At 41.3% G+C, this 144,179-nt stretch overlaps 4 protein-coding genes across 4 annotated transcripts; 2 read left to right on the forward strand and 2 right to left on the reverse strand.

The window, feature by feature from the left end:
* Positions 1 to 64,522: 64,522 nt before the first annotated feature.
* On the reverse strand, positions 64,523 to 65,696 carry LOC121967284. The gene has a single exon (XM_042517400.1). The coding sequence runs from the start codon at positions 65,637 to 65,639 to the stop codon at positions 64,683 to 64,685; it is 957 nt and encodes a 318-aa protein (XP_042373334.1). The 5' UTR covers positions 65,640 to 65,696; the 3' UTR covers positions 64,523 to 64,682.
* An 897-nt stretch (positions 65,697 to 66,593) lies between these two features.
* On the forward strand, positions 66,594 to 71,189 carry LOC121967285 (G-box-binding factor 1-like). Its single transcript, XM_042517401.1, has 9 exons — positions 66,594 to 66,937; positions 67,058 to 67,147; positions 67,274 to 67,428; positions 67,503 to 67,560; positions 67,871 to 67,919; positions 68,002 to 68,234; positions 68,329 to 68,406; positions 70,531 to 70,656; positions 70,738 to 71,189. The coding sequence occupies exons 1-9, from the start codon at positions 66,731 to 66,733 to the stop codon at positions 70,798 to 70,800; spliced, it is 1,059 nt and encodes a 352-aa protein (XP_042373335.1). The 5' UTR covers positions 66,594 to 66,730; the 3' UTR covers positions 70,801 to 71,189.
* A 3,859-nt stretch (positions 71,190 to 75,048) lies between these two features.
* Positions 75,049 to 78,038, forward strand: LOC121967286 (protein DETOXIFICATION 42-like). Its single transcript, XM_042517402.1, has 12 exons — positions 75,049 to 75,333; positions 75,402 to 75,523; positions 75,598 to 75,992; positions 76,361 to 76,496; positions 76,568 to 76,664; positions 76,742 to 76,842; positions 76,923 to 77,086; positions 77,169 to 77,240; positions 77,326 to 77,442; positions 77,520 to 77,615; positions 77,680 to 77,801; positions 77,894 to 78,038. The coding sequence occupies exons 1-12, from the start codon at positions 75,092 to 75,094 to the stop codon at positions 77,934 to 77,936; spliced, it is 1,707 nt and encodes a 568-aa protein (XP_042373336.1). The 5' UTR covers positions 75,049 to 75,091; the 3' UTR covers positions 77,937 to 78,038.
* An 8,294-nt stretch (positions 78,039 to 86,332) lies between these two features.
* Positions 86,333 to 110,769, reverse strand: LOC121968510 (WAT1-related protein At2g37460-like). The gene is made up of 6 exons (XM_042518848.1): positions 110,448 to 110,769; positions 110,239 to 110,355; positions 109,927 to 110,155; positions 87,003 to 87,158; positions 86,734 to 86,885; positions 86,333 to 86,609 (listed from the first exon to the last, which is right to left on the reverse strand). The coding sequence occupies exons 1-6, from the start codon at positions 110,699 to 110,701 to the stop codon at positions 86,423 to 86,425; spliced, it is 1,095 nt and encodes a 364-aa protein (XP_042374782.1). The 5' UTR covers positions 110,702 to 110,769; the 3' UTR covers positions 86,333 to 86,422.
* Between the last annotated feature and the right edge of the window lie 33,410 nt (positions 110,770 to 144,179).

Consider the following 144,179-nt stretch of genomic DNA (forward strand, 5'->3'; position numbering starts at 1 on the left):
ACATAGCAGGCTATACTAACGGCTTCTGCCCAAAAGTATTTAGGTAGGTTATACTCATTTAACATTGTTCTAGAAGCTTCAAGTAAGGTTCTATTTTTTCTTTCTACAATTCCATTTTGTTGGGGGGTTTTAGGGCATGAGAACTCATGATGGTAACCGTTTTCTAGACAAAAACTGTTAAAGTTGTGATTTTAAAATTCTCCCCCATTGTCACTCCTAATTCTTTTAATTTTAATATCTTTTTCGTTTTCAATCTGTTTGCAAAAATTTGTAAGAATTTCAAAAGTTTCATCTTTATGTTTTAAGAATTTTACCCAAGTAAACCTAGAGTAATCGTCTATAATTACTAAACAATATAAGTTTCGATTAATGGATTTGACTCCATGGGAGTCAAAAAGATCTAAATGTAGAAGTTCTAAGATTGAGTTAGTTTGTGGTTCATTTGTTTGTTTGTGGGTTGATTTAGTTTGTTTTCCTTGTTGACAAGCATTACATATAGTTGAATCTAAGTTAGGTAACTTCGGTAAGCCTTTTACAAGTCCATTTAGTTTACTTATATTTCTAAAGTTGGTGTGAGACATTCTCCTATACCATAACCAAGTTTCTTCTTTTTGTGTTAAATAACACTTAATGGAAGAAATGGTTAAGTTGATGACATAGATGTTGTCTTTTCTAAAACCTTTTAGACTTATGGTAGGATTATCTAGATGTTTGATTGAGCATTCTGTAGATAGAAATTTGACCTTATACCTAGTATCACACAATTGACTTATACTTAGAAGATTATATTTAAAGTTTTCAACAAGTAAGACATTTGTAATTATAAAGTCTAATTTTAATTCAATATTACCTATACCAATTACCTTGAGTTTGCCGTTGTTTCCAAAGGCAATTGTTCCTAGGCTTTTGTAAGTGAGTTGAGTGAACTTGGTGTGATCTCCAGTCATATGTTTGGAGCAACCACTGTCCAAAATCCACTTGGTTTCCTACAGTAAGTAGGATTTCAAGTTAGTCTTTTGAGCATGCATTAATTTAAGTTTAAAATTAAAATTTGAAAATAATTTTTAAGTTTAAAGTAAAATTTTGATAATAGTTGTTAAGTTTAAAATTAAAATTTTGAAAATAATTTTTTAAGTTTAAAATTAAAATTTTGAAAATAATTTTTAAGTTTAAAATTAAAATTTTGAAAATAATTTTTAAGTTTAAAATTACAATTTTGAAAATAATTTTTTAAGTTTAAAATTAAAATTTTGAAAATAATTTTTAAGTTTTAAAATTAAAATTTTGAAAATAATTTTTAAGTTTAAAATTAAAATTTTGAAAATAATTTTTAAGTTTAAAATTAAAATTTTGAAAATAATTTTTAAGTTTTAAAATTAAAATTTTGAAAATAATTTTTAAGTTTTAAAATTAAAATTTTGAAAATAATTTTTAAGTTTAAAATTAAAATTTTGAAAATAATTTTTAAGTTTAAAATTAAAATTTGAAAATAATTTTTAAGTTTAAAATTAAAATTTTGAAAATAATTTCTAAGTTTAAAATTAAAATTTTGAAAAAAATTAAAATTTTGAAAATAATTTTTAAGTTTAAAATTAAAATTTTGAAAATAATTTTTAAGTTTAAAATTAAAATTTTAAAATAATTTTTAAGTTTAAAATTAAAATTTTGAAAATAATTTCTAAGTTTAAAATTAAAATTTTGAAAAAAATTAAAATTTTGAAAATAATTTTTAAGTTTAAAATTAAAATTTTGAAAATAATTTTTAAGTTTAAAATTAAAATTTTGAAAATAATTTTTAAGTTTAAAATTAAAATTTTAAAATAATTTTTTAAGTTTAAAATTAAAATTTTGAAAATAATTTTTAAGTTTAAAATTTTAAACCTTATTCATCTCACCCGATCTATATTATCAATCAGGGAATCTTATGATTTTGTGAGATGAAATTAGATATTATTTTTTATGGAGTTTTGGTTTAACTTGAGTTAGATTCAGATTTAGCTTTGGTCTCCACAAATAGGCATTCTTCGGATAAATTTCTAAGCTTGGTGAGTCACATGGACGTCATTAGAAGTAACCAACCTTTCGAGATTTTCCGAATAGTCCTATCCACGGAACTTAGTACTAAATCTTGGTCTAACTGGTTAGGATTCATTTAAGGGTAGCTTCGGTCAGTTCCACTTGGCCAAATGCACCAGATCGAAGCCATATCTTTCTAGACATGCGATGCCCAAGCTTCCCTAACGTACTATCATCCAAAAATTTCACCAGTACCATGATTCAAGTTAAACTTGGTCTTTTTTTAACTAATCTTAATTACCCTACTGGGTTAATTAGTTTTGGGTTACCCTGTCGGGTAAGTTAATTTTGGAGGTGCCAGCTGTTCTGGAGCCTCCCCCTGAATTATTGGCCATTAGTTTAAGTTTTGATTTTAGGCTTGTGTCGATTCTTTTTATAGTTATAGTTAACTTGGTGATAATTTTGTTGATTTTTAAACTGTTTAGATTTTGAATTTGATTTAGTTTTGTATTTTGGATTTTGGTTTGGTTTATTCAATTTTATATAATGTATTTTTTCTTTAGGTATATAATATTGATTAAGTCATACTTGTGTGGTCAGACACGCTTTTGGAACCCAAGCTAGATTGGTTGACTTGTATTGGGTTATTAATGATTTGAAGGTTTTATTTGAATTCAACTTATATCCTAGTCCGGTTTTATTATAACATGCTTTTTGATTATTTAGGATTAAGTCTAAATTTTTTGATCTTGTTGTGAATTTTTCTAACATCTCCTTTAAATTGTTTATTTCATTTTTTAATGATAAATTCTCCTCCTCAAGTGTTAGATCTTGAGTTGGATTTGAATTTTTTAATTGTTCCTTGAGGTTTTGATTTTCCTCAAGAAGTAATTTGTTTTCATTTTCTACTTTGGTTAATTTACTATTTAAACAAGAAATGATTCTAAAAAACTTTTTGTTTAAATTAAAATATACCTCATTCGAGCCTTCGGAAACGAGTACGGACTCGTGGCTTGTTTCGGGTTCAGACCCATCTTCATCTTCTGACTCATTTTCAGTTTCGGCTTCGCGAGCCATCAGTGCGAGGTGGCTCTGATGTTTCTGCTCTTCTTCCTCCGATTCGTCCGAGGAGTCGTCCCACGTTACTTTGAGTGCTTTCTTTTTGGTTGGCTTTGGTTTGTCGAACTTCAGTTTTGGGCATTCGTTCTTGTAATGTCCCTTTTTGTTGCAGCCGTAGCAAGTCACGTTCTTTTGTTACGAGGAGAGCTGATCTTTTGAAGGTCCTTTTGTGAAGCTCCTCTTTCTCCTGGTGAACATTTTTCTTACCAAATTCACGGTGTTCTTCTCTGAGTCTTGGTCGATTCTTCTTCAAATTCAGGCTTGCTTTTCTTTTCTTTGGAGGACCCTGCAAATAGAGCTATACCTTTCTCGGCTCCGGCATTAGTTTGTTCGTGTAATTCTAATTCACGTAAAAGCTCATCTAATTTTAAGTTAGAAAGATCCTTAGAAATTTTGTAGGCATCCACTATTGATGCCCACAAACTATTACGTGGAAAGGCGTTTAATGCGTACCTTATTAAGTCTCTGCTTTCCATCCGGTGGCCTATCGCATGAAGCCCGTTGAGGATGTCCTTGATCCTCGCGTGTAGTTGATTCATTGTTTCTCCTTCGCATTTTTATATTAAAATTTTATTTAAAAGCAGGTCTCATTTTGTTACATTAGCGTCGCTCCTCGTGCAATTCGATCAACTTGTCCCATAGCTCTTTAGCATTTTTGTGTGGACCGACTCTCAGTTCTTCTCTTGTCAATCCGCATCAGAGTGTTGATCGCTTTATTTTCTGTTGATGCTTTTTCTTGAGATCTGCTGTCCGTCTTCAAGATCCACTAGATTCCGGCGTTGTCCCGGAATTTTGTAGGGTCTCGTGATGCTCATCCACCGGTCAAGTCTGTTTTGAGGTAGACCTCCATGCGCTTCTTCCAAGAAGGGAAGTCGTCCCGTTGAAGAGTGGAGGTCGTGTTGAATCCTTCTTGTTGGGACATTCTGTCAAAATAACCAAAAAAAATCCCAAGACTTGGTCTTGGATTAGTAGTGCGGGAAGAGAAAAATGAAAAAAAAATCTAGATTCGTGTTGCACTAATTTAAATTGATTAGTGAAATATTAAGTTAACGAAACACCAGTTTTAAAATTAATTATTAAAAAAAAATAATTCACCCCCTGTCTGATTGGTGGTTGCACTAAATCAGAGCGGTACCTGCTCTGATACCACTTGTAGGACCGTTAGATTCGATAGAGGGGGGTGAATATCGATTCGAAAAAGACTAGTATAAACGCAGCGGAAAAATAAAATAGACACAGATATTTTTACTTCGTTCGGAGCCTGTGACGACTCCTACTCGAAGGTCCGTGGTCCTTGACCAATTTCGTTGGGCAATCACTAACAAGTCGAAATATGACTACAGAATAAGTACAGGAAATGCTAGTAATAATAAAGCAATACCGACAAAGAAAAATTAAATAAACACCGGAGGAGCACTTTTGTCGGAGCGTTGTTGACGTCGCACTTGAACGTCGAGCAGCAAGACCAGCAGTAGAAGAGTTCTCAGTAAAAATTAATTTTTGAAGCTCCTGCCTGGGGCTTCTTTTATATGCTGTTCCGGGCGCCTAGATCCCTTCCGGGCGCCTGGAGTGTGATGTAACTGCTCAAACCAAGATGCTCCGGGCGCCCGGATCCCTTCCGGGCACCCGGACCTCCGGGCGCCCGGATCCCCTCCGGGCGCCCGGACCACCTTGTTCCAGAAAGACTCCTTTTTCCTGCAAAACAAAGTTAGTCCGAGGCAAATATACATCCTGTAAAACAAATTGTTAGCACAGTTAAAGTTCAACAGATGGATAAAAAGAGTATGACTTAGATTCCGTCTTTCCGAGACCGGAATCTAGTCACGATCTCGACTTAGACATCCGAAATGGATTTAAGCCAGATCGACGCCTAATGTCCCCTTCCCGGGAACGCGTCCTCACAGTCACTCCCCTCCAGTGACTTACCTCACTTACCTGCCAGACGTCCGGTCAGCCCGTCGACCCGTCTGGACTTCTCGCCAAGCGTCCGGTCAGCCCGTCGACCCGCTTGGACTTCTCGCCAGCTATCCGGTCAGCCCGTCGACCTAGCTGGACTTTTCGTGTCAGACATCCGGTCAGCCCGTCGACCTGTCTGGACTTCTCCTGCACACTCGATCAAAGTGTCAGACAACAACAAGACTAACTTAACCTATTTGTCATTCATCAAAACCTGGGTTAAATCGTTAGTGCTAGCCGCACCAACATTATCTTGGAGATATACATGTCTTGCTATTTACCCAGATTAAATAATTTTCATTTACATCAATATGGGCATCTCTAATCCCTTATAATGATCATTATGTCAAGAGCATGTTCCAAATTCAATATTCACATTCATTTCTATACATAACAGAAATGGGTCGACCAGTGAATAATATCTAACGATGTAAATATGTTTAATCTTCTTTTTTAGCTAGAATCTATTTATACTAATCAGTCATTTTCCTAGTTATGTTTTATAGACCGAATCATACATAGCCATAGGATACATGCTAAAGTAGCAGACACTGATTAGAACTTCAAGTAAACAGCTAAATAGTCACTAAGGTAAAAAACTGAGATTAACTTATAATCTTAAATGTCTCACATAGTAGAGAAACAGGGATCCATTCTCCTACTACCTTTATTGTCGCAATAGCACATGTGGTATGAATCACATGTTACGATGTTATTCTCCTTACTAAAAAGAGCGAATGTTGTCTTCAAATTTAACATTGTACAGATTTTGATCTAGATATACCTAATGTCTAACCCTGAACCCAACATATGAATTCTAATCTGGCTTTCAACAGGTTCAATAAATGGTGGCTTCATTTACTTCGATCATTATTAACATATAAATGATCTCATCTTGATATAATTATCAAGGCAACCTCAACTTATGGATTTGTCTTTAATTCAGCTATATAAGTTATTCCATAAGTAACGATCTTACTTCTATTTGTACTTAACAAATAAAGATGATTGTCCATGTGAGTGGATCAATCTCAACCTGCCAACATGCTCATCGAGATCTTATATGAATGTAACAAATACAACATATACATTGAATAAATTATGGCAAATGACACAATCAAATCACAAAGTCTGATTGTTATTTCAATATTGTTACATTCTATGAAGTCCCAAAGACTTTACATGTTCTTTAAATGACTCTTTAGTCATTGGCTTAATAAAATGATCTGAAAGCATAACACGTGTAGGGACATACTCAAGAATTACTTTTCTTTTAGCCACAATATCCCTCAAAAAATTATATTTAATTTCTATATGCTTGCCTTTGTTGTGATATTTGGGATCCTTAGAAAAAGCTATTGCAACTTGATTGTCACAGTAGATAGTTACTGGACTCCCACTATCCTCAGTAATTTTTAGATGCTTCAAGAACCTTCTCAACCATACTGCTTCTTGCATAGCTATTGACATGCCACATATTCAACTTCTATAGTTGACAAAGCTACACAAGCTTATTTCTTGCTGTTCCAAGAGATGGCGCCACCATTCAGTAAGAATGCATAGCCTGATGTGAATTTTCTATCATCCATATCCCCAGCCCAATCTGCATCTGAATAACTTTTCAGACTCATATCTGATTCTTAAAATAGAGACAATGATCTATTGTCGCCTTTAAATATCTGAATATCTTTTTCACCGCCTTCCAGTGTCTCGGTCTTGGGTTTGACTGGAAGCAACTGACTAAGCCCACAACATACCTGATATCGGGACGTGTACACAATATAGTGTACATCAAACTACCAATAACACTGGCATATGATTTTTTATTCATCTCAGCTATTTCCTCTGGAGTTTTAGGACACATACTCTTGCTCAAAAAAGTACCTTTCACAATAGGTGTATGCTCTACGTTGCAATTTGACATGCTAAAATGATGTAACATCTTATTTATATAAAACTCTTGCGACAAACCCAAAAGTCTTTTAGGATGATCTCTTAAGATCTTCACTCCTAAGATGTATTCAGCTTCTCCCATATCCGTTGTATCTGTTAGTTAGAGTCCTAGAGCCAATCATTTGATGATTGTTGTATGGACTCATTGTATCATATTCTTATATATATAAAGGCATTTGTTTTTGGTTATTATGCTTACTTGTATTGGTGCCAAATAACTAAGTATAATAGCGTCCTTGAGTAGAAAGGTTCTTACCTATATCAATCGGTTAGTTGAATCGATAGTGAGATGATATAGGGAACACTACTCTTAATCATTCCTAGTTAAGTATTAGCATTCAAGGACAATGTTAATGCGACGAGACTAGCATGTAGGTCAACTCGATGACTTGATTTCACAAGTCATGGATATGGAGATATCAAGTTGACACATGGGTATGCATTGGAGAATGTATACTGAATGACCCGCTATGAGAAAGTATCATGGATCGTTATATGAGTATCATATACTTTCTCATGTGGCTATTAGTATGACTATTAGTCCTTGGACCTGAAGTCACCATGGTTCCCTACATAAGGAGTTGCATACTTTGGCTTCGTCAAACGTCACCCGTAACTAGGTGGACTATAAAGGCGATTACTAGGTAAATAATAAATTATGCGGAGGGATGTGAGTGATGTAGATGGGATCTATCCCTCCTATATGATAGGAGAGACATCGAAATTCTTGATAGAGTGAGACCACTAAGTGCATGGTCATGCCCAAATGAGTCAATATGAGATGTTGAGTTCATTTGATTAAGTGAGTCTACTTGGGATTCAAGATTTAGATTGATTAGAGGATGACACGGTCTATGCCTCACATGGATCAATCTAGATGTCAAGGATAGAAGGACACTTGTCATATATTGTGAAGAGTCACAATTAGTAGTCACAAGGTGATGTTGGATCTCAATATTCTTGTAACTTGGGTAGTAATGATGTGTTGCTTGATACCGCTCATTACTTATGCTTCTAAATGGGTTTAGGAGCATTGCCAACATTACAAGAACCTATAGGGTCACACACAAAGGGCAATTAGATGGAGATTAGGTTCATTTGATGAACCTAAAAGATTAGGTTCATGTGATGAACCAAATTGGATTAAGAGTAATCCAAATTAGGCTAATTGAGTTGGACTCAATTTGGTTCATGTGTTAGATGAGTCTAATTTGGACTTAGACTTATTGAGTCAATTTAATTTAATGAATAGAGATTCATTAAATTGAAATTGACTTGAACCAATGGTTAGATTTGATCAACCATGGGAGAGAAGTGATCAAGTTTGACTTGACTTGAGAGGAAGATGAAGAGTCAAGTTTGACTTGACCATTTGCCACCTCATTGGTGAGTTGGCATTAAGTGGGTCAATGGTGATGCTCCACATCATCATGGTTGCTTAAGTGGGATGCCACCTCATGGGAGTTACCAAGAGTTGTGACTCTTGGCATTCCATGGAGGTTATAATCCCTCTTAATGTGGCCGACCACATCAATTCAGGTGTAAGTTTCATTTTGTGTTGAAACCTCCTTCTTCTTCCTCAAGCTCTCAACCTATCTCCCTCTCCTCCTCTTTGGCCGAACTTTTCAAAGCTGCTAGCACACTTTTTTGTTAGGTTTTTCCATCTCTTGCTTGTGTGGATACACATAGAGGAGCATCTACTTTGATACTCTTGAGATCTGGCGAACCTTGGACGAACGGGATTAAGCGAAGGGCTTCGCATCAAGGGTAAATTCTTATCTTGTAGATCTAAAGTAGATCTAGGCTTAGAAAACTCGTACGTGAAAGTTTTTATGAAATTTTAATCTTCGCACGGATCCGGTGGCATGGGAATTTCGGGGTTTCCGCAACGCAAAAAAGCGGTTTTTGCGGCCCGAAAAACCCAACAGTGGTATTAGAGCCACGTGTGAAGCGCGTACGAGTTTTATTTTGAATTTTATGAAATTCTACAGATCTGTAAGTTTCTGTGTTTTTATGATTTTTATAGATTTTATAGATAATTTTCTCGTAGAAGCGAAGCACAAGTGTTTATACACTTGTAGGCTTCGACTACCGAGAAAATATTTCCGAAACGACAAGGTTTCACCCCAAATCGTTTTGGGACAGCGGACTAAGGCATTGTAGGATCGCTTAGGAACACTCGCGATGGTTATATCGCGGGTAGGGTTGCTGCCCCTGACCCCGCAAGGGGCTTCGTTCCGCGATTGCGCCCGAAAATCGCTAAACGGGACCGCCGGGAATTTTTACTCATAAAAATTGTAAAAATTGTAAGAAAAATTATAGAAATTTATAGAAATTACATAATTTAGAATTATGTATTATTTTGTGATGGTCATGGCCCAAAAGACCCAATTTGATTGGATATTGTGTGTTGTAATTCATAATACGGCCTGCGTGCCGTCATGTGATTGTGCGTGTTGTATATTTGATACGCGACCTGCGCGTCGTGCCTTTCTATTTATTTATTCCTGTTGTAAATCATTTAGACTCGAATGTAACTCGAGTTTCACTTTTGTAATGTACAAAATGGAGCGGTGGAAGGTCCACTCGAGACGGAGTTACGAGGAGGGCGTGAGCAACACAAGGTGGTCAAAGGAAGGAGCTTGAGAAGCTGTTGACCTTAGGTTGACCATCCGATCTTCTCATTGGCTTGAGAAGATCGTAGTAGGGCCATGACTAATCACAAAATATTTAATTAATTGCTTGTGTGTGTATATGTGATGCATGCTTGATTAGTAATTAATTAGTGCCTTAACGATTAGATTAGATCTAAGTCGCGCACATGTTGCACTTCCACGATTAGATTAGATCAAAATCGAGTATGTGATATGCATCGCCGATTAGATTAGATCTCAATCGCGTTAACTCAAAAATGCTTACCATGCCGTGATACCTATCACTACCTCGATCACATATTGTTGTTGAATCTGCCAAAGCAGAGCAACACATATTATCTTGGTAGGGTACGGAGGGACAATCTTGGTCCCGCCTGTCAACGCATGGGTGAGTACAACTCAATTAGATTGAGTAACTAGTTAACTCAATTGGATCGAGTTTAACTATAGACTTTTTCCAATGGTTGGTAGATAGGTCAAAATCACGTTTATATTAACTCTTGGGCATACTAGTCAAAGCTAACTCGAGTTTTAATATAAATGTGGATCTTGATCCTATAAACAAGAGTTGCATAGAGATGTAATTGGTAATTAGTTACCTACCGATCATATTAAGTCTTGGGCGATTTAGCCAAAGCTAATTCAAGACGTAGTATAATGTGGATCTTGTCCCACTTGAATTATAGAATTCAGTGAGAGCATCATTTAATTAAAGGCCTAATTAGATTATTAATAGAATATGATATTTATTTTTTTACATTTTTCTGTTGTAGATAACCATGACGTCAAATATGAACTCTTTCTCCCTGTGTTCCGTCCTTGAGAAGGACAAGCTCAACGGAGCTAATTTCCTGGACTAGTACAGGAACCTGAGAATAGTTCTCACACAAGAACGTAAACTGTACGTTTTGGAGCAGCCCATTCCGGAGGCACCTCCTGCCACTGCCACGCGAGCTGACCGTGATGCTTACAAGAAGCATCAAGATGACGCATTAGATGTGTCATGTCTTATGCTCGCGACCATGAACTCTGAGCTTCAGAAGCAACATGAGTTGATGGGTGCTTATGATATGGTTGAACATCTGCGTCAACTATATCAAGGACAAGCGAGGCACGAGAGATTCGAGATCTCTAAGGCACTATTTCAGTGCAAGATGCAAGATGGGACTCCCGTAGGCCCATATGTACTCAAGATGATTGAGTACATAGAAAACCTACAGAGGTTGGGATTTCCCCTTGGTCAAGAGCTGGCCACTGACTTGATCTTGCAGTCCTTGCCAGAGAGCTACAGTCAATTTGTCATGAACTACAACATGAACGAAATTGACAAGGCACTGTCCGAGCTGCTTAGCATGTTAAGAACTGCTGAGCTCAACCTTAAGAAGGTTAAGCCCAATTCCATTCTGATGGTACAAAAGCATAAGGGCAAGGGCAAGTCCAAAGGTAAGGGAAAGTCTCAAGCCAAGGGTAAAGGCAAGGCACTGAAACCCAAAGGAGGGGTTACCAAGGATGCTACCTGCTTCCACTGCAGTAAGACCGGGCACTGGAAGAGGAACTACAAAGTGTACCTAGAAGATCTTAAGAAGAAGAGAAGTGAGACTTCCACTTCAGGTATCTATGTTATAGAAGTCAATCTATCTATTTCTTCATCATGGGTATTAGATACCAGATGTACTTCTCACATTTGTACTAATGTGCAGGCGTTGAGAAATAGCAGGGCATTGACGAAGGGCGAGGTGGACCTACACGTAGGCAATGGAGCACGGGTTGCTGCTGTTGTTGTAGGAACTTATCATCTATCTATGCCTTCTGGGCTTGTATTAGAATTAGATGAATGTTGTTATGTGCATGCTTTAACTAAGAACATAATTTCAGTTTCTTGTTTGGACAAGAAAGGTTTTTCATTTATAATAAAGAACAAATGTTGTTCAGTTTATTTAAATGATATGTTCTATTGTAGTGCACCTCTGATGAACGGACTCTACATTATAGACCTTGAAAACCCTATCTATAACATAAGTACCAAGAAGTTCAAGTCAAATGACATGAACCAAACCTATATCTGGCACTATCGCTTAGGTCATATAAATGACAAATGCTTATCCCAGCTCCATAAGGATGGTTTGCTGGACTCATTTGATTTTGAATCTTATGAGACATGCGAGTCATGCCTACTGGGCAAGATGACCAAGACTCCCTTTAGTGGACACAGCGAGAGAGCGACTGACTTGTTAGGATTTATACATAGTGATGTATGTGGCCCTTTCAATGTCACTGCCAGAGGTGGTTATAGGTACTTCATTACATTTACTGATGACTTCAGTAGATATGGTTATATGTACTTGATGACACATAAGTCAGAATCCTTTGAAAAGTTCAAAGAATTCAAGAATGAAGTACAAAACCAGCTTGGCAAGAGTATTAAGATACTTCGATCAGATCAAGGTGGTGAATACCTTAGCCATGAGTTTCGTGACTATCTAGCAGAGTGTGGGATTCTATCTCAACTCACTCCTCTTAGAACACCACAGTGGAATAGTGTATCCGAAAGGAGAAATCGTACCTTATTAGATATGGTATGATCTATGATGAGTCACACAGATCTTCCCATGCATCTTTGGGGCTATGCTCTAGACACAGCAACCTTCATTCTCAACCGAGTTCCATCTAAGGCTGTAATAAAGACACCATATAGGATATGGACTGGGAGAGATTCCCAGGTGTCTTTTATGAGGATTTGGGGTTGTGAAGCTTACGTTCGACGTCAAGTCTTGGACAAATTGGGACACAAATCCGATAAGTGCTATTTTATTGGATATCCCAAGGAAACGAAGGGATATTACTTCTACATTCCCAGTCAACACAAGGTAGTTGTGGCTAAAACTGGGGTATTTCTAGAAAGGGACTTTGTTTCTAGAAAGACTAGTGGGAGTACGTTCGATCTTGAAGAAGTTCAAGATGTGGACCATAGCACTAAAGCATCGATGGAAGTTGAACTGGAACCACAAAGTGTTGTGGATGATGTTGTTCCACAAGGAGTTGAGGAACCACAATCAGTTCAAGTAGACCTACCTCTTCGCAGATCTGATAGGGTACGTCGTCAACCTGAGAGATAGTCATTTCTCTTGTCTGATCATGATGATGTTGTGCTCATTGAGGATGGGCCTACCTCCTATCAGGAAGCTGTGATGAGACCAGATTCTGAGAAATGGCTAGAGGCCATGAGACCCGAGATGGAATCCATGTACACTAACCAAGTATGGACTTTGGTTGATCCACCTGAAGGGGTCAAACCCATTGGGTGTAAGTGGGTCTTTAAGAGAAAGACTGACATGGATGGACTTATTTATAAGGGTCGCTTGATAGCTAAAGGTTTCAAGCAAATTCATGGTATTGACTATGATGAAACATTTTCTCCAGTAGCGATGTTTAAGTCCATTCAGATCATGCTTGCTATTGCAGCGTACCACGATTATGAGATCTGGCAGATGGATGTCAAAACCACGTTTCTGAATGGAAACCTGCTCGAGGATGTGTACATGACACAACCTGTGGGTTTTGTAGATTCACAGTATACTGGCAGAGTATGCAAGCTGCATAGGTCCATTTATGGACTAAAGCAAGCTTCTCGGAGCTGGAATCTTCGATTCGATGATGCAATCAAACAGTTTGGTTTCATCAATAATGAAGATGAACCTTATGTCTACAAGAAGGTTGTTGGCAGCACAGTTGTCTTCCTTATATTGTATGTGGATGATATACTACTCATTGGGAAAGACATCCCTTTGTTGCAGTCTGTCAAAACTTTGCTAGGGACTTGTTTCTCAATGAAGGACTTAGGTGAACCATCCCGCATTCTTGGCATACAGATCTATAGAGATAGATCTAAGAGATTGCTTGGCCTAAGTCAGAGTACATGCATTGACAAGGTACTACTTCGGCTTGCCATGCAGAACTCCAAGAAGGGATTTCTGCCGATGTCACATGGTGTGAGTCTTTCGAAAACTCAAGGTCCCTCTTCTAGAGAGGAGAGAGACCGCATGGATCAGATCCCTTATGCCTCAGCCATAGGATCTATCATGTACGCCATGCTATGTATTCGTTCTGATGTCTCATATGCTTTGAGCATGACGAGCAGATACCAGTCAGATCCAGGTGAAAGTCACTGGATAGCAGTCAAGAATATTCTTAAGTACTTGAGAAGGACAAAAGAATATTTCTTGATATATGGAGGCGATGATGAGCTAGCTGTAAAGGGTTACAGTGATGCCAGCTTCCAAATCGACCAGGATGATTATCGATCGCAGTCAGGGTTCGTGTTTTGCATAAATGGTGGTGTTGTGAGCTGGAAGAGTTCGAAGCAGGACACAATCACTGATTCTACAACAGAGGTCGAGTATATTGCTGCATCAGAAGCAGCAAAGGAGGCAGTTTGGATCCGCAAGTTCATCACTGAACTTGGGGTGGTTCCTAGCATTGCTGACCCTATTGAGTTCTATTGTGACTACAATGGAGCAATTGCGCAGGCTAAGGAACCTCCCTCACACCAGTGGAGCAAACACATACTACGACACTTCCATCTCATTCGAGAGATTATCGATAGAGGAGATGTGAAGATTTACAGAGTACCCACTGAGGCTAACATCGCAGATCCCTTGACCAAGGCTTTGGCACAGAGAAAGCATGATGGTCACACTAGGTCATTGGTCCTTAGAGCCTATACTGATTGGCACTAGTGCTAGTGGGAGATTGTTAATTAGAGCCCTAGAGCCAATCATTTGATGATTGTTGTATGGACTCATTGTATCATATTCTTATATATATAAAGGTATTTATTTTTGGTAATTATGCTTACTTGTATTGGTGCCAAATAACTAAGTATAATAGCGTCCTTGAGTAGAAAGGTTCTTACATATATCAATCGGTTAGTTGAATCAATAGTGAGATGATATAGGGAATACTACTCTTAATCATTCCTAGTCAAGTATTAGCATTCAAGGACAATGTTAATGCGACGAGACTAGCATGTAGGTCAACTCGATGACTTGATCTCACAAGTCATGGATATGGAGATATCAAGTTGACACATGGGTATGCATTGGATAATGTATACTGAATGACCCGCCATGAGAAAGTATCATGGATCGTTATATGAGTGTCATATATTTTCTCATATGACTATTAGTATGACTATTAGTCCCTGGACCTGAAATCACCATGGTTCCCTACATAAGGAGTTGCATACTTTGGCTTCGTCAAACGTCACCCGTAACTGGGTGGACTATAAAGGCGATTACTGAGTATGTAACAAATTATGCAGAGGGATGTGAGTGATGTAGATGGGATCTATCCCTCCTATATGACAGGAGAGACATCGATATTCTTGATAGAGTGAGACCACTAAGTGCATGGCCATGCCCAAATGAGTCAATATGAGATGTTGAGTTCATTTGATTAAGTGAGTCTACTTGGGATTTAAGATTTAGATTGATTAGAGGATGACACGGTCTATGCCTCACATTGATCAATATAGATGTCAAGGATAGAAGGACACTTGTCATATATTGTGAAGAGTCACAATTAGTAGTCACAAGGTGATGTTGGATCTCAACATTCTTGTAACTTGGGTAGTAATGATGTGTTGCTAGATACCGCTCATTACTTATGCTTCTAAATGGGTTTAGGAGCATTGCCAACGTTACAAGAACCTATAGAGTCACACACAAAGGGCAATTAGATGGAGATTAGGTTCATTTGATGAACCTAAAAGATTAGGTTCATGTGATGAACCAAATTGGATTAAGAGCAATCCAAATTAGGCTAATTGAGTTGGACTCAATTTAGTTCATGTGTTAGATGAGTCTAATTTGGACTTAGACTCATTGAGTCAATTTAATTCAATGAATAAAGATTCATTAAATTAAAATAACTTGAACCAATGGTTAGATTTAATCAACCATGGGAGAGAAGTGGTCAAGTTTGACTTGACTTGAGAGGAAGATGAAGAGTCAAGTTTGACTTGACCATTTGCCACCTCATTGGTGAGTTGGCATTAAGTGGGCCAATGGTGATGATCCACATCATCATGGTTGCTTAAGTGGGATGCCACCTCATGGGAGTTACCAAGAGTTGTGACTCTTGGCATTCCATGGAGGTTATAATCCCTCTTAATGTGGTCGGCCACATCAATTCAAGTGTAAGTTTCATTTTGTGTTGAAACCTCCTTCTTCTTCCTCAAGCTCTCAACCTATCTCCCTCTCCTCCTCTTTGGCCGAACCTTTCAAAGGTGCTAGCACACTTTTTTGTTAGGTTTTTCCATCTCTTGCTTGTGTGGATACACATAGAGGAGCATCTACTTTGATACTTTTGAGATCCGGCGAACCTTGGACGAGCGGGATTAAGCGAAGGGCTTCGCATCAAGGGTAAATTCTTATCTTGTAGATCTAAAGTAGATCTAGGCTTAGAAAACTCATACGTGAAAGTTTTTATGAAATTTTAATCTTTGCACGGATCCGGTGACATGGGAATTTTGGGGTTTCTGCAACGCAAAAAAGCAGTTTTTGCGGCCCAAAAAATCCAATAGTATCAAATTGTGATGACAGACACTTCTTGACTTCATTCACATATCCTATGTCATTCCAGCTATCAACATATCATTAGCATATAATAATAAAATGACATACTTTCCTTTTTTCCTTTTCAGGAAAACGCAATGATTTTCATTGATCATCTCGAAATCATAAGATAAAATGATTTTGTTAAATCTTATGTTCCATTATCTTGATGCTTGCTTTAGCTCATATATAGACTAAGTCTACATACTTTCTGCTCTTGGCCTTCAACAATGAAACCTTCTAGCTAAACCATATAGATTTCTTCATCAAGATCACCATTAAGGAAAGTGATTTTTACATCCATTTGATGTAATTCCAAGTCATAATGTGCTATAAAGGCCAAAATAACTCATATTGACATAAATTTCACTACGGGAGAAAATGTCTCTTCAAAGTCAATACCCTCCATTTGGGTATATCCTTTTGCAACTAAATGAGCTTTGTATCTGTTAATCGATCCATCAGTTTGTTCTTTATTTTGAGAATCCACTTATTCCCAATAGCCCTTCGGCTCGGAGGAAGATCGACTAAGTCCCAAACATGATTCTGAATCATGGACTCCATATCTTCAACCATTGTAACTTTTCATTTTTCTCTAACTCTAAATCCCAATGCTTCCTCAATGGATTGAGGTTCGTCGTCGTCAATTGGAAGTGTAACCAATGCCTCATTCTCAATATCAAACCTCTTCTTAGGTTTGATCTTACGAACACTTCTTCGTAAGTTGGGTTGTTGAGAAGTCAACTCATGACTCGCCATATCACTCCCACTCGGTTGACTAAACTTAGGTATCCCTTTTGACACCTTTCTTACTGATAATATCTCATCCTCCTCAAATAGAGGAATATTTTTTATCAATATCACCTATGATTGGGAACTCTGTTTCGAGAAAAGTCGCATCTCTCAAGTCTATTTCAGAGATGATTCCATCTGGTTGCTCATCTATGAAAACATAACCTTTGGATGTCTCATGATATCTTATAAAGATACATTTCTTACCCTTATGTTCCATTTTTCCATACTTGTGAGAACTATCATGAACATAAGCAGCTGACCTCCAGGATCTCAAATTACTCAAATCTGATTTTTTGCATGTCCAACGTTTATATGAGGTAGATGGAACTGACTTTGAAGGCACTTTGTTAAGTATATAGGTTACAGTTAATAATGCATCTCCCCAATAGGAGATTAGCAAATTAGCCGACGCCATCATAGACCTAACTATTTCAAGAAGAGTCATGTTTCTTCTTTCATATATCCCATTTTGTTATGGAGTTCCATGGATTGTCAGCTGTCTTATAATCTCTCTATCATTACATATTGTCTTGAACATATCAGACAAATATTCCCCTCTATGGTCAGTGCGTAAAGTCTTTAACTTTACGTTTTGTTTAATTCTCAACTTTGTTCATATAATGAATGAAACAATCCAATGCTTCAGATTTGTGAGAAATCAAATACACATGACCGAACCGAGAGAAATCATCAATAAATGTAATGAAATAGGAAGCTCCATATCTAGCCTTCACATTCATTGGATCACAAATATTCGAATGAATTAACTGTAATATTGATTTAGATCTAATAGCCTTACCAAATGGTTTCATAGTTGCTTTTCCAGCAAGACAATACTCATATATGGACAAGTGAATCTTAACTCGAGTGTCCATTAGACCCTCTCTAGTCAACCAATTCATATGTTCTTGTCTTATGTGTTCTAATCTAGCATGCCAAATCTCATCAGTTATATCTGCATCACTAGTTAGAGCAATGTTTGAAAAACAACCATCAATAGCATAATTGACATCTGATTCTATATCAAGAACCATAAAACCGTTTGTTAAAAAATCATGTTCGATTGACACTGAGTCAATCTTAAGTTCAACATACCGACTATAAAAATTAATACAATACCCTAAATCAAGAAGACACGTAACAGAAATAAAATTCTATCGAATTTCAGGAGCATACAGGGCATCATGTAAAAACAAAACACTACCACCACAGAGGTTGAGTTTGCAAGTGCCGACTCCTTTAACTTCAACTCTTGCATTATTTCCCACATAGATCCACTTGTTGTCAGCTAGTACCTGATGGTACTCAACAAATATAACTCGTTCCTGAGTTACATGATTGGTTGCTCTCGAATGTATAATCCACAAAGGATAAAAATCAGCTAACAACACTAAACTAGCAACAAAATGCTCAGGAAAAGAAGACACGCTTAGATTTACCTTTTTCGGCTCAGTGCACTCCCAAGCAAAGTGGCCCTTCTTGCCACAGTTAAAACAAGTCAACTTGTTTTTAGATTTCTTTCCAATCTTCTTTACTATCTTCTTGATTGGACCCTGTTCCACAGCAGTAGCTTCTCTTTCCTTTCCCTTCCCTTTCTTGAACCATTTCTTTTTCATGGATCCAGATGATCCAACAGAACCTATAGCTACATAGGCTTGTCTAGAAATCCTTGCGGATTCATCTCTCTCCGCCTCCAATTCTACATGGTGTAAGACGTCAGTGAAAGTCTTGATACTTTCAATGTGAGTTAGGGTCTACTTCATGGTCTCCCAAAAATCTGGAAGTGAATGAAGAATTGCTTGAACCTGTTGTTTATCGGTCAACTCATGACCAGCAGTTTTAAGCTCCCGAATCATGTTTGATATCTCCCTGAGGTGTTGAACCATTGATACATTCGGGCGCTTCTTGTAGCTGTCAAACTTGATTGTCAACTATCAAAGCTTGCTCAGACTTACTCCACTATATGTTTCTTTAAGGGCTACCCAAACTGCATGAGTCGAAAGATACGACTCATACTCAAAAGATAGGTCGTCTACCATTGAACTAATTAATATGCCTTTTACAGTGGAGTCCTTTTTCTTCCATGCCTTATAGTGGGACCATCTACAAGTTCTACCATAACCTGATTTACAACCTCTAGAACTTCTTGTTCCTCAAGTACATATTGTATCCTGAGGTGCCAGATCTTATAGTTATCCCTATTAAGTTGTTCACCCTTGTTGAGTTCGGCTATAATATTTTTGGTTATCATAATCTATCATAAATAAATATATTATTTAGTATTCAGTGTAATTCATATGCATGCAATTTATGATTGACTAAATATTAATTTGCATTGGTTTACAAAATCAAGTGACAACAGTGTTTTCACTCATCATTCGTATGACAAATCAAAATAATATTGATCAATTCTATTACATACATCCCAAAAAAAGAACTAATCATTTATAATATCATAATTTCTTTAATTAAATGAATTGATCATTTAATAAATCATGATTACTTTAATTAAATAAACTGATCATTTAATAAAAATGGACTATCATGCATCATGTCGAGTAAACAGTATAAATAAATGAACATATCATTAACATAAAATTATGTTACATATTGTTAACATATAACTAACTGTAATAAACGAAATGAACTAATATTGTTCACATATAATGAAAATAACAATAACAAAACTCTAGTAAACTAGATAGACTACTACTCCCACTATGACAGACACTAGTGCAGTGGACAATATTATCCCTTTCAGCCTGGACACATTTGGGTAATCTCAAGCAGGATAACTTCAGGATTCTCTATCGGATCCACAATTGGATCCATCTCTGGATCCTCCTAGATCATTTCCGGGTCCTCTTCGAACTTTTCAGGATCCTCTTCAATCATATGGTGAATCAATTCCTCACATAATATTGAATATGTGACGCATCCTTGATGACACCCCCAAATATAGTCTGCTATCATCCTAGGATTTTCTGGCAATAAACGCATCAAAGCCCAAATCCTATAATTGTTCAAGACTGGAAACTCTTCTCGCTCAAGTTTCCAAAATAGATCATCAAGCCGTCCAACGTCTCCGTTGACTCCACAAGTAGAGTTATACTCTATATCCTGAATTTCCTCCCTGAGCTATTTTTGTCTCACTTCGCGACGAGTCAATGTGGTAATCATTCGTGCCATATGAAAAATTGAAATTAAATAAGTCAGTACAAAACTGACTAACCAGTATAAAACCAGCTTAATTCAATTTATACAGGCATAGTGCCAACATAATAAATTAAGAAAAACAAATCTTCTCGATTTTCAGGAGTCTAAGTCGACTGACTCATTGGATCAGTTGATTAAGAATCTAAAACCTAAGCTTGGTCCATTATCCACAATTATAACTGATCTAATTGGATAGGGATCTTTGTATCTATATTCTGTTACTGTTTGATCTAAGTCTATTTCAGCCAATTTCAGACTTATTGATCAAACTCATGTCCATTTGATCAAACCAATGCTGATTGGTTTAAGTCTGACCAATTAGAACAAATCTAATCATTTAATCATATTGCATCCAAGCCCAATTAATTAACCCAAACTGATTCGAATTTGGATCATATTAGTTCGATTAAACCAACTAATAATTTAAATTTAAACCGGGTCTAAATGGCTCAAACTGATCTAGTCCATTAATTAAACCCATTTGACAATTAATTACTGAATGCAAAAATAATGCTACCGTATGCATTAGTTGGCAAAAAAAAAATATATGCTTTAATTAATTAAGACAAAAAGCATAAACATATTATGTTTCTTCATTTCATTTCCCATGCATGCAATAATGAAACGTTTTTTTTATTTGATTTTCTAAAATCAAACTTTTCCCCTTTCACCATGCTTCATCAATTCACGCATTTCACAATTTTCTTCGCTACACGATGCACGTCGCACGCTACGCAACCACGACGAACTTGATTGCAACCATGATGAACTCGGTCGTTGGTCTTGTCAGCCTTCTGCCGACCTTACGAGGTGGTTGCCAGTCCTTTCCAGCACTGAAATCCAATCGTTTTTGGCACGACGAGGTCACAGGCGCTTGATTTGACCGTCCCAGCCACCAGCGCATCATCGGCCATCCAGGACGCCATCGCCAGCCACGAAATTCCTTCACCGGCATATCCACGCAACCCGAGTTCGGCTCTGATGGAAATCGCGACCCTGTAGCTATGTTGACGCATTACGTTACTCGACAGCGATGCTAACGCTGACGAATGCCTCGATCGCTGACCTGCAACCCCGTCACAGGTCTCCCTGTGACCTTATTGTCGGCAACCATCGGAGAAAAAAAAAACTCCGTTCCCTCAAAGCTTACGACGTAGGCCATTGGGGCAGATCGCGACATGCACGCAATCTTGCCATGTGTTGGCAGCAGGCAACATACTCTAATGGAAACTGGCAGCGATTTTAAACAGGAGATTTGTCATATATTTAGAACTAACATACACTCTGATACTATTGTTGATATTCTAAATGTATGTGTCACGCCCCGGAGGAGTCCATGTCCGAGAAAATTTCGACAGCATCTCCCCTATACGGCGGACAATCTGAAACTTTTCTACATCCTCATATACCTCAGCCACATGCGGCTGAAATAATAACAATAAATAAAACACAACCACACAAACATCCACGCAGTTATATATAATCAAACAAAGCAGTAATACTCTGACTAGAAAACCACCCTACTCAACTACACTCGTAAAACACAAATCTGACAAACTTACCTCTTCTACCGTCCAGGCAGACATGTAGTAGAACAAATCTAAACCATACGAAAATCCATCAAACGATAAGAATCCATACAATATCCAGGTATCAAACAAAACTAAGTGTAAACATGGTCAAATAAGAAGCAAAACAAAACCAAAAGATCCATAAGTCTTCGGAGTCTTCAGGGGACCAACAACGAGAACTCTCTCCTGACAGCATCATCCTGAAATATAACAACAATGGAGGTGGGGTGAGTTCAACACTCAGCGGGTACAATTGATATGCAAAATAAAGTAAATAACAGACAACACTAATCATGCATACAGTCTCCTGAATACGAGAAGGATAAATGCAACTGGAACAGAAACAGGAGAAAACTGTACTAACCAGGATCAAGGTATAAAGGTAACTGGGTCATCAGACCGAGAGTGTCAATCCTGTATGCATGTCAATCATATGCATCCAAATAAATGCAGCAAGTAAATGCAGCAAACACAAACAATAAATGCATCATGCATATAATGCCAATGACATGGTCACCCCTGACGCCAGTCAGCCATCTCACACACAATGGTGAGTCTGAGTGGGTAGGGCTGTGACAACCGTGCACTCTGACATCACTGCTCATGATGAGCGACCGAGTGAACGGGATGCTGTCGGAGTACACATATACTCCTACCCCGAAATAATAAATGGGGGAGCGCAATGCTCTCATCTCCCGGTACACGATAACGGGGAGGACTCTCTGCCGACTACTACGCTGAGTCACACTACCCATGAGCGGACCAACGGAGCCAAACAAAGTCCAACTGCCTGCCGGCTACAACGCTGCTACACTAAACCAACGGAGCCAAACAGAGCGGAACTGTCTGCCGGCTACCACGCTGAGTCACCAGACCAACAGAGCCAAACAGCAGAACTGCCACACACCTGTCTGATATACCACTAACCCATGAGTGGTGGTGTGTACAGATACATGTAACTGGCGATGTGCTCACAATAATGGAGCAGACAATCGCACAGCATGCAATTATGCAAGATGATGCATGACTCTAAACATGGCAATATCATGAATAGCATAGCAAGATCCATACATAAATAAAAGGTGTACCACAAGTCAATGTATCAGATGGAAGGTACACAAACAGATAGGGTATCAAATAAACCCTAGGTCCTGAACATAATGTGTCATATGGTTGGGTCACTACCTAAAGCATGTATGGTCAGATAAATAATAACATGCAGTGCAAAATAAGTAAATAAGCAACATGTAACAGATCATGTAGTGACCAACCGAAACAAATGGAAAACACAATCATTGTTATATGTTAAACACTTTATTATGCATATCAAAAGACATAAATCAAAGTACCCGCCTCCGATAAAAGAAAGGTCCAATTCCGACTCCGAGATAATCGTCTCGCGTCAAAGTCCTGTAATACCAAACATACATTTTTATTTAGCTACAAATTAAACGAATAGCCAAATAAAAATCTTTAAGAACAATTTTAGGGAAAACCCCTAAACCACAAATCTCAATCTACCCAAACTAAATCCAACGGTTAATTAGGGTTAGTTTTCTAATCCCTAATCAACCCTTAGATACAAACTGGATTTAAGCTACAGCAAGAAACAATCATCTCCTTACCCTCAATCCGAAATCTCTCCTGTTAATTCACGACCAACTAGAGCTGCTGTCGAAAATTTGCTTGCCGGAACTATTGTTGCCACAGTTCTGTTGCCTACACTGCAAAGAACTACTACTCCCTATGTGTCAGCATCCCAATCAAAATCTAATACCCAAATATGCCTTACTTGCACGAAGCCAAGTTCTTCCTCTGGTTTTCTCTCTGCCGGCGCTAGGGAACAGCAGGGACAGTAACAAAAGTGATCACCGGAGAGATCGAACATTGCTCGGGAAGCAATCACAGTGCGGTCTGGGTGTCGGCTGTGGCCCAAATCTAGGGCACGGTGTGGCTCGGAAAGGAGGAGGAGTCGGCCGGAGAACTAGGGTTGAGGAAGGCTGGCGGCAGCGCTGCTCCTGTCCGGTGAGGGTAGCGGCTTCGGCAGGACTCAATGGCTGTCAACGGATCGTGCGCGGCGGCGAAGAGTGGCTGTGAGGCGACCAAGGCTCGGCGGTGGGACAACACTAGGGCACAGAGACACCAAGTCTGTAGAGGAAGAGGACTGTGGTGGCACCGGCTAGGGCTCAGGCGAGTGGAGTTCCTATGGCCGGTGGCGTCTCAGCGTCGGAACGGCAGTGGCGCGCGTGAGGGAGGAGAGGCTAGGGCATGGGATGGCATCGGGAGGACAGTCTCGGCTTCACCGAGAAGAGGAGAAGATGAAAGGAGGAACCGCTACAGCCGGCGGTTAGGGCAAAGAGGAGAAAAGAGCAAGGCGGCGTCGGGGAGAAGAGGGCTTGGGTGCGCGAGGGAGAGAAGCGGAGGAATTAAGGAAAAGAGAAAAAAAATAAAAAGAAAAAGGAATTTAAGAAATAAACATTTCCTCGCTTAAATGGGTAGCCCAAACAGGCTTTTCCGGGCCCCGTTTTTATCCCCATTAACTTGTCCGTACGAGCTCCAAAAAATTCCTGAAAAATTTCCAAAAATTCCAGAAAAATCCCTTATTAATATTTGCCTATTTTCCGGTATTTTACATTCTCCCCCACTAATAAAAATTTGGTCCCCCAAATTTCGTTATCTACCATCAGCAAGTACTACGACAGATATAGAAAGTATGAATGCTGAACGGTATACTAAATCACATACCTCAAGTGAAAAGATGAGGATAACGAGCTCGGATCGTATCCTCGAGCTCCCAAGTAGCCTCCTTATCTGAATGATGCTGCCATCCTACTTTAACCAGCCGGATAGTCTTGTTCCGCAACTGTCGCTCCTTCCGGTCCAGAATACGTACCAGAATCTCCTCATAAATAGCATCAGGCTGAAGGTGAACTGGGATATCTTTCATCACATGCGTCGGATCAGGTACGTATCTCCGCAGCATAGATACGTGGAATACATCGTGGACGCCTGCCAGGGACGGTGGTAGTGCTAGCCGGTAAGCTACTGCTCCGATCCTCTCCAAGATCTCGAAAGGGGCAATGTACCGCGGAGCTAGCTTACCTCTACCGCCAAATCTCTTCACCCCTTTCGTGGGTGAAACCCGCAGAAACACATGATCGTCAACAGAAAACTCTAGTGGTCTGCGCCTTCGATCAGCATAACTCTTCTGGCGGTCCTGCGCCTCTGACATCCTCCGTCTGATAGTACGGACCAACTCTGCATCCTGCTGAACTCTATGAGGTCCCAACAACTGGGCCTCTCCAACCTCATCCCAGAGGACGGGTGTCCGACAAGGTCTACCATACAACGCCTCAAACAGTGTCATCTAAATAGCCGAATGAAAGCTGTTGTTGTAAGCAAACTCTACTAACGGCAGATGGTCCTCCCAACTGCCTCCGAAATCTATAACACATGACCTCAGCAGGTCCTCTAGAGTCTGAATGGTCCGCTCTAACTGTCCATCTGTCTGTGGATGGAAGGCTGTACTGAAACAGAGTTGTGTGCCCAAGGCCTGCTGCAGACTCTGCCAGAAATGAGACGTGAACCGTGGATCTCTATCTGAAATGATACTCAACGGAACACCATGTAGTCTGATAATCTCTCGACAATACAGATCTGTCAATCAATCCAGAGGATCAGTCCTCCGGATCGCTAAGAAGTGCGTAAATTTGGTTAATCGATCAACGATTACCCAAATCGCGTCATGGCCTCGTCGTGTCCTCGGCAAACCCACCACAAAGTCCATGGTAATGTGATCCCACTTCCACTCAGGAATAGAAATCCACTGAAGTAACCCTGCAGGTCTCTGGTGCTCAGCCTTCACCTGCTGACAAACAAGACATCTAGCTACGAAATCCGTGATGTCTTTCTTCATACCGTTCCACCAATAGGAACGCCTCAAGTCTCGATACATACGGGTCCTGCCTGGATGGATCGCAAATCGAGAGCGGTGTGCCTCCTGGAGTAGCTCCTGTAAGACCGGATGAGACTGAGGTACGCATAATCTGCCTCGGAAGTATATAACACCCTCCTCGTCTCGTGTGAAGTCGGTCTGCTGCCCGGAAGCTATCTGACTGCTAATAAACTGCAAATACTGATCACTGGCCTGTGCCTCTCGGATCCTCGTCCTGATCGACGACTGAGCAACCATGGTAACCAGAATACCCTGCTCTGTTGGTCCCTGCTCCTCAAGGTCTAACTCAGAAAAACTCTGAATTAAGTTCGTGACTGAAGTCCGGTGGCAAGCCAAAGTCCCTTTGGACTTCCTGCTGAGTGCATCGGCAACCACATTAGCTTTCCCCGGGTGGTAGCTAATGGTACAATCATAGTCCTTCAGGAACTCCATCCATCTCCTCTGTCGGAGATTAAGCTCCTTCTGGGTAAAGATGTATTTGAGACTCTTATGATCAGTGAGAATCTCAAATGTAATACCGTATAAATGATGCCGCCAAAGCTTCAGAGCAAAGATGATGGCAGCTAACTCCAAGTCATGAACTGGGTAGTTCTTCTCATGCTCCTTCAGCTGACGAGAACCATAAGAGACTACTCTGCCGTGCTGCATCAGAACAGCGCCCAAACCCTGAAGAGACGCGTTGGTGTAGAGTACAAATCCGTCCTCTCCAGAAGGTAAAACCAAAACTGGAGCCAACACTAATCTCCGCTTCAGCTCCTGAAAGCTGGTCTCGCAATCCTCTGTCCACGTAAACTTCACGCCCTTCCTGGTAAGGCGTGTCAGCGGCATAGCAATACGCGAGAAACCCTAGACAAAACGTCGGTAATATCCGGCCATCCCAGAAAACTGCGGATCTCCTGAACTGACTTCGGCTGCTCCCAACTGGTGACAGCCTCGATCTTCTGAGGATCAACTGAAATACCTCTACTAGAAACCACGTGTCCTAGAAAACCGACTGAGGATAGCCAGAACGCACACTTGCCGAACTTCGCGTACAGCTGATGTCGTCGAAGAATCTCCAAAACTGTGCAAAGATGTTGTGCGTGCTCCTCCTCGGAACGAGAGTAGACCAATATGTCATCAATGAAGACGATAACAAACTGATCCAAATACTCCAGAAAGATGCGGTTCATCAAGTCCATAAACACCGCTGGAGCATTGGTAAGCCCAAATGGCATTACCAAAAACTCATAATGACCGTATCTCGTACGGAAAGCTGTCTTCTGAATATCAGAGTCTCTAACTCTCAGCTGATGATATCCGGATCGCAGATCAATCTTGGAATACACTGATGTACCTCTGAGCTGATCAAACAAATCCTCGATCCGTGGTAAAGGATATTTTTTTCTGACGGTCACTGCATTCAGCTGTCTGTAGTCAATACATAACCTCATGGTACCATCCTTTTTCTTGACAAACAGAACTGGAGAACCCCATGGTGAAACACTAGGGCGAATAAATCCCCTATCCAAAAGCTCCTGGAGTTGAACCTTCAGCTCGTTCAACTCTTTTGGTGACATACGATACGGAGCTTTCGATGTCGGTGCGGTCCCCGGAATCAGCTCAATAGCGAACTCCACTTGCCTTCTGGGAGGCAAACCTGGAAGCTCCTCTGGAAACACATCTGGGTACTCCCGTACAACAGGAACGTCGGAGAGCTGCGAACTACTGCTGTCCTCAGTACTGATCAAAGATAACAGAAAACCCTGACAGCCATGTGACAGCAGCTTATGAGCCTGAATCGCCGAAATGATCGATATGCCGTCATCTCTGATGCCAGTGAAATACCACGAGGGTTGGTTCGCCACCCTCGTCTGGCAATCAACGGTAGCATGATATACTGACAGCCAATCCATGCCAAGAATGATATCAAACTCGACCATCTCCAATACTAGAAGATCTACCGTAAGTATCATGTTGCCAAAGTCTAACGGGCAACCCCTGACCTCCTGGGTGACGTCTAAAGTATCACCGGACGGTAGGGAGACAGTCAATCGCTGCAGTCTAACAGTAGGTAATCTACCAATCTCCCGCATAAAGGTACAGGATATAAAAGAATGCGAGCTACCAGTATCAATCAATATATCAGCGGAAAATGCATAAATGGAAATCATACCGCGGAAAACGGATCCGTCGGCTCGCTGCGCATCCTCCCTGGTAATTGCATGAACACGTCCAGTCTCTGGCGGCGGAGGAGGTGGTAACGCTGCCAGCGGCTACTGCGGCTGGGCAGAAGCCTGCCACTGAGGCGGTGCTGGATAATGTGCCAGAGAAGACTGAGAAGATGGTGACTGATACTGTGCAGCTAGCTGAGACTGAGTCTGGTACTGGCCTAAAGGCTGAGGCTGCATCTAATACTGCCCCTGCGTCGGATAATAAGGTCCTGGAACAGAACCCTGGGGTGCTATGGAAGGACTGGAGTACTCATGTCCAAGCATGCCAAATGTCGCTGCTGCAGGTGAAGCACTCCGCTGCTGGCCATGCGAAGGTTGGGCTCTTCGCCCTCCACGATAAGTTCCGGACTGACTGGACTGTCCTCCATGATCAGACCCTCCGGAAGTCATATGCTGAGTCTTCTGCGGACAATCTCGGCTCTGGTGCCCAGGCAGTTTGCAATGAAAGCAAACTGACTGTCCCAGAGAGCACGCTGAGGTGATGTGATCTCTGGACCCACATCTGAAACAGCGAATGTCGCTGGCGGGTTGTTTCCGGTTCTGCTGTGGAGATCGGAAACGTCCTGAAGAAGACTGCCCTGATTTCTGAGGCCTACGTGATACCCCAGAAGTACCCTGATCTGACCGACTGTGCTTGCTCTGCTGTGGTGTAGCCTGAGGCTGCTGGATCTGCCCAGATGTCTGTCCCGGTTGTTTCCTTTTTCTGTCTGGAAAAACTCTCTGCTGAGCTGACTCAATAATGAGGGCTCTGTCCAACATCTCCGCATAAGATGTGATACCAAGACCGACAAGTCTTAGTTGAAAATGTCCATCCAGCCCCTGAATGAACTGTTGCATATGTGAATTGTCCTCAGCAACTAGCTCTGGACAAAATCTGGCCAATCTGTCAAACTATGTACTATACTCTATCACCGATCGATTGTTCTGTCGCAAACTCAGGAAATCCTGCCGGCGAGCCATCTGATAAGCTCGTGGAAAGAAATGGCTCTCAAAAGCCTTTCTGAATCTGGCCCAAGAGATGTTCTGCTCACCGATGATGAAACGCTGGGTAAGCCACCAAGTGTCGGCCGCGTCCCGTAAATGAAAAGCAGCCAGCTCTGCTTTCTCCCACTCAGAGCAAGTCATATAAAAGAAAGTCCGCTCCATAGTCTCAATCCAAGACAGGGTCACACTCTGATCACGGTCTCCTTGGAAGAGTGTGAATCGACTCTTCATCGACTCTGCCAATACTGGAATCCTGGCTCGTGACGCAAAAATATCAGTGAGATGTGTCGGAACAGCTGTCGGGACTGGCGGAAACACTGGAGCTGGTGCTATAGGTGGTACTGCTGCATAACCTGGAAGAGGTACTCCCGGTGCTGCTGGGTAAACTGGAGCATACGTCGTCGGTGGCACTGTAGGGTGAACATAGGTGGTCGCGGCTGGATGTACGGTAGGCAATGGTACCGGATGTGGAGTAGCCGGTATCCCTAGTGCAGGTGCTGCTGGGTACACTGTATGTACTGGGGGCACAGGGGCTGCTGGTGCCGGATACACGGTGGGTCCACGTGGAGGTGGTGCCGGATACACCGTAGGCTGCACTGGAGCAGGTGTCGGGTATGCCAATGGTACCCCTGGTGGTACCGGAAATACAGTAGGAGTAGATACTGTCGGTGCAGCTGAGGTAGGTACCTCTAAAGGAGCCATCGGGGTCTAAGAGCCCGACGCACCCGCAGCATGCTGAGTCTGTCCCTGGCTGACAGGCTCATCAACAGAAGGCATCTCTGGCGTATCCAGAGATCCCGCGGTCCTCGTACGTGGTCGTCCAGCACCACGTCTCGCAGCAATACGTGTAGATCGCCTCATATCTGTTAAATAATATTACAGTTATTACTACCAGTATAACCAACTACCAAAATAACATCATACCTAATTGCCGTCTGGAGATGTTCCGTCGCTGTCCAGTCCCCAATTTGACCTCAAAATTCCGAACGAGAAAATTGCCGAAAATCCATAATAAAATCCGAAACAAAAGTCCAAAACATATACGTAATGGAAACTCCGTGCAACCAAAATAACTACCCAGTTTGACTCGCAAACTTGGGCAAGCACAATATATCCAGAATACTAAAAGCAGGTATCACACCCTGCTCTGATACCAATAAATTGGTATCAGATAAATCTCGAAAATCCAACACACGGAAACCCAACAAGTATCGCCAAACTTTGGCGCTCTGATACCATATCAATAGGTATCAGGTTATCTCAAATATCCAAAATACGAAAACAACGATCGTAAAACTTAAGCTCTGATACCACTAAATTGTCAAGCCCCGGAGGAGTCCCTGTCAGAGAAAATTTCGGCAGCATCATCCCTGTACGACGGACAATCTAAAACTTTTCTACATCCTCATATACCTCAGCCACATGCGGCTGGAATAATAACAATAAATAAAACACAATCACACAAACATCCACGCAGTTATATATAATCAAACAAAGCAGTAATACTCTGACTCGAAAACCACCCTACTCAACTACACTCGTAAAACACAAATCCGACAAACTTACCTCTTCTGCCGTCCAGGCAGGCATGTAGTAGAACAAATCTAAACCATACGAAAATCCATCAAACGATAAGAATCCATACAATATCCAGGTATCAAACAAAACTAAGTGTAAACATGGTCAAATAAGAAGCAAAACAAAACCAAAAGATCCATAAGTCTTCGGAGTCTTCAGGGGACCAACAACGAGAACTCTCTCCTGACAGCATCATCCTGAAATATAACAACAATGGAGGCGGGGTGAGTCCAACACTCAGCAGGTACAACTGATATGCAAAATAAAGTAAATAACAGACAACACTAATCATGCGTACAGTCTCCTGAATACGAAAAGGAACCAAAACAGGAGAAAACTGTACTAACCAGGATCAAGGTATAAAGGTAACTGGGTCATCAGACCGAGAGTGTCAATCCTGTATGCATGTCAATCATATGCATCCAAATAAATGCAGCAAGTAAATGCAGCAAACACAAACAATAAATGCATCATGCATATGATGCCAATGACATGGTCACCCCTGACGCCAGTCAGCCATCTCACACACAATGGTGAGTCCGAGTGGGTAGGGCTGTGACAACCGTGCACTCTGACATCACTGCTCCTGATGAGTGACCGAGTGAACGGGATGCTGTCGGAGTACACACATACTCCTACCCCGAAATAATAAATGGGGGAGCGCAATGCTCTCATCTCCCGGTACACGATAACGGGGAGGACTCTCTGCCGGCTACTACGCTGAGTCACACTACCCATGAGCGGACCAACGGAGCCAAACAAAGTCCAACTGCCTGCCGGCTACAACGCTGCTACACTAAACCAACGGAGCCAAACAGAGCGGAACTGTCTGCCGGCTACCACGCTGAGTCCCAGACCAACAGAGCCAAACAGAAGAACTGCCACACACCTGTCTGATATACCACTAACCCATGAGTGGTGGTGTGTACAGATACATGTAACTGGCGATGTGCTCACAATAATGGAGCAGACAATCGCACAGCATGCAATCATGCAAGATGATGCATGACTCTAAACATGGCAATATCATGAATAGCATAGCAAGATCCATACATAAATAAAAGGTGTACCACAAGTCAATGTATCAGATGAAAGGTACACAAACAGATAGGGTATCAAATAAACCCTAGGTCCTGAACATAATGTGTCATATGGTTGGGTCACTACCTAAAGCATGTATGGTCAGATAAATAATAACATGCAGTGCAAAATAAGTAAACAAGCAACATGTAACAGATCATGTAGTGACCAACCGAAACAAATGGAAAACACAATCATTGTTATATGTTAAACACTTTATTATGCATATCAAAAGACATAAGTCAAAGTACCCGCCTCCGATAAAAGAAAGGTCCAATTCCGACTCCGAGATAATCGTCTCGCGTCAAAGTCCTGTAATACCAAACATACATTTTTATTTAGCTACAAATTAAACGGATATCCAAATAAAAATCTTTAAGAACAATTTTAGGGAAACCCCCTAAACCACAAATCTCAATCTACCCAAACTAAATCCAACGATTAATTAGGGTTAGTTTTCTAATCCCTAATCAACCCTTAGATACAAACTGGATTTAAGCTATAGCAAGAAACAATCATCTCCTTACCCTCAATCCGAAACCTCTCCTGTTAATTCACGACCAACTAGAGCTGCTGTCGAAAATTTGCTTGCCGGAACTATTGTTGCCACAGTTCTGTTGCCTACACTGCAAAGAACTACTACTCCCTATGTGTCAGCATCCCAATCAAAATCTAATACCCAAATATGCCTTACCTGCATGAAGCCAAGTTCTTCCTCTGGTTTTCTCTCTGTCGGCGCTAGGGAACAGCAGGGACAGTAACAAAAGTGATCACCGGAGAGATCGAACACTACTCAGGAAGCAATCACAGTGCCGTATGGGTGTCGGCTGTGGCCCAAATCTAGGGCACGGTGTGGCTCGGAAAGGAGGAGGAGTCGGCCGGAGAACTAGGGCTGAGGAAGGCCGGCGGCAGCGCTGCTCCTGTCCGGTGAGGGTAGCGGCTTCGGCAGGACTCAATGGCGGTCAACGGATCGTGCGCGGCGGCGAAGAGTGGCTGTGAGGCGACCAAGGCTCGGCGGCGGGCCAACACTAGGGCACAGAGACACCAAGTCTGTAGAGGAAGAGGACTGTGGTGGCACCGGCTAGGGCTCAGGCGAGTGGAGTTCCTGTGGCCGGCGGCGTCTCAGCGTCGGAACGACAGTGGCGCGCGTGAGGGAGGAGAGGCTAGGGCATGGGATGGCATCGGGAGGACAGGCTCGGCTTCATCGAGAAGAGGAGAAGATGAAAGGAGGAACCGCTACAGCCGGCGGTTAGGGCAAAGAGGAAAAAAGAGCAAGGCGGCGTCGTGGAGAAGAGGGCTCGGGTGCGCGAGGGAGAGAAGCGGAGGAATTAAGGAAAAGAGAAAATAAAATAAAAAGAAAAAGGAATTTAAGAAATAAACATTTCCTCGCTTAAATGGGTAGCCCAAACAGGCTTTTCCGGGCCCCGTTTTTATCCCCGTCAACTTGTCCGTACGAGCTCCGAAAAATTCCCGAAAAATTTCAAAAATTCCGGAAAAATCCCTTATTAATATTCGCCTATTTTCCGGTATTTTATAGTATGAATCAAAACGAATTAAAATGATAAACACTTATAGTGATCCCCCACAAATCTACAATTGGCGACGATTGGATTTGATGTCGGAAGATTGATCACAAGATCAGAAAACTTTTCATAATTCCATGAACCAAACTCACCATCTCAGATATTCTTCTCACTCTCTCGTTGTCTCTTTCTTTACACCGTGAATCATCCCTCACGATCCTTGGACGCACCTCTTATAAAGGGAAATAATCCAAGAGTATAATAAATTTTTCCATTAAAAGTAGTGGAGAACATGAGCATGTTCTACGTTCCCATTTCCTTCATGATGATCTTACCCTGAGACAACAGAAAATTTTAAGGTCAAAACAATGTGGGCATCAAGAAAAGAAAACATGAAGACTTCAACATATTTGAAGGGTGGATGGTGCAATGACAAAGTGTAGTTTAAACAAGTACATGAAATATTATTTGATTGTTCATCCGTTATTTATAAGATATGCTAGTTTATAAATCAACATATGCCTCGTAAATTATTGATTATTTTGTTTTTTTTTAGTCTTGACTGATTTTAAATTCAAAAACTCTATAAAAAAATTTTGGCTTTTCAAATTTGAAACTAAAATTTGGCGACAAACTGAATTGAAAATCACTTTGAGACCATTATGTGCCAACATAATGTTAAGTTTAGAAGTTGTAAGCGAATTTATAAATCAACTTGTGCCCAATAAATTTATGATTTTAACATTTTAGAGTTCGAAGCTCTCAAAGCTCATGTTAAAGCTAAGAATCTAAAAAACGCATAGCCTCTCAAACTTTGTCATAAATTGATTCACAAATTAATTTGCAAATCTCATGATAGTCATTGACAAGCTTAAAGGTGCAAAATGGTTGTCAAATCATCTTCCACCTTATAAATACGCATGTTACAACTTTATTAAAATTAGAAATCTTAAATTTTGGACACAAGCCAATTAGATCCTCATAATTTCTATTTTGAGTTAATGCCCAGTTCCAAAAGTACATTTTGACATAGTTAGACGATTAATAGTTTGACATACTTAGGCGATTAATATTTACTTAAATTGAGTGATATAAAATAAACTATAACAAATATGATATCAAATTGAAAAAAATTAATTAATAATTATAAAATAAAATCAAGTTATTTAAATATAGATGATGATACAGTAAATAAAATAATAGAAATCTTGGATGTATGGGTCACAAGTAGCCTGTACCTTGAAACTTGACCGTTTCAACATCCTAAAATCGGAAGAAAATTTAATTAAAATAGTATTTTTTTTATTCATATGAATATAGTCATATAAGGACAACTCCAATAGTTAAACTTTTCAATAAATTTTTTTCTAATTCCTGATGCGGTGATGATGAGGGACCCCAACCATGCTGTCACGGTAGAGGTCAATGGAGGTCAAAGTAAAGACGATCAGCAGATAGATGGCCCGATACGATCGGATAGACGGTCTTGGCCGGTTGAGCGAGGATGCGTAGAAGCCGAGCTGAGCGGCTCTCCCGCTCGGCCAGACGACAGACGACACAGACAGAGGACTTTCAGCCGAGCGACTTTCCAGCTCGGCGCGATAGCGGACTTTTAGCGGACACGGAGTGATCAAACCGACGCTCAAGGGACGCGCAGAAGCTGAGCCGAGCGACTCCTCTACTCGGCCTAGCAGCAGACTCGACATCAGCCGAGCACACGGACAGTGAATTACACGCCGAGCGGCTATCCCGCTCGGCCAAGCAATAGAGCATGTGGACAGTGGACTTCTGACCGAGCGACCATTCCGCTCGGCCCAGCAACAGGCACAGCGGGATATCCTTTGACATCCTTTTGGGAGCTAGTGCCACTGATAGGTGGCATGGTCAGACAGAAGATTGTACGACGGAAGCTTCCACTATCACTTTAGATATATGCTCAGCCCGTTAAGATACTGTGTCAGAGACACTTTACTGATATGTTTCTTCAGGGAAAGCTTGGAATAGCGTGCCCGCTTTAAGAAGCATACCCACACGCTACAGGAGTCCTATATAAAGGGGGAACCATGCATCGGCGGAGATATGTTTTTCTCGCGATTTCTACTGTTGCGCTACAGTTCTCTTTACTTCTTCCTGCCTCGCTAAAGACTGACTTGAGCGTCGGAGGGTCATCGTCGGGGACCCCTTCCCTGGCTCAGCACTAACGCTGCTTGTGTTGCAGGTTGAAGAGAAGTCCACCGGAGGTCAGCAAGAGCGCCACATCCCCAGCATCCGTCTCCCCGACTTTCGGACAGGATCATATTTGGCGTCGTCTGTGGAAACGTTACTTGAATTCACTACAAAAATGCCTGTAATTAACGACGGGAGTACCGACTGATGCCGATGGAATATAAATTCTGTCGGCCATTTCCGACGGAACACTAATTCCGTCGGTAATTACCGAAGGACTTAGTGTTCCGTCGGTGAATACCGACGGATTTAAATAATCAGTCGGCGATTTCCGACCGAATTGAATTCAGTCGGAAATCCACGAAGATCCGGGTTAGCGGGTTTCATACATTACTGACGGAATTAGGTGTCCGTTGGGAAACACCAACGGAAGTAGGTTTCCGTCGGTTGGATTCCCCCACCCGTTAGATTTTAAACCCGTTAAAATTTGCTCCCGTTAACGGGGGGTAGTCACCGACGGAATTATTAAATCCGTCGGTAATCACCGACGGAATTAATAATTCCGTTAGTGACTACCGACGGAATTAGGGTTCCGTCAGTGACTACCGACGGAAGTAGGGTTCCGTCGGTATTTACCGATGGAAACCTAATTCCGTCGGTAATCCACTTTAGAATTAGGGCACCGATCGCCCTTCCTCTTCGCGCGATCCTCTTTTTCCTCTCTCTCGGCGATTTTCCAGCGGTGATCTCTCCGGCAAACTCGTGCCCTCTCCTCCCGTTCACCGCGATCCGCAACCAGTTACTCAAGTATGCTCCTCTCCTCTCTCTCTTTTCATTTTCACACGGCCGGCGGCCGCGGCCTGCTCGCGGCCAGCGGGTCCTCGCGGCAGCCAGCTGCGGCAGCCCAGCCGCTGCATTCCCTTGTCTGCGGCATGCCGACCGCCCACGCAAGCAAGCCGCAGCAGGCTGTCCATGCAGGCGCCTGCTCGCTACCTAATCACGGTCAGCCGTGGGGGTCTGCTCACGACCCCCGTAGTGTCTTGCTCGCGGCTGGCCGCTTTAAGCGTCTGATCACGGTTGGCCGCAGGGGGTAGCTCGCGGCTATCCGCAGGGGCTGCATATCGTCGCCATTGTTTGCTGCATGTTCATTATTGTATATATTAGATTTGTTTTGCTTTCATATATGTATGGTTATTTCATTTGATGATGCTCTAAGGAACAACATGTGCATATTAGTTTCAGTTATTTGCTTTATTGTAGAGGAGATTTTTGGTAATATGGTACGATGATCGTGAGATGAAATTGTGCGCATAATTCCTTATTTAAGCTTATTTCAAGTGATACAAATTTAATAATATTTCAACTTATATTCTTTTTAGGTTATAACAATGTATATGAATAAAACTTGGATGTGCAATCGATTAGACAATGGTTTTATCAGAGATGATTTTATTGCTGAAGTTGAACAGTTTGTGAACTTTGCTAAAAGTCATCCAGAATGTCTGAATGGTGCTGAGTTACGGTGTCCCTGCAATCATAAAAAATGTCAAAATAGAGCATTTTGTGATGAAGATATTGTAAAAATGCACATATGTAGAAATAGTTTTGTGCCAAATTACTACAATTGGTACTGTCACCGAGAGCCTTATTTATATGAACCAATTGAGCCTTCTGGTGGTTCGTCTTCTGGGACTACTGTTACCGCTCCTGAAGCATCAAATAATATTGATATTTCAATGCAATCAATGACTCAAGATGCGATGAATGCAGTTGATTATTCGAATATAGATGAAATACCAACCCCTGAATATCATCAACTATATGAAATGTTAAAGACTAGTGAAAGATAAGTATAAGAAGGCATTCCTTCTGGTCATTCTCAACTATCAACTATTGTAAGGTTATTGAATATGAAAGCAGAACATCATTTCTCAGAAAGATGTTACGATGACATTTGTCAATTGATGTCAGAGTTGCTCCCTGCTGATAATATAATAACTGATAGCTTCTATGAAACAAAGAAATTGATCAGAGGTTTAGGTTTACCTGTAGAGAAGATTGATTGTTATATAAACAACTGCATGATATTTTGGAATGAAGACAGTGATTTGAATGAATGTAAAATATGTACTCACCCTCGTTTTAAGCATCGTACTCGCATACTAGGGAAGAAAAGGAAAAATATTGCTTGGAAAGTGATGTATTATTTTCCGTTAACTGCTAGACTTCAATGTTTGTATGCATCTGCAGTACAGCTGGCCACATGTTGTGGCATCATGAGCATGAGCATGAGCACAAAGGAGGTATAATGTGTCATCCTTGTGATTCTCCTGCATGGAAACATCTTAATACTGTGTTTCCCTCTTTTGCAATGGAACCACGTAATGTGAGATTGTGACTTTCTGTAGATGGATTTCAACCATTTGGCCAGTCGGGACAACAATATTCATCTTGGTCAGTTATATTAACACCGTACAACTTACCGTTATGGATGTGCATGAAAGATGAATTTATGTTCCTTACAGTGTTTATTCCTGGTCCAGCCAATCCAAAAGATAAGATAGATATTTTCTTGCAACCTCTAATTGCCGAGCTGAATGAATTATGAAATGTAGGGTCGGTGACTTATGGTATTACAAGTAAAACTAATTTTACATTGCATGCTGCCTTATTATGGACGATCAGTGATTTTCCAGCATACTCAATGTTGTCGAGATGAAGCACGGCTGGTAAATTAGCATGCCCACATTGCATGACAGAGTCCGATGCATTTTCATTACCTTGCAGTGGGAAGGTATCTTGGTTTGATAATCATCGTAAATTTCTACCACTGGATCACCCTTTTAGGCAAAATAAGAAAAATTTTCTAAAGAATGTTGTAGTCAGAAAACCTCCCCCAGCAGTCCATGCTTCAGGTGAAGAAATCATTGAACAAATAGATAGTTATGGATTCCTCCCAGTATTTCAGCCTAATTCTGATGAGATAAATAAATATCTTGTTAGGATGTGCAAGTGTGGTTGGAAGAAAAGGAGCATATTCTGGGAGCTGCCTTATTGGAAGTATCTACTTATTCGACACAATATAGATGTGATGCATGTTGAGAATTTTTTTTTTTGATAATATCTTCAACACTGTGATGAATGTACCTGGAAGAACTAAGAACACTGCAAAATCATGTGAGGAAATTAAAAGAACTAGTCAACAGACCAGAGTTGCATCAGAATGAAACAACCAATAAATTTTCAAAAGCTTGTTATACATTGGACAAAGATGGTAAACAAGCTTTATGTAGTTGGTTAAAAGACATCAAATTTTCAGATGGATATGCTTCGAATATGGCTCGATGCGTTAACATGAACAAATTAAAAATGTTTGGATTGAAGAGTCATGACTGACATGTGTTCATGCAAAGACTTATTCCAATAGCTTTTCATGATTTACTTCCCAATAATGTTTGGCAAGCACTTACAGAGTTGAGTCTTTTTTTCAGAGATTCGACAGCGAGGTGTATTATGACGGTTGATATGATTCAACTAGAGACTGACATTCCTCTCATACTTTGTAAGTTGGAGCACATATTTCCACCTAGTTTTTTTGATTCAATGGAACATCAACTAGTACATTTACCATATGAGGCACGAATAGCTGGTCCTGAGCAGTACAGATGGATGTATCCATTTGAAATATTTTTGAGAAAATTAAAAAATAATGTTCGTAATAAAGCAAGAGTTGAAGGGTCAATATGTAATACTTATTTGGTTGAAGAAGCATCTTCTTTCTGCACTTATTATTTTGCTGATAATGTTAAAACCAAACATCGCAAATGTCCTAGAAATTCCGATGATACTCAGAATATAGACCCATCGATGCTTTCTATTTTCAAATTTTCTGGTAGACCAATGGGTGCATCTGTTTCTAGATGGTTAACTCAACAAGAATATCATGCTGCAAGAACATACATACTCTTAAACTGTGATGAGGTTAAACCATACATAAAGCAAGTTAATTTCTCTAATCAAGTTTTTATTTCGTTGTACTTATTTGCTTGATATCCTAATTTTCTAATAATTACCTTCTTTCAAAGCTTGTATGAACAACAATTATATCTTCAAAATCCATCAATGACTGCAAGTGAGGTTGCTGAAAAGTTAGAGACCGAATGTGCATTATGGTTTCAAATATATGTGCGTTAGAGAAATTTTCATAATTCTTTATTAAATTAAGTTCGGTCCTAATTTTTCTCATAACTATTTTGATAGGTGAAAGACCCCAGAATATCTAATGTACAAGATGATCGAATATTGAATCTTGCATCTGGACCCCTTCGCCAAATAATGGTCTACTCGGGTTACTATGTTAATGGTTTCAAATTCCATGTGACACAACGAGATTCGCAGAGATTAACTTTTAATTCTTGTGTTTGCGTTAAAGGATCTATCGACACCAATAACACTGAGTTTGATTACTATGGTAGACTTGAGGAAATTATAGAGGTCGAATATCCTACATTACCGATAAAAAGGTGTGTGTTGTTCAAATGTTCATGGTATGATCCCACCCCAAGAACAGGTATCATAATACATCCAAATTATAATTTAGTTGAGGTTAATGCAAATAGAAGGTTCAATAAGTTTGAACCTTTCATTTTTGCAATACAAGCGGGTCAAGTTTTTTATCTTGAATATCCTACGAAGAGAAGAAGAGCTAGCGAATGGTTGTCTGTTTGTCGATTGAAGCCTCGTTCGACCATAGAAATGTCGAACATCATTACTGCTCAAAACCATGATGCATTTCAGAATGACGAAGTAAAGAGACATTCAGTTGATTCACAACTCCAATCTACATCACAATTACTTGTAGATGGTAATGCCACTGACGAGGAGATAGATAATGGAGAGAAATCCAGCAGTGAGGATTTTTCTGAACTAACAGAGTCTAGCAATGACGACTTACAAACTGTTAATGTTGAGTATAAATGCGTCCAGAGTCTAGCATTGATTAAATTTTAGCGTTATTATTCATCTAGTAAGTTATGCTTCAATCATGTTTTGTTGTTTATTTATCATGTTATTAAATACTTATTATAATGTGTTGTAATATTTTTTTGTAGATATCTGGTATTATGGCAGATCTTCCAGCACCACCCCGTGGATCCACCGTCCTTAGGGTTGTTGGAGAGTCGTAAGTATTTTTTTATTATTAGTAATTCAATTTCTTTATTTATAACATATGTCTTATGTCTTAATATTGTTTATATGCAGATTTACTCCCGACGGCCATCGAGTATCGACATATATCACACGAAAATTTAAGGAAAGAGTCTGCATATCTGGGACTACATGGAGACATATAGATGCTGCAACTAAGGATTTTTATTATCAAGAATTTGTGGTAAGTAAATTTAATATATACATTATATTTATCCTTTAATATACTAAAATTTTAATTTTTAATTGCAGAAAAAACATACGTGGGAGGATGGGCACGAGGTAGAATTTGCAGCAACTTGGAATATTTATTGTGTGAAGTTGTACAAAGACCTATTATACTATGTGAGAAAGGATGACACACGACCAACTTATGTATCCGACGAGATCTGGAGTGCATGGACGGCCACTTGGTCTGCAGACAGATGGCAGACAAAGGCTCTAAAAGCTCGAGCGAATAGGAATACAGAGCCAGGTGGCCCGAGTACCGGATTTGCTCGGCATACATCAGGATCTCGATCCATTGTTGAGCACGCTATAGATCTGGTGATTTTAATTTAAAGTTATATAATTTAAATTTTTATTTATTAATAAACTTGTATAATTTTAGCCAAACTTATTTGTGCATGTAGGAGCATTCTTTAGAAAGACAACTCACTTGCCTGGAGATCTTTCTCAAGACTCACCAGAGAAAGGATGACACATATGTTGATGCTCGATCAAAAAACATTAGGGTTTGAATTATTAACTTGCAATTTATATTTAATCTTTAATAATAATAAATTAGCTTTAATAATTGTGTATAAGATATAAATTGTATATTTTTTCTACACAGGAGGAAATGACAAGCAGGTTGCTAAGGCATCTCAGCCACCAGTAGAGGGAGAGGAGTCATAGGATCTATCCACCCAGGAAATAAACGAAATTTATTATGATGTTGTGGGTGGAAGGACAAAAAACTCCTCCCTCTATGGCCTTGACTCCCAGGCCAAGGTGGTATTTGATCGCTTGAGGACTCCTAGGGGTCGTGCGAGTTCCTCTTCTTCTTCTTCTGAGGTGGAGTCATTAAGAAAAGAAAACTATGAATTGAAGACTCAGATGACTACCATGGATCAGAGGTGGGAGAAGAAGTGGGCTGCTCAGGAGCAGGCATTGGCCCAGATGCAAGCAACCATTGCTAGATGGGACCCATCTCAGTAGCCCCAGTCATAGCAGCCCCAGTCAGAGGAGACCCCAGACCAATCAGACCCCGCTGATGATTAGATTTTTTTGAGGTATGTTCAACTATAACTTGATTTTTTTTAGAATTTCTTAGAATTTAATTAAGTCAAATATATTTATTCTATTGGGATATTATTATATGCTTATCTTAAAGTGTTTTACATTTTTCAGGAGTTCATACTGATACAGTCACCATCACCACTATTATTGGTTATCCAAAATATAATCCAGGTATTTATTTTACAAGTAAAATTAGTTATATATTACAATGTTTGAGTTATATTACATTTGCATCAATTCATTCTAATCATAATCTCTTGTATTTGAATTTTACAAGATTATATTTGGATATATGTATAGATGATGTATCATGGTATGTATTTTGGATATTTTGTATTTGTCGTTCACTTATATACTTTTAGATACTTATGATTGTGAGCACTTGATACTTGAAATTTATTATATTTTGGAGATTTTCTATTTGTCATTCACTTATGTTTATGTATTTATCGTATGTTGTATTTTGGAGATTGTGGATTGATTTATATTGTGATCTTGTTGTTGTATGTTGTGATTTATATTGTGTGGATTGTTATATGTATGAATTGTGTTTGTGATGCCATCACTTGTAATGGCTTGTATTCATATTAAAATTGTATATGGGAAATGAGCAAAATAGGAACAGGTTGCCAAATTTTTCCAGTTTTTATCGACGGAAACCACAATTTCATCGGTAAAATATCGCCAGCACAGTAAAATTTGCGATATATTACCGACAGAATTGTGGTTTCCGTCGGCACTTACCGACGGAATCCATGATTCCGTCGGTAATTCCCGATGGAATCTAGGTTTCCGTCGGTAATATACTGACGGAATCATGGATTCCGTCCGAAATTCTCGACGGAATTACGGATTCCGTCGGTATATTGCCCGACGGAACATATTCAATCGGGCATTGTCATTACCTGTCGTTTACTTTTTTTACCGACGGGTAAAATAATCAGTCGGTACGTTACCGACGAAAAATAAAATTCTGTCGGGCTGTACCTACGGAATAGTATTTCCGTCGGTAAATTGAATTGTCGACCAAATTACTCCCGATAGCATGTATTCCGTCGGTAATAACAAATACCGACGGAATATTCAGTCGTTAATAATAGTTTTTTTTGTAGTGATCCGAGCCGAGAAGATGGAAGACACTGGACGACTTACCACCGTGACGCTCACTCAAGAAGAGCTGGAGATGCTCGTGCAAGCACGAGCAGCGAAAATGATGGAGCAGCATCAACAACAAGTGATAGTAGATCGGCCAGCACCGCAACCTGCAACCTCGGTGGCTGATATGTGAGCGGGGCAAGAAGACTGAGCAGAGCAATTCTCCGTATGGGGGCAGAACCGAAGGCCAACCGACACCCAAGGGGAAGCGCCACCCGCGCCGATCCCCTTCAATCGAGCTCTGTTCCAACCCCCCCCCCGGAGATAGCCCAAGCGCATCAGGAGCGGGGATCTTCTTCTGACGAGGCGCCCGTTCGAGATGTGCGGAAAGGAAAAGTGGCCCGAAACGTCGCGTCCCCCAAATGGATCAACATGCATTTCTCCGAAGATATCTTAGAAGACCCTCTGCCTCGACACTACACCCCGTTGGCGATCGGGACATACAACGGGACGACCGACCCAGATGATCATCTGAATTGGTTCAACAATGAGGCTAACGCTACATTAGTACACGGACGGAGTAAAGTGCAGAGTCTTTCTCACGACTCTCTCCGGATCGGCGTAGCGCTGGTTCAGAAGACTGTCAAACGGCTCGATACGAAGTTTCAAAGACTTCCGAGCTACCTTCCAGCATCACTTCGCCAGCAGCCGATGCTACCAGAAGACAAGTGTCAACCTCTTCGTCCTGAAACAAGGGCCCAAGGAAGCGCTCCGAGCGTACATCCAGCGCTGCAACCAAGTGGCCATGGATATCCCCTCAATCTCGTTCGAGACCATGATGAATGCCTTCACCCAGGGGCTCGCCGAAGGGGACTTCTTTCGGTCACTCATCAGGAAGTCGTCCCAGGACTTCGACCACATGCTGAAAAAGGTCAATGAATACATCAACGTGGAAGAGACTCAGGCGGCCAGAAGAAAGGAGGCGTCAACTAAGCATTCGACATCAACCGGCTAGCAGTCATCTGCCGCCTAAGGGGTTGAGGGCTAAAGGAGCACGGTTATACCAAGAGACCAGGGCGCACGCCGTACAACATGTTGCGCCCGATCGACCCAAGGCGTCAAAAGGGCAAGATATGGACGCCCATGTTTTGTTCATTCCACCAGTCGACCACGCACAACACACGAGATTGCCGAGGATTGACACCCATCGTCATCCGACCGGCCCCCAGGGGGTATCGCTGTCACTCCCCATCTCCTGATCGATTAGGTCGTCGCCGCTCGACCGAGCGACGAGAAGAAAGAAGAGAGCCCGAGCGTCATCACCACCAACGGAGGGAGAAAACTGATCCCTCCAGGATCCTGACCGAGCGAAATAGGTTGTTTGCCCGAGAAGAGGAAAATAAGAACAACGCTTCCCAAGGAGAGATAGGAATGATCGTCGGAGGGCCGACTGGCGGAGACTCCAACCGGGCCAGAAAGTCGTACGCTCGGCAGTTGGAGATCCATGTCGTAGGGTGCAGCAAGGAGAAGGCCAAAGGACCTCAGATCAGCTTCGACCCCAGCGATCTGGAAGGGGTCAAAATCCATCATGATGATGCTTTGATCATCGAGCGGTGATCGCCAACTACACCATTCACCAGACCTTCGTCGACATACGGAGTTCGGTGAACATCATTTTTAAGAAGGCGTTCGATCAGCTGCAGATCGATCGCAGCGAACTGTTGCCCATGACGACCCCGCTCTACGGGTTCACAGACAATGAAGTATTGTCGATCGGCCATGATTAACTATCTCGCTGAGAGAGGAGCCATTGAGAAGGACCCGGACCACCAATTTCATAGTTGTGGACGCACCATCGACCTACAACATTATTTTGGGTTGACCGGCCCTCAATGAATTTCGAGCGGCAGTATCCACTTACTGCCAAAAAATAAAGTTCCAATGGTCGACTAGGTAGGTGAGGTCAAGGGCGACCAACTGGCTGCTCGGCACTATTACGTGGAAATGGTCAAGACTGAGGCCAAGGCCGCTCGAAAGACTCCACGGCTGGAGGTAAACACTATCATCGAAAAACCTCTCACATTGGTGTATGAACAAAAGGAGGAGGTTCAAATCCACCCGAGTCGGTCAGTAGCCACGGCCTTTGTTGTCGCCGACCTGGAAGAAGAGAAGAAGGCAGAGTTGATCGTCTGCCTCAGACAGAATCACGATGTGTTCGCTTGGTCAACACATGAGTTGTCCAGCATCTCCCCAAGTGTGGCCCAACATGAGCTTCACGTCCGACCGGACGCTCGGCCGGTCAAACAAAGAAAAAGAGACTTTAGCATAGAGCAAAACGTGATCATCCGGACGGAGATAGAAAGCTATTGGAAGTCGGCCACATCAGGGAGGTCCAATTCCCGCTGGCTAGCCAATGTGGTACTGGTCTCCAAGCCGGGCAACAAATGGCGGGTTTGCATCGACTTCCGTGACTTAAACAAGGCATGCTCGAAGGACTTCTATCTGCTACCCCGGATAGATCAACCGGTGGACTCGACGGCGGGCTACGAGCTGATCTGTATACTCGACACGTATCAAGGATACCATCAAGTGTCGCTCACCCCCGAGAATCAAGAGAAGGTCAGCTTCATCACGACCGACGGAATGTACTACTACAACGTCATGCCGTTCGGACTGAAGAATGTCGGAGCCACCTACTAGAGGCTAATGAATAAAGTGTTCCGACGGTAGATTGGTCGTAATATGGAGGTATACGTCGATGACATACTCATCAAATCCCTCCGAGCTGCTGACATATGCGCAAATATCAACGAAACCTGCCAGACGCTAAGGGCATACGGAATAAAGCTGAACCCGAGCAAGTGTCTGTTCGGCGTAAAGAGTGATAGCTTCCTAGGTTACATCGTCACCAAGCGGGGCATTGAAGCCAATCCAAACAAGGTCCATGCTTTGCAGAACATGTCTCTGCCTCGGAATTTGAAGGACGCTCAGAGGCTGATCGGTCGGATCACGGCGTTATCTCGATTCATATCCAAGTCATCCGATCGAAGCCTATCATTTTTCAAGATACTGCGCCGAGCCACAAAATTGTAATGGGACGCCGAGTGTGATCGGACGCTGGAGGAGCAGAAGGAGTATCTGAGCTCACTACTTGTGTTAGCCAAGCCAGTCGCGGGAGAGCCGCTCTGGATATATTTGTTATCCAACGAAAATGTCGTTGGATCGACTCTAGTTAGGCAGAACGACCAAGATCAGCAACTTGTATATTTTCTGAGTCATATATTGAAGGATGCTGAATCTCGCTACAGGGGTCTCTAAAAGTTGGCCTATGCATTGGTACTCACCACGCGAAGGCTTCGCCCGTACTTCCTAGTGCACTCAATAATAGTGATGACTAGCAGTGCTTTGGGGAGGGTTCTCCTCAATCCGGAGGCGCCCGGACGACTGATCAATTAGACGACCAAACTTAGCGAGTTCGACATCCAATATCAACTCCGAGCGACAATCAAGGCTCAAGCCCTGGCAAATTTTGTCATAGAAGTCCAGAGTGAGGAACCGGCGACAACCTGGAAGATATACGTGGACGACTCGTCCACTCGGCAAGGCAGTGGGATCGGCTTAATCCTCATCTCACCTCGGGAAGACCGGATGTAGCTATCCGTCTGGCTGGACTATTGAGCTACTAACAACGAGGTCGAGTATGAGGCATTGATAGTTGGCCTGCAAGCAGCTCGACACATGGGAGCGGATAAAGTCTTCATTCACTCGGATTCCCAGCTCGCCACCTAGCAACTATCTAGGACCTTTGAGATAAACAGCACACGACTAAGGCTCTATGCAGAGGCTTTCGAAAAGCTGAAGGTCAACTTCCAAGAAGTGATTATACAGAAAATCCCCTGATCGGAGAACCAAGCGGCTGATGAGCTAGCAAAGCTTGCCAGTTCGCTAACGCCGATCGTCATAGGTCAGCCGATCGAGCAAGTCTTACTAGTGGCCCACATCGACCGTATGGAGGGAATCACCTTCCCGAACGGCTGGAGGACGACCCTGACAGAATTCATACGTTCGGGAATTGCACCCGCCAATCCAGAAGCTGCTCGCCAGATAAAGAAAAGGGTTAATCGATTCACGTTAATCGGCAACCAGCTCTATAAGAAAGCTTTCTCCTGACCCCTACTCAAATGCATCGGACCAGAAGATGTCAATTACATCCTAAATGAGGTGCACCAAGACTCATGCGAAGATCACCTGGGCGACCGTGCATTGGCCTGAAAAATACTTCTGGCTGAATACTTTTGGCCAACCCTCTAAGAGGATGCCGCTCAGATGGTGGCAACCTGCCTGTCTTGTCAGAAGTACCATAACATGTTGCACCAACCGATTTAGGAGATGAAAGCGTCCATGGTATCATGCTCATTCGACAAATGAGGCATGGACATCGTAGGGTCTTTCTCTATAGCAACCGGTCAGCGAAAGTTTCTACTGGTGGCGGTGGACTATTTCTCAAAGTGCGTAGAGGCCGAACCGCTTGCAAAAATCACCGAGTGGATGGTCACCAAATTTATTTGGCAAAATATTATCTGTCGGTTCAGAATCCCGCGCCAACTAGTGTCCGACAATAGGAGGCAGTTGGTCGGTCGGGAGCTCAAACAATGGTGTGAAGGCTATGACATCCAGCAATCCTTCACCTCGGTGGCCTACCCTCAACGCAATGGACAAGAGGAAGTCGCCAATCAGGAGATCCTCAGAGTCTTGCGTGCTCGGCTCGACCACATGGGAGGCAGTTGAGTCGACAAGCTCCCTAGTGTGCTATGGGCTCTCCGCACGACTCCGAAAGAGGTGACCGGCGTAACCCCATTTCAGTTGGTATGTGGCAGCGAAGCAGTTGTCCCCGTGGAGGTCGGGGTAGAATCCGATTGGGTGCAGCACTACGACGAAGGGAACGTTGAACGGAGGTTGATGGAGCTCGACTTGGTGGACGAAGCAAGGGCAAAAGCCGTCGTTCGAATAACGGTCTACCGGCAGCGCATGAAGCAGAATTACAATCGGCAAATGATCCCGAGGCCCTTCCAGGTCAGCGACCTCGTCTGGAAGAAAGTGAAGCCGATCGATGACATTGCCAAGCTCGAGGCACCATGGGAGGGACCGTTCAAGGTCGTGTGGAAGCTCCGTTCAGGCACCTACTATTTGGAGGACGAAGAGGGGAGGCAACTCAAGAGACCCTGGAGCGCGAACCATCTTCAACCCTACAAGGCTGGATGATAGGTGTGTAAGTGGATCATGTATTTTGTAGCTATTGTATGTTTGCCAAACGCAAAACAAAGTTTAAATAAAAAAGCAAAGGCCTCTAAGTGCATCTCCCCCAACGGTCGAGCGACGACCTTAAACCCGGGTGCGAGTGCATATGAACCGTCGAGCGGCGACGTTAAACACGTGTCTCCAACAACTGTCGGGCGACGACGTTAAACGTGTGTCTCCAACAACCGTCAAGCGGCAACGTTAAACGCGTGTCTCCAACAATCGTTGAGTGGCGACGTTAAACGCATGTCTCCAACAACCGTTGAGCGGCGATGTTAAACGCGTGTCTCCAACAACCGTCGAGCAATGACGTTAAATGCGTGTCTCCAACAACAATTGAGCGGCGACCTTAAACCCTCATCCCCATCAACGGTCGAGCGGCGACCTTAAACCCTCGTCTCCATCAATGGCCGAGCGGCGAACTTAAACCATCGTCTCCATCAACGGTCGAGCGGTGACCTTAAACGCGGGTTTGCTGCTTAATCAAATAACCAAGCGGCAGCGATAAAACCCGAATCTATGCGGGTTGTCGAACGGTTGACTACGAATAAGGGTTGCCCAAGCCCCCAAATTAGCAGATGAGCGACACGTTCGGGAGAATGTACCAAAATACTTCAAGCTCTGCGAATTGAAAAGAAAGGTGAATCGAGCAGACACGCATACAAGCCACGCCCGAGCGGAGGAGTTATGGGGCTACAATACGACCAAAGGAAGACCCAAAATGCAAACACAATAGGAAAAAAGCTCCGTCGAACTGCCAAGCATGCATTAAGACTTCAAAGTTTACAAAAGGGAGATTACAGAGATAGAGCTCTCAGCCTCACTCTAGGTAAACTAGTACGTCGTCGGGCAGAGCGACTGTGAGCTTGTCCTGGCTTATGACCTTGCTCGTCATAGCGGTCGACAGGTGCCCCCCTCGCGCAGTTGACCGATCGTCCCTTAGATCGCCAAGTCGAATAGTCGAATGGCCCGATCGGTGAATTTGTCGCAGAAGGCGTCCGAACGGAGGTAAACTTGCTTCATGGTTTCAAACCTACTCCCTTCGGCATCCTGGTAGATCCGCAACGCTGCGTGAGATCCCTCCAGCTCATCCTTGGCAGCAGCTAGCACGACATCCTTGGAGATAAGCTAATCACGGAGGGACTTTTCTTCAGCCGTGCGGTCGTTCCGCTCGGCCACCAAAAAATCTTCGGCCTCCTTGAGCTTCTGGGCAAGGCCCCGGGCCTCCTTGTTCTTCAATTCGAGGTCGTCGATGGCCCGTTGCTTCCTGGCAATGGTCGACTCTATCTTCTTGTCGAAGGTGGTGACCTGTTTCTTGACCCGAGCCAGCATCACCTCCTGATCTGCGGATTTTTTCCGCTCGGCTTCCAGAAGCTTATTACTCTTCTCCAGGTCGGTCTTCAACTTCTCGACCTCAAAGGTCGACGACCCTTGGGAGGAGGAGGCGCCGCTCGAGACTTTGAGCTTCTTATACTCATTCTTCAAGAAGGTGAGCCTGTGACACATAAACAGACTCTCCACCCAGTACTGCAGATAAACGAGAAAAGGTTAGCGCAAAACAGAGGTAAGCCATGAATTTACATTAAAATACTTACGTCGGTGGCCATTTGGGTGTGACTGTTGGCGAGGGGGCCTGGAGGTAGTATCGCCGCACGGGCTTGGGCATCCTCCCAGACATCGACAAGCGACCCCCGGATGATGATCTGGTGCTCAGGGGTCCGACACTGGGCGCTCGGCTCGCTATAGTTCTCTGTTGGCAGATGGAGGATCGTCGTGATAGACCGTCGGCCGCTCGGGGGCGAGTGAGCTGAGGCCTCTGAACAGGAAGCCGGTAAAATGTCGGATCGCTTAACCTTCAGAGGTTTCGATGATGGCGGCATGAAGGCCACGAACGATGCGGCGACGACCCCCTGCAGTAGCTCGGCCAGGGAGGGCGTCCGATCGGACGATGAAGCCTCCACAGTTTCTGGGAGCGGAGCCGAAGTGGAAGTTTCAACCCTCTCGGCCGGTTGTGCGCTCGAGGTAGCAGAACGCGAAGATGACTCCGCTTGGCACCTCTTGCGCCTGGTCAGTGGCACGTCAGAAGAGGCTGAGCCCGATGGTTCCTCGACGGGAATAATAGGGCGCCGCTCTGCCGAAGGTTGTGTGGCTCCTCCGCTCGGCGCATGGGTAGCCTCACCTTCGCCCACCTCCACGAGCGCCTCCTCGCTCAGGCCGAGCGGATCTTCGTGGGAGCCAACCGGCTGCAGACCTCGGCTCGTCAGTTCTTCAGTAGTCGTCGCCTCGATCGTGGTGTCCGTAAGCTTCGTGTTAGCAAGAGCCCTAGAGCCAATCATTTGATGATTGTATATTGGACTTATTGTATCATATTCTATATAAATAAAGGCATTTGGATTTTGGTTATTATACTTACTTGTATTGGTGCCAAATAAACTAAGTATAATAATGTCCCTGAGTAGACGGTTCTCACCTATATCAATCGGTTAGTTGAACCGATAGTGAGATGATATAGGGAACACTACTCTTAATCATTCCTAGTCGAGTATTAACATTCAGGGACAATGTTAATGCAATAAGACTAGCATGTAGGTCAACTCGATGACTTGATCTCACAAGTCATGGATATAGAGATATCAAGTTGACAGATGGGTATACATTAGAGAATGTATACTGAATGACCCGCCATGAGAAAGTATCATGGATCGTTATATGAGTGTCATATACTTTCTCATATGGCTATTAGTATGACTACTAGTCCTTAGACCTGAAGTCACCATAGATCCCTACATAAGGAGTTATGTACTTTGGTTTCGTCAAATGTCACCCGTAACTGGGTGGACTATAAAGGCGATTACTGGGTATATAACAAATTATGCAGAGGGATGCGAGTGATGTAGATGGGATTTATCCCTCCTATATGACGGGAGAGACATCGGTATTCTTGATAGAGTGAGACCACGAAGTGCATGGCCATGCCCAAATGAGTCAATATAGGATATTGAGCTCATTTGATTTAGTGAGTCTACTTGGAGTTCAAGATTTAGATTGGTCAGAGGATGACACGGTCTATGCCTCACATTGACCAATCTAGATGTCTAGATAGAAGGGCACTTGTCATATTTTGTGAGGAGTCACAATTAGTAGTCACAAGGTGATGTCGGATTTCGACATTCTTGTAACTTGGATAGTAATGATGTGTTGCTAGATACCGCTCATTACTTATACTCCTAAATGGGTTTAGGACATTGCCAACGTTACAAGAACCTATAGGGTCACACACTAAGGACAATTAGATGGAGATTAGGTTCTTATGATGAACCAAGAGAATTAGATTCATTTGATGAATCAAATTGGATTAATAGTAATCCTAATTGGGCTAACTTGAGTCTAATTTAGATTATGACTCATTGAATCAATTTAATTTAATGAATTAGATTCATTATATATTAAATTGGCTTGAATCAAATGGTTAGATTAGATCAACCATGGAAGAGATTTGGTCAAGTTTGACTTGACTTGAGAGGAAGATTAAAAGTCTAGTTTGACTTGACTTTATGCCACCTCATTGGTGAGTTGGCATTGATGTGGACTAATGATGTTACTCCACATCATCATCATGGTTGCCACCTCATGGGAGTTACTAGTGAGTGTCACCTCATGGAGGTTACATTCTCTCCTTGATGACAACTTAATGCATTAATGAGGGGAGTTACACATGAGAAAAGTGGCCGGCCACATTTTGAATGGTGTGTGAATTGATTTTCATTATTCATTCAAGTGTGGAATTTTACATCTTCTTCCTCTCAAGCTCTCCCTCTCCTCCTTCCTTGGCCGAACCACATAGGTGCTAGCACACCTTGGTTTTTGGTCACCTCCACCTAGTGTGTTCGTGTGGATACGTGTAGAGAGTTGTCTACATTGACAACTTCGAGATCCGGCGTACCGAGGACGAGCGGGATACGCAAAAGGGCACGCAACAAGGGTAAAGATCTTCATCATGTAGATCTAGAAGTTTTGTAACTCGTACTCGTATGTTTTCGAATTTTTCTTCGCACAAGATCCGTTGGCTAGGGTGATTCGGGGTTTCCGCGACACGAAAAAACAGTTTTCGCGGCTCGAAAAACCCAACAGTGGTATCAGAGCCACGTGCGAAGCGAGTACGAGTTTCATTTCATATTTTTATGAAAAATATAAATCTGTAAACTTTCTGTAAATTGATGTTTTTATAGTTTTAATGGGTTATTTTCTCGTAGTAACGAAGCACAAGTGTTTAGACACTTGTAGGCTTCGACTACCGAGAAGTTTTTCACGAAAAGGTGAAGTTTCGACCCCAAAACGTTTTGGGACAGCGGGCTTAGGCGCTATTGGATCGCTTAGGAGCAACTCGCGATGGTTAGATCGCGGGTAGGGGTACTTCCCCTAACCCCGCAAGAGGATTTGCTCCGCGATTGCGCCCGAAATCGCTAATCGAGACCGCCGGGAAAATTTTACCCATAAAATTGTAAAATTATGAAAAAATTACAGAAAAATTACAGAAATATATAATTTTGAATTATATATTAATTTTGTGATAATCATGGCCCAAATGACCCAAATTAGATTTGGATATTGTGTTGTAATTCATAATACGGTCTGCGTGTCGTTATGTGTTGTGCGTGCTTGTATTTTTATTTTTATTTTTATTTTTATTTTTATTTTTCGCGACCTGCGCGTCGTGCCTTCCTTTTATTCTGGCTGTAATTAGATTTAGACTCGAATGTAACTCGAGTTTCAAAATTGTAATGTAATTTTGAAGCGGTGGAAGGTCCACACGAGACGGAGTTACGAGGAGGGCACGAGCAACACAAGGTGGTCAAAAGGAAGGCGCTTGAGAAGTTGACCTTAGGTTGACCATCTGATCTTCTCATTGGCTTGAGAAGATCGTAGTAGGGTCATGACTAATCACAAAACTTAGTTAATTACTTGTGTATATGATGCATGTTTAATTAAGTAATTAATTAGTGCCTAGCGATTAAGATTAGATCTAAATCGTGCACAAGATGCACCCTTACGATTAGATTAGATCTATATCGTGTACAAGATGCACTCTATCGATTAGATTAGATCTATTTCATGTATATGATACAACATCATTTAGATTAGATCTAAATCACGATAACTCAAAATGCCTACCATGCCGTGATACCTACCACTACCTCGATCGCATGATGTTGTTGAATCTGCCAAAGCAGAGCAACACATACTATCTTGGTAGGGTACGGAGGGACAATCTTGGTCCCGCCTATCAACGCATGGGCGAGTTCAAACTCAATTAGATTGAGTATTCCTAGTTTACTCGGTTGGATCGAGTACAACTATAGGCATTCTTCCAATGGTTGGAAAGGTAGGACAAAATGACGTTTATATTAATTCTCGAGCGTATTAGCCAAAGCTAACTCGAGTTTTAATATAAATGCGGATTTCATCCTATAAACAAGAGTTGCATAGAGATGTAATTGGTAATCGTTACCTACCGATCATACTAAGTCTTGGGCGTATTAGCCAAAGCTAACTCAAGGGTTAGTATGATGTGGATCTTGTCCCACATGAATTATAGAATTCAGTGGGAGCATCATTTAGTTAAAGGCATAATTAAATGATTAAGAATATGATATTTATTTCTGCTTTTATTCTGTTGTAGATAACCATGACGTCAAATACGAACACCTTCTCCCTGCGATCTGTCCTTGAGAAGGACAAGCTCAACGGAGCAAACTTCCTGGATGCACAGGGAACACGAGAATAGTTCTCACTCGAACGAACTGACGCTTGGAGCGGCCCATTCCGAGGCTCCTCCCGCCATCGCCTCAATCGACCGAGATGCTTTCAAGAAGCATCGAGATGACGAATTAGATATGTCCTGTTTAATGCGACCATGAACTCCGAGCTTCGAAGCAACACGAGTTAATGGGCGCTACGATATGGTTGAACATCTTCGCCAACTGTATCAAGGTCAAGCGAGGCATGAGAGATTTGAGATCTCAAGGGCACTGTTTCAGTGCAAGATGTCGACGGAGGGCCATATGTACTCAAAATGATTGATGTAGAGAACCTACAAAGGTTGGGGTTTCCTCTTGGCCAAGAGGGCCATCGATCCGATCTTGCAATCCTTGCTTGATAGCTATAGTCGATTCGTCTAAACTACAATATGAACGAGATTGACAAGCCACTGCCGAGATGCTAGCATGTTAAGAACTACTAAATTAAACCTTAAGAATTCCATTTTGATGGTTCTAAACGAAAAGGCAAGGGCAAGCCCAAAGGCAAGGGAAAGTCACAAGCCAAAGGCAAAGGCAAGGCAAGCCTAAATGAGGGATCGCCAGGATGCTACACGCTTCCACCGCGGTCGACCGCACCGAAGAGGAACCGTAAGGTATACTTGAGGATCTTAAGAAGAAGCGAGTGAGACTTCAGATATATATGTTATGAAGTCAATCTATCTATTTCTACATCATGGGTATTAGATATCTGGATGTGCTTCTCACATTTGATCTGATGTGTAGCAGGGCATTGACGAAGGGTAAGGTAGACCTACGAGTAGGCAATGGAGCACGGGTTGCTGCTATTGCTGTAGGAACTTACTATCTATCTCTGCCCTCTGGGCTAGTACTAGAATTAGATGATTATTGTTATGTGTCTGCCTTGACTAAGAACATAATTCCAGTTTCTTGTTTGGACAAGAAAGGATTTTTGTTTACAATAAAGAATAAATGTTGTTCTATCTATTTAAACGATATGTTCTATTGTAGTGCACCTCTGATGAATGGACTCTATATTCTAGACCTTGAGAGCCCTATCTATAACATAAATACCAAGAGGTTCAAGTCAAATGACCTGAACCAAACCTATCTCTGGCACTGTCGCTTAGGTCATATAAATGACAAGCGTTTATCCTAGCTCCAAAAGGATGGTTTGCTGGACTCATTTGATTTAGAATCATATGAGATATGCGAGTCATGCCTACGAGGCAAGATGACCAAGACTCCCTTTAGTGGGCACAGCGAAAGAGTGACTGATTTGTTAGGACTCATACATAGTGATGTATGTGGCCCTTTCAATGTCGCTGCTAGAGGCGGTTATAGGTACTTCATTACATTTACTGATGACTTCAGTAGATATGGTTATGTGTACTTGATGACACATAAGTCTGAATCTTTTGAAAAGTTCAAAGAATTCAAGAATGAAGTACAGAACCAGCTTGGCAAGAGTATTAAGGTACTTCGATCCGATCGAGGTGGAGAGTACCTTAGCCATGAGTTCCGTGACTATCTAGCTGAGTGTGGGATTCTATCCCAACTCACTCCTCCTGGAACACCACAGTGGAATGGTGTATCTGAAAGGAGGAATCGTACCCTATTAGATATGGTACGATCGATGATGAGTCACACAGATCTTCCGACATACCTTTGGGGCTATGCTCTAGACACGGCAGCTTTTATACTCAACCGAGTTCCATCCAAGGCTGTGATAAAGACACCATATAGGATATGGACTGGAGAGATGCCCAGGTGTCTTTCATGAGGATTTGGGGTTGTGAGGCTTACGTACGACGTCAAGTCTCAGACAAATTAGGACCCAAATCCGACAAGTGCTATTTCATTGGATATCCCAAGGAAACTAAGGGATATTACTTCTACATTCCCAGTTAGCACAAGGTAGTTGTGGCAAAGACTGGGGTCTTTCTAGAAAGGGACTTTATTTCTAGAAAGACTAGTGGGAGCGCGTTCGATCTTGAAGAAGTTCAAGATGCGAACAATAGCATTGATCCCTCAATGGAAATTGAACTGGAACCACAAAGTGTTGTGGATGATGTTCCACAAGGAGTTGAGGAACAACAACCAGTTCAAGTAGACATTCCTCTTCGCAGGTCTGATAGGGTACGTCGTCAACCTGAGAGATACTCATTTCTCTTGTCTGACCATGATGACGTTGTACTCATAGAGGATGAGCCTACCACCTATCAGGAAGTTGTGATGAGATCAGATTCCGAGAAATGGCTAGAGGCCATGAGATCCGAGATGGAATCCATGTACACCAACCAAGTTTGGACTTTGGTTGATCCACCTGAAGGGGTAAAACTCATAGGGTGCAAGTGGGTCTTTAAGAGAAAGACGTGGATGGACTTATCTATAAGGGTCGCTTGATAGCTAAAGGTTTCAAGCGATTCATGGTATTGACTATGATGAAACCTTTTCTCCGAAGCGATGTTTAAGTCCATTCGGATCATGCTTACTATTGCGACCTACCATGACTATGAGATATGGCGGATGGATGTCAAACTGCGTTCGAATGGAAACATACTCGAGGATGTGTACATGACACAACCCGAGGGTTTGTAGATCCACAAATCTAAATATGCAAGCTGCGTAGGTCCATTTATGGACTAAAGCAAGCTTCTCGGGGCTGGAATCTTCGATTCGATGATGTAATCAAACAGTTTGGTTTCATCAAGAACGAAGATGAACCTTGTGTCTACAAGAAGGTTGTAGGGGACATAGTTGTCTTCCTCATATTGTATGTGGATGACATCCTCATGTGGAAGGACATCCCTATGCTTGATCTGTCAAGACCTTGCTAGGGAGTTGCTTCTCAATGAAGGACTTAGGTGAGACATCCGTATTCTAGGATACGGATCTATGAGATAGATCTAAGAGATTGCTTGGCTAAGTCGAGTACATACATTACAAGGTACTCTTCGGTTTGCCGTGCAGAATTCCAAGAAGGGAATGTCACATGGCGTGAGTCTTCGAAGACTCAAGGTCCCTCTTCTAGAGAGAGAGACCGCAGTGGATCGGATCCTTATGCTTGTCAGCCATAGGATCGATCATGTACGCCATGCTATGTACTCGACCTGATGTCTCGTATGCTTTGAGCATGACGAGCAGATACCAGTCAGATCCAGGTGAAAGTCACTGGATAGCAGTCAAGAATATTCTTAAGTACTTAAGAAGGACTAAAGAATATTTCTTGATATATGGAGGCGATGATGAGCTAGCTGTAAAGGGTTACAGTGATGCTACCTTCCAGACCGACCAGGATGACTATAGATCGTAGTCGGGGTTCGTATTTTGCATTAATGGTGGTCTTGTCGGAAGAGTTTGAAGCAGGATCGATGGGCGATTCTACAACAGAAGTCGAGTACATTGCTGCATCAGAGGCAGCAAAGGAGGCAGTTTGGATCCACAAGTTCATCACTAAACTTGGGGTGGTTCCTAGCATTGCTGACCCCATTGAGCTCTATTGTGACAACAATGGAGTTATAGCACAGGCGAAGGAACCTCGCTCACACCAGCGGACCAAACACATACTACGGCGCTTCCATCTCATTCGAGAGATCATCGAGAGAGGAGATGTGAAGATTTGCATAGTACCTACAGAGGCTAACATCGCAGATCCCTTGACCAAGGCTTTGGCACAGAGGAAGCATGATGGTCACACTAGGTCATTGGGGCTTAGAGCCTACACTGGTTGGCACTAGTGCTAGTGGGAGATTGTTAGCTAGAGCCCTAGAGCCAATCATTTGATGATTGTATATTGGACTTATTGTATCATATTCTATATAAATAAAGACATTTGGATTTTGGTTATTATACTTACTTGTATTGGTGCCAAATAAACTAAGTATAATAATGTCCCTGAGTAGACGGTTCTCACCTATATCAATCGGTTAGTTAAACCGATAGTGAGATGATATAGGGAACACTACTCTTAATCATTCCTAGTCGAGTATTAACATTCAGGGACAATGTTAATGCAATAAGACTAGCATGTAGGTCAACTCGATGACTTGATCTCACAAGTCATGGATATAGAGATATCAAGTTGACAGATGGGTATACATTAGAGAATGTATACTGAATGACCCGCCATGAGAAAGTATCATGGATCGTTATATGAGTGTCATATACTTTCTCATGTGGCTATTAGTATGACTACTAGTCCTTAGACCTGAAGTCACCATAGATCCCTACATAAGGAGTTATGTACTTTGGTTTCGTCAAACGTCGCCCGTAACTGGGTGGACTATAAAGGCGATTACTGGGTATATAACAAATTATGCAGAGGGATGTGAGTGATGTAGATGGGATCTATCCCTCCTATATGGCGGGAGAGACATCGGTATTCTTGATAGAGTGAGACCACGAAGTGCATGGTCATGCCCAAATGAGTCAATATAGGATATTGAGCTCATTTGATTTAGTGAGTCTACTTGGAGTTCAAGATTTAGATTGGTCAGAGGATGACACGGTCTATGCCTCACATTGACCAATCTAGATGTATAGATAGAAGGACACTTGTCATATTTTGTGAGGAGTCACAATTAGTAGTCACAAGGTGATGTCAGATCTCGACATTCTTGTAACTTGGGTAGTAATAATGTGTTGCTAGATACCGCTCATTACTTATGCTCCTAAATGGGTTTAGGGCATTGCCAACGTTACAAGAACCTATAGGGTCACACACTAAGGACAATTAGATGGAGATTAGGTTCATATGATGAACCAAGAGGATTAGATTCATTTGATGAATCAAATTGGATTAAGAGTAATCCTAATTGGGCTAACTTGAGTTGGACTCAAGTTGATTCATGTGTTCAATGAGTCTAATTTAGATTATGACTCATTGAATCAATTTAATTTAATGAATTAGATTCATTAAATATTAAATTGGCTTGAATCAAATGGTTAGATTAGACCAACCATGGAAGAGATTTGGTCAAGTTTGACTTGACTTGAGAGGAAGATTAAAAGTCTAGTTTGACTTGACTTTATGTCACCTCAGTGGTGAGTTGGCATTGATGTGGACTAATGATGTTACTCCACATCATCATCATGGTTGCCACCTCATGGGAGTTACTAGTGAGTGCCACCTCATGGAGGTTACATTCTCTCCTTGATGACAACTTAATGCATTAATGAGGGGAGTTACACATGAGAAAAGTGGCCGGCCACATTTTGAATGGTGTGTGAATTGATTTTCATTATTCATTCAAGTGTGAAATTTTACATCTTCTTCCTCTCAAGCTCTCCCTCTCCTCCTTCCTTGGCCGAACCACATAGGTGCTAACACACCTTGGTTTTTGGTCACCTCCACCTAGTGTGTTCATGTGGATACGTGTAGAGAGTTGTCTACATTGACAACTTCGAGATCCGGCGTACCGAGGACGAGCGGGATACGCAAAAGGGCACGCAACATGGGTAAAGATCTTCATCATGTAGATCTAGAAGTTTTGTAACTCGTACTCGTATGTTTTCGAATTTTTCTTCGCACGAGATCCGTTGGTTAGGGTGATTCGGGGTTTCCGCGACGCGAAAAAGCGGTTTTCGCATCCCGAAAAACCCAACACTTCGCATTGCTGGCCATCCACACTTGCATCATGACTTCAGCTGCAGGATAAAACGAAAAATCAGTTAACATCAAAGGAATATGTAAAGTAGTTTCTTACCTAGGCTGGTCGGCAATCGGGTGCGGATCGGACTCAGGCCGAAGATGTAGAGGACACCCTCAAGCAGCAACTTGTGGATATCGTACTTTTGACCGACTAGCATCACCGCAACATCCAAGTAGTCCGATCGGCTCTTGTAACTCAGTGGGGGCTGAGGCGCCACTTCGAGCTGCCAGCGGGTTGAAAAATCTGGTTGCTCGGGAAGACGCATGAAAAAGAAGTACTCTCGCCAATGTTTGTTGGAAGTTGACATTTTATCAAAAAATACTAAGCCGATCCGGGACTAGAATAGGAAGGTCCTCGGTTCGGATTGCTTCGGGTAGTAAAAATAATCGAAGATCCGAGGGATGAGAGGGATGTCATGCATCCGGAACAAGACAACGACGCCGCATAGCAAGGGAAAAGAGTTCAGCACAAGTTGGGGAAGGGAAATGCGGAAGTATTTACAGACTGCGAGAATGAAGGGATGAATGGGGAACCACAGGCCGGCGGTGAAATGGTCCCTGAACAGACAGATGCATCCGGCCGGCGGGGCATTTGGCCGATCAGACGAGGAAAGCAGAATGATCTTGTGGTCAGGCGGAATTTCGAAAGCATTCCTAAGACCCTCCGCGTCGCCCTCATCAAACATAGACTCCATGGTGGTGTACCATAATCCAGAGATGGAGGCCAATGACTGTGAGGAGCTAGCCATTACGAAAATGGGCGGAAAAAGGGGGCTGGAAGGAAGAAATGTGGATCAGAAGATCACCGAAACAACGAAAAGCAGAATGCTCGAAAGAAAAGGTGACGGGGAAGATAACTTACTGGGAAAAAGAGGGGTCGTCGGAAAAGGGGGACGGAGGATCGCCGAAGAGCAAAGCGCGCAGAAGCACAGAAGTCGGAAACACGACAACGAAAGCGTGGAGAAGGCGGTGACGCAACGGGCTCATATATCTCGGGCTCGATAGACCGAAGTCATCTGATCTAGGTCGCGAAAACCTAGGATGAGATCTCGCCGTTGAATTCAAACCGCCAAGCGTTACAATTAATTCCTGTCACGTCAGGCGTGCGACGACGATGGACGTGACAGGTGGCATGCTACCATGGGTCGACAGTTAATGCAGACGTGGGAACCTATTTTGCCTTAATGATAGGGGATTTGCACGATTACCACAAAATCGGGGTGACACCAACATAGCCCGCGCCGGCCCGAAACAGCTCGAGGAAAAAGTTCTGCAAGTGCAAACCTTTGTCCGTCCGATCAAATCGAGGGAGCGTGCTTGTGACCAAGCAACAAGCTTCAAAAGGCCTCAAAAGGCCGATCGGCGAGGATTAGGCCTATCCTGATCGAAGTATATATAGTGACGAAGGTCGATCGGGAGGGAATCTGCTCACATAATGGTCAAGTCAGTCGGACTACAGCCTCCTTCGACTAGACTTGAAGGGGAGGCTTATAATGTGGTGATGATGAGGGGACCCCACTCCCGCTGCCACAATGGAGATCAATGGAGGTCAAAGTCAAGACGGTCAGCCGATGGACGGCCCGATACAGTCGGATGGACGGTCTTGGCCAGTCGGGCGAGGATGCATAGAAGTCAAGCTGAGCGGCTCTCCCGCTCGACCAGACGGCGGACGATACAGACAGAGGACTTTCAGCCAAGCGGCTCTCCCGCTCGGCGCGACAGTGGGCTTTCAGCTGACACGGAGTGATCAAATCGACGTTCAAGGGATGCGCAGAAGCCGAGCCGAGCGGCTCCTCCGCTCGACCTAGCAGCAGACTCGACATCAGCCAAACACACGGACAGTGAACTACCCGTCGAGCGACTATCCCACTCGGCCAAGCAATAGAGCATGTGGACAGTGGGCTTCCGGCCAAGCGGTCATTCCGCTCGGCCCAGCAACAAACACAGCGGGATATCCTATGACATCCTTTTGAGAGCTAGTGCCGTTGACAGGCGACATGGTCAGACAGAAGATCGTACGACAGAATCTTCCACTGTCACTTTAGAGATATGCTCGGCCCGTTAAGGTACTGTGTCAGAGACACTTTACTGACATATCTCTTCAGGGAAAGCTTGGGATAACATGCCCGCTTTAAGAAGCATGCACACACGCTACATGAGCCCTATATAAAGAGGGGCCCAGGCATCAGCGGAGGTATGCTTTTCTCGCAATTTCTATTATTGCGCTACACTTCTCCTTGCTTCCTCCTGCCTCGCCGAAAACTGACTTGAGCATCGGAGGGTCATCGCCGGGGACCCCTTCCATGGCTCGACACTGACGTTGCTTGTGTTGCAGGCCGGAGCGAAGTCCACCGGAGGTCAGCAAGAGCGTTACATCCCTCGCATCTGTCTCCCCTACTTTCGGATAGGATCAGTTCCCAATATGCCGCATCAATACCACATCATAAGGATAAAAACCTCTTAGGACATCTCCAATGATTAAATCTCTCAATAAATTTTTTTATAATTTCCAATATGTCACATCAATGCTATGTTACAAGTATAAAAATTTACTATCCTCTTCACAATTAAAAACCTCCCTATAATTTTTTTCTATGTCCTACTTTATAAATCACATATTTTTATTTATTATTTTTTCATTTAATATCTCTATATAATTTTCATTTGATATTTTAATTAATTATGCTCTTTAATTTAATTTATTTATAATTAATAAATTAATTTATTTATGATTTTTAATTTAATTTAATTTATTATTTTTATTTAATATTTAATTTACTTATAAATTTAATTTAATTATAGTCATTTGTATATTTTTTTAACTTATCTCAAATATATTTATTTTAAAAAAAATATCATTTTAATTATTACAAATTATTTATGAAATAAAATATTATAATTAAATATTTTATCAAATAATTTATTTTTTTAATTATTTGGAAAGAGCCAATCATATATATTAATTATTAGCTCTACCTTAAAAACAAATTTAAAAACTTAAACCTGCTCTTCAATTAAAACTTCAAACCTCTCCTACACCATCATAAAGCTTAATGGGATAAAACTTTTTAATTCCCAACTTTAACACAACATTTAATGTAAGTTTGTGACTTCAAAAATGTTACCTGGTGCACAAATACTGGAGTCATCAGCTCTCCCGATGCACAAAAATGTTACCTTGTGCCGATTCTCCATCAAACTCCCATCCACCGATCCACGAGTACTCCACAACCCAACGTTGCTGATTCCATCAGCTCTCCTTATCAAACCCTGTGCTGTTCTTCCTTGCATCTCTCCCTCTGCTTTGCTTCCAAAGAACTTTCACCTGTGGAACCTTGTTGATGGCATGAAGATGTAGTGAAGGGTAAAGCTCATATCAAAGTTCAATTTCAAGGAAGGAGTTCATCAATCTTAGTGGATGACACTGTCAAGCATCCAACAATTAGTCTTTAATTCGGTCATTATCATTCACTCAGCTGTGTCTCGCGTGTGAGATTAAAAAAAAAAACATATAGGATAAAATTAGAAACAGGAAAGATCCATCTAGATCTGAATCGATTATTGAAGACAACAGGTATGAGTGCTCTCTGGCTCAATCTCTCTCTTCATTGAGATCATCTATACAAAAGGCTGTATCAGTAGTTTTGTATGTGCCAATGTTTTTAAAATATTAATGTTTATTTAAAAGAATTAAAAATGTTAAATGTTCTATTTTAAAAGGAAAATTTCATTTACCACTCCCATTTTGTCTCTAATCTCTTTATAAAAAAAGTTATTTCAAATTTTTATATTGATAGAGTTTATTGCATTTTAAGGTATTATGTCAAGATTTAATAATAAATGAAAAATAAACTCAGCATAGATAGAATTGATAGAAGTTTAAATTGATTACTGAAAGGTGAAAATAAATTTATTAAAAATGATTAAGGTTGAGAGACATATACTTACTAATTAACCCTCGTTTAAAGTATTCATCATGAGTAAACTAAGTAATCTTAATGGCATGGAGTCAACTTAGCAAAGTTGATCATGACTCATTCTCAACCCCTCTAGACCAGCAAAAGGCAAGTTCGATTGTTGAATTCCAGTTAGGTTCAGACATTTATATTACTTGGACAAAATGGTTTGAGACCTAGTTCAGGTTTACTTTTCAGCAAGGACTAGTGTGTTTCAGGTTGAAATGTCAAACAGCAAACTTGAAGCAATGTAACAGAAGGGAATAAAATATACAATAAGAAGCCCATTTTGGATGGCAAGAACCAAGCGCCATGATGAGTTTATACTATTTGAAGGAATTATATAACTCGTTGGCATTTTGACTATACTGATCAACCAATAGTTTAGAGAGGGAAACAACACTGTCAACAGGGAACTTGAGTTGACAAATTTAGTAGATTGATATGTTTGAAATAACTAATCTGTGATCCAAGACTTACGACAGCATCCAATTTGGAGTTGCAAAATGAATATTGAAGAAAAGAATCGAGAGCATGAAAGCAACCTCAGTAAATTAATAATAATGTTTCTCAAGTGGATAGCACCTCAGATAAACTGCCAAATCATGGAAAATGTCAGCACCTTCAGCAAAACTAAAAAACAAGTAAATCCATAAAAGAGCACAATGGAAAAAATTGCTTGGCCTAAGTCAAGAGAATGCCTCCAGAGATTGAACATGTCTCATTAACATCATTGAACTAAGAGAACTTAAAGAATTAGCAGTAGAATGCCACATTGAATTGCTGAGTGAAGGTATCAATCAGATAAGTACAGAAACATTGCTAAATGGACATTCTCAGTAGAAAACAACTAGAAAAATCTATGGACGATAAGAAATTTACAGCTAGAAGTTAAATAGCAACCCAATAGTTACATTATCAGGAATACCATGTCTCTACATTATTTTTCAAGAGTGAGAACAGGCAAAACGATGGAATGAGAAAGATGAAGATTGAAAGTACATAGCAACTCATCTGGTTTTCACAGGTTTTCCAATTGGATGGAGCTTTTGAGCGGCACGTACTCACCGAGATACTCGCCCAAGTGGTCATACAGGGCACTCTTGTCGATCTGCTGGTGGTGGTAACTCTTGCAGACATAGTAGAAGACGCTCTGCACGAGCAGGCCGACGAGGTTCACAACAACAAGCACGGCCACAAGGGCGCCGCCGATAAGAACCTTGGTGGAGACGCTAGTGACGCCAAGGCTGCCCTCCTCGCGGGGGCCCTTCACAACGACAGCACGGAAGATAATTCCGACCAGACCACACGCGGTGAGGTAGGCGACGACAAGGACGGCCGCCATGCGGACACGGCCGCGGAGGAGGTCGCGGCTCTTGGCCATAGCCGCGAGGCCGCAGAGGGGCTCGAGGACGGAGACGACGCTGGCGAGGTGCCACAGTGCGGAGATGTAGACGTGGGCGGCGAGGAATACGAGGAGGACGAGGGCGATGAGGATGATAACCAGGGGGGATGAGGGAGCGAGGAGAAGAGGGAGGAGGGCGAGGACGAGTGCGAGATTGTAGACGAGCATGAGGAGGGCGACCCATAGGAAGGTGCGGAAGAGGCGAGGGAAGATGGGGCGGACGGCGGAGAGGGAGGAGGCGAAGGAAACGGGCTTGGCAGCGTAGAGGGAGGCGACGGTGAAGACGACTGCAGCGGTGGAGAGCAGAGAGAAGGTGAAGAGGAAGAGGAGATAGAGGAAGAGGTATAGGAGGAGGAGGATCCAGTCGGCGGCGGCGGAGGAGGGGTTGTGGCGGAGGTGGAGGAGGAGGGGGTGGGTGAAGAGGGAGTGAGCGAGGACCGCGAAGGAGAAGGGGAAGACGAGGGCAAGGGTGAGGGCGGCGAAGGTGCGCGGGGCGGCGCGCGGTACCGCCACCGATTCCCGGAGCACGTCCGCCGCCGACAAGGATTGCAGCTCTTCCAGCTGTAGATCCATCAGTAGCTTCTTCAACCACTTCGCCCCTTTCCTTCGTCTGGTTCCTTTATCTTCGGTTTGTCCTAAAAATGGGCCTTCGTGGGCCGGTAATCCTTTTTAACTAATACCTTCGCAAGTAAGTAACAAATAAATTGAAAAGAATATATCTTATTTTATTATTATTTATTTATTTTTTGAGAAAACCAAAAGACTCATATGAATAATTTCTTAGGTAGTCAATGAAGAATAAAATTATTCAATAATCATAGTTCTATGGTTAACATATATAATTTGATATTATTGGAGCAAAAACTTAGATGGTCAGTCCCAGATAATATTCTCTTTTTTTATTATAATGTTCATATGTATTTTAACATCCTCATTTGTTTTTCCCATACTCTCATCTTATATTCAGCTTAATATTTTATATAACTTTCTTTTAATTTTTTGATGTACTTTATATTTACAAAGAATATAAAGTATCTCTCAGCCCCTTTATTCTTTTATAAAAATAACCATAAATAATTATAAGGGTAACCCCTACCAATAATAAGTTATAAAGATATTTTTAAAATAATACTTATAAAAGAAAGACAAATAGTGAAAGTATTGGGAACATTTTGGACTATTAATTAAAGTTTGGGCTGAAAACTAGAGTTTTTCTCTTAAGCAAAATGCAATAGGCCCATGATTCAGTGTTTCAGCCCATTAAGCACGTTGCTGAATGAAGATCCAATCTCTCACGCGCTGCCACCTCATCACTTCCCACGATCTAGTTTTCTTCAATAAATTCCTTATCAACCCGAGAGACGCGTTCGCTGGAGGGCTCCGCCTTACGATAACGGATACAGTCTCCGGGTCCCATTTCTAGTCTACCAATGAAAATTCATCGCGTAACTTTCGCGCGTGCAAGTATGTGCGTGGTCGGATGGCTCCTTTTTCCTCTCCCAGCGCCGCGTCGGATCCAATCCTCGCTGGTAATAAAACCCTAGCGCTCAGATCTCTCTCCGTGGCCGAATCGATCCAGTTCCGCTTGCCATCTCATTCTCGCCCTCTCCACCTCCTCCTCCTCCCGTGTCCTACGCCGCTGCTTCCACTTGTGGCGAAATCGGATGGGTTCCCACAAGGAGAAGACCGCCACCGCCAAATTGTCGCCGGAAGCTCCCTCCAAGGGCCCACTAGAACCGCAACCGACGCCGTTGACCGCCGTCCACCCCATGCACGCCTTCTACGGGCACGGAGTCCCGGCCGTGATGCCCCAGGCCTTCTATTCCGCTTCTCCGATCGCCGCGGGGCAGCCGATGGTCTGGGGACCTCAGGTTTGTAAAATTCCTCCTGGTGGGATTGGAAAAAGCTTGCATCGGAGTTAAAAGAAACTGGATCTTTTTACCCCTTTTTGGTTTCTGTTGATGGATTTTTTGCGTAATTGAATCTACCAGCAAGTGATTCCGCCACCCTTTGGAAGTCCGATCCCGTACGCTTCGTTCTACCCCCATGGAGGATTTTATGCTCAACCGCAGATGAACGTGGTAGATAAATATTATATTCATCTTTTTAGTTTTCCTTTGCTTCAAGTTTTTTTTTAAAAAAAATTTAGCTTCGATTTGGGGTTTTGATTGTAGACAAATAATGTTTGTGAGTGGGTAATTGCCTAGGGCATAGCTTACCGTACGACTGAAACTGAAGGGAGATCCTCGGAGCTGAAGGAGCAGCATCCAGCAAGCAAGGAAGCTTCTGGAGGGGAATCTCGAAGGAAAAGAGAGAATAACGGTAAAGGAGCCTCCAGTGTTGGGGAGGATGCCTCGCACAGGTTGGCTTTGCGGCATGGATAAATGGAAGTTGTTTGTTCTTGTTGAATTTTCTGTTGATATTGTTCTTCTGCAGTGATCATACCGAAACAGAGGGGTCGTCTGATACTGTAGGAGACGATGGCCAACCAAAGGTAAGCAAGGGCATTTTCCCTTGCTTCTCAGGTTTTGTTATGTGACTTGTTGCAGTTGTTCCTGCCATTTGCACTTCTTTGGAAGTCCTAAGAAAAATGAAATCCTTCAATTTATGGTTAGATGATGGGGCTATATTTTTCTTTTCTTTTCTTTTTGGCATTCGTCTGTGCCTCATCTACCTTTGTGTTGTTGAAACCATTGTATTTTGGGACCAGTATTGATGCTGTTACTGCTCAGTCTCTTGTTTGTTAAAAAAAACACAAGAATATCTTTTCAAATTTAGTTAACACAGTATTCTTGGTTATTTAGGTACATTACTCGACTGGAAAGAGAGATCATGAAATTGTAGTTGCAAAAGGTAAATCTTTTATATGAAAAACGATTAATCTCTTGGTCAATTTGAAATTTTCTGGTCATATTCATTCTACCGTTTTGCTCAGGAGGAACCTCTCGTTCCCTTAGCAATGATGAACATAATGGCGTTAGCGGTCAATCATCTTATAGTGGAAGGGTGCGAACTGCCAAAAAACTACAAGTATCTGCCCCAGGAAGAGCAGCACTTCCAGGTTCTCAAAATAATATGAATACTGAGATGGACTTGTTGGGTTCTTCCCTTGCTGGATCTGTCCCCATGTATGCTAGGCCTAATGGGACAAATTCAGGAGCAATATTGGTATGATGTCAGGAGGACATGCATGATGAACCATGATCTAAGTTTCTCATTTCTTTCTTTTCCTTTTAAAATAATAATATTAATAATTTTGCAGGATGAACGTGATCAGAGGAGGGAGAAACGAAAACAATCTAACAGAGAATCTGCTAGAAGATCAAGGATGAGGAAGCAGGTTTTTTTTTTTAATTTTAGATTACTGAAACATTGACTTTGTTACATTACGGCGTAAGGCACTTCTCAGTTTTCTTCTTTTTAGTTCATTTTCTTCAGCTTATCAGGACCCTGTTATATATTGCTTTAAATTTGTGCTAAAAAGGAATGGAGGTTTGTAGAATTGATTTGCTTAATCAGAAATTAACGCTAATGTCCAATTAACTAGCCTTTTAGATATTGTTAAGTTTGAAAATATAACATGATGTATCACTTAATTTGATATTATGTGCATAACTAGACTTGAAAGTGCAATGATCTGGATTGCTTTAATGTGCACTCAGCTGCTAAAGGTGATGATCAATTAAGAGAAGGATATCTTTTTGTGAATATAGTTTAATGATCTAAACTGGTCCATCTTTAATTTTAAGTTTTATAAGGGTTCCCTTGCTTCTTAAAATCATAAGAAAACATAATTATATGTCTAATATTGCTATCATGGAGATTCAAATAATTACCTGCACAGTATCTGTTGTTCATGGCTTTATTGATGCATCTCTTCTCACATCTTTCGTTCAGATGTGATGGTTGTTTTAATATGTCAGTCTTGTGTTTTCAAACTTATTTATAGGTGACACCAGCTAACCACAGTTCCAGACAGATGGGGTCTTTTTCTAATTTTCTTGTTCTAGAACTGTTTATGAAACTTTCCTTCATTGTTATACACCTTGCATTTATTTTATATAAATGCTATGGTACTTGTAGGACTTTCTCTGTTCGCAGTTTCTTTACAATATGAGAGTATTATTTTTATACGTGTAGAAACTAAAATTCCAAATACAAACTTTATAATTTTTGAACTGGATATTATGATCATCATGTTGTGTTTATTTCAACTATTTGGGATTCGCTACTTGAGGCTTACCCCTACATTGATCTTACTATATCACTAATAATATTCATAAAAGATAAAGTCAATAATTTCATAACTTATCTTTTACATTACAAATTGAAGAAAATTAAGGTGGCATTTGTGCCATATGAACTGTTCGGATATGGGACTATGCATGGGAAATTAACTATCATACAGGTGACCTTATATGCATAAATCATAAATTGATTTATTGTCCCAACTTTCTAGTTTAAACCTTACACATTCCGATTCTTTTAATTTGATCCGTTTGTATAGAGTGCATCTATGAATGTGCAATCAATTACAATGCCTGGTAGTCCATATGGTTTGGAAGGTGCTTTTTTGTTGGAAAAGAATCTACCTAAATGGCCTAGTTAGTTTATTATTATCTGATGTTATTTGGTATTCTATTTGTGATCTTCTTCTATCCTATCACTTGTGCTAAAAGGGGAAAAAAAAAATCCTATGCATGACAAATTATTCTTTCAAGTGTTAAAAAGTAAAGACATATGGTATATAAGACATAAAAAGAAATAGTAACTAAAACATTAATCAATCCAACATAAAAATGGAAATGCATGTGTGAAGTTACAAAAAAAGGCAGCCCGGTGCACGAAGCTCCCGTCATGCGGGGTCCCGGGGAAGGATCCATTGTACGTAGCTTTATCTTGTTTTTTGCAAGAGGCTGTTTCCAGGATTCGAATCCGTGACCTTTTGGTTACATGGCATGTGTGAAGTTACAACGAGAAAAAAATAAATGAAAAGCTAGGGAAAATGAGGTGAAGTCCTGGCTTATGTTTAAATGATAAAAATGGGAATGTTCAAAGATGGCCATCAAATGTCTTAGGGATAATGGAGAGAATGGAAAATATCGGCCACATTGGCTACTCCAACTAGTTGCTACATTTGGCTTCTTTTGTTGCAAATTTGTTCCATGACAACAATCACTCATTTTCAGGCTCTGATTATGTTCGATTCTTCCAAAGTATCATTAACAACAGGATATTGCTTACAATTTTCCACTTATCTCACCATTTGGTAGTTCTCATATTTTACCGCTTCTTTTAGGATTTCATTAGCATGCATAGTGGTATGCTTTAACATTTTTAGTAGAAAAATGCACACACTTGTTTTTCTATCTTATTTGTATGTTTAATATTCATCTGTACTAGTTTTATTGAAAAAATATCAGCAACCAAATTGAGAGTACTTTTTTTGTCTGTTTTTTACCAGCAAGAATGTGAAGAATTGGAAAGGAAAGTGACCGATTTGAGCAATGAAAACAGTGCCCTCAGATTAGAACTTCAAAATCTCAAGAAGTTGTGCGAGGGAATGGAAACTGAGAACAGAACTATCTTGGTTAGTTTCTTTTCTTATTTATATCCTATTGGAGGGTGCATGCATCTCCTGCTGAAATTCTGTACCTATTTCTTGGAACAGGAGGATCTAAAACAATCTAGAGGATCAGAGACTTTGTCCAAGCTTAGCATCAGCATGAACTGACCAAAATTTCAATCAGGCGAGGTGTAAGTTATATTTTCAAGACTAATCTAATGGTACTCCTTGGTACCTTTGTTCTTCGTCCAATCCACCGGCGTTGGACTCTTGACTCATTTTTTGTTGATCAAGAGGGTCTTTCGTATATCTGGCTATATATGTTTAGTAATCAAGTGCCACACTTTAACATTTTCATTAAAAGAGTTGCCGTTTATTTTTTTTTCTTTTCTTTTCGTTTTTTTTGTGCCCAGCTGTGTTAGATGTGTGGAACTTCATTCCGCGTGAAAAATTCAGTGGGAAGTGTGCGTTAGAATTCTAATTTTACTTTAATTTCTCATGTAATATGACTGTTGGAATATAATTCTCGATATAAAATGGTTGATGGTTTTCCCGTATTTGTTTATGTATTATTTGATTATATTCAGAGGAAGCAATGTTTTCTATGAACATAAGACTGATCCTGAACCCCAATTGTCTTTTTGAGAGTCTATGAGTGATGTGAAGGGTTTGAAAGAGAACAAGAGTTGTAATTCTATAACAACTCAAATGGTTGATGGCTTGGGCCAAGTGCTGGCGGTCATGAGGTTTGTCGGTATGGATTCTCACTTAGCTGTCACTTGGGTTGAAAAGAGGACGGAGAAGATGACCTAATATGATGGTGTACCATTTTTTCTATGTAGTTTGAAAAACTGCCCAAATGATAACTAAGCTAACTATAATTAATTCTCAAATCATATGTTATATTTGTATCATTAAAAATGCATCAACGTTTGGATTAGAAAACATTAATAAAAAGGCAAATTATGTATATCAAATGGCTACTTTCAAATCATTTGCTGTATCTTTCTTCTCCATCACTCTCAATTAATGGCATTAACAATGCATCACCATTATAATACTAACTATCATCATTATAATATTCACTATCTCATTAAAAAATATAGTCCACTGTCACATATTCATTATAATAACATATTTCTTTTACTCATATTTTTTTTAACATTAATGATCTTATCCGAAAGTCAATGAGATGGAAAGCTGGGGATGTGACGCTCCCGTTGATCGTCTGTAGATTCTGCTCCGACCTACAACACAGATTACGTTAGTGTCGAGTCAAGGAAGAGATCCTCGACGTTATCCCTCCAATGCTCAAGTCAGTCATCGGCGATGAAGTAGAAGGCGGAGCAACAAGAATGAACAGTAGTGAGAATAGTATTTCTTGCATATTGCGTACCTCCGCCAATGCTTGGACCCCCTTTATATAGAACTCCTGTAATACGCGTGCACGCTCCCCAAGATGAGCACACTCCCCAAAGTTTTCTCAGAAAAAACTTATCAGTAAAGTGTCATTGACAAAGTATCTTAACATGTCAAACATATCTCTAAAGTAACAGTGGAAGCTTTCGCTGTACGATCTTCTGGTTGTCCATGCCCGGTGTTAGCGACACTAACTCTTAAAAGGATGTTGATGGATATCAGAGAGAGGGTATGCTGCTAGACCGAGCGGGTTGGCCGCTAGGTCGGAACTTCACTGTTCTTGCATCCCATTTGCTCGGCCGGAACTCCACTGTGTTTGTGTCATGCCCACTTGGGCGAAATTCCACTCTACCTATCGAGTCCTGCTGCCTGGCCGAGCGGGGTAGCCGCTCAACCCGGCTTCAGCACATCGTCTCCTCCTCCGTCCGACGTCCAATACTTCATTGAGCGTCGATCATTTGACACCTCCTCGTGTTGAAGGCGGGATCGGACCGGGACCTTCTTCCCCCGGTCGGGCATGCTCGCCCGACCGACCGATGCTATTTGCGTGTTGACTGCCTTGATTTTGACCTCCACCGTGGTCGCTATCCTCCACGGGGATGGGCCCCCTCCTTATTACCGCATCAATTAACATTAATTATTTATGGGTATCATAATCTACTCAATTATTTTAAAATTATATTATATTAAATAAATATATTTTAGAATATTGAAATTATTATTAATATTTTTAATAATAATCTTACTTTCTAAAATTATTAATATTTTTAAAATTTTAATTTTTTAATAAATAAAATTAAAAAAAAAAAACCACACACACGTGGAGCGGAGTGGGCCAGCCTGCGTTGCTTGAATGCGTTCAATTCTTTGAACGCTTTTAAGTGGAGGGGGTGTTATAACACCCTCCGCAACATATGTTAACATCAAGAGGTATTATAACATCCTTATTAACAGAGCATTACGCATGCTCTAATACAATTAATTGTGTTGGGACGCAAGATGTTTATCTAATACAATTAAATGGAGGTAGACCCTACTTTGAAATCATATTCGTATAAATCTTATGTTAATTCCAATAGATGTGGGATTGTCTTCGCTACATAATCATATGGGTAAGATATTTCCCTGTGACACAAATACACAGAATAACAAATTGATTTTACAGGTGCAAGCCTACTTTTTGAAGAAAATCCAAAATCTATGTAATATACGAGAGAAATTGAAATTGTAATTAAACAAATTGATTTTACAAAAGCTTCTTAATCTGTCTTAACAAAATATAGAATTTACCTATCATATATTTATTATATTAATATATTTTTTATCTCTCCGTGTTGGCTAAAGATGGGTTGACTGGGCATTAGAAGTGAACCAATCATCTTTTTACCCATTATATTAATATTTTTTTATTAACACATTTATATTCATTTTAATATTATTTGTGAGTCCACGGCCCTTCATTATTTATAGATACGGTTGACCTAAGCTGATCCGTGCACTTAAACATATGTTTTTTTTTAAATTTTATTTATTAACTGTATTCAAGAATTAAATGATATAACATCTATACATTAACAACAATGTGCAGATTGCAAGTTTTCATCCATCAATCCTTGACTACAATATATCAATCCTTGACTACAATATATTTATAAGAATCTTTTCTTTCAATGAAATGTATATTCATGAGATATTGAGTTTTTGGATCACTCGTTGTAAGTATTTCTCTATTTATTTGTAGCCGATGAAAAATTTTCTTGAAGTAGGATTGATCGTCCCATGGTAGTAAAAGACAATTACTCGCCTCTAATGTCTCTGTCAGTTTGTCCTCAAGTCAATATGGAAAAGATAAATTATGAATGACTACTAACTTTATACAATTGAATAACGTATAGAAAGATCAGATATCCGATTACTAGTTAAAATTTGACCCTACATATGATGATAACACTATCATGTGCAAATCAATTATTTATCCTGAGAGGATAGGATCATACACCCCAGATTTAATATTATCGGGTTCAACAAAGAGAAAAGGAGAAAAAACCTTGGTGCAAGTTTTACTCTCTCACATCTTTCGGAATAAATTTAAGTATTTTTAATCAGATTATGTAAAAATGATTTTAATTAAATATAAGTATTTTTAATCGAATGGTAATAAATTTATATATATATATATATATATTAATCGAATTAAATTAATTTATTTTAACGTGCAGTAGGTGAAATAATTAATTTTTGGATGATGAGGTCCATTAAAATTGTTTGTACCGATTATTAAGATAAATTAGAAAAGATTACAGTAGATTGAGCATTCTTAAATTAACTATGCATTTAGAAAAATTTATGCCTTAATTTGTTAAAAATTAATTCTTAAATGCCGGAGAAATTGAGAAGACCATCTTCGCTACACCATTGGTCAGGGCACAAAAATCGGTCTTATTCAAAGTTCAAACTTAATGAAGTCATTCGTATGAAAACAAGACAAAGCGCTGCTGGCTGTCGTATGGTTGAAGGAAAAGGTCGCACAGGTCAACAAATGACAAACAAAATAATTAAATAATTAACCCCAGTTCCTGCCATCGCTTCCTTGCCTTAGCCACAGCGACGCTGTCTAATCGAAACCTAACCGAATCACCATCAGCAATTTGGCAATTGCCATGTGGTTGATTAATTTAATCCTCCTCCTAATTAATCAACTTTAGGTTGGGACGTTGAGGTCGTATCTGGTGCCATCGCTCACTAATCTTGGAATTCACGTCCGTCGATCTCTGCTGCTGCTGCTGCTGCGATTCATCTTCCTCGCCACCGACAAAAATGTGGTGGCGCCACGCGGTGGCATCAACCAGGGAAGGCTCCATGCCGTGAAGGCACGCTGCTGTGCCTGCAACCCTTTGCCGTACCGTGCTGTGCCAGGTATCAACTAACGCGCGCGAGATGACTCCGTCTTTCCTGGAAAGCTCTGCATGGAGCTGTAGAGCTATAAATACTTACTTCCTCTTCTTGAACTGTCAGTCCCGGCCCCCTCACTGCCAGAGGAATGGAGCCAGTCGAAGGCCCCGACGTCGAATCCGAAAAGAGCATTTCCTTGGAAGACAACGTCAGCGGCCAACCGGCGCCGGAGGAAGCTGCGACGGCCACAGTTCTATATGTTGCAACGAGCACTCAGGATCAAGAAACTGAGGAGGATGAAGAAGAAGAAGAAGAAGAAGAAGAAGAGACACTGTCCGCGTTAGGCAAACCAAGGAAAACTGGGCTTCATATCTTCTTTCTAGATTTAAGGTAATCGATAAACTGCTTGCGTTTCCTAATTTCTTTACGTTAATGGCGGGTGAACGATTCATTAACAGGAGTGTGTTCAAGCTGGATGATCTTGGATCAGAGATTCTGCGCATTGCAGTCCCTGCAGCATTGGCTTTGGCAGCTGATCCACTTGCTTCTCTAGTGGACACTGCGTTCATTGGCCGATTAGGTACGGGCCGGCGGGGTTATGATCGATTCACGTCTAACAGGATGAATATCGCTCATGCATATATAATTTTGCAGGTTCTGTTGAGATTGCTGCGGTAGGAGTGTCTATAGCCATCTTCAACCAGGCGTCCAAGATCTGCATCTACCCTCTCATCAGTGTGACGACCTCGTTCGTAGCAGAGGAAGATGCCATCATGAGTAAAAGCATGGAGGAAGGCAAGGTCCGAGATCCGGAAAAGGCTTCTCCCGGATCAGATACTAAGCCGCCTCCTGTTGCAGATTCAGAGAACGCAGGGAGCAGCAGCGCATCGCATGCTGCTGCTTCTGCTTGCAAAAGATATGGAAAGAAGAAGAAATACATTCCATCAGTCACCTCGGCATTGATCGTTGGAGGAGTGCTCGGTCTTTTCCAAGCCATCTTCCTCATTTTTGCAGCAAAATTGGTGCTGAGGATCATGGGTGTAAAACCTGTAAGTCGATTCATCACTGATCAGCACACATAATATACTAATTAATTAAGACAAAGTTTGCCATCAGAACATGCGTCGGCCATGAATGATGTGCTTCATATTATAATACAAAAGAGGTACCTTCCAAGTTCATTCCGGACAAGAAATCTTATTTATTTGCTTTTGACGACAAACACTCACACTCAACGTGGCGAGAAGGAACAAGAAAGCTGTTTCAGCTATATATTTAACTATTCAGATTACTCTTTCGAGATCTTTTAATCAAAACCAAGACCTACATTTTTTTTCTCCTTAAATCTTCTTCAAATAACATAAATAAATAAGTAAAACATAACCATGCCAAGAAATTGCTACTCTATGTGAAACAGGGGTCTCCTATGCTGTCTCCTGCTCTGAGGTACTTGACACTGAGGTCACTCGGTGCTCCTGCTGTGCTCTTATCTTTGGCAATGCAAGGTGTTTTCCGGGGATTCAAGGACACAAAAACTCCTCTTTATGCGACTGGTTAGTTGTTAAATCTCACAAATATCTCACAGGAGTCACTTGACATGCAACATGTCAATTTCTATCTGCAGTTGTGGGGGATGCTGCAAACATCATCCTCGATCCGATTTTGATGTTTGTTTTCCATATGAACGTCAGTGGTGCAGCCATTGCCCATGTTATTTCTCAGTAACTATCAATCTCATCTCATGTTCTGATCGATCCCTTTTACTGTCGGCATATTCAAAATGTTGGTCCTCTTGCAGGTACCTCATAACCCTGATACTGCTTTGTAGACTAGTGCAGAAGGTTGATGTTGTGCCACCGAGTATCAATGCCCTCAAGTTTAGTCGTTTTCTCAGATGTGGTAAGAATCTTAAACTCAACTTCTCGATTGCTTAAATGAGTAAATCCATTCAGAGCAGTCCTTCGTTTTGTGGGTTCAAGGTTTTCTGCTTCTTGCAAGAGTAATAGCAGTAACATTCTGCGTCACACTCGCTGCATCCCTGGCTGCACGCCAAGGACCAACTCCAATGGCCGCCTTCCAGATTTGCTTGCAGCTTTGGCTGTCGACGTCTCTGCTCGCCGATGGATTGGCTGTTGCCGGGCAGGTTGGGTAGAGAGATAATTAAGGCATTCACCTTTTGTTGTCCCTGTGAAATTGATCGTAAATATGATCTTTGCACTTTGCAGGCAATACTAGCCACTTCATTCACGAAGTCAGATCATCACAAAGTTGTTTTTGCGACAGCTCGTGTATTGCAGGTACCTAAAGAGATCTTCTCCAGTCGATTTGTTCAGTATTTATGAAGGGAATTCTGCTTATCAAGAAATTTGCTGCAAACTTCAGCACAGTGTAGTGTTGGGGTTAGCTCTCTCGCTAGTGCTTGGAGTAGGGATACGATTCGGTTCAGGAATATTTACCAAAGATATCGAAGTGCAGAAACTGATTCACAAAGCTATTCCAGTATGAATCGTTATCTGAAACAACAAGCTGACTGCATATTGTTGCTATCGATCTTGACATGGTTTCTCCTTGTGCAGTTTGTTGCTGGAACACAAACAATCAACTCGGTGGCCTTTGTATTCGATGGCATCAATTTTGGAGCCTCTGATTACACATTTGCAGCTTATTCTATGGCAAGTCCTTTGATTTATGCTTTCAATGTGTAAATTTTTATGTTGATGAAATCATATAATTCAGGTTGGTGTGGCTGCTGTTAGTATTCCCTCTCTGATATACCTTGCTCCAGCTCATGGGTTCATGGGAATCTGGATAGCACTATCCATCTACATGGCCATCAGGATGCTTGCATCTACCTGGAGGTATAAAAGATTAAAATTGACATTGTTTTTATTGCAGAAAAAAAAAAAAAATGAAATCGGCACTTTGTTTCTTCTTTTTCATCTTTGTGCAGGATGGGAGCAGCAAGGGGACCATGGGAGTTTCTGAGGAGATGATTTTCTTGATAAAGTGACTTTTGTTTGAGCATTTACTGCCCTGTTAGAGAACATGTGTATAATAAATAAAATAATAGATATGCTTTAGTTTTTATAATTCCATGCATACCCGTTCGTATTCTCTAAATTAGAGAAAAATTTCTAAATATAATTTCAATTTTGCATGTAATCTATATCTCTAAAAAATTTTATTTTCATTCTCTTCGTATAAAATTTTATCTATTTCAACTCTCTTATATAAATATTATTATCTAATTATCCCTCATATTTTTTTAATATAAAAAGTCTAAAAATAAATATAATTTTTCTTAAATTCAGTACTTTAAATTAGCATTAAGTATATTTTGTATCAAATTAAGTACGATTTTTTTTCCTCTTAATATAATTCCTCTTAAATTCAGTATCATTTAAAGAGAATTTAGTATATTTTTATTCAATTGAAGTAAAAAAGAGTTGTACTTAATTTAATAGAAAATATACTAAATTTTAGTTTAATGTACTGAATTTAAGAGGAATTATATTCATTTTTAGACTTTTTATATCTAAAAAATAGGAGGGGCAATTAGACAAATTGATATCTATTATATATGTTTGGTTAGGGAGTGGAAAATTAAGCACGGTTTTTTCCCCGCTTAATAGAATTCCTCCTAAATTGAGCACTATTTAAAGAGAATCTAATATATTTTTCATCCAATTGAGCACTATTTAAAGAGAATCTAGTATATTTTCCATCCAATTAAGATGGAAAAAGAGTCGTGCTCAATTTAATAGAAAGTATACTAGATTCTAGTTTAATATGCTAAATTTAAGAGAATTATACTCAATTTTAGATTTTTTATACTTAAAAAACATGAGGGGCAATTAAGTAAATTGGTGTCCATTATGTTTAGTTAGAAAGTGGAAACAAAGATTTTTTTTTTTTTTGGCAATGGGGACTGAATGCAGAGTTTAAATTATGATTGGAGAGTGCATGCAAATTTTTCCTACCAATAATTCAACCCTTAAATCCTAAAGGCAAAATCTATTGGCATAACCATGAGTTCGAGTTCAAATTGAATTTTTTTTAGTAACTGATCTTCAACCCGATCCGAATCTACCCAACCCACAAATTGATACCCCTAGTCATCAACGATCTTCTAAGAAAGCACGTGTCACCATGTGCATTGACTGATGGCTTGACCATCCATGGAATTTTACAAGAGTAAATTGGCATTGTCTATGGGAAGTCTGAACCAAGACACTGCGATGGTTAACACTAGAAGAACCACTGACAGTCATGACTTCGTCGAGGAGAGAAGCTACAAGAAGGCATGAAAGACTCAATGATGAGAGGTTCACTCCTTACAAGAAACATCCATTACTCAATCAACCTCATAAAAGCACGAAAGACTCAAAAACACTCAGAGGAAGATGGTCCACTCCTTATCAATTATATTGGTTTTTCAGGCAGTCCATAAGAAAGAAGAAAACTCCAGTGAACTTGGAATAGCTTATTGTATCTTTTTTTCCACACTTGCTGTCATTTCTCCTTGTAAATATTCACACTTTATCAAGATGAATCATAGCTTTTTGCTTGTCTATATCTTCTTAAGATGAAAATAAACGTTGAACCTATGTCATATAATGATGAACATGGATTTTTCATATCTTTTCTCATAGACAACTCCAATTTGATGGTATCTCTTTTCACTCGCTTGAGCTCCTCCTTCCCTTCCTTCTCTAGGGTTGCGGTTATAGGCTGGTGTAGATGGCCCCACCTCCGATGGAGTCCGCTTTTTTTTTTTTAAACTATTTTTTAATCTCTAATTAAATGAAAAGAAATCATGTGTGAAAATTAATTGGCAGCAAAAGGTAGCTCGACGACTTCAAATCACATACTACATCCACCTTATTCGGCCTCAAACCTTCGACGATTCCTTACGACTACAGTCATCGTACACTGTGAGACAACCACCCCTGGCAAGGTATTTTGCACCAAAGGTGACTCCTAGTCAATAGCTTAACCATAGCAGGGGTACAACTCCACCATTGTCCCCTCCGTCGCTCGACTTATATCCACCTAGCTAGCCAACTTGTGGTTTCCGACTCGTGTAGAGATCTACCAAGACATCCTCTTCTCTCGTCTATATATGGTCAGGAGATGGTAAGTGAAAAGTATGGTTTTTATGGGCACTTGCAAAGGCTATGTCTTTTCTTCTTTCTCTTTTGAGCTCTTTATGCTCCTTTTGGTCCCCTCGTTGATTTGACCGTCAGAGTGGCCACGCCGACAACGTCGGCCCCTAACTAACACTTACTGAACCATATGCTTGCTTCCTGGAAGATCCTTGCAATTGCAACCCAAGAGAAGGAAGGGAATGAAGAGCCCGAGTGAGTTAAAAGTGACACCATCAAATTGGAACCGTCTGTGAGAAAAGGTACAAAAAAAAAAAAAATCCAAGTCCATTATATCACACAAGTTCAACATTTATTTTTATATTAAGAAGAGATAGACAAGGAAAAAACTACAATTCCTCTTAATAAAATGTGAATATTTACAAGGAGAAATGACAACAAGTGTAGAAAAAAGGATACAACAATGTATTTAAAGGTCATTGGAAGTTTTCTTCTTTCTCATGGACCAATTGAAAAACCAATATGATCGATAAGGAGTGGATCATCTTCCTCTGAGTGCTTCTGAGTCTTTCATGTTTTTCTAAGGTTTGTTGAGTAACAGATGTTTCTTGTAAGGAATAGAACTCTCCTCTTTGAGCCTTTCATGCCTTCTTGTAGCTTCTCTCCTTGACGGAGTCACGACTGTCAGTGGTTCTTCTAGTGTTAACTATCGTAGCATCTTGTGTAGGATCGAGACGTGCTTAGGGGGGGGGGTGAATAACACTTGTAGCTTTCAGGTTCATTTTTTGAAAAATATAGAATACACAGTGGAAATAAAGAAATAGATAATCACAAATACGTCAAGATTTACTTAGTTCGAAGCCTATGATGACTTCTACTCCGAGGCCCGCACTTGAGAGTGCTTTCATTGGGTAATTATTATAGTTGTAGAAATTCAAATATAGAGATGAAGTATAATGATAATGTAATTAAAGTACTATGAACAATTATACCGACGACTTTGGAGAGTTGGAGATGCGAGCTTTCGGTCATCGAAGCGGTGTTACGGCTTCGTGGACTTATCTTAGGAGCAGCGTGCACTAGCGAGATCGTCAGAGTTCGTTATCGAAGTGCTTGGTCGAGGCCTCCTTTTATAGCCAAGTTGAGCTTGATCCAGATCCACTAATCTCGAGATCAGGTTTGACTCGATGTTGATCGGTGGACTAATCCTCCATGATCGGCCGATTGATCTTTTTGAATCCACCTAGCTTTCCATCCAAATGTTGTCGCTTCGGATAGAAGTCTTCGTTCGGTCGACCGATCCAGCCTTTCAGTCGACCGAACCTTCAACGATCTTCGGCTTATCTGGTCCGATCAACCGGGTTCAATTAGCCTGCAGTGTATCCACTGTTCGGTCGACTGAACCCGAGATTCGATTGACCGATCCTTTGGTCGAAGCTTCACTGTGAGCTGATCTGATCTCTAGGGTTCGATCGACTGATCTCGACATTCAGTCGACCGAATAAGGTAAATTCTGACCATGCCAAATGTTTGTCTTCCTACGAAATAGAGTTAGAATAATATGCAAACATTATATAAAAATTAACTTTTTGACAGCCTCCGGTTGTCCGGTATTGTTCCCTCTTTTGGGAATACGTCCTCACCTATTCCTTTTAGGAGAAATTACCTTTTGTTAGACTAGTCCTCCATACCGTCTGAACTTTTATTCAGTGTCCGAAACGTCAGAACTTCATGTTGAATATCTGATTTTGACCCATCCAATCTTCCACTTGGTGTCTGTGACCCCCAGGATTTTCACCTAAAGTCCTCGATTCTAGGATTTCGCCTAACGTCCTCGACCCGCCAAGACTTCGCCCAGTCCCCCAGACCAGGATTTCATTGTCTAACCACAGTTAGGACTTTTTATAACCTAGGGTTACCTCCCCCTATGACCTAGGGTTACCTCCCTCTAGGGTTTTCTACCTGTCTAGAATCCACTAGGACTTTTGCCTAAGAATACTTAAGACTTTCCTGCAAGCTCAGTCACACTTATTAGATCATAAGACATCTTAACTTTTGAACCCTTTGTCATTATCAAAACTTAGGTTTGATTGTCTAGTGCTTCCTGCACCAACATCTTGGCTCAAAGTTCTCACAGACGACATCAATTTTCTCCAGCTAAGTACCATGGATGGTCAAGCTACCAGTCGATGAATGCGATAACGCACTCTTGCTCCGAAGATCATCAGTAACTAGGGGAATTCGGGTGAGTTTGTGTCAGATTAAAGATCGATCACCAAAAAAGTCCAGTGTTCAAAAAATACCCACCTAGGGCCGCCTAGGCGGTCGGTGACAGCCCACCACCCCCGCCTTTCACCAAGTCAAAGAGGCTGGGCGGTGTTGAATAAGTCGGCTGCTTAGGCGGCTGGGCGCCACCTAGGATACCATCGGGCGCCGCCTTCTCGACGGCGCCTAATTTTTTTTGTTGCGAAAACCCATCCAAATGGATCAGCTGATCGATTTGGTATGTTGAATCAATTAGGTAATTAATTCGGGAGGATTCTGTTTGATTTTTTCATGAAAACCCGCCTGAATCAATCACCTGATCGATTCAAAGTGTTGAATCGATCAGGTGATAGATTCAAGAGGGTTCTATTTCCGAACAGATTAACAGAATCCTTCTAAATTGATCAGTTGATCGATTCAACCCTTGAATCAATTAGTTGATCGATTCAAGGCCACAAAAAGATGTCTTTTAAATTTTTAATCCTGATTTTGAATTTTCACTTTCAGTTTCAGCTGTAAATGCCTAAACCCTAAACCTTCTTCTCCCTCCCCTTCTCCAACGTTCCAACCTACAGCCCTAGCCTCTTCCTCTTCAGTCTTCTCCTTCCCCTTCTTCGCATCAACCCTTCTTCCTACACAGAACCCCTAGCCTCTGATAGACCGCGTTGGCCGGCTAGAAGGGGGGTTGAATAGCCTGCACAAAAACAAAAGCAAACTACCCTTCTTGGACTTTCAAAGAAACACTTGCATATATAAAATAAACAAAAAATAACAAAAAGAAGAGGCGCCGGATTTGACTTGGTTACAACCGGGGAGGTTGTTAATCCAAGGAGAATGAAGCACAATAGATATCTCCTTTCGAGCGGAGAAACCTCTTACAGCATTCAAGCACAGAGAAAATAAGAAGCTAAACTAACAATGAAGGCATACAAGTGTTGTAATCAGAATCACTTGTCTTGTTGAGCTTCTTGGACCAAGGCTATATTTATAGTCTTGGTCGGGGCGCCTAGAAGGGTTACAGGCGCCTGGGAGGGGATAAAACTTTATCCCTTCTCGCATACATCGCGCTTGACTATGATCTGGACAGCATCCAAGTCCGGGCGCCCGGAAGGATTCCGGGCGCCCCGGACTGGTCAGGGCGCCCGGAATGGTTCCGGCGCCTGGACCAAGAAAGTCAACAGAGTTGATTATTTTCGGTTCGAGCCCTCTACTCTGGTTCAGCTCGCCTCGATCCGGGTCTTTCGCTCCGACTCCGCTTGCTTGGGTGATCTCGGACATCCGGAATAGGGCTCATCCGAACCCAACTTCCGACCTTCTCGAGCAGGCTTCCGTTCCGGCTTCTCGTCCCTCGAAATCGTCGCGTGTTTCCTTCTTGTCCGCCAGCGTACTCATCTGTAGCTCTTTGCCCCTCGGGCACACCGAGCCCGTCGGCTCTCTCCCGTGCCGACCTTCTCGCTAGCTGCGTCTCTTACTCCCCGAGCAATCTTCCGCTCCGGCTTCTCGTCCCTCGAAAAGTCCGCAAGCTTCCTTCTCATCCGCCGGTGTACTCATCCGCAGCGCCTCATCCCTCAGACGTACCGAGCCCGTCGGCTCTCTCTCTCGTGTCGTCTTTCTCGCTAGCTGCGTCTTCCGCTCGACTTCCTATGCTCCTTGTAAGAACCGCAAGGTTGTTTTAGTGTGATCAACAAGTTAAGTTAGGTCCTGTGTATTTTTAATCTTGTGTCTAAGTGTGTAGGAGCTTAGGAGCACAGGTAGTTGAGCGGAAGACACAGCTAGCGAGAAGGATGGCACGCGGTGCGTCCGAGGGACGAGGCGCTGCGGAAGAGTACGCCGGCGGACGAGAAGGAAGCGTGCGGTGGTTCCGAGGGACGAGAAGCCGGAGCGGAAGACTGCTCGAGGAGCAAGAGATGCAGCTAGCAAGAAGGTCGGCACGGGGTGCGACCGATGGACGAAGATTATGGATGAGTACGCTGACGGACGAGAAGGAAGCACACGGCGATTCCGAGGGACGAGAAGCCGGAGTGGAAGTCTGCTCGAGAAGACCGAAAGTTGGGTTCGGGTGAGCCATATTCCGGATAACAGAGATCACCCAAGCGAGCGGAAGACTCGGTCTGAGGCGAACAGAGCCGGAGCAGAAGACTCCGGCTGGAAAAAGTCAACGAGGTTGACTTTTCCCTCCGGGGCGCCCGGAGCTGTCCGAGACGATCTACCGAGACGAGAATCCACCCAAGCTTCCTTCTTCTTCAAGCAAGTTTTGGCCAATCAACAAACTCCTTGAGATGAAGAACTTCGGCCACCAACTAAGCTCCAAGGGATGTAAAGAAACAATGTCTCCTATCTCTTCTTCTTCTCCAAGCAAAATCCGGCCACCAAGATCTCTCCAAGAAGATGATGCCTCCGGCCACTTAAGAAGAAGAATAGGGGAAGAGGAAGAAGAGAGGGCCGGCCACCACAAGGAAGAGAGGAATAATAGAAGATAGATTGTTTTATGAGGTGAGACACCTCTACCCTCTCTTTTATATTTTTTGGTATTGACAAATAAAGAAAATTTTAATTAAAACTTTTTTAATTTCTGCAATTGCAATAACATTAGCATATCATCACATGAAAACAAGAAAAACTATAGAAAGAAGATATAGATTCATAATATCAATTCAACTAGACAAACGGAAGAGTTATGAGACTAGTACCTGAGAGAAAACTTAGAATTGAAATTATTGATCACCTTTGCCTTTGTCATTGGACATTGTCGTTTCCGTTGCCATCTCCCACAATCTCACTCTCACTTATAGTTAGATAGAAGAAATTAAGAAAATGTGAAACTCTAAATCTGAGGTACAACTTAAATCTACGTGAGTTTAGTCCCGTATGGTGTGTCTTGTGTGTGTTTTTTTTTTACTTTTTATTTTCTTTTAAATTTGGGTTTGGGCATTTTTAATTTTCTAATCCAACTTTACCACACATTTTATATCTATATATAATACTATATGTATTTTTTGGGGGGCCCTCCAATCTAGGGCGCTGAAACAATGGCTTCATGAGATTGGCATCAGGTCCAGCTCTGCTATTAGATCCTTTTGTTTGCTTATTCGGTAAAGCTGTAGAATTCATGCGGATTATGAAAACTAAATATCTAACGAGATGGGTCGATCCTATATTTCACCCATCAAGTAAATCCAGAAAATTCTTAATGTGGCACCATGCGTCACCAGAAATTCAATCACCGCAAGTGCATTTTATGTGAGAACTGAACCCTTGTTACTTGAGAAAAATACTAATCCTCTTGCTACCACATCATTTTCGGGGGCATTGAATTGTCTTTCGTAAAAGAGATAAAAGAAATTATCAAAATTGATCGGATCAAATTATCAAATAAAATTAAATTAGTATTTAGATTATTCTAATAATTCTGTTATAATTATTAGAATAATTCTTAAAATTATTCTATTTATTAATTGATTAATTGATCAAGTACTTTTTGAATATTATATATTGTATTGTTCTTAGGACAAATATTAATGAACAATAGATTTTATTATTCTCATATTATTTCTTGCTTTCTCTCTATTCTTCTTCTTATATTTCAAAATCATATGCAACGATTGTCATACATAAGTGAGAGTTTGGTCGATAAAGATAAGAAAATTATTGTATTTTTTCCCTCTCGTCTCCTCCGATCTCCCACACAAAGATAAAATTAATACATGCTAATGATTTTTTCCCCCTTTCCTCACCTCTCCTCTCCTCTCCAAAGGGGTAAAGTATAATTGATAACTCTATTAATTCCATTTTTAATAATAATTCAAGAATAATTTGAGCCAAGATGTTATTTATCCATATTTCTTGACCCTATTTTCTTCTCTGATATAATCTAGCTAACGACACACTTATATAATCACATTTTTTCATGGGAGTCTTTCTAGTTTTTTAACACATGCTAATTAAGGTTCAAGCCTCTATCTTTTCACATGCTTATAAAAATGTAGAGATCATTTCTGTACAACTATTACACCATACCGTATTTATAACTTCTCCCATGTTCATATATGTCTAGTTCAAGAGAATTTGTTCAACTAGTTGTTTGGAAATAATTGAAATTATACATTATCTTAAGCTAACAATGGCTCCTGGTTGCCTACTTCTTCCCTTCTCATAATTATTTCATTTGAATTGCATTCCCCCCCTGATATTCCATTAGAGCATTGAGTTAAAGTATTATTGCTTGGCTTTACATCTTGAGCTTTGCCCCACAGATACAAGTAGAGCCCTCCTATAACCATCGCCATGCCTGTCAAGCTGAACATATATATATAATGCAAATTGTTAGCAATATTGTGCTACTTTGTAATTAAGGCCATTGAAAAATTTAACATAATGCAACTAAAATAAATGCTATATAGAAAGAGTAGGAAAAATCGACCTGCTCCATGTGAGTTTCACGTGAAGGAGAAGAGGCTCTAGTATGGCGACAAGTAAAGTGGCGAGGGGATTGAATGCTGTGGAGTAAACCGGACCTTTTTCCTTTACACACCACATGATGGTGAACGCACCCAAGCCCGAGCAAAATATTCCCTATAATTTCATTTTTTTTTAAAAAAAATATTTTATATAAAAAATTAGTAAAATGAAAGGTAGAATAAGTTTTTTTAGTAATATTTAAAGATGCATATAAAAAAAAAAATAGAATACACTATAGCTGACGGCGAGAAGTTGTGAGCCAAAGTGTAAGATTAAGGCCCTCGGATTTTCAAATGTGAATGCGATAACAATGACTTGAAGGCTTCCCATTACGCTAACAAGAGCCGATAGAGTGAGTTGCGAAGGGTACTCTTCCACAATCCATGCCTACACAGATAAATCATAAGATAGTTATAAGAAATTAAGATTTAAAATGAAATAGTTTTTAATTAGATGTGTGAGAAATCATATGTTTTCTAACTATATATTGACATTTGGGCCATTAAAAAATGCATCGACGTTCGGTAAAAACATTAATAAGGGGTAAATTATTATATCGCATTTTATTATTATTATTTTACTTGCTAACTATTACATGCTCAACTCTATATTTCTTTATCCATCTCTATCTCTTAACTAATACAATTAATTGTGTTGGGATGAGAAGTTTCTCTAGTACATTTAGATGGTGTTAGACCATCCTTGAAATCATATTCTTGTAAATCTTAAGTTAATTCCTATAGAATAAGGGATCATCTTCACCACATGATCCATATGGTAGAATATTTCTCTATAACACAATTATACACTAAGAGAATAAGAGTAATTTATTGGTGTAAGACTAGTACTCTATGAAGAAAATCCAAAATCTATGTAATAGATGAGAGAAAATTAAAATTAAACAAATTGATTTCATCATGTTGTACTTACACTCATCTCTCAATACCAATAAAGAGAAAACAGGAAAAACTCTCTCCATTGCTCTTTAACATCAAAAAAATAAGTTGGTCTAGAAAGCTCTCTGTTGACAAGTCTTCTGGTCTCTCACAAAGTTTGCATGGTTCCACACCTTTCATATGCTCTACAATGCTCATAGTAAGATATTCATATTTAAAAAAATCTTTCCCAAGTCTTCACATGTTGAAGTCGTCCTTCAATTTCAAATTTTCTCTAGCTAGGGCTCTAATGCTATATTGAGCAGATTATGTTTATTTGCCTATCTAGAATCTTAAAATTCTGAACAGATAACTAACAAATTTGCTCTTTTGTCATCTATCGTCGTGAGGTGCACTATACCAATAGAGGCATTTTCCAACCCTCTTAACTCTATATTAGCATTCTTCTTAATACAATTAACTTATTTTAGATTGCTCGTCATCTCTGAGATAAAGCCCATTTACCCCATGATAACTTAATGTAAACTAAGTTTGATTATGTTGATGCCTTGCGTCTCTACTTGAGTCACCTCTTAAACTCATGGTCTTCATCGCTCCATAAATGTTAAATTGCACAACTTAAATTTGTATAGTATGTTCTCCAAAATAATAAGGACAATAATATCCTAAGTTAATTTGCTATCTTTATAGTACCCTAAGTTTCTATCTTCTTCTTTGGATAATTCAATTTTTTTTTTTAAATAATCCGAGTATACAGCTCTTCGAACCGACTAATAATGAAAGTACCACCACTAAAGATAAAACCTCCTATAGTACACTGTAGCTAAAATTCAAATTTTAAATCTTTTAGTTATCCATTAGAGGATCTAACCATATCTCTTTGTTATCTTTTGTATGCATTGCCGATATAGCATTAAACATCTTTAATTTGAAGATCTAGATTCTAGACCTAGATCTACACCGGTAAGATCTTTGCCCCTATGATCACCTGTTCCAGCTTACATCCTTGTTGATTAATTAGAGAATTCTCATTAAAATATGAAATAATATTGTTTTTGTTTTTGCTTCTTTCCGATAACTTGTAGTCACCTTTAGATAGAGGTGTCAATTCAGATAGGTCGAATATATTTGGGTCAAGTTGAAGTAAGAATATTATAAAAAAAAAAAATCAATCTGAACTCGAACTTAATCTGAATACCATAAACTCGAACCTGTCCAAATAACTCGACCAACTTGAATAACATGTTAGGCCTGAAAACCCTTTTTTTTTATTATTCCCTAAAATTATTTACTTTTATCTCAATATTTCATCATTATTAAATTAACATTCTGCTATTCAGGTACATAAAACATCTTAATTTATTAAAATAAAATTTAATTTAATCCTAAAAATTCCTAAATTCTAAATTCAGATCAATTTGAATCTAATCCGAACCTAACCAATCCAAAAACCTTAAAACCCTTAATCAAAATCTAATATTTTTCGAGTTGATTCAAGTTAGATTTGCATGTCAAATCTATTTTTGACACCCCTAGCATCCGGGATGAATATAATTAGTACCATCATATTTAACGAGGACGGATCCTCTGGTCCGTAAATTGTGGATCAAAGGATGATCCACTTTTTTACACTCTTAATTTGGATGGATCTCATTTATTTAAAAGTGGAGTCTATCTAAATCAAAGATCCTCATACAAAGGACAATTCTCTAATCCATAATTTACTACTTAACTTGTAGTTATACCTCCAATCTCTATCAGATATACCCTTTTTTTTATCATATTGTTAGCCACTATATGAGTCACACTGGCTAATGATAATGATGGATTTCTCCTCCATCCTATGAAAATCACTTTTAGAAATATTTAAAGGATTGCTTGTCTCTCTAGTGCATCCTAAATAGAATATACGTGTGCCTATGTATAATTTTTTTAAAAAAAATCATGAAACAATAGTACCAGAATAATAGTGACGAGATTAATAATGAAATTTAATTTTCATCACTATTTAACTATTAAAATAAATTACGGTCTCTAATTTATTAACGAAAATTAAATTTCATCATGTATTTCATCTCTATTCTTATTTCATCATCTGTCCCCGGGACATGATGTCGCGGTAAGATATACAGATTGTCACTTAGATACTCACGATTCGATCCTCAACTATGACGTATTTAATTTACAGGAATTTTCTTCTAAATGGAGAGCGCAATCAAAGAATGTTGGACGTCTGGGTTGACTGTCACGCACGCTTTCCGATTTACCCTGGTGGCCGGTAAAAAACTTCCGTGGGACCGGACCGATCACCCCAGGGATAGTCAATGAGACTAACTGGGATTCCATGACTAAAATAGTGACAAAATTAATATTCATCCAAGTTAGAGTCAAAATTAATTATGATTTAAATTAGCGACAAAAATTATTTTCATCATTTAATTATTGATTAAAATTAATTTTGTCACTAAATTTAGTGATGGAATTAAATTTCCATCTCTATTACAGTGATAGGACTAAATTTTCATGACTATTTTAATGACGAAACTAATTTCCATCACTAAAATAGTGATGAAATTAAGATTTTGTTACTATTTTAGGGATGGAAATTTAATTCCATTGCTAATTGACTTTTTAATTAGAATATTCATTTCTTATTTTTGCTTTTCGATGTCTTAAAATCTTCATCTCTGATCTGATCCTCTTTGCGACATGCTCCTCTCTTCTCCAATCTTTTGCACTGACACGTATTTCGTCAATATGCTCGATCCTCTCCCCTCTTAGCGACAGTCTAGTGGCGACCTCACAATGAGGTCTCACCTTGACTGTTGCCTTGCAGTGAGGTTGGGCAGCTACGTCAGCTGTGTGCCCTGGTCGGCTTGTAGTGTGCATGCGCAGCCGTGGTCGGGCATGCGCGTAGCCCTGGCTGGGCGATTGGGCATGCACGTATAGTCCTGGTTGGGCAGTCGGGCGGCTGAGCATGCACGCAACCCTGGCTAGACGGTCGGGTGCACGCGGAACCCTAGTTAGGTGGCCAAGCACCCACGCAGCCCTTGCTAGGTGGCCAAGCACGTGCGTAGCTCTAGCTGGACAGCCGGGCACGCACACATCCCTGGCTAGGTGGCCAAGTGCGCGCAACCCTAACCAGCCTATCAGCCGCAAGCACAACACTGCCCTAGAGCTGGATGGCTACGAGCTGAGCCCAACCAGGGGTTTAATGAAGTAGTTAATATATTTACTTGGATTAGGAGTTTAATGAAGTAGTTACCTATATTTTTGCTTGTTAAAGATGACAGGAGCTAATATTTTCACTGTGTATGTGTGTAATTTCATTGACGGTTAGTTGTGTTCATGTAAGGTTTTTCAAAAAATGTGGAACCGCCACATCAACGGCCCCCCTAGAGTCGGTCCCACGGATATGGAGGGAGGTAAATCATGTAAAGTTTTTCAAGTTTATACAAAGGTTGTGTTGTTTGAATCTTACTCTGTCTCGACCAAATGTTTTAAAATTGGTTTCCAACATGTATCGGCTGATTCGAACTCAAAAGCATTCCAGTGTTGTGCTACTGCTGAAATGGGCAGTGAATTAACAAAGAAGATGAGTAGACAGAGATCAAAAGAACTATCAATTTGAATTGGTGCAAAATATCAAAGATGAAAGATCAAATCTAATTTATACTTGTTAATTAGATAGAATTATAGTAAAGATTCTTTTTTTCTTGGCATTATGTACAAAGTTAACATTTGTTACTTCCAAGAGTTCATTTAATAAAACTAATTATATTTGTTTGGATCTCCCATTGGATTACCAACCTTACTTAGGGATATTAAAAAAATAATCACATGAAAGAGTAGGAATTTCAACTCTCTAGATAGTCACATTCACTTGTGTTCAAGCCTAAACAAGTCGATAAAAATGATCTAGCAAGTGCATCTCCGTCATTATTAAGGTGCAATCAGTTGGTCCAAGGAACATTTCCACTAGAATGCTTCCAATCTACTTCATAGAAACCACTGTTTTTGACCTCCAAGAGAAATAACTAGTTCTGAAGCACCGATAATTAAGAGTCTTAAGATTCAATTAAAGTATCATATTAGAATAATTTAAAAAAATCATGAGTTTAAATGGATATATGATATCTCTATTAGTATGAAGTGTTGGTGCGGGAAGCATCCGACGATCAAATCCGAGTTTTGATAATGGCAAAGGATTCAAAGTTAAGGGGTTTTGTGATCTGACAGCTTTGTTGAGTGTTTCAGGAAAGTCCTAACTGCGGTTAGGCAGGTGAAAACCCTAAGGGTGGTAATCCTAGGTCCTAGGGGGTGGTAACCCTAGGTGGAGAAAAGTCCTAGCTGCGGTTAGGCAAAGGGAAAACCCTAGGGGGCGGTAACCCTAGGTCATAGGGGGTGGTAACCCTATGCGGAAAGTCTTAGCAGGTCGATGGCTTCAGGCAAAAGTCCTAGGGGGTGGTAACCCTAGGTGGAAAGTCCTGGTGTTGCGAACCAGGTGAAAGACTGGACTAGCCGGGAAGCGGATGTCCAGCAGGAAGTCCGGAAGCGTCGAGTGCTAAGCAAAAGTCCAGTCGATCTGGAGGATCGACTGGCAACAGGTAAATCTCCTGAGTGGAGTAGGTGAGGACGCATTCCCCGCAGAGGGAACAGTAGGCGTCGGGTCGACCTAGGGCTTCCGGTTGGAAATCCAAAGTCAGACTCGGACAGTCCGAAGACTGTCAATTATTACTTACTGTGTTTTATCAGATTCTAACATTGTCTTGCAGGGTATTTTGCTCAGACTAACCTTTGTTTGCAGGTGAGGAACCTGCTGGAAAAAGGCTGTCCGGGCGCCCGGGACCAAATTCTATCCCCTGCGTGACTTCGCCACGTGGAGCATCCTGGTTGGTTGGCCACGTCACACTCCAGGCGCCCGGAAGGGATCCAGGCGCCCGGAACCGCATATAAAAGGAGGGTTGAGGTGCAGCTTCAAAGAACAACAAATTCTTAGTGATCTTTCATCAACACGCTGCTCTAAAAGACGCTCCGAAGTGCTACTACAAGTGCCCGACGACCCGAAGCTTCAGAATTAGCATTTCTTGTTGTCGGTATAATTTTTGATAGCTTTTATTTGTACTCATAATTGTAATTTTTTAACGAGCTTATAGTTGTTGCCCACCGAAAGCGATCAAGGATCGCGGGCCTTCGAATAGGAGTCGACTTAGGCTCCGAACGAAGTAAAATCGACCTGTCTCTTTGTGTTGTCTCCTTATTTTATTTCCGCTTATTCCGCTGCACGTTTTAACTCCGATAGTTTTCCGATAATCGAACGAAATAGCCACGAGCGCTATTCCCCCCCCCCCCCCCCCCTCTAGCGCTTCTCGATCCAACATGAAGTTTTTTGGATAGAGACCAAGAGCAAAGATATGAGGGTTTAGGTCCAAAGTGGGCAATATCATACCATTGTGGAGATATATGAATATCCTTTGGTCACAACAAATGGTATCAGAGTTATGGTCCAGACTAGATGTCATGTGTGGTGGCCTTAAACGAAGTTGAGGGTGAGCCCGAAGCAAGTCAAGGTGACCGGACACTTGCAGGAAGGCCTGAAGTAGGTCAAGGTGACCGGATACTCACGGGGAAGACCCGAAACAAGTCAGGATGATCGGAGGGGGAGGGGGGCGGACCATGAGAGTAATGGTGATCCTTCATTTGAGGGGAGGATTATTGGAATTTAATTAAAGTCCCACATTGGAAATATTTAAAAAGATCATGGATTTACATGGATGTATCATATCTCCATTGGCATGAAGCTTTTTGAGTAGAACCCAAAAGGAAGGTCATGAGGGCTTGGGCCCAAACTAATATTATTGTGGAGATATATGAATATCTTTTGGTCACAACAAATGGTATCAGAGTCATGGTCCAAACCAAATGTCATGTGAGTAGCCTTAAACGAAGTTGAGGGTGGTCCCAGAGCAGGCCAAGGTGACTAGATACTCGTGGGGAGGTCCGAAACAGGTCAAGGTGACCATACACTTGTAGGGAGGTCCAGAGTAGGTCAAGGTGACTGAATGCTCACGGGAAAAGCCCAAAGTAGGTTAGGATGAGCGAATGCTTGTAGAGAGACCCAGAGTAGTTTAAGGTGATCGGATACTTACGGAGAGGCTCGAAACTGGTCAAGGTGATTAGATACTTACAGGGAGGCTCAATGTAGGTCAAGAGTGATCGGATGCTCGCGAGGAAGCCTTGACCATGAGAGTAATAAATCATGGGTTTAAAAGAATGTAGGATATCTTTAACGGCATGAGGATTTTTAGGTATATCCCAAGACTAAAGTTATGAGGGCTCAGACCCAAAGTGGACAATATCTTGCCATTATGGAAATATGTGAACATCCTTTGGGCATAACAAAAAGAACCATTGTTGAGGCAACAAATTGAATAGTTAGAGAAGAATTTACAGTAGACACAAGTTTTCAACCAGAATAGAGTCTAGCGATAAAGACTTAGAAACTATTAATGTTAATAATTTAGATTGTAATAATGATTAAATTTTAGGATATATTTATTTTTTACATGTAAATCTCATTAGCTAGTTCTACTATATAAGATATTATTATGATTTGTGGCCAAATTATGTTGAAGATTCTTAGAGATTTATAAGTATTGTTATTATTAGTAATTAAAATTTATCTAATTTTTTATTTATTACTTCAAAAAATGAAAAAAAATGTAGTTTTACTCCCGATTATCAAAAAATTTAAAGAATGTCAGTTCTCTTTGGTTCTACAAGGAGCCATGAGACCAAGATCTTAAATATTTTTATCATTAGAAATTTTTGATAAGTAATTTAAATATTATTGATACTGTGTAATATAATATCTTTTATTTTCACGATATTGTCGTAAAATTTTTTTTTTGGAGGAATGACACAAGGCAAAATTTAAGGCAACATGAAATTATAGGATCGAAAAGAATTTAGATATCTCCACAATGGTATGATATTGTCCACTTTGGGCTTAAACCCTCATGGTTTTTCTCTTGGGCTCTACCCAAAAGGCCTCACGTCAATGGAGATATCTTTTCTCTTATAAGGACATGATTTTTTTCATATGTTTTCAATGTGAGACTATGTTTGTAACTTTGCAACCCCAACAATCCCCTCCCCCTTAAACAAAGGATCACAGTCTTCCCACATCCGATCCTTGACCCACCAGGTCTTCCTACCCCTCGGTCCACCCGACCTATTAGGACTTCCTGCCTGGTGTTCCTTGACCCACCAGGTCTTCCTGCCCCTCGGTCCACCCGACCTATTAGGACTTCCTGCCTGGTGTTTGGTCCTCTTGATCCGAACATAGGAGCCCTCACTTTCTTTGTTCGAGGTTAATATTGTACCCACATGGCTCAATCAGATCATAGCTCTTGTGCACAGTTGGCGGTGAAACCTTCTGGCAGGCTCTGATACCAATTATAGGATTGAAAAGAATTTAGATCTCTCCACAATAGTATGATATTATCCACTTTGGACTTAAGCCCTCATGATTTTGCTCTTAGGCTCTACCCAAAAGGCCTCATGTCAATAAAGATATCTTTTCTCTTATAAACCCATGATTTTCCCATATGTTTTCAATGTGGGACTATGTTTGTAACTTTACAACCCCAACAATGAAATAATTATTGTCAAAAATTATATAAGGACTTATTATGCAAGTGAAGAAGGAAGGGAACAAGGTTATCTCATGTACTAGATGAGATTTGAATGCATGGAAGAATAATTTGGGTTGTAAAAAATGACAGCAAAACAATAGAAATACTGAACTTGCTAGACTAAATACCGGATCCACAAAATAAACTAGGATGATGATCTATTATAGAGCATGCAATGGGCTTAGTGAATTATAATAAAGTTATATAAGAATTTTTTTTATTATTAATGAACTTATTTTATTTTATAAAAAAATTATATATGCGGGTTGATACTTTATAGAGACCTCTCATTGGGAGGTATTTCACAAATACAAAAAAATGACATTTTTGTCAATAATCGGTCAAAAGTCATAGACATAAAAATGTAAACTTTATTACCATTCACATTTAATAATGACTAGCTTTATGTATATTAGATATTAATAATATTTTTTTATATAGAATAATATAATTGATCAAGTTACATAGACATCTCAGCCTGCTATAGAGGAAGAAGAGTTACAGACTCTATCAAATGATACTATAAATGATATATATTATGAGGTTATCGGTGGAAAAAAACCTTCTCTATGGCCTTAGCTCCCAAGCAAAAGTCACATATAATCGTGTGATAACTTCTAGGCTCAAGGTTCACCATAGTTTTTCATGTACTCGAGTAGAAATATTAATATAAGAAAATCAAGAATTGAAAGATTGAGTCACAACATTAGAACAATTGGAGATTAGTGAGCAGTTGACTATTGAATCAAAATAAAATAACACAAAATACTTGATACTCTAGAAGAAAAAAAATAACTATTTAATCATCTAGTAGTCGACTAACCAAACCATCATAATTAGAGCAACTCTAATACAAGATTTTTAGAGAGATTTATAAAATTTAAAAAAACTGAATAAAAAAGTTTGAACCATTATGGACGTAAGATTTGAGATTTTTATTTTAAGAGTGATTTAATAGTGTAGGGTCTTAAAAAAATTATTAGAAAACTTTTTTTATAATGGAGAAAGTAATAAATTTTTATACCATAGGAAAACTCACTCACTTCCATTAGGGCATCTCTAATGGGGATTAAATTATTGAGTTTAAAAAATAAACCTCCTGATCCTGCCCAGAAGGTGAGTAGATGACAATCAGGAAGTAACGTTGAGGTGACTCTTCGTCTTCGTTGCGGCTCCTCTGCTCCTGCAACCACAAGTCGTTAGTGCCAAGCCGGGAGGAGGCTCCCGGCAACGGCCCTCCGACGCTCAAGTCACACACCAACAAGCAAGGGAAATCGAGAAGGCAAAGATGAAGCAATGAATAGTGGCTCCAGAAGACGTGTATGTGTACCTCCGCGGATGGCTGCTCCTCTCCTTATATAGAGCTTCGACGGGCAGGCTACGCGCTTTCCGAGTGGATGTGCATCCCCAAACTTTTCCAAAAAGATAACATCGAATAAGGGTCCCTGACATCTTACCATAACAAGGTAAACGTATCTCTGCCTAGGCTGCGGGATCTTCTTCCGTACGATCTCCTGTCCATCCGCGTCGTCAGTCGGCGACACCAACTCCCAAAAGGATGTTCGGTCCATATGCGCCACTAATCGACGATACTGACTCCCAAAAGGATGTTGGCACGTATCTCCCGTCTCATTTATCGGGTGTTGGTCCAACTGGACTACCTTTGATCGGTCCGACCGACCACCTCTTTGACCTCCTACGCCTATGTCTAGTCCGATCGGCTTGAGTGTCCTTTGCCTAGGTGCATTGTAGGCTCGGCCAACTCCCTCCGAATTCTTCCGGCCGACCAAGGGCGAATGTCCTTCCGATCAGCTAGTTTAATAGCTGACCACCTCTTGACTTTGGCAACCACCAAAACATTGAACTTCCTTGGAGGTGGCCCCTCCTGAGTTATCACCGGATCACATGTCTCCCCTTTAAGTCTAGTCGAAGGAGGTCGTAAGTCCGACTGACTGGACAAAATGGTGTGAAAATATTACTCCCTGTTTAGCACTTCGGTCGACTATGCTCCTTTACGGGAGATCCACCGCTCGTCCTGAGTTTTCTTCATGAGGTGATGCCTTCAACAGGCTGATCGGTCAGCATGGGGGAACGCATGACCATGTGTCTACTATTCCCGCTCAGTCGGCCCATAGAGTCGCTGCCTTGGCACTTCTCCTCGGCAGAATCTCTTGAAACTAGCGCTACTCTGAGGCGTTAATGCGGAGCACGCCTTCTTAATTGTTCTGACACCTGCCCTACGAGCGCACGCCATGTGTCACCGCCTACCGCCGCACGCTTGATGTGACAGGGGGGGACGCGACCTTTGGCAATTTGAATTTTAACGACCAGATTTCTCTAAGTATTCGTGGTACCGATCGGATGGCTCAGCCTTTCATCCTGAGGTTAATAAGCCCGCGGCTGCCGCCTTCCTCCTTCAGCGTTCCTGTTTCCGGCGATTTCTTCCTTGTTCTTCGGCGAATTCTTCTGCTTCTCTCGCTGCTTCCGCCTCCGGTGAGTCCATTACTTTCTTCTGTAGTCCTTCTCTATTTTGCCCCTTCCAACACCCTTCCGGCGAACTTTTTCATCTACCTTTCGATTCCTTTTCTTCGCTCCTTCTCAGCCCCTCTCGGTTGTCTCTTCGACCATGGCCAGTCCCTCCCAGTCCTCGATTCCGGCCTCGAGTCCTTGGTACAACAACATAGAGTCCCGGTTTGATGAGGATGATGCTCGGCTTCTCGCAAATACCTTCAAACTACCCCTGGCTACGAGATCCTTGTTCCTTTAGCCACCGATCGACCATCCAATCCTCCGAGCAGTTGTGCTTGCTTCTTCCGAGATCAGTTTGTTAGCTAGAGCCCTAGAGCCAATCATTTGATGATTGTATTTTGGACTTGTTGTATCATATTCTATATAAATAAAGGTATTTGGTTTTTGGTTATTATACTTACTTGTATTGGTGCCAAATAAACTAAGTATAATAACGTCCTTGAGTAGACGGTTTTCACCTATATCAATCGGTTAGTTGAACCAATAGTGAGATGATATAGGGAACACTACTCTTAATCATTCCTAGTCGAGTATTAACATTCAGGGACAATGTTAATGCAATAAGACTAGCATGTAGGTCAACTCGATGACTTGATCTCACAAGTCATGGATATAGAGATATCAAGTTGACACATGTGTATGCATTGGAGAATGTATACTCAATGACCCGCCATGAGAAAGTATCATGGATCGTTATATGAGTGTCATATACTTTCTCATGTGGCTATTAGTATGACTACTAATCCTTAGACCTGAAGTCACCATGGATCCCTACATAAGGAGTTATGTACTTTGGTTTCGTCAAACGTCACCCGTAACTGGGTGGACTATAAAGGTGATTACTGGGTATGTAACGAATTATGCAGAGGGATGTGAGTGATGTAGATGGGATCTATCCCTCCTATATGACGGGAGTGACATCGATATTCTTGATAGAGTGAGACCACGAAGTGCATGGCCATGCCCAAATGAGTCAATATAGGATATTGAGCTCATTTGATTGAGTGAGTCTACTTGGAGTTCAAGATTTAGATTGATTAGAGGATGACACGGTCTATGCCTCACATTGATCAATCTAGATGTCTAGGATAGAAGGACACTTGTCATATTTTGTGAGGAGTCACAATTAGTAGTCACAAGGTGATGTTGGATCTCAACATTCTTGTAACTTGGGTAGTAATGATGTGTTGCTAGATACCGCTTATTACTTATGCTCCTAAATGGGTTTAGGGGCATTGCCAACGTTACAAGAACCTATAGGGTCACACACTAAGGGTAATTAGATGGAGATTAGGTTCATTAGATGAACCTAAATGATTACGTTCATATGATGAACCAAATTGGATTAAGAGTAATCCAAAGTAGGCTAATTGAGTTGGACTCAATTTGGTTCATGTGTTAAGTGAGTCTAATTTGGACTTAGACTCATTTAATTAATTTAATTCAATGAATAGAGATTCATTAAATTAAAATTGACTTGAACCAATGGTTAGATTAGATCAACCAAGGGAGAGAAGTGGTCAAGTTTGACTTGACTTAAGTAGGAAGATGAACAGTCAAGTTTTGACTTGACTTTGACTTGACCAATGCCACATCATCAAGGCTTCTTCATTTGGTCAAGTTTGACTTGACCAAATGCCACCTTATGGAGGAGATCAAGAGACTTGACTCTTGATATTCCATGGGGGTTACATGCCTTGAAGTGGCCGACCACTTTTAGGTGGAATGAAAAATTGATTTTTCATTCAAGTGGTTGTAACTCCATCTTCTTCTTCCTCTTGAGTTTTTCTTCTGGCTCTCCCTCTCCTCCCTACTGATCTCTAAGGTTGCTAGCACATCCTTAGATATTTTTCTCCATCTCTTGCTTGTGTGGATACATATAGAGAAGTGTCTATTTTGACACTTTCGAGATCCGGCGAACCGAGGACAAGCAGGATTGCGAAGGGCTTCGCATCAAGGGTATATTCTTTCTTCATGTAGATCTAGGAGTAGATCTAAGTTGTAAACTCGTACTCGTAAATTTTTGTTTTATACTCTTCACACGGATCCGTTGGCTAGGGTGATTCGGGATTTCTGCGACGCGAAAAAGCGGTTTTCGCGGTCCGAAAAACCCAACACAGTTCACTGTCGGTCTGCGGATGCCCCTTCATCCCTTTATTGCAGATGTTTGTAAATATTTTGGTTTATCTATTTCCCAGTAAGTCCCAAACTCTTTTCGCCTTTTGTACGGGGTAATTATCTCGTTCCGTTTGCATCGCATCCCTCTGACACCTTCTGTTTCCACTATTTTTATTACCCCAAGATTTCTGATCAGTCGGGCACCTTCCGCTTGTAGGCTCGCCCTGACCGAGTCTTTTTTGATAGGGTGCCCTCCTCCAATAAACATTGGAGAGAGTATTTTTTTTTTTCGCTTTCCCGATCGACCACCGTTTCAAACCACTTGGCAACTTTCGTTGGGGCCCCAACCCTCACTGCCCCGATATAAGAGCACTCCGGCCTACTTACAAGCCGCCTCCATGCTGGCCGGTCAAAAGTTCAACATTCATAAGTTGCTGGAGGAAGGAGTCATGGCGCTTTTCGGCCTTAGCCCGATCAGCCCGTACGAGCCAGTCAATTTAGGTAAACTGTTGACTCGCTTTTTTTTTTTCTTTTTGTCTAACTGATTTCTTTCTTTATTTTGTAGCCGACATCATGATGAGGGCACGCTTGGTTGGGCAATCGAAGCTTACTACTGCTGATGTCGACAAAATAGTGGTCGAAGTTTTGGCCGAGCGTGGGTTCCGACCAGATGATCTTCCAGAGCAATCATCCACCGATCGCGGGCATGTAGGCATTCAGGAGGCTGGTGGGGAGTCGGGTCGAGCGCCAACAGAAGGAGCGGCGATTGGTGCGCCGATTGTAGAGCTTCCAACCACTCAGTCGATTCTAGAAGAGGGCTCGATGTCGGAGACGCCACTCGAGAATACGCGCAAGAGGCGCCGAGCAGAGAAAGCTACTCGCTCAGCGTCCTCAGCATGAGGATCGTCGATCGAACTGGTGCTTCTGGACCAACATTGCCGGAGACCGCCAACGTCTCTTCCGACGGACACCTTCCGACCCTCTTGTTGCCTCTCTAGTTGTCAGTCTACCGCCAATATCGGGTCAAGGTCGTATTTTAAGGTCAAGCATCAACCTCTTCTTCCCGCGCTGGCAGGTTGGCTTCCTCTCATTCAGCCCCGACCGGTCGGAGACGCGTCACTGCAACCCTCCATCTTCCAACCGAAGAGCTTTCAGTAACGGGGGGCTCGACAGGCCAAACTGAACACCGGATCATCATTCGAGGCCAATTGCCGAGGTGTGGGAGGATGCACATGCCCGAGCGACGGTCGCGCCCCCGGGTGTGCTGGTAGATAGTCACACTAGGCAACTTATAGGCGTGAGTTTTTCTTTTAGCTCTTACACCAACTAGTTTGGCCTTATCACTAATCCACTCCAAGTTCTGGTTTATGCAGTTTTGGGTGGACGGCCTGGCGATGTGTCAGAGGCTCGCTTTCGTGGAGGATGAGCTGAAACGGCTGAAGGAGGCTCCAGGCCAGTCGGGCACCACTCACGGTCTGAACGATACTCAAGTGGCTCAGCTGCAGGATGACTTGGCTAAGAGTGAGGAGCTACTAGCTGCCGAGTGGGGTAAGAGTGCTGAGCAGGCCGGCTACATTGACCGGCTCAAAAAAGAAATCACTACCTTTGAGAGCAAAATCACGCTCGCCACCACCCGCAAGCAAAGGGCCGTCGATGATTTGGAGAAGAAGAATGTGGAAGCCCGGGCTCTCGAGCAAAAGCTGAAAGGGGGCGGAGGACGAGCTGAAGAAGGTGGAGGACCTCCTGGCGTCTGAACGGCAAACCCGCGAGTCCGAAGAAGCCACTTTAAGTTGCCAGCTGTCCGACAAGGATGCCGATCTCGCGGTGGTGAAGGCGGACCTGGAGAACACCCGGTTGGCCCTAGAGGCGCATAAAGAAATCGAGCCTAGCCGCTTCGAGGAGATGAAGGTGGCCTATATCCGGTCTGACACCTTCGTTGACAAGTTCGTTGCCCGGATTCTTCGACTTTTCGGACTTGCCGTTGACAACGTTTTTGACCAACTCAAGAAGAGGGGCACCTGCCTGCTGATCTGGCAGGCACGATCATTGACCGTGACCAACTCAACGACTCCATCCCAGATGATGCTCTGGATTACTTGGAATGAGTGTTGACATCTCCTTGTATGCCTTGTTTGGGGGTCTTTTTGTTGTACTTTATGTTTGCCTTTATCCGATCGGTGTAAACTTTTACAAAATTCGGGCCCATCTTCTTTCTAACATTTTTTGATGTTTTTCTGTTTGTCTTCCAAATACAACAAGGTGGTCATCCTCATACCCGCTTATCTAGTCGACGAATTGGGTACGATTCAAGTGGTTCGATAGTTTAAGGTCGTCGCTCGACCGTCGATGACGCAAGGGTTTAAGGTTGTCGTTCGATCATCGATGATGCAAGGGTTTAAGGTCGCCGCTCGACCACCGATGACGCTAGGGTTTAAGGTCGCCGCTCGACCGTCGATGACGCAAGGGTTTAAGGTCGTCGCTCGACCGTCGATGACGCAAGGGTTTAAGGTCGCCGCTCGACCGCCGATGATGCAAGGGTTTAAGGTCGCCGCTCGACCGTCGATGACGCAAGGGTTTAATGTCGCCGCTCGAACGCCGATGATGCAAGGGTTTAAGGTTGCCGCTCGACCGCCGATGATGCAAGGGTTTAAGGTCGCCGCTCGACCGCCGATGACGCAAGGGTTTAAGGTCACCGCTCGATCGCCGATGACGCAAGGGTTTAAGGTCGTCGCTCGACCGTCGATAATGCAAGGGTTTAAGGTCGCCGCTTGACCGTCGATGACGCTAGGGTATAAGGTCGTCTCTCGACCGTCGATGACGCGCTCGTTAAGAGGTGGTTTGGAAAAATCCAATTGTTTTCTTCCTGCGAACAACAAGAATACATACATGCAAGGGTACATGAATCCACTCGCGCACCTCTCATCCGGCTTTATAAGGTTGGAGGTGGTTTGCGCTCCATGGTCGATCCAGTCTTCTTCCTTCCGCATCTTCCAAATAGCAGTCACTTGATCGCAACTTCTCTACTACTTTGAATGGGCCGGCCCATGGGGCTTCCAACTTTTTGACATCGCCAACTGGCTTGACCCTTTTCCATATTAGATCACCCACCTGAAAAGATCTAGGGATCATCCGCCGATTATAATTTTGCCTCATTCTTTGTCGGTATGCCATAAGTCGGGCAGCTGCCTTGTCGCAAGCCTCGTCGATCATGTCGAGTTCCATCCGCCTCCTTTCGTCATTTCCTTCGTCGTAGTGCAGCACCCGATCGGACTCAACTCCAATCTCTACGGGTACGACAGCCTCCCCGCCATATACCAGATGGAAAGGAGTGAGGCCGGTTCCCTCTTTGGGTGTCGTTCGAAGCGCCCATAACACGCTAGGTAGTTCATCCACCCAACTGCCTCCCAGGTGGTCGAGTCGGACACTTAGTATTCGGAGGATTTCCCGATTAGTGACCTCAGCCTGTCCATTGCTCTGGGGGTAGGCCACGGAGGTAAAGGCTTGCTGCATGTCATAACCCTCACACCATTCCTTTAGCTCTTGGCTGGTGAACTGTCTTCCATTGTTCGAGACGAGTCGCCGAGGAATGCCGAATCGGCATATGATGTTCTGTCATATGAACTTCTTGACCATACTCTCTGTTATCCTTGCTAGCGGCTCGGCTTCCACCCATTTTGAGAAATAATCCGCAGCTACGAGCAAGAACTTTCTTTGACCGATCGCCATAGGAAAAGGGTCGACTATGCCCATTCCCCATTGGTCGAATGGGCATACGACAGTGGACGCTTTCATTTCGGCAGTCAGGCGATGTGCCAAATTGTGGTACCTTTGACAGGACAAGCAGGTGGCCACCACCCGGCTCGCATCTTCCTAGAGTGTAGGTCAGAAGTATCCTGCCAGGATAACTTTCCTTGCCAGCGACCGTCCACCTGGATGTCCCCCACAGGAACCTTGATGTAATTCTAGAAAAACTGTTGTCTATTAGGTGTGGTTAAATCCAGAAATTCTTGTAGTGTCTTGAAGGATGTATTCAGAATCTTCAGTACCCACACACTTGAGCAGAGGGTGTGAAAATGCCTTTTTATATAATTGCTCGCCCACTAATGTGAACAGAGCGACTCACTTCCTTAGAGTTCGATCGGCTTCATGGTTTCCCAGTTGGCCCCCCGGTTGGAGGAACTCAATGATGGGTGTCCTCCTATCCTCCGGAAGTGGTATCCCTCCCGATCGGTCAACATGTGCCACTAGGGAGACTTGCTCGATTGGGCAACTGTCGATGATCGACGTCATTGCATTGGCCAACTTGGCCAGTTCATCTGCTGTTTGGTTCTCCGATCGGGGAATCTTGTGTATGATAACCTCTTGGAAGTTCGCCTTGAGTTTCTCGAAGGCCTCCGCATATAGCCTGAGTCGTGCGCTATTGATCTCGAATGTTCCAGTCAACTGCTGGGCTGCCAACTGTGAGTTTGAGTGTAGGAGCACCTTGGTGGCACTGACATGCCGAGCAGCTTGTAAACCGACTATGAGCGCTTCGTACTCAGCTTCGTTATTGGCGGCTCGGTAATCCAGCCGAATGGATAACTGCATCCGGTCTTCTCTCGGAGATATGAGTAAGATGTCAATTCCGCTTCCCTGCCGAGCGGACGACCCATCCACGTACACCTTCCATGAGGATTCCAACTCCGGGTTTTGTACTTCCGTGATGAAATCTATCAATGCTTGTGCTTTTATGGCCGACCGGGGTTGGTATTGGATGTCAAACTCACTGAGTTCGGTGGTCCACTTGATTAACTGACCGGATGCCTCGGGGTTGAGCAGTACTCAACCCAAGGTGTTGTTGGTCAACACGATTATGGAGTGGGCCAGGAAATAAGGCCGGAGCCTTCGGGCGGCGAGAACTAATGCATAAGCAAGCTTTTCGAGACCGGTGTAGCGAGACTCGACATCTTTCAATATGTGGCTCAGAAAATACACGGGTTGTTGTATTCCCCCCTCTTGCCTGACTAATGCCGATCCGATCGCGTACTCGGTAGATGATAGATAAATCCAAAGCGGCTCCCCCACGATTAGCATGGCCAAGATGGGCAGGGAGCTGAGATATTGCTTGAGCTCTTCGAAGGCCTGGTCACACTCGTCATCCCATTGGAACTTGGTCACTCATTGCAGAATCTTGAAGAACGACAGGCTCCGATCGGAATACTTGGAGATGAACCTTGACAAAGCCGTGATTCTTCCGGTCAACCTCTACACCTCTTTTAGATTGTGGGGCGGTGGCATGTCTTGGAGCGCCTTTATTTTATCGGGGTTTGCCTCAATCCCCTGTTCGGTGACGATATAGCCTAGAAAACGTCCGCCTTTAGCGCCGAACAGACACTTGATCGGGTTGAGCTTGATCCCGTAATTTCTCAGCGTTTGGCAAGTTTCTTCTACGTCTGCACATAGGTCGATAGATTGGAAAGATTTAATGAGGATGTCGTCGACATATACCTCCAAATTCCACCAGATCTGTTTCCGGAACACTTTGTTCATCATCCGCTGATAAGTGGCGTCGGCGTTCTTTAACCCGAACGGCATGACCTTATAGCAGAACGTTCCGTCGGTCGTGACGAAGCTGACTTTCTCCTGGTCTTCGCGCGTGAGGGGCACCTGATGATAGCCTTGATAAGCGTCGAGCATGCAAATCAGCTCGTACCTAGCTGTCGAGTCCACCATCTGGTCGATCCGGGGCAATGGGAAGGAGTTCTTGGGGCATGCCTTGTTCAAATCCCTGAAATCAATGCACACTCGCCATTTATTACCTGGCTTGGAGACCAGTACCACGTTGGTGAGCCAAGTTGGAAATTGAATCTCCCTGATGTGTCCGGCGTCCAGTAGCTTGTCAACCTCGGCTCGGATGATAAAATCTTGCTAGGCGCTGAAGTTGCGCTTCTTTTGCTTGACTGGTCGAGCATCTGGCCGGACGTGCAGCTCGTGTTGTGCCACGCTTGGGTCGACTCCGGGTAACTCATGAGTTGACCAAGCGAATACGTCATGGTTCCTTCGAAGGCAGGCGACTAGCTCCTCCTTGTGCTGGTCCGACAGATCAGATGCTACGAAAGTAGTAGCCTTCGGCTGGCTCGGGTGTATTTGTACCCCTCCTTGTTGTCGTACACCAGCGTGGGATGTTTCTCTCTGATGGCGTTCACCTCCAACGGGGGGCATTTCCTGGCTACTTTAGCTTCCGACTTGAACATTTCGACATAACAACGCCAGGCCGCCACCTGGTCGCCCCGGACTTCGCCCACCAGGTTCCTCACCGGGAATTTGATCTTTTGATAATGGGTAGACACTATGACACGAAACTCGTTGAGGACCGGCCGACCCAATATTACGTTGTACGCTGAGGGCGCATCCACTACAATGAAATTCGTGATGCACGTCCTAACCAGTGGCTCTTCTCCGAGCGAGATGGCTAGCCTTGCTTGCCCGACTGGCAAGACCTCGTTACCAGTGAAGCCGTATAGCGGAGTTGCCATGGGCAAAAGCTCGGCTCGGTCAATTTACAATAAATCAAATGCTTGCTTAAAAATGATATTTACCAAACTTCCCATGTCGACAAAAGTTCGATGGATAGTGTAGTTAGCGATCACCACCTTGACGATCAGCGCGCCATCATGAGGGACCTCTACTCCCTCCAAGTCCTTAGGGCCGAAACTGATCTCTGGCCCTTCTGCTTTTTCCTTGCTGCATCCCACCGCGTGAATAAATAAATGTCGAGCATGGCTTTTTCGAGCTCGGTTATAGTCTCCTCCAGTCGGGCCACCTGAGATCATTCCAATTTCTCCGCGGGAGGCGTTTCTTCTATTTTCTTCCTCTCATGTAGAATGTTTATTCCGCTCGGCGGACACTCGGGTGGGGCTCTGATCCCGCGGATGATGTTCCTGCCGTTCACGCATCCTCTGACCATCATTCCGCTGTTCAGTTTTGCGTTCGGGATGCCGATCCGGGGTGAGTGACCGGTGTCGATATTCCCTTGGCTTGGGTCGGTGAACACTGGGGTCGCCACGACATTCCCATGTGTTGTGTGTTTCTGACCGGTAGAACTTACAGAACATCGGCGTCCATTTCTTTCCTTTCTTCTGCTGACTGGCCTCCAAATGCACTGCATGCGTCCTTGGCTCGGGGTACTATGGTGCCCCTATGGCCCAGGGCCCTCGCGGGGGATGATGGCTGCTGGGTACTCTCCGCTCGGATGACGTGTGGGGCTCGGCTGGTGCTTCTTTTCTGCGGGCCGCCTGTGCTTCCTCCACGTTGATATACTCCGTGGCTTTCTTCTGCAGATGGGCTAAATCGCGTGGTGGCCTGCGGATGAGTGACTGAAAGAACTCGCCTTCTACGAGTCCCTGGGTGAAAGCGTTTACCAGTACGTTCGAAGAGATGCTGGTATATCCATCGCTACTTGGTTGAAGCGCTGGATATAGGTCCTAAGCGTTTCTCGTGGACCTTGCTTCAGCGAGAACAAGTTGACACTTGTCTTCTGATGTCGGCGGCTGCTCGCAAAATGATGCAGGAAGGCCACCCGGAAATCCTTGAAGCTACGAATGGACCCGCTCGGCAGCCGTGTGAACCATCACTGCGCCGACCCCGATAGGGTTGTTAAGAAGACCCTGCACTTAAGCCCATCGGTATATTGGTGCAGTGTAGCCGCATTGTCGAACTTGGCTAAATGATCGTCAGGATCGGTGCTTCCATTGTACTCTCCGATCGCCAATGGAGTGTAATGTCGGGGTAGGGGATCCTCCATAATTCCTCTTGAAAATTGATCATTGATCCTTTCAGGTGAGTCCTCATCCCGCGACGCTTTTCCCTTTCTTGCATCCCTTTCCGGCACCTCATATGATGAGGAGCTCCGGTCTCGGCGGGCTTCGCCTCCTTCCTCCGAGGGTGCCCGAAACAATGCTCGGTGAAAGAGGATGGGCGCGTTGGGTGCTGGTCCGTATGTATCCGATTTTTTACGAATGTCCTGGTCGGCTACGGGTTCCATCCCGCGAACATGACCCCCTGGTTGGCCGGATCCTGAGACGACTGGCTCCTGTGCCGGTCGATCGGCCAACATCTGTTGCTGCTGCTCCATTGCCCTTACCACTCCGCCCTGGATTAGCTTCTCCAATTCTTCTGTCGTCAGCGTTACGGTCGTTGATCTTCCGACGTCCTCCATCTTTTGCTTCTGGGTTCAGGTTGAGATTCCCACAGACGGTGCAAATTTGATCCTGCCTAGAAGCTTAGTAGATGGCAACCGGGAAGCAACGCTGAGGTGGCTCTTCGTCTTCGCTGCGGCTCCTCCGCTCCTGCAACCACAAGTCGTTAGTGCCAAGCCGGGAGGGGGCTCCCGGCGACAGCCCTCCGACGCTCAAGTCACACACCGGCAAGCAAGGAAAACCGAGAAGGCAAAGATGAAGCAATGAATAGTGGCTCCAGAAGACGTGTATGTGTACCTTCGCGGATGGCTGCTCCTCTCCTTATATAGAGCTTCGACGGGCAGGCTACGCGCTTTCTGAGTGGATGTGCATCCCCAAACTTTCCCAAAAAGCTAACATCGAATAAGGGTCCCGAACATCTTACCATAACAGGGCAAACGTATCTCTGCCTAGGCGGCGGGATCTTTTTCCGTACGATCTCCTGTCCATCCGCGCCGTCAATCGGCGGCACCGACTCCCAAAAGGATGTTCGGTCCATATGCACCACTAATCGATGATACTGACTTCCAAAAGGATGTTGGCACGTATCTCCCGTCTCATTTATCGGGTGTTGGTCCAACTGGACTCCCTTTGATCAGTCCGGCCGCCCACCTCTTTGACCTCCTACGCCTATGTCTAGTCCGATCGGCTTGAGTGCCCTTTGCCTCGGTGCGTCGTAGGCTCGGCCAACCCCCTCCGAATTCTTCCTATTGACCGGGGGGGGGGGGGGGGGAAGGTCCTTCTGATCGGCTAGTTTAATAGTTGACCACCTTTTGACTTTGGCGACCACCAAAACGTTGAACTTCCTTGAGGTGGGCCCTCCTGAGTTATCACCCGATCACCTCTATTTTTTAAAATATATATATATATATAGATCTGCTATATTAACGAGCCCCTATCCACGAATATAGAGAGAGGTAAATACAGATACACAGATATTAGATGCATGGTAGGGTAAATCCTAGATTGTCAGTTTTTAAAAATCGACTCCTAACAATTGTGTCAGAGATATCATGCATTCACCTTCTGTGCTATGTCTTGAGAGATAAACTTCCCTTTTTAAACCTATTATGAGTGACTTGTATTTTTGGTTCAAATAAAAAACTTAGCTCTAAAATTAAGAATCATATTTTTACCAAATTTTTATGGGCTCCATTAATATCTAACTACTATTATAATTACTAAAATAGTGGGCTAATAAATCTACTTTTTAGGTTTATGATTGAGAATACATAGTGGATTTATAATTTTTAATATGGTATATGATGTCGAAAAAATAAATCTACTATTTTTGGATCTACTATAGGAGATGTCTGCGGTCATTTAGACAACCACACTGTGAGTTTCTACACCATCCATTAATTGCCTTTGTCCTCGATACCCACTCTCAATAGACAAGAGTACATAAAAAAAAAAATTTTTTTTGTCATTTCTTCACTTATTTTTTTAATTTAAAATTTCAATTTTATGCCACTAATGAACATAGTTGACATTAATTGTTCTTTGTCAATCCAAATTAGCAGAGCAGCGCTCCACCTCCTCCAAGCCAATAGCCATGAGTTGCTTTTGCCATGCACCTTCAATGTCTAAATCTTATATTAATGTTTTAATCATTCAGAGATGAATGATAATACTCTTAATTAATCATCTGGACAAAGGAAAAAAAAAATGAACGCAAAGATACTGAGGGTTCACTGACCTGATAGATTACGAAGAGAGACCAGGAAGAAGATCCTATGACAGTAAGAATGGCTCCAAAAATGAAGCCGGCATCATTTTCCTCGCCATGGACGACCAGCTTGAGCACTTCATGCAGGCCCTCACCATGAACCTTAGAGAGAGTCATCACCACTGCACCTCCAACACACACTAGGGTTCCAACTACCTTTGCTTGCCCTTCCAATCTCCTTATTTTTACCTCTTCCAATCTGATCAACAACTGAGATTAATTAACAAATGAAAATGATGTGAATCCATTATAATTAGTCCTTGATTAACGAGTAATTATTACTTGAGGAGATAGGCCAGCAGGAAAGTGATGGCGGGTTGGAGATTGTTCATGGTGCTGACGAAAGTGGAGGAAGTGAGCGCAAGTCCGGCGTAGTAGAAATTTTGACTTATGCTCGTCCTGCACGAGCGACACGCGATCGATGCACCTGGTGAGAAAGTGAGGAATACTGCAGATAACTGGAAGAAAAGGAAAATTGACTATTTAATTACCCGATCAGAGCGAGGAAGAAGATATGCTTCAAGTTCTTCCAGCTTAACGTGCTGAGTTGCATCGAACTGTTGAAGTAGTAAGCGGCGGGGAAGATGGCGACGGAGGCGATGAGCTGCCGGTAGAGGACGAAGGCGTAGTGGCTCATGCCGCGGGTGAGGGCGAAGCGGCTGATTAGGAACATCGCGCCGTAGGGCACCTGAACGTAGAGCATGCCGGCGAGAGGACCGTACTTCTTCACCATCGCCGCCGCCATCGCCAATACTTCCTCACTTTATGTCTGGCCCCTTCTCTCTCTCACACAAATTTAGATTTAGCATGAAATTCTTTTAATCAAGGTTGTGAATGAACCAAAGGTCCGACAAGATTGATAATTTTTATAATTTTTTTTAATTGGTAGGTATCCAATTAATTTTAAAATGATTTATTTAATTTGATCCTCTGACTCATCAGCCAAGTATTTTTAAATTAATCACTTATTAACAAAATTTTATTCATTAATTCACTGTTGAAGTTGACATGCGATCATTAGGATTCATTTAGATGGGTGAGAGAAAGGTTAAGGGAGAAATAAAGTATTTATATTTTTCTTATTTAATAGTAAGAGAAAATTGATTAATATATCATGTGTTATTTTATTTGGGAGAAATGATAAAAAATGAAGGTTAAATATATAAAGTTACAAAAATATTCTTATTTCTTAAATTAGACATTGAAGCGGCCTTGAGAAGACGATGAAACGGCTACAAGAAGAGGAAGGCATAATCGGCAGCAGTAAGAAGAGGAGCGGTTTGTGTCGTGAGAAAAAAAGGAGAAATACAAAGAGGGGAACACTTCTAGTAGAAAAAAAAAATAAAAGAGCATAAAATTAGAATAGGGATAATTTGAAAATTAATATTTTAAAATAGGAATACGATTGGAAAAAAAAAATGGGTTCCCTTCCCCATCCTTACACCCTAAATTGGGGTGTAAGAAAGCTTTCATTTTGATGGGTAAAAAAAGTTAAAGGTTATCAATCCCTACCTTCCCTTTCTTTTCTTTTAGCTCACTTCAAAGTCCCCCTTCCCTTTATATACATTTCTCCTTTCCTTTAGCTCACTCCTTTCCAAACAAAGTTCAAAGTGCCCCTTTCCTCCCAAACAAGTGTGTCATTGATATTGTCCACCTTTAGACTAAGTCCTCATAACTTTATTTTTGGGCTCTACCCAAAAGTTCTCATTCCAATGAAGATATCTTACATTCTTTTAAACCCATAATCTTTTTTATATCTTTTCAATATGTGACTTTAATTTTTGTATCTCCAACAATCCTCCGTTCAAATGAAAGACTACCATTACTCTCATGGTCTAGGCCTCCCTGTGAGTGTCCGATTACTCTTAACCTGCTTCGGACCTCCCTGTGAACATTTAGTTAACCTAACTTGATTTGGATCTCTCTGCAAGCTTCTGGTTACTCTGACTTGCTTCGAGCCTCTCCGTAACTTTGTTCAAGACCACCTTATATGATATTTGGTCTGAACCATGACTTTGATACCATTTGTTGTATCCAAAAGGAATTCAGATATCTCCACAATAGTATAATATTGTCTACTTTGGGCTAAGTCCTCATGACTTTATTTTTGGGTTATACTCAAAATGTCTTATTCCAATAAAGATATTTTAGATCCTTTTAAATTCATGATTTTTTCATAGCTTTTCAATATAGGACTTTAATTATATTCCTAACATATATATTTGAGAAACTGAAAAAATATTATACTGTTACATCATTGTCTCTTTGGCATAATTTCGATAATTGTGTTTGATCACTATGGATCAAAATATAAATTATTATTATTATTATTATTAATTGATACTAATTATTCAATTTATATTGACTAATTTTTAATATGACTACTTTAACCTAGACCTGACCACGGTTCGGAACCGACGGTTCGACGGTTCGGAACCGCCGGTTCGACGGTTCCAGGCAGGTCGACCCTTAATCTTAACCGCCCAAGACGGTTACGGTTCACGGTTCAGAACCGCCGGTTCACGGTTCGGTTCACGGTTCGTCACGGTTCAAGATTAATATGTTAATAAAAATTAAAAATTAAAAATTAAACATTAAACATTAAAAATTAGAAATTAAAATTTATTAAAAAAAGGGCTTGCACTTATTTAAGTTGCCTACGTATCCCTTTAGGGGAATCAAAGCCCACGTAGTTCTTTTACATTAGGAAGTGATGTTATTCACTTCCATTTTCCATTCCCATTGTATTGGTTCCTTCGGTATCAAATTCTTCGACTTCATCATCAGAAAGTTACATTCCTTGAATTATTTTCTAGGCTCTGGTCTAATCATCGAGTAATGCTTGAGCTTCCAATGAGTCGGGAGACAAACTCGATCGTCATTCATCTAATATGTTGCAGCTTGACACTAAACGCCTGCTCCATAGCAACAATAGACACTGGATAAGCTAAAATTTCTTTAATAATCACGGAGAGGACGGAAAAGCTTTGAGCTTTCGTGACCATCACTTTATGATATCGAAATTTTTATTATCCGCTTCACTAAATCAAAAGAAATCGTAAAATAATTCTCAAGTTCCTGTATGGAACTTAGGATCATTTTGCTCGTTCTTTTAATAAGAGTTGTGCTTTTGTAAGTTTTAAATTACTACTAGTAGTTTGTTGAATTTCAAAAATATTAATTTGTGTTCCATATTTTGCATAATATTGATTATAAATATCATATAAATAAATTCTAACATTATATATAATATTAGTTGGATCAGGGGAAGAAGAATCTTTAATTGGAATTAAAGCATCATAATATAAAGTTAACATTTCTTGTAAAACTTCTAATTTAAATCTAGGATCTAAAGCAAATGCAATTAAATAAATTTCAGGAATTAAATAAAAATATTTTTCTCATTTAGTTTTCATAGCTAAGATGCAAGGAGATAAAGATTCATTATTAATATGTTCATTTAAAACTAATACTATATTAGAAAAATTTTCTAAAACTAATTGAGCAGTGGGATAATAAACACCGGAAAGTTGTTCGGTTGCATCATTAAATACTTTTAAAATTTCACAAATACTACTACAAATATTCCATTGTTGTGAAAATAAATATATATTAGCATTAGTGTTTTGTGCAAAAAATGAACATAATAATTCTTTATATTGAAATGAATCTTGTAATAATTGGTATGTTGAATTCCAACGTGTTGGTACATCACGTGGAAATTTTTAGTCTCATTCCATTAATTTTACAAAACCTACCCCATTGTTTCATTATAGATGGATGAGACCATAAATAAGAAATTGCAATTCTAATTGGTTTAATATAACTTTCTAAAATTTTTAAACCATCTTGAACACATAAATTTAAAACATGGCATACACAACGAATATGAAAAATAAACCTCCAATAATAGGTTGACAAACAAATTTTAGATCATCTATACAAGCGGTATTAGAACTAGCATTATCTAATGATATTGAAAATATTTTATGAGTTAAACCATATTCTTCTAAAATTAAACATAATAATTGTGCGATATTATGAGCATTATGTGATTCATCAAAACTCTATAAGCTAATAATCTTTTTTGGAGATTCCAAGAGTTATCGATCCAATGGCAAGTCACACCCATATACGAATGTGTTTGCCAATGATCACTCCAAATATCGGAACATAAAGAAACTTTATTATCTAATTTACTAAATTCATCAATTAAATTCTTTTTCCTTGTTTTACTAATTTTTTAATTGTACGAGTAAGTGTAGTCCTAGGAACACGTTTAGCACATGGATTAAGAGATTCTTTACAAAAATCTTCAAATGTGCATTTAGATCCAAAACTAAAAGAAAGATGTTCTACGGAAACAAATTTAGCTAATGATTCTCTTAATTTATTATCCGAATATAAAAATAAACCGGAATCGGTACTACCGCTAGTTGAAGAAAATCTTGATAATTGTGTTTGAGAACGGTCGAGTCCATATTCCGTCGGGTGCTTCGTTTCTACATGTCGTTTCAACGACCCATAGCCGCCGCCGGCTTGGAATTTGTAGGAAGCATTGCAGTGCTTACATTTTGCACGCATTTCTCCCGACGGAAGAGTGACCTTCTCAAAATGTTTAGTAAAAATAGAAGATTTTAGAGGAGGAAGTTCCCGAACCTTAGAAGTAATTGCATCGGTACTTCCTTGTGTGTCGGGTGTCGGATTCGGAAGATGCTCGATCTCATCATCGGTGGATTGAATGTTGGGGTCCTCCTCCCGCGGATTCATTATTTGCTTTCCCTTCCGAGCTCGAGATGATGCACCTCCGCGGCCTCCTTCCATTGTAATTGAAAACGAAAGCGTGTAGAGATTAGAGAATACGAAAATGAGATTAAGAGTAGAGAAGATGTGTGTGAAAAATGATGAAATAAGCTCTCTATTTATAGAGTTTTGATAGTAACGGACACTAAATCATAGCCATTGATCAAAAAACGGTCAAATGATCCTAACCGTTGAAAAAAAATACCTAAAAAACCCTCCCAACGGCCGGTTAACCGGCGGTTCCAACGGCTATGAACCGCCGGTTAACCGGCGGTTCAAGCCGTTTAAAAAAAAAAAAAAAAAAAAATTCTGCGGCTGAACCGCCGGTTCAACCCGCCGGTTAACCGGCGGTTCGCCGGTTTTACATCCAATGAACCGGAACCGGCCCGGCAACTTGCCGGGCCGGTTCCGGTTCGACCCGGCGAACCGGGTCAACAGGCAACCGGCCCGTTGACCCGGTTACGGGCCCGGGCCGGGTCCGGGCCAGACCCGGCCCGGGGTCGGGTCTACTTTAACCCTATAAAAATTTTACATCAGTTATAAAAAAATAGAAAGTATTTATAATGGATGACTTATGAATTCTAGGTCAACTGGGGAACAAATTTCTATTAATTTGGGAAGATTCAATTCCTACAATTTCAAGTGCGCAAAATATGAATTATTAAACATTATTAACGAGTGAGATTGATAGATTTAGCCAAGCAACTTGCTAGATGATGGGCAGCAGTGTCACAATACGAGCAGGATCTTCTGATTCATATTTAATACAGTGATAAATAAATTCAATGATTCTTATCTATTTATGATGGCACCTGCTCCAAAGCAGACCAGGACAGGCGGGGCCCAGGATCCCGCCTGCAGAATATAGTTAAAAGAGATAAATGGTTCTGCAAATTGTATTTCTATTTTTTTTTAAAAACTTTATGCTCTATTTGGTGAAAAGTATGCACTTTTGTGATCTGGAGAATCTTCCTTTTACGTATATTAGTGGAGATAAATCATTCTTACCTATTTTATAAATAGAGATCATCTATCAATACATATAAAGGAAGCCTCTTCTAAATCGCAAAACTTCCTACTCATTTTGACGATCCATCCATAATATTTATTTATATTTGAAATGGAATAAATTACGAGGAATTTCATCAGTAATAATAAAATTAATAGGGCATTTTGCGGAAATCGATCTCCAAGTTATTGATAATAAAACTTTCGTATCAGTTTAGAAAATCACGTGCGAAAATTAATGAAGATAAAAGATCACAACGTTCCTTCATATATCAGAATTTTCTTCCCGTCTATTTTCAGATTATATAAAAAGGAAAAAAATTATAGATGATTAAAATTATTAATGTTGTTGGGTACAGATGCGCGGTGCAGTGGTTGAGGGTAATAATGATTTTTTATGTAACGAGAGGCTTAGAGTATCTCTAATACAATTTTTTTAAAAAGGTTCGTAAAGATAAAAACAGTTGAATAAAAAAGTTCTAATTATTGTGAGTGTAAAGTTTGAGATTTATAGTATAAGAATAGTAGTAAAATTTTAAATCTATTTTTTTATCTTAAAATTAAAATAATATACATGTAATCATATAATTACATGGTATGAGTTGAACCACACAAAAATTATTTAAAGTTCTAAGACTATCTCTAATCATAAAACCCATTTTATTATATTTTTAATACTAATTTGTTATCATTTCAGCACTAAATATTTTTCTAACTCCAACTAATACACACCATTTCTATAAAAAAAAATATTCCTTAGAATATTCTATTTTTCCATCTTATAATTTATTATTCAATATACATATTAATTTTTAAAATATTTTTATTATGATGATAATAATAATAATTATTAAAATTAATAATTTTATAGTACATAATAATTAATTTTTATGATATTATGTTTTTAGTTACAAAATAAAATTATCAATATAATTTGTTATTTTAATTATTTCTAAGTTAAATTTTAAATAATTTAAAAGTAAAATAGTGTATCAAAATACTTACCTAATTAAATAAAAATATGTAACCTAAAAACACTCATTTTAAATTTAAAATATTATAATATTAAGTAATATAACAAATATTTTAAATATTACTTATTTAAGTTAATAATTAATATAAATTTATAATATATAAATTTTACATAATACATTCTATTAAATTAAATAATATTTAAAAATATTTTAAATATAAATTTAATATTATAATATATTATATTAAAGAAAGTAGCTTTCTAAATTTGAAAGTAGAAAATAAAGAAAGAAATTGGTGCTGTACTGTTAACTTGTATCAAACTAGTGCAAGTTTAAGGGACACGGTTGAAATATATTTGGTGTCTGTTAGATATGAAAATGGTATATTAAAATGGTGTAAAAGGGACCCAATTAAAATTACTCTAACGTTTCAATAAATTTTTGATATGACATGTTAACATTATAAAAAAATACTTTTGTAAAATGTTAGTCATGGAAGATATAGTAGATGGGAGATCAGATCACCTGTCCTTAGATTTTTTTTATATCCTCATGTTTTTTTATCGATCTGACACATTAACTCATATTTTAAAGATGTGGTACACACTATGAGAATGTCATGACCGTTCGATCAATAAAAAGATACAGGAATACAAAAATCTTAAGACAGAGGATCTGATTTATACACATAGTACTTTGTCAATGGAATTTGTCTTCAACGTAATTATTTATGTTGGTAACCATGACATTAGAGAGTCACGTTACGAATCCACTTGATTTTTTCAAATTTATTTAGTAGTAAAGATTCAATCAAATCCTATATTAAAAAGATTTAATAAAAATTATAGATTTAAATAAGGTAGGATATTTTTATTGGGATGTGACTTTTCAGATAAAGTCAAAAAGTAAAGTCATGAGAACTTAGACTGTGGATAATATTATGTAATTATAGAGATATTTAAATATCCTTTGGTAACAACAAATGATATCAGAGTCATGATCCAGACCAGATGTTATATAGGGTGACCTTGAACGAAGTTGAGGGTAAGTCCGGAGTACGTTAGATTGACTGAATGTTTGTGGGAAGGTCCCGGAGTAGGTTAGGTTGATGGAATACTTGCGGGAAGACCCCGGAGCATGTCAGGTTGACCAGATACTTGCAAAAAAGGTTCCAGAATAAGTCAGGATGATCGGATACTAGTAGAAAAAGCTAGAGCGAATCAAAGTGACCAGATGCTTAGAGGGCCTGGACCATGAGAGTAATGATGATCGTTCGTTTAAGAAGAGGATTATATATATATATATATCAGTGGTAAAATCAAGCGGTTGATCTCTCGAATTAATCGATCGAACGGAAACCTCAAATAACTAAATTGAAACAAAAGTAACTGCAACTCAGTTAAACAGACAGACCGTCTAGTCATGATGAGCTTCTTGCATGGTCAAGCGAAATGCTCACGACCTCTGCGACATGGGAGTCATGGCTGACCTGCAAGCTTACGATTACAAATTGCTTGTGGCCAAGTCGTAAGCTCATGGCCACAATAAAGAGATGTTTGCATGCAGAAGTGGAACCAGAAAAAAAATTCAAGGGACTGAATTACACAGATATTTTTTTTTGTACGGCTAAATAAAAATATTTAATAATTAAAATTTTACATCAACTCTTGCATAATATACGATGCTACAGAAACTATACACATGAAGTCTGAAATCTAACTGACAAAGAAATTAAGCTCTAGTCTATTCATTTCCAGTGTGCTGATCCCTCTAAGGCTCCAATTCTTGCATAATATACGTTGCTGCAGAAACTGCAGCCAAATAAACATGAACATCATTCACATAAATCATAATATGCATGAAATTCTCATGAAAGATTGTAGAACAGAGCAAAAAAAAAAAGAGGTTTGGAATTTTAAGGAATCAACATGAACAAAGAACACTTTAATAGCAAATGTTTCTGTCAATACAGAAGCAATAAGAAATAGTTGTACATCTCATTTTGCAACCCACTTGATGACTAACAACATGAAACACTCTCCATGCAAAAGCTATTAGCCTATTAAGTTAATCACAACCAATTGATCATGTTGAACACTTAGGATTCTCATTTAAACCATATAATAGAATGCAATATTAATACTTACAATATGTAATTGAAATGATATTGTTAGAGTTTACCAGAGTCCAAGAGACTAGAACTCGAGAGCCTTTCCCTTATCCCACTTAATACTCGACCGAATCTCCATAACCTGATAAATTAACATTGAGAACATTTGATATAACTTGCAAGAAAAAAAACTAGAAATTTAGGAAAGATTAGTCTACCTTTCTTCCATAGGTGAGCTTCATTTCCAGGTTGGCACAGAAGTCTGCGATGGTAGTCGGTACAAGAGGAGACAATTGGATTCTACGAGACTGCATTTGTTGAAAATGTTGTAATATTTGCTCATTTTCAATTGTATAAAAAATATCCTTTTCAATGTATACAACTAGACTGTCATTCATCCATTCATCTTCCATTCTATTGCATAAATCAGTCTTCATTGTAGAAAAAACTCGTTCAATCGAAATAGTTGCAACTGGTAAAACTAATACCAACTTTATCATACGATAAACCAATGGGAACACCAAACGTTTTTCAATCTCAACCAAGTTCTGAGCAAAAATTCCCAAGTCATCAATTGAAAGTATGGATCATCCCGCAGATTATAAAAGTAACTCATAAGTTATTGTTCCAAAAATAAATAATCAGTACCACAGAAGTCCTCGAGATAAAAATCAACAAGATGGATGAGTTTGTGAATAACAAATTGTGAGAAAGAATTTCTTGGATGAAGACATGATATGCAACCAAGCAGTTCCGTACTAACTTTTGAAAAATGATTATTCATCTCTTGTATAATTAAATCAACAACCTAGCATTCAAATTTGCAAGCATGATAACATTAATAATCAATGAAATCTCTTTAACAAAAAAAATAGATTTTTAGAAATAATACCTGACAAAAAATCTCCACACGATAATGATGAAAATTGGTGATGAGTTGCCCTCTACGCCTGTCATGACCACAAGTTAGCATGTTGTCCTCCATATCAAGTATTGGAATCATATTCAATTCACAAAATGTGTTAACTTGTTCTAAAATTATCTGCCATCAATCTTCCATAAAGTCTTGTAGTCAACATTTCACACTTCTAACCGAGGACATGGCTTGAATAATAGTTTGATCCCCTTGTTGTAGGTTAAGTGATAACTCATTTGTAATTCCCAATATATACTTCATCAAATGCAACACAAAAACAAACTGATAACTCTCCATCTTCTCAATTAAACTTGTGGCAACACCTTTATTCGCAGAATAAGAGGTGTCATCATGTACATTTCCTAACACTTCTATCACTGAAGACCACATAGAGCATAAACGAAGTAATGTTAAGTAGTGTGATCCCCAATGCGTATCTCCAGGTCTTGCTAAACCAGTTTTTTTTATTTTTTTTCCTTTTCCACTAGTAATTTCTCCACTTTCCAATTCAGCAATTATCTTATCATGTTGAATCTTTCTAAGTTGATCTCTCCTCTTACAAGATGCTCCAGATATATTCACAATCATGGTGATATACCTAAAAAATTCACTCACAGTAAAATTTTCATGGGCAACAGCAACAAGAACTAATTGGAGCTGGTGAGAGAAACAGTGAACATACATTGCAAATGGATTTTCTTATATTATCAGAGATTTCAATCCATTGAACTCATCATGCATATTTGAAGCTCCATCATATCCTTGGCCTTTCAATCTAGATAATGATAAACCATGTTGCAGAAATAAAACATCAATAGCCATTTTCAAAGAATGAAAACTAGTGTTAGGTACATGCACAACTGCAAGAAATCGTTCAATCACACATCCTTATTTATTCACATACCTCAAAACAACTTTCATATGCTCCTTCACCAAACTGTCCTTAGCCTCATCAACCATCAAAGAAAAGAATTTATCTCTAATATCATTGATTATAGCAAGTGTGATCATTGTTTGCAGGAGCATTTTGTTTTATAACTTTAGAAATCTCTTCATTTCATTGATTATACCATTTAAGCAACTCAATAAAATTACCTCTATTTGAAGAACTAGTTGACTCATCGTGTCCTTGAAAAGGCAACCCTTACTTCAATAGAAAGCGTGTCACATCCAATATTACTGTTAAACGAGTGCGATAATCAATTTTCATATCGCGACTATGTACTCATAAAATATTCCCTACACTATGCCTTTGATCTTGAAAAGACTCAAATTGCATTCTAGCTTCATTGTGACAACTATTCACAGTCCCCATATGACGATTGAATCTTTCTAATGCCCTTTTCCAATTGTTGTATTCATCTTTTATAAATGCATTATCTACATTTTCTTTATTTAATGGTTTGAAAAGATAACACCAAAAACAAAAAGCTGTATCTTTTGATATGTTATACTCTAGCCATGTATATTTTTTATACTAAATTCCTTGAAAACTTCTTTCTTGATTACCAAAAGTTGTTTTTAGATGCGCATGACCATTTGGTTGACATGGCCCTAAGAGCGCATACTCTCTTCGAGCTTGATCTCGAATAACAATATCAAATTCTTCAATTGGTTTTCGTAATCCCAGATCACTAACAATATCATCCAAATTTAATTCTACATGGGATTGATTTTTCACTTGTTCAATAACATTTGGCTCATTAGAGGAGCCAGAGCCGGAACTACGAGTTCGTTTAAAAAATCTCTCTATATCTTACACAAAAAAATAACTAAAAATAAATTATGTAATGGAAAACTACAAATGTAATGGAAAAATATATGTTGAACTAAAACTTTAATAAACCACCACTACCAATCTAATAGAATACTAACGGAAAACTAAACTACAAATGTAATTCTGTATATTTTATTAAAAAATCAAATAATAATGGAAAACTACCAATTTAATAGAAAACTAAAATACAATGGTAATATGGTATTATGTACATTTCCAAAAAAAAAACTTAAAACAAAACAAATCTAAGTTCTAACCTTATGGGGAAATGGTGTTGGAGATTGGAGCCTTAGAGTTAGAGACTCAGTTTTCGGTTGGAGAACGGAGATTGGAGACTACTGTTGCCGCCTGGCTATCCGTGAGTGAGACGACGACTCTACCGACTACCACACTTGGAGACTTGGTTGGAGGCTTGGAGCCTTGACTCCAGAGCCTTGAAGGAGAGTTGGAGTGCGAGAGGAAAAGGTTAAGGACTTGGGTTTCCGCCATTTTGTGAAGCAGCAGCAAAGGGAAAAGAAAAGAAAAGAAAAGGCAGATTTGCACAGTTGATCCGTGTTCAATGTTTTTGTTTTTTTATTATTTAACTTTGGGCCCCACTTACTAAGTTGTCATATTGCTTAATTAAAATGCTAAGAACATGAAGAAAAAAAACACTCCTTCTCCGGCACTGCATACGCACGGGCCGCACCTGCACGACACAGTGGCACAAGCACACAACCACACAGGCACAGCGCAGCGGCACCGACTCACCGCTATAAGGCATACATCGGCACTGGCAACAAGCGCTGTTGGCGGCGTCTAGGTGGGGAAGGCTGAAGCCTCCTGATCCTCTTGCGTCGCTCGAAAATTTCTTGTTGTCCGGCGATGTCCAGTGGGCAGCAACCCCCATTTGCTTATCAGATCACATGAAAGTTCAATCATAACATTTTTAGGGCCCTGGCTATGGTGGAGTGGTAAGTAGATTCCTAATTTTCTATGAACTCGTGGTTTAAAATTTAGAGAGGATAAAAATTTATTATTGGGATCGTTGGGTCACGAACTGCCATTTGCACAAAATTAATTAAATCATAAAAATTAAACTTTGATTAAAAAAATCATAACATTTTTGGGTTCTCAGAATAACAGCTTAATGACCCCTTGAAAATTCAGACATGTATGAATTGTGTTTTAAATTTATGTTTTAACTTATGTAAACATTGATATCTTGATTACAAGGGCAAGAGAATATTACCTTATCTTAAGACTTACATTGACATTGAGAGCCGAATAATGGTTGAAACACCCTGGAAGATTGCCTTTCCCTTCAAGTGAATCTTGCAAAAAAAAAAAAAAAAAAAATACTAAGTGATCATGTCCAGAAGACGGAGGCTACGGATCTACCAGTTACCTCAGACCCTCACGTGAGGCAAAGGAGGAACCATTTTCCGAGAGTACCGCGACCCTACACACATGTAAATAAATCCCATGAAAATGTTAGGACCCCAAAAATTAAGGAAAAGGTCACTAGCATAGACACTTCGACACTCAAGTTAGAACCAGAGCCAAGCGAAACTAGAAGAAGATAAATAGTAGCAGATGCGTGCATGTGTGTATACCTGGCTAACAGAGATGGCCTCCCTCTTTATAATGCCCCTTATAACTTCTGTAATCATGAGACATCAAAGAATATCGGATATCAAAAAATGTCATATGAGGGATGAGGTACGATGAACTCCCATTGGGTAGAGGAGGGTTCCGTCTTACTCCCATGTTTGAGCGTTGGAATATTCTCTGGCAGATAGTAGTTATTCTCTGATAATCAATTAGAATTTCTTGATAATGGTGTTTCCTAATAGTAGCTCGACCGACTAAGGAACTGACCAAGAGTAAACTGGGGGCGATGGCCACGAGAGACGAGGGGACTTAGCCCTGATGGCCCAGCAGCTAAGGAACCGACGTGGAGTAGACTAGGGGCGATGCCCATGAGCCGTGCTTTTTGAGGTGGGAAAGTCAAGTCCCACAAGGATTTCCCGGTCTTGACCACTATTTCCCTTTTGGACTAGGCCAGGAACTCCTTGGCTTGAATTGCTATCTTCTCTTGACTTTTGACCTCCACGTCCCTCTGGCTATTGACTTCCTAATATCATCAGGGTCATCTATGATGCACCATATCACAAGCCTCCCTCTCAAGTCTAGTCGAAGGAGGCTCACAATCGACTGACTAGACAGGAGTCCTACTATTGTCTCGCTGCTTAACTAGACATCTTTTCTAATGCCTTCTCCTCGAAGCTATTTTATGCAACCCCTTTCTCGAAGGAGCGCTTGCCCGTTGCTTTAAATGAGAGGTAGGGTTTCGGCGATAGCGTATTAGGGTAATGATTTACTTGTCTCTTTCATCATAAATGTCGTTTTATTCGCGGTGTCACGTGTCTCACCAACTTTATTCTAATATGATGGCCGACACATGCCTTTTGCATGAGTCCCAATGGTGATTTACCTTCCCTGATCTGACGATTGTCCCCAACAAGACCGTTTCGATCGTGCGGCTCACACTCTTAAGCCTCCTCATCCTCCTGCGTCGCTCGAAAATTTCTTGTTGTCCGGCGATGTCCAGTGGGCAGCAACCCCCATTTGCTTATCAGATCACATGAAAGTTCAATCATAACATTTTTAGGGCCCTGGCTATGGTGGAGTGGTAAGTAGATTCTAATTTTCTATGAACTCACGGTTTAAAATTTAGAGAGGATAAAAATTTATTATTGGGATCGTTGGGTCACAAACTGCCATTTGCACAAAATTAATTAAATCATAAAAATTAAACTTTGATTAAAAAAATCATAACATTTTTTGGGTTCTCAGAATAACAGCCTAATGACCCCTTGAAAATTCAGACATGTATGAATTGTGTTTTAAATTTATGTTTTAACTTATGTAAACATTGATATCTTGATTACAAGGGCAAGAGAATATTACCTTATTTTAAGACTTACATTGACATTGAGAGCCGAATAATGGTTGAAACACCCTGGAAGATTGCCTTTCCCTTCAAGTGAATCTTGCAAAAAAAAAAAAAAAAATACTAAGTGATCATGTCCAGAAGACGGAGGCTACGGATCTACCAGTTACCTCAGACCCTCACGCGAGGCAAAGGAGGAACCATTTTCCGAGAGTACCGCGACCCTACACACATGTAAATAAATCCCACGAAAATGTTAGGACCCCAAAAATTAAGGAAAAGGTCACTAGAATAGGCACTTCGACACTCAAGTTAGAACCAGAGCCAAGCGAAACTAGAAGAAGATAAATAGTAGCAGATGCGTGCATGTGTGTATACCTGGCTAACAGAGATGGCCTCCCTCTTTATAATGCCCCTTATAACTTCTGTAATCATGAGACATCAAAGAATATCGGATATCAAAAAATGTCATATGAGGGATGAGGTACGATGAACTCCCATTGGGTAGAGGAGGGTTCCTTCTTACTCCCATGTTTGAGCGTTGGAATATTCTCTGGCAGATAGTAGTTATTCTCTGATAAACAGTTAGGATTCCCTGACAATGGTGTTTCCTAATAGTAGCTCGACCGACTAAGGAACTGACCAGGAGTAAACTGGGGGCGATGGCCACGAGAGACGAGGGGACTTAGCCCTGATGGCCCAGCAGCTAAGGAACCGACGTGGAGTAGACTAGGGGCGATGCCCATGAGCCGTGCTTTTTGAGGTGGGAAAGTCAAGTCCCACAAGGATTTCCCGGTCTTGACCACTATTTCCCTTTTGGACTAGGCCAGGAACTCCTTGGCTTGAATTGCTATCTTCTCTTGACTTTTGACCTCCACGTCCCTCTGGCTATTGACTTCCTAATATCATCAGGGTCATCTATGATGCACCATATCACAAGCCTCCCTCTCAAGTCTAGTCGAAGGAGGCTCACAATCGACTGACTAGACAGGAGTCCTACTGTTGTCTCGCTGCTTAACTAGACATCTGTTCTAATGCCTTCTCCTCGAAGCTATTTTATGCAACCCCTTTCTCGAAGGAGCGCTTGCCCGTTGCTTTAAATGAGGGGTAGGGTTTCGGCGATAGCGTATTAGGGTAATGATTTACTTGTCTCTTTCATCATAAATGTCGTTTTATTCGCGGGTGTCACGTGTCTCACCAACTTTATTCTAATATGATGGTCGACACATGCCTTTTGCATGAGTCCCAATGGTGATTTACCTTCCCTGATCTGACGATTGTCCCCAACAAGACCGTTTCGATCGTGCGGCTCACACTCTTAGGCATCCTCTGACTCTTAATTTAAAAACTCTAAGGGTGTATTTGGTTCAAGTTATCATGTATAACCTTGGTTATGTGATTACTATATAATTACATAACCAAGATTATAGGGAATAAAACATAATCAAATATTGTTTAGTTCAACTTAGGTAATGTAATAAAAACTTATTTGAAAGTTTTAATGAATAATCTAATTTAACATTTTACTATATTACTCTCAATTAGAAAATCAACCTTACTTTACTTTTTTTTTCTTTTGTTTATTTTTTTACTTTTCTTTACGTTTTTTTAATTTCTTTACTTTTTCATTTTTATGTTTTTTAATGTTTTTATGCACTTTTATTTTTTTATGTTTTCTTTATGTTTTTTATGTATTTTTTTATTTTTTATTTTTTACATTTTTTTTTATTTTTTACGTTTTTTTTTATTTTTTTACGTTTTTACTGTTTTTTTCTTTTTTTTTAAAGGTTTTAAATTTTTTTTTATGTTTTCCTTTTTTTCCTTTATGTTTTTTTTCACATTTTTCTCTTATCTAAGGGTATTTTAGGTAAAAAAAAATTTGTTAACCCTAGAATCAAGGAAAGCCTCAGTTTTCTGAGGTTTTTCAATTTTGGGTTGCATGTCCATTTTGCTGATCTGTCGGGCATAGAACATTACTCGGGAATCATCGATTACCTAAACCAAATAGGATTTTCATTGATAACCTTAGATGGATAACCAAAGTTATCAAGAATAACCCCCAATCAAACGTACCCTAAGTGTTGTGGAGTATACCCCATTTGTACTCTGCCTTCTTCAACCTCCGGCTCCTACGCTTGTTCGCACCCCCTTTTCTGCAGCTCCTCCAGTAGGTGATTATTTCCAACCTTACTCTTTTCTTTGCCCTTCTCTTTTCTTTGTTCCTTGACTATGGCTCAAGAAACCCTAGCCCCTTGGTATGCACATTCCGTTCCAATTTTGATAGCTATGAGCTATCGTCGGCTAGGTTGAGGCTGGAGATCCCTGAAACCTTTTCTCTTACATTCCTGACCCTCAATATCACGCCCACCATCCGCCTAGTTTTGTTACCATTTTTAAGGATCAACTTCATGCTAATCTATGATTCTTTATTCCTCAGTTCTTTTCAGACCTAAGCTAGTATTTTTGCATCCCCCTTTCTAAATTTGCTCATAATGCCTTTTGCGCTATGTGCAGAATGGTAATCGTGTACTACCTATACGCTATACCCTTATCCCCCCCCCCCCCCCCCCCAATCTCTTTCACCATTTTATTACCTCAATAAGTCTAAATTCGGAGTTTTCATGGTTCAATCTTGAGCTAAGGTAGTATTCTTTAAAAACATACCTTCCTCGAATAAGAAATGGAAATCTCATTTCTTTTTCATTCAAGCCCCTGATCCTATACTTTGGCCGACTGTGTGGCGGTTGGACCTCCCCTCTCCCTCTGAGTTAGAGGGCCGCCAACATGAGCCTACCTGTGTTGTTGCTTCGGAAAAGCTAATAGATGTGCAATTCCTTCTCCCCTTTGCTACGCGAGAGCCTTCTTCACGCCTTTGGCCAGAGTCTTATTTGCGCATCACTTCCTGCTCCTCTCGGTAAGCTTAGGTAACTTAGCTCTTATGTTCTCACTGATTGAGGTCTCTTCTTTGTTACGCAGAGGACATCATGTTTAGAGCCTACATCGTCAACTCCTCGAAACTGAAGAAAGACCTATTAAAATGGCAAGGTCAGGTTATTTTGTCCGAATAGGAGGTCCAGCCAACCGACCCTTCCGAGGGAGCATCCCGTGACCAAGCAGGTAGCATCACCCCAGTTGTTGAGCCTCGGCCATCCTCGTAGATATCCTGGTCTAGGACCGTGAACATCTTGTCTGCCTCCAATGTAAGAGGCGCCCAGTTACCCCTTCAGTACAATCTTTGCCTAAGCGGCTATCTTTGACTCGTCCATCTGCTCGGGCATCTACCCCATCCCAAGGAAGTACTCTGACCTCTCCTAGGTTTGTTGCTTCACTCCCACATCCCCCTAGCTCAGAGCAAAGGGAAAAGTCCTCTAGGGCGGGCGTCTCTTCCACCACTTCCATACCTACTAGGCCCTCCACTTCGCCCATCGTCCCACCCTGGGAAGTGTCATCTTCTTCTCCCGACCAAAAGTCATTTCTTGTCTACCTTTGCCTTCCACGTGCCGTCCCTCCAAGTGTTAACCCCGTCCCAATTTCGGATCCTCCACTAGTCTGTGTGCAAGTTGGCTAAAGGGCTTATTAGCAGAGGTCTGGAAGGATGCGACAGATAAGGTGTTGGATTGCCTAGTGCTAAATTTGGTAGATAGATTTTTTCCAATAGTTATACACGGTAAGTTTTGGTTGTCTTGCCCTTGTGTGTAAAGTGCTGCTAAACTATGTCCCTCTATAGGCTCGTGTGACTGTAATGCGTGATCCCAACTCGTCGTGGGGCTACAACAAGAAAATGAAGCCTTATGGAAACAAGCCCTGGAACTGTGGTCTTCCAGGGCTTCGGGCCGACCTAGGCGATGGCCGACCTTTTCGCAAAAACTCTTGAAGCCCAGGCCCTTTCCATTAAGATAAAGGAGTTAGGTGACACTCATGCTTCGACTTTGGCGATTTTATCGATAAAAGAGGTTGAGTTAGTTGCCAGTGCCTCGTGGGAATCTTACTATCAACAACAACTTGATGCTTAAAGGACTGCCCTGGAATCCCTGCGTACTGAGTTAGAGGTGGCTAAGTCTGAGTCTGCATCTTCTAAACTTAAATTGACTAGGGTGAAATCCAAGCTATTCCAATCCTAGCGCGAGCTAGAGAATGACCAAGCGGAGGAGGATGACCACTTTAAAGCCAAAAAAACCACCTACTTTTCTTCTCTAAACTTCGGGTCCCAAGTCGGCGATGTTATTAATCAAATGCTTTGTTATGACGCCGATGGGGCCCTCATCCAACTACATGAGGCGGGTTTGCTAGTTTCAAAACCACTTGAAGATTTTTTAGATCGTGGGTGACTTTTAAATGGCCTACCAGACGAAGCCTTCCTTGTCTTTAAATAATTTCGTGAACCCTGTATGCTAAAGTTAGACTGATCGTAGACCCTTCTTGGTTGGTAATGAACTACAATCTTGTTTGGCTTCTTCTAGCGAGGTGTTGTTTATTTTTGTGTACGTGAGCACTAACTTATAGGGGCTAGAGTCAAGGTCGTCCTCTTTTGTCTCGATCAAGTAATGTCTTTCGCTATTCCCTTAGGGTAGCGTTATGTGCCTCCGCTATTCCCTCAGGGTAGTGGTTAGTGAATGTTCGTCACAGACTCGGGTAATCACCACCCAACTTGTAGTCGACTGACTACTAAGCACTTCGCTTGGTCGACTTACTAATTTACCTTGACTGGTGACATGAGTGCTTGCGGACCTACGCTTAGACAGGGACCCTCTACTCCGGCTGTGGAGACGGTCGACTATAGTTGGGTGGCTTAGATAGGGCATTCTGCCTTCATGAGGCCCCACTGGGTCCTAGATGGGGGTTTCGATAGTCCTCGCATAGTGCCCCATCCACACGTAGTTGGGTTAATTAGATGGTCGCCGTCATAAATGCCCGACAAGACCCCCAGCGTGGTGTGCCTTGCCACTCTTTTGTCTTTTATCAATGCCATAAATGTCTCCTTTCCTATAATGCCATGTGCCCCTCAAACTTACTTTTTGTAAACAAGATAGATGACGACGTCATTCTATAGGGTTGACGATCTACCTACCCTTTAATCTGACAACATTAATCTATTCGTCTATCTTTAGATGTGGTCATGTGTTTTATCTGATGGTCCTAGTGAGGGGCTCGTTTGTGAGGCGTCGATTTGACCTAGAATTTCGATGAAACTCAAAGTCAGAACTAGACAGTCAGAGGTTGTCAAATCTCATATATATATATACAGTTTTATGCCTAGACTAACTTTATTTTTCAAAAAAAATAAGGGGCTGGAAAAAGCTGGTCCGAGCGCTCGGAAGGGATCCGGGCGCATAGAGTCTAGGCACCCGGAGTCGGTCCGGGCATCCGAAACTCAAAAGTTATATGCAAGCTGATGTGGCACACATCGATTGGCCGAACCACGTGTTCCAGGTGCCCGAAATAGCTTATAAAAGCAAGCTTCGACTAGGAGCTTCACAATAACACAACGAATGACTTTCGCTTCTTCGAGCTGCTCAGAAAACGCTTCTACGACGCGCGAAAGCTCCGACGACGGTTCTACTGAAGATTTTCTTACACAAAGTTGTCAATATTATTTAAATTTATAATTACTTGTAAAACTCTATTTGTAATCTTTCCGATTGATTAGTGATTGGCCATCGAAAGAACTCTCACGTGAGGGCTATAGAGTAGGAGTCGCCACAAGCTCCGAACCAAGTAAATTTAATTAGGATCGAAAAGAATTTAGATATCTTCACAATGGTATGATATTATCCACTTTGGGCCTAAGCCCTCATGGTTTTACTTTTGGGCTCTAGCCAAAAGACCTCATACCAATGGAGATATCTTTCCCTTATAAATCCATGATATTTCTCATGTATTTTCAATGTGGGGCTTTGTTTGCAGCCTTGCAACCTAACAATTCTCCCCTCAAACGAAGGACCACAGGCTTCCCATGTATGATCCTCGACCCACCAGGTCTTCTTGTCCCTCGGTCCACCCGACCTACTAGGACTTCTTTACCTAGCTGCAACTAGGACTTCCTGCCTGATGTCTGGTCCTCTTGATCCGGACATGGGAGCCCCCACTTCCTTTGTTCAAGGTCAATATTATATTCACATGGCTCAATTAGAACATACCTCTTGTACACAGTCGGTGGTTAGACCTTCTAGTAGTTCGGGCTCTGATATCAATTGTTATGACCAAAGGATATCCACATATCTCCACAATGGTATGATATTATTCACTTTGGGCCTAAGCCCTTATGGTTTTACTTTTGGGCTCTAGACAAAAGACCTCATACTAATGGAGATATCTTTCCCTTATAAATCTATGATCTTTCCCATGTATTTTTAATGTGGAATTTTGTTTGCAACCTTGTAACTCAACAAATTCTTGGTGTTTGCGTTGTCTATCTTTGTTTTCCGCTACGTATTTACTCAAAACGAACGAATTAGCCATGAGCGTTATTCACCCCCCTCTCTAGCGCTTTACGATCCTACCCCGAGTAGTATTAGTTTGTTCGTGAAGCTAGAATTCAGAAAATAATTCATCTAATTTAATTAAAGAAAGATCCTTAACAACTTTGTAATCATCTACCATGGATGGCCACAAAGTATTCCTTGGAAAGACGTTGAGTGCACACCTGATGACTTCACGGTTTTCCACCATATGACCGATTGTGTGGAGGTCGTTGAGCAGGTATTAAATCCGCGCGTGAAGTTGGCTTGTCGATTCACCTTCTTACATTTTTATGTTATATAATTTATTTAATATCAAATCACGTTTGCTTACCTTCGTGTCAGAACTTCTCTCGTGCAACTTGATCAACTTTTCCTATAGCTCCTTTACGCTTGAGAATGAGCCAATTCGGTTAAACTCTTCTTTTAGCAGGTCGCATTGTAGAGTCAGAGTAGCCTTTGTGTCAGCCTTGATCTTCTTTCTTGTTGGTGCATCCCATTTTTCGTACGGGATGAGGACTCTATCTTCAGTGGGATATGTGAATCCCATCTGGATGATTATCTATATCTCGACTTGCGTCTTGAGGTGGTACTCCATTCGTCCCTTCCAATAATCAAAGTCTTCGCCAGAGAAGAGGGGAGGTCGTGCAATGCTATAACCTTCTTAGTGTGCTATTACGAAAATCTTGCACACACACAAAAAAACTTATACCAAGACTTGGTCTTGGATTAATAGTGTAGGATAAAGAATTTAAATAAACGAACTCGAGTGGTGTTGCACCAGTTTCAAGAAGGAAGAAATCTTGATTGCGATAAAATTGATTAGAATGAGGCAACTATATCAATTTTGATCGACTCCGAAAAATAAAACTACTAATACCACGAAACAATTGCTTGAATGGTGGTTTCACCGATTTGAAGCAACCCCACTCTGATACCAATTGTAGGATCATTGCGTTAGAGGGGGGGGGGTGAATAAAACTCGTGGCTAATTCATTTTGAAAAACATGATCAAAGATAATATAGCGAAAAGAAAGATAGAAGGCCCATGATCGTTGACTGCTTTCATTGAGAAATTCACTATCAGTTTGGAAAATCTTTACAAAGATGAATACAATGGATTTATAATTTAAGTGCAGTGATTAAAAGTATACCAACAACTTATGGGGATCTGGAAGGTTGTTCTTTCAGTTGTTGGAGTTGCGTCACTCTATCGCCGGAGTTGTGTTTCTCGGTTGTTGGAGCAGCGTTGCTCGGTCATCAGAGTCATGTTGTGGAGTCGCAGGAACATCTTTGGAGCAGTGCACAAGAATGCAATCGCAAATGCAAGTTCTGTTTTTGTCTCTTGGTGGAGTGCTGCTTATATAGGTTGTTCCGAGCGCCTGGATCCCTTCTGGGAGCCTGGACCGTGATGTCAGCCCATCCAATCAGCGTGTTCCAACCTGGCGATGAGAGAAGCTTTGGCATTCCGAGCGCCTGGACCAGATCCGGGCGCCCAGACTAGCTCCGGGTGCCTGGACTAGCTTCGGGCGCCCGAATTGACTTTTTCAACAACTTATTTTCTTGTAAAATAAAGTTAGTCTAGGTAGTATAAAATATATATAAAATATGAACTTGACAGCTTCTGACTATCCTATTCTGACTTTGAGTGTCCGGTTCTGACTTTGAGTTCCGCTGAAACTCTAAGTCGAACCGACATTTACTATTCCCTCCTCGGGAGAACGCGTCCTCACCTACTCTTCTCAGGAGAGTTTACCTTTTGCCAGACTAGTCCTCCAGACCATTTGAAGTTTTGCTTAGCGTTCGAGACTTTAGGTTTTCATGTTGAACGTCCGCTCCACGGTCCGTCCAGACTTCCACCTGGTCCGCGACCACTAGGATTTTCACCTAGAGTCCCCAACTCTAAGATTTCACCCAAAGTGCTCGACCCGCCAAGCCTTCGCCTTTCCTAACCTCAGTTAGGACTTTCCACCACCTAGGGTTACCTCCCTTAGGATCTAAGGTTACCTCCCCCTAGGATTTTCCACTTGCCTAGAATCCACTAGGACTTTTTATCTAATAACACTTAGGACTTTCCTGCAAGCTCATTCAACCTTGTTAGACAACAAGTAACCTTAACTTTTGACCCTTTACTATAATCAAAACTTAGATTTGATCGTCTAGTGCTCCTTGCACCAACACTGATGTCTTTCTAGATTTAAAAATTACATTTATTATACCATCTCTCTGACGGAACTTAATTTTAATTTCTTGTTTAGATAAATAAGGTTATTCTTGTTCATTTAGAAATAAATTTTTTAGTATTTTATTTAATTCAATGTTGGTTGGCAATGATTTATTGATTGATAAGTTGTATAAATTGAACACCTTAACTCCTACTACTAACAACATAATAATGAATACTATAGGTACGGAACATAAATTGATTGATGAGAATTTTTCCCTGTTGTAACATAGGCATTTAGGACATATATCTAAACAATACTTATAAAGGTTAATGTCACATAGAATTCTTGATTGACTTGACATGTCAAATTTTAATGTCTGCATACAGTGTGTTAAGTAGAAAACGACTAACAAAAGAAATAAGGGGACAAGCCATTGTTGTGATGCTTTGGAGCTAATTCATACGGACATTTGTGAAAAATTCCCTAAGGCATTTTGGAATAGACACGCATATTTTACTAACTTCATAGATAATTACTCACGATTTGACTATTTATAACTTATAAATAAGAAATCACAATCTCTGGACATGTTTAAAATTTTTAAAGTCAAAGTTGAAAATCAACTAAGTAAGAAAATTAAGATCATATAATATGATCGTAGTGGTGAATATTACGGTTGATATGATGAATCAGATGAACAACATCATGGACCCTTTGTGAATTACCTTATTTAGTGTGGAATCGTACCTCAGTATACCATGCTTGGTACTCCCAATCAGACTGGTGTAGTTGGTCAGTGATGTAATCGAACCCTAAAAGATATGATGAGAATTATGATAGTTTTTCTTCTCTGTCAAAGTCTTTATAGGGTGAGACACCCAAGATTATAGTTTACTTGCTTAATAGAGTTTTTAGTAAGACAGTGCCTAAAACCTTATATGAGTTGCTAGGTAGGAAGCATAGCATTAGACATGTAAACGTTTAGGGTTATCTAATTAAGGCTAGATCTGTTGGTGCAATCGACCTCCAAGGTTTTAATTTCCAACAAATATATTTAAGTATGTTTAATGGTGCTTAGTCTTGGAAAGTCTTAGTTGTAGGCTAGGCAAGGAAAATTTCGGTAGATCGTGAAAGCTAGGTGGATTCGATAGGTTTGGAGGATCTGATCCCTGGGTAGCCGAATACTGAGTTGTAGTTGTAGGCCAGGGAAGGGAAATCTCAGTAGATCGTGGAAGCTAGGTGGATAGATCTGAAGGACCTGATCCCTGGATAGCCGAATACTGAGTCTTGGTGAGTGAAGCTAGGTGGAGAAAACCCTAGAGGGTGGTAACCTTAGTTTCTAATGAGTGAAGCTAGATGGAGAAAATCCTAGGGTGAGATAACCTTAGGTAACAAGAAGTCTTGGAGGAGTGAACTCCAAGCAAGGTTGATCGCGCAGTCGACCGGACCAGCGGATCTTGGTGATTCTAAGTTTAGTTTTACCATAGCATTCTATATTACTATTATTGCTGTTAGCTAATGTAGTATTGCAGGAAAGGCCTTAATGGATCAGGTGATTAGACACTGAGCAGAGAAAGTTCAAACAAGTCTGGAGGACCAATGTTTAGCAAGTAAGTTAAGGCAAGCAACTGGAGGAGTAACAGTGAGGTCATGTTCCTGAAAGGAACAACCTAAGGTCGTTGATCCAACTAAAGAAATTTGGAAGGTTTCCAAGTTGATATCAAGACAGTTGAACTATCTATTATTATTACCCATGCATTTATTATTAGTGTGCTAATATCTATTTTACAGCATTATTGTCTGACACTGTTTTGCAGGTTCAGCTTGATCGGTCGATCGAACCAAATGATCGGTCGATCGAACAAGGCCAACATAGAGAAGATATTTGTTCAGACCAAAACAGAGCAGGGTCCGATCAAAACTTGATCGATTGACCGAATAAGATGATCGGTTGACCGAACCCTGATGACTCAACACAGTTCAGATCGAGCAGAAGCAAAGAAGGAAAGCTTGCTGATCGATCGGCCAATCACATGGATCGGTCGACTGGACGATCATCACATTAAAGGCGCAGTAAGTGCAAATCTTGGCAAATCTCGATGAACAGGGAAAGATCCTATTCGGTCGACCAAACCCTTAATGGTCATTAAATATCGAAGATCGAATCAGCATCAGATCTCAGCGAAGATGGAAGGGAGATGGTTCGGTCGACCAAACGCAAGGATCAGTCGATCGAACGTCGACGACTCTTATAAAAGTGAGCTTGAGGTCCGAGGCTGTGTAACGAAGCAACGAAGCAAGAAATCTGTTCGAATTTCATCTCTGTGCAAGCTATAATTCATGCTACGACTACTCATCTAGTGCTCCAAGAAGTGTCGACCGAGCCTCGACTTTTATATGTTGTCGATATAACTTTCTTTTGCATGCATTGTACTTAATTCAAGTAAGATAGTAGTTTGTTACTATCTTACTCATCTTCTTGTATGCACTGCTTCTTTCCGAGGTTTTCAAAAAGAAGAGTTTTAGTGAATTATCCAACGGTACGATTAAGGATCGCGGGTCTTGGAGTAGGAGTCGACTTAGGCTCCGAACCAAGTAACCAAACGAGTCATTTACTTTCTGCTACATATTCTAATTGTCTTTAAAAAATGAAAAGAAAAGATTTTAGAGTGTGATATTCACCCCCTTATCGCACTCTTTCGATCCTACAAGATCATATATGCCTAATGAAAAGAAACTGGACTCAATAACTATGAGTCATCATTTTATTGAATACTTTGAGAAGTCCAAGGGATATAAATTTTATGACCACTCTAAAGGGAAACACCAAATTCATAGAGGATAGTGAGAGTGATATTGTTAGTGAAATATCTTTTGAGGAAAGTGTTAGCGATTCTTTTGTGGTCTTTACTAGTGTAATGAATAACAATATTGTTACCATGTCCTACATAATAGATATTACACATCTAGTGGGAGCAGTAAACCAAAATATTCTTGTATAATCTCCAATGCAATTGGAGGGTCCTTCCACTCAAATGGAGATATTACCTCATGTTGATACATAAGTACATCAACCACTTCAAGCACAAGTGCTTTTAAGGCAATCTAGTAGGGATATAAGATTCATAGTTTCTCATGATTATGTTTATATCCAAGAGCACAAGTTTGATATAGGGTTCATAAGTGATCCTATCTCTTTCCTAAAAGTCAAATAATTCTCTAATCTTGAAAGGTGGATTAACGTCATGCTAACAGAGTTGAAGTCTATGGGGGATCATGGTGTTTAGGAACTTGTCGAATTGCCTGAAGGTATGAAAATCGTTGGTTATAAATGGATATTTAAAACCAAATGAAATTCAAAGAGCTATGTTGAAAAGTATAAGGCTCATTTTGTTGCCAAGAGATTACCTCAAAAAGGGCATTAATTACAAGAAGACTTTCTCGCATGTGTCGAGAAAAAACTCTCTTAAGATAATCATAACACCTGTAACTCATTTTAATTTAGAGCCACATCAAATGAACATCAAAACTATATTCTTAAATGGTAATATTCGGGAAATTATATACATGGTGCAACTAAAGAACTTTGAGTCTAATAATTCAAAACACCTAGTATATAAATTAAAGAACCTCATTTATGGTTTGAAATAGATGTCCCGTTAATGGTATAGAAAAAATTATAAGGTGGTTATGTTATTTGGTTTTATAGAAAATCCTATTTATCAATGCATATATGTCTAGTTTAGTGGGAACAATTTTATTATATTTTTCCTATATATAGATGACATATTGCTTGCAAGAAATAATAAAGATCTGCTGCATGAAACCAAGTCATTCTATCAGGTAATTTTAAAATGAAAAATCTTGATAAAACATTTTTTATTTTGGGCATACAGATATGTCATGATTGTTCAAGAGGTATTCTTAGACTTTTACAAAAGGCTTACATTGAAAAGGTACTCGTATGGTATGACATGTAAAACTATGCGCCTAGTGACACACCTATATTTAGAAGTGACATATTCAGTTTACATCACTGTCCACAACTTGAACTAAAGAAGATAGAATAATTCTCTTATATGTCAGCTGTAGGAAACTCTCATGCATGCACAAGTTTGTATGCGTCCGGATATATAGTGGGGATGTTAGATATGTAAGATACCGAAAAAATGGAGAATAATCATAAGGGGATTTTACGGGATTTTTAGAAATTTTTCGGGAATTTTTCGGAGTTCGTATTGATGAGTTTACGGGGATAAAAGTGGATCCCGAAAAGGCCTGTTTAGGCTGCCCATTTAAGTGAGGAAAAATTGAATTTATTTATTTTCTTGCTTTTCTTTTTTTTTCTTTGTTTTCGCCGAACCCTTCTCCCTTTCACCCGCGAGCCGTGCCTTGCCCTAACCGGCGCTGCGACAGTTTCCTCCTCTCCCTCGCGATTTAACCCCTCGGCAAGAGTTTCGCTTCATCTTCCTCGCCATGGTCGATCCCCACTTCATTTTCTTCATCGCGCCGTCGCCACCACAGCCGACACCGCACGAAGCAGTGCCGACCCAGCTCCGCCGGACCCGCGACTCCCTCACTCTCCCGAGACACCGCCGGCCCAGGAACCCTAGAGCCGATCGCCTTTCCATCTCGACATCGCTACTGGAAACATCATCGACCCTCTTCCGGCTGCGGACACCGAGCAACCGTCGCCAGCCGAGGTCCCTACTTCCTTTTCCCTCGTGTCGGTTGCCCTAGTTTGTGTTCACCGCCGCTCCTCCTCAGCCCTAGCACCGATTACTGTGAGCCCTAACGGTGGTCGCAGGATTATGCCGAGCCGAGGCTCTCCCTTTTCCTCTCTTTGCCAGCACTGACCTAGGGCTTCTGTGTGGTTTGAAACTTCAATGTTGCTGTTCATTGGTCCTGGCTGCCAGAATTTTGTGTTTGCTAGGAGACATCAGTAGACACTTAGGGGTAAGCTTGGATTCGATCTCTTGTTGTCTGAACATTGTAGCTCCACTAGAATCCTTATGCTAGCTGGAATACTTGCAGGTGTTGGTGATATGGACAAAACTTAAAGAGCAGTGAAAGGTAAGGTTCTTGTTTAACATTTATGGGTTTAGGCCTTGATGTGGATAAATTAATCGATGATTAATTAAGGTTGATCAATAATTAGGGTTTTCCTAATTGAATGAGGAGTTTGATTTAGTTATATAATATATGTTAGTAACTAAATTATATGTGTTGAATTAGGTAGATTGATGTTTATGATTTAGGGGTTTGCCCTAAATAGTTTTAAAGATTTTATTTAGCAATTCATTTGAATTTTAGCTAAATAAAAGTATATGTATTGGTGACACAAGGCTTTGACGCGAGACGAGTATCTCGACGTCGGATTGGACCATACTGGACTTTTCTTATTTGGAGGCGGGTACTTTGACTTTATGTCATTTGATATGCACAGTAATGTTTTTAACAATTAGCAATGATTGTGTTTCTTATTTGCTTCAGTTGATCACTACCCGATCTGTTACATGCTTGTTTATTTATTTGTTATGCACATCATGTTAGTATTTACCTGATTATACATGCTTATAGAGGTAGTGACACAACCATGATATTTATTATGTTCAGGACCTAGGGTTTTTGATACCTTATCTGATTTTGTGTACCTTTAATTTGGTTCATTGTCCTATGGTACACATTGTATATATATATGGTTATTGCTATGCTGTTCAGGATTTTTGCCATGCTTAGTGTCATGCACCATTCGCATGATTGCATACTGCGCGATAGTCTACTCCATTATTGTTGAGCACATCGCCAGTTTCATCTTTGTCGGTGCTCCGTTGGTCCGCTCATGGGTAGCGTGATGCAGCGTGGTAGCACGTCAGTTTTGCTCTGTCGGTGCTCCGTTGGTCCGCTCATGGGTAGTGTGACGCAGCGTGGTAGCACGTCAGGAATCTCTCCCCGTCATCGTGTACCGGGAGATGAGAGCATTGTGTTCTCCCACTTATGATTTGGGGTAGGAGGATAGGTGTACTCCGACAGCATCCCGTCCACTCGGTCACTCATCAGGAGCAGTGATGACAGAGTGCACGGTTGTCACAGCCCTACCCACTCGGTCTCACCATCGTGTGTGAGATGGCTGACTGACATCAGGGGTGACCATGACATTGGCATCATATGCATGATGCATTTATTGCTTGTGTTTGCTGCATTTATTTGTTGCATTTGGATGGATGCATATGTTTGACATGCATACAGAATTTATGACACGCGGTCTGACGACCCTGTTATACTTATACCCTGGTCCTGGTTAGTACAGTTTTTCTCCTGCTTATTTCAGTTGCATTTATCCTTCTTGTATCAGGAGACTGTACGCACGATTAGTGCTGGTTGTTATTTTCTTTATTATGCATATCAGTTGTTACTCGTTGAGTGTTGAACTCACACCCTCCTCCGTTGTTATTTTCAGGTTGATGCTGTCCGGAGAGTTCCAGTCGCTAGTCCCTTGCAGTCCACGAGGACGTGTGTTGATCTTGTGGTTTTCTTTATTAGACTATGTTTAGACTTATTCTGTTTTGATACTTTGCATCTTGTATGGATTTTTACTTGTCGATGGATTTTTATTCGATATAATGCTCTACATGCCTGCCTAGACGGCAGAAGAGGTGAGTTGATTTTATCGTCGGATTTGAGCTTTATGGGTGTAGTGGAGTAGGACATCAGTTTTGTGCTTTATGAGTGTAGTTGAGTAGGGTTCTTTTTGAGTCTTCTTATCACTGCTCTAGGTTGTTCACTATTAAACTGCGTGAATGTCTGTGTGATGTATTTTTATTATTGTTATTATTCCGACCGTGTTGACCGATGTATATGTGGCCCTGGGGGCAATGTATAAAGTTTCATATTGTCACCTGTACAGGGGAGATGCTGCCTAAATTTCTTCTGCAGGGACTCTCCCGGGGCGTGACAATTTATTTGGTATCAGAGCTAAATTGGCGATACTTGTTTTGATTTTTGTGTTACGGATTTTTTAGATTTATCTGATACCAATTTATTGGTGTCAGGGCGGGTTATAATACCTGCTTTTGGTGTTCTGGATATTTGGGTTAGCCCAGGTTTGCGAGTCAAACTGGGTGTTGATTTCGGATTAGCACGAATTTCCATTATGTTTATGTTTCGGACTTTCGTTTCGGATTTATATGGATTTCCGGCGATTTTCTCGTTCGGAATTTTGAGGTAAAATAGGGACTGGACAGCGACAGAATATCTCCAGACACCAAATAGGTATGATGTTTATTTTATAATTGTTATATTTGTAGTAATATCTATGGTATAACTTAACAGATATGAGGAGATCTACACGAATAGCTGCGAGACATGGTGTTGGACGGCCACGTACGAGGACCTTGGGATCTCTAGACTTGCTAGAGATGCCTACTGGTGTTGAGCTTGTCAGTTAGGGACAGACTCAGGATACTGGGGGCAAGTCGGGCTCTCAGACCCCGATGGCTCCTTTAGAGGTACCTACCTCGGCTGTACCGGGTGTACCCATCCCTACTGTATTTACGGTACCACCAGGGGTACTACCGGCATACCCCGCACCTGCTCCGGCCCAGCCTACGGCGTACCCGACACCACCACCACTTGGACCTACCGTGTATCCGACACCAGTGGCACCTGTGCCCCCAGTACCTACAGTGTACCCAACAGGACCTGCACCAGCGATACCGGTTGCTCCACATCCGGTACCACTACCTACCGTACATCCAGCCGCGGCCACCTATGCTGACCCAACAGTGCCACCGGCGGCATATGCTCCAGTTTATACAGTAGCACCGGGAGTACCTCCTCCGGTCTATTCAGCGGTACCACCTGTAGCACCAGCTCCAGTGGTTCCACCAGTTCCTGTAGCCGTTCCGACACACCTCACTGACATTGTCAGGCCACGAGCCAGGATTCCAGCGTTGGCAGAGTCGATGAAGAGTCGATTTACACTCTTCAGAGGAGACCTTGATCCGAGTGTGGCCCTGTCATGGATAGAGACTATGGAGTGGACCTTCTTCTATATGGCTTGCTCCGAGTGGGAGAAAGCAGAGCTGGCTACTTTTCAGTTACAGGACGAGGCCGACACCTGGTGGGTTACTCAGCGTTCCATCATTAGCGAGCAGAACATTACTTGGGTAAGGTTCAGAGAGGCTTTTGAGAGCCGCTTCTTCCCACGAGCTTATCAGATGGCTCGCCCGCAGGATTTCCTGAGTCTACGACAGAACAACCGATCGGTGATAGAGTACAATGCAGAGTTTGACAGATTGGCCAGATTTTGTCCATAGCTAGTTGCTGAGGACAGTTCACGTATACAGCAGTTCATTCAAGGGCTGGATGGACATTTGCAAGTAAGGCTTGCCGGTTTTGGGAACGCATCTTACTTGGAGACTTTGGACAGAGCCCTCATGATTGAGTCAGCTCAGCAAAGAGCGTTTCCAGACAGAAAAAGGAAACAACCGGATCAGACATCTGGACAGATCCAGTAGCCACAGGCTACACAACAGCAGAGCGGGCGCAGTCGGCCAGATCAGGGTACTTCTGGGGTATTTCGTAGGCCTCAGAAGTCAGGGCAGTCTTCCTTAGGACGTTTTCGGTCTCCACAGCAGAACCGGAAACAACCCGCCAGCGACGTTCGCTGTTTCAGATGTGGGTCCAGAGATCACATCACCCCAGCCTTCTCTCTAGGACAGCCAGTTTTCCATGGGCACCAGAGTCGAGATTGCCCGCGGAAGGCTCAGCATACTGCTCCCGGAGTTACTGCTAAGGGAGGACAGCACAGTCGGTTAGGGGCTCGACGAGGAGGGCGGAGATTTCCACCCTCACAACGCCAGCAGGGAACAACTTCCCCTTTAGTAGCTGCATTTGGCATGCTCAGACAGGAGTACCCCAATACTCCCATAGTACCTCAGAGCTCCGTTCCAGGACCTCATTATTTAACTCAGGGGCAGTATCAGCTGCAGCCCCAGCCACAGGCTTAGTATCAGACGCAGTCCCAGCCATCGGTATAGTATCAGTCGCCACCCTCTCAGACTTCTCTGGCACAGTATCCAGTATTGCCTCAGTGGCAGGCTCCTGCCCAGACGCAGCAGTCGTAGGCAGCGTTACCACCTCTTCCTCCGCCAGAGACTGAGTGTATTCATGCGGTCATCAGAGAGGATGCGCAGCGAGCCGATGGATCCGTTTTCCGCGGTACGATTTCTATTTATGCATTATCTGCTGATATGCTGATAGATACTGGTAGCTCGCATTCTTTTATATCTCGTACTTTTATGCGGGAGATTGATAGATTACCCACTATTAGGCTGCAGTGACTGACCGTCTCTCTACCATCCGGTGATACATTAGATGTCACTCAGGAGGTCAGAGGTTGCCCGTTAGACTTTGGCAACATAATACTTACGGTAGATATTTTAGTATTGGAAATGGTCGATTTTGATATTATTCTTGGCATGGACTGTTTGTCAGCATATCATGCCACTGTTGATTGCCAAACGAGGGTGGTCACATTCCGGCCTTCGAACCAACCCTCGTGGGATTTCACTGGCATCAGAGACGACGACATATCGATCATTTCAGCGATTCAGGCTCAGAAGCTACTGTCACATGGATGTCAGGGTTTTCTGTTATCTTTGATCAGTACTGAGGACAGCAGTAGTTTGCAGCTCTCCGACGTTCCGGTGGTCCGAGAGTACCCAGATGTATTCCCAGAGGAGTTACCAGGTCTGCCTCCCAGGAGGCAGGTGGAGTTCGCTATTGAGTTGGTTCCGGGGACCGCACCAGCATCGAAAGCTCCTTATCGTATGGCACCAAAAGAGTTGAATGAACTGAAGGTTCAACTCCAGGAGCTTCTGGATAGGGGATTTATTCACCCTAGTGTTTCTCCATGGGGTTCTCCGGTGTTATTTGTCAAGAAGAAGGATGGTACACTGAGATTATGCATTGACTATAGGCAGCTGAATGTAGTGACCGTCAGAAATAAGTACCCTTTATCACAGATCGAGGATTTGTTTGATCAGCTCAGAGGTACATCAGTGTATTCTAAGATTGATCTGTGATCCGGATATCATCAGCTGAGAGTCAGAGAATCTGATATTCAGAAGACAGCTTTCCGTACCAGGTACGGTCATTATGAGTGTTTGGTAATGCCATTTGGGCTTACCAATGCTCCAGCGGTATTTATGGATCTGATGAACCGCGTCTTTCTGGAGTATCTTGATCAGTTTGTTATCGTTATCATCGATGACATATTGGTTTACTGGCGTTCCGAAGAGGAACATGCGCAGCATTTTCACACACTTTTGGAGACTCTTCGACGACATCAGCTATACATGAAGTTCAGCAAGTGTGCATTCTGGCTATCCTCAGTCGGTTTTTTGGGACATGTGGTTTCGAGCAGAGGTATTTCAGTAGACCCTCAGAAGATTGAGGCTGTCACCAGTTGGGAGCAGCCGAAATCAGTACAGGAGATCCGCAGTTTTCTGGGACTAGCAGGATATTACAGACGATTCGTTGAGGGTTTCTCCCAAATTTCTGTGCCACTGACAGGCCTTACCAGGAAAGGCTGAAGTTCACGTGGTCTGAGGATTGCGAGACCAGCTTTCAGGAGCTGAAGCGGAGATTAGTGTCGGCTCCAATTTTGGTTTTACCTTCTGGAGAGGATGGATTTATCCTCTACACCGACGCGTCTCTTCAGGATTTGGGTGCTGTTCTGATGCAGCACGACAGCGTAGTCTCTTATGCTTCTCAACAGTTGAAGGAGCATGAGAAGAACTACCCAGTTCATGATATGGAGTTAGCCGCCATCATCTTTGCTTTGAAGATTTGGCGACATCATTTATACGGCATTACATTTGAGATTCTCACTGATCATAAGAGTCTCAAATATATTTTTACTCAGAATGAACTTAATCTCCGACAGAGGAGATGGATGGAGTTTCTGAAGGATTACAATTGTACCATTAGCTACCACTCGGGGAAAGCTAATGTGGTTGCCGATGCACTCAGCAGGAAGTCCAGAGGGACTTTGGCTTGCCACCGGACT

Source organism: Zingiber officinale, chromosome 3B (assembly GCF_018446385.1).
Source record: "Zingiber officinale cultivar Zhangliang chromosome 3B, Zo_v1.1, whole genome shotgun sequence".
Taxonomy (NCBI): domain Eukaryota; kingdom Viridiplantae; phylum Streptophyta; class Magnoliopsida; order Zingiberales; family Zingiberaceae; genus Zingiber; species Zingiber officinale.

Bases quoted from the DNA above. Each gene is read 5' to 3' on its own strand.
- LOC121967284 (XM_042517400.1), bottom strand. From the start codon at position 65,639: ATGGATCTACAGCTGGAAGAGCTGCAATCCTTGTCGGCGGCGGACGTG.
- LOC121967285 (XM_042517401.1), top strand. From the start codon at position 66,731: ATGGGTTCCCACAAGGAGAAGACCGCCACCGCCAAATTGTCGCCGGAA. The intron at 67,561-67,870 runs GTAAGCAAGGGC...TTGGTTATTTAG, and splicing joins GAGACGATGGCCAACCAAAG to GTACATTACTCGACTGGAAA. The intron at 68,235-68,328 runs GTATGATGTCAG...ATAATTTTGCAG, and splicing joins CAAATTCAGGAGCAATATTG to GATGAACGTGATCAGAGGAG.
- LOC121967286 (XM_042517402.1), top strand. From the start codon at position 75,092: ATGGAGCCAGTCGAAGGCCCCGACGTCGAATCCGAAAAGAGCATTTCC. The intron at 77,443-77,519 runs GTATGAATCGTT...CTCCTTGTGCAG, and splicing joins TGATTCACAAAGCTATTCCA to TTTGTTGCTGGAACACAAAC. The intron at 77,616-77,679 runs GCAAGTCCTTTG...CATATAATTCAG, and splicing joins CATTTGCAGCTTATTCTATG to GTTGGTGTGGCTGCTGTTAG.
- LOC121968510 (XM_042518848.1), bottom strand. From the start codon at position 110,701: ATGGCGGCGGCGATGGTGAAGAAGTACGGTCCTCTCGCCGGCATGCTC. The intron at 87,159-109,926 runs GTCAGTGAACCC...TTATCTGTGTAG, and splicing joins CTCTCTTCGTAATCTATCAG to GCATGGATTGTGGAAGAGTA. The intron at 86,886-87,002 runs GTATTCTATTTT...ATGAAATTATAG, and splicing joins TTCTCGCCGTCAGCTATAGT to GGAATATTTTGCTCGGGCTT.